Raw genomic sequence first — 126,738 nt, forward strand, 5'->3', positions numbered from 1 at the left:
TCCAGCCTGAGTCCTTATGCAGGGTAGGCACTGAATATTTTTGCTAAATTGAGCTTAATTACAGCTTTTCCAGGTCAGTGTCACACATGGGGAAGGGGATATGGAACTTACTTTTTTTTTTTTTGGCTTTTGCAAGGCAGTGGGAGTTAAGTGATTTTCCCAGGGTCACACAGCTGGAAGTGACTAAGGTCAAAGTTGAACTCAAGTCCTCCTGACTCCAGGGCCAGCACTCTATCTACTGCACCACCTAGAAGCCCCTGATATGGAAATCTCTAGCCCTTTTTTTTAATCAAAGGTCAGGAAATGGAGCAAATGTAAGGAAATCCTCTTAAATCACAGAAATGACAAAATTGCTAAATATTTTTGTAGACAATATCAAGTTTCTTAGTTTGCAAGCTGGAGACTCAGGTTGGACTCCAAGATCTGTAGCTAAGTTACCATGCAATTTAGGGCAGGACACATCCCATCTCAGGTCTTCATTTTTTTCTTATAAAATAAGGGGATTGGACCAGATCAGTGATTCTTAAACTGGGATCTATAGACCTTTTCTCTGAGGATAGATTTCTTAGGGGAGGAGGAAGGGCGCAAGGATTTATATAGTACCCACTATGTACTAAAGGTTTTATAAATACCATGTCATTTGACCTTTACAACAACCTGGGATGTAGTGCTGTTATTAACAATTAAAGAAACTGAGAAAAACAGAAGTTATATGACTTACCCAAGGTCACACTGCTAGTTGTAGTTATTTGAGAAAGATTTGAATTTAGGTTTTCCTGAGCAACTGTGTGGTGCAGTGGATGGAGTGCTGGGCCTGGAGTGAGGAACTCTCATCATCCTGAGTTTAAATCTGGCCTTAGACACTAACTAGTTATGTGATCCTGGGCAAGTCACTTAGCCCTGTTTGTTTCTGTTTACTCATCTTTAAAAAAAAAACTGAAGAAGGAAATGGCAAACCACTTCAGTAGCTCTGCCAAGAAAAATCTCAGAGTCTGGAATGATCAAACAATAAATTTCCTGATTCTTGGCTCAGGATTTTATCCATCTAATTGCATGGGGTTGCATTAAGCTTGGATAAGAAAAAAAAATTACATCTTTATTTTCAATAACTTGGTTTCCTTTTGTAGTCCCATCTATTTTATTTTATACATTTAAAAACATGATGCTGAAAAGAGGTCCCTGAACTTCTCCAGTCTGTTAAAGAGGTTCATGATTAAGAATCCTTGGCCTCAACAAATCTCTAAGGTCCTTTCCTACCTAACATTACAAGTTTAGGACTCTAAGCAATTCCCTAAGACCTTTTTTTTATGGTTTTTGCAAGGCAACATGGTTAAGTGACTTGCCCATGGTCACACAGCTAGGCAATTATTAAGAGTCTGAGATCAGATTTGAAATCAGGTCCTCCTGACTCCAGGGCTGGTGCTCTATCCTCTGCGACACCTAACTGCCCCGCTAAGACTTTTAAGTTGAAGAAAAGAAGCCCACTTGCTCTGGTAAGAAGCATTCCCTCGGGGTGGCTAGGTGGCGCAGTGGATAGAGCACCAGCCCTGGAGTCAGGCATACCTGAGTTCAAATCCGGCCTCTGATATTTAATTATTACCTAGCTATGCCACTTAACCCCATTGCCTTGCAAAAACCTAAAAAAAAATTTAAAAAGAAGCATTCCCTCACCTTGGAATTTTCTGTATCAATGAAACTACAGGTCTGTTCCCTATTCAGAGGCAACTAGGTAGTATAGTGGATAGCATGCTGGGTTTGCAGTCCAGAAAACTAGGGTTAAGATTTGCCCTCGAACACTTTCTACTAGTTATGTGACCCTGGCAAATCATTTAACCTCTTTTTGTTTCCTCAACTGTAAAAATAGGAATAATAACGGCACCGAGTTGTTGTGAACATCATGACAAAGGGAAATGAATGCTTTTTGTCTGTCCTTTTCAGACTCTAGGTTCCACCACTCTATATGCTATTCCATTTTTTGTTATTGTTGCTCAGCTGAGTCCCACTCTTCATGACCTCATTTGGGATTTTCTTGGCAACCAATGAATTGGTACTTGACTGGAGGACCAGAATTAGCCCCATATAGACACTTTCAATATAAATATGTAAGAGGGATAGGGAACTTTGCCATGGTGGCAGAAATGCAGGATTGCCAGCTCTGTCCCTCTCCCTGCTGATACCGATTAATGCCATCCCTTAGAGAAACTTAATTATTGTAAAACAGTTGCCACAAATAGTAAGACAATAGGGCCTCCAAACCACTTTAGCTATTAAAACTTTAATCTCCTAGCTAAGTTGAGAAACATGGTAAACAAAGGCAACACTAGTTAGTGTACAACCATTATGGAAAATGATGACAGAAATTTATAAGAAAAATTGACAAACACACTGGAAAGCAAGAAGGGGAAGAAAAGAAATTCAGGAAAAAAACCACTCTGAGCTTCTACCTCCCAGGTGGATGATGATGAAAAGGATGATGAAAAAGGAAAAATTATAGTCAATGGAGGAGTTAGAAATGAACAGGTACAACATTATACTGTTGGTGAAGTTGAAAAATGTTTCAACTAGAGTCAGTCTTTATGTCTTAGAAATACGACCCTTGGGGGCAGCTAAAGTGGCACAGTGGATAGAGTACTGGTCCTGAAGTCAGAAGGACCTGAGTTCAAATCCAGCCTCAGACACTTAATGATTACCTAGCCATGTGACCTTGGGCAAGTCACTTAACCCCATTGCCTTTCCCCAATTATTGGTTTCCTTTCTAATTATAGTTACATTGATTTTGTTTTCATAAAACTTTTTTGATTTTACAAAATCAGAATTGTCCATTTTATCATCAGGAATTAATCTCTGTTCTTTGTTTGATCATAAATTCTTTTAGCAATATATCAGAAAAGTAATTTCTTTTTTGCTCCTCTAATTTGCTTATAAAGTCACATTTTAGATCTATGTCATGTATCTATTCGGATTTAATTTTGGTTTATGGTGGTAGTAGCAGCCTGAGTGATACCTATATTGATTCTTCAAAGAAACCCAGTCCTCCCTCTTTCTTCTATCTACTCCACCCCTCTGTAGGCCCCAGGGAGGGGACAGGGACAGGAACCAGGCTATTTGAATAGGCCTGGCTCCTGAGAGACAGTGAGTCATTAGATCATTCTTTATCTCCAGACACTGCCTAGAAAAGTAAAGCTTCTTTACTGCAGCTTCAGACCAAGAAAACACTTGGTGGCAAGTGTAGACCAGAGGAGAAGGGAAGGAGAAGGGGGCAAGACTGCTAGCTAAGGAAGTTATTTGAAAGAGGAGGGAGAAAAGGACCTGGGGAAAGACCTGTTACAGGTTGAAACTCTACCTGGGTACAGACCTAAGAGCTTGGACCTGGGAGTCTCAGAACAAAAGATTCACTAGGTTAGGTAGAGTCTAAAAAAAGTCAGATACTACGGGCCCTGAGCGACGCTCTTCATTCTCTGAAGTTCCTGCTCCATAAGCATTACCTGGAACCATGGATAAATTCCGGATGCTCTTCCAGTACTTCCAGTCTAGCTCAGAGTCTGTCATGAATGGGATCTGCCTTATCCTGGCTCTGGCCACTGTGAAGATCTACTCCTCCTTTGATTTCAACTGCCCCTGCCTGCCCCGTTACAATGCCCTCTATGGCCTGGGTCTCATGTTTACACCGCCCCTGGCCCTTTTCCTCTGTGGGCTCATTGCTAACAGGCAGTCTGGAGTGCTGATCGAGGAGTGGAGAAGACCCACAGGAAGAAGAAGGAAGGACCCAGGCATCATCAAGTAGGTCACCTTCCCTGATTGTTTGGCTTTTCCTTCTCATTCTCCCATCCTTTTTCTCTTTTCCACTCTTCTTTTCTTTACATCCTTTTTTTCAGTGCTCCTTCCCTCCCTTCCTTGCCTCTTCCCTTCTTTTCTTCCAGTTGATATTCCCTCCTACACCCCCCCTTCTTCCTCTTGTTTCACCCCTTCCTTCTCCTCTCCCCCCTTTCTCCTTTCCTGGTAATATTATAATGCTACCTTACACTACCCACATTATATACATGAGAAAAACAATAAGAAAAGCTTTAGAATAGTGCTAGATAGAATTTAATGGATAAGAATGGAAGTTCCTTGAAGGCAGGGATTTAAAAAAAATTTGTCTTCTTATCTACCCTCCATACCTAACACAGAGAAGATGCTTAGTAAATATTCACCGGTTGATTGGAAACAATTGAATAGAAAGTGTTATATTGTTCACTACTATGATGCACATTGTTTATATTATATATGCCATGAATGGACTATTTTATTTTCATTTTAAACAATAAGAATTTCATCAAAAAGCAACCAAATAAACATAATTAGAAGAAAGCCTTGAACTTCAAATTATTTTGAATTTGTTAAAAGGATTTTACATCTATAAATATATCTATTTTATCATATACATATATAAGAAAATGGACAGCTAGATGGTACAATGGGTAGATCACCAGTCCTTAAGTCAGGAGGACCTGAGTTCAAATTCAGTCTAAGATATTTACTAATTGTGTGACCTTGGGCAATAACTTAACCCTGATTGCTTTGCATCCAAGGCTATCTCACTCATCCTGATTCATATCAAGCCACAAATCCAGACGAGAAAATGAGGCTGATGATTAGAATAGCACTCCTCACTCAAATCCAGTTTACAAGCATGTCATGATCTTCTTCAAACACAAAGGACAAATATCACATAAATCATACTTACTGTGTCCATTTCCAATCTCTTTGGCCATAATATCTTTCTGACCACTTAGATTTTACTGTTTTTTTTTATACAGTAGGGGTATGTATTTTTCTGCTTTCTTCATGGGACAGCATTTTTGTCAAGGCACATTTTGTATGAATCTTTCCACATTTCTCTGTGTTCATTTTTGCTATTTTTATGGCCATGCATTATATGCTGCCCATATTATATTCATTTCTGTTCTATAAAATCTTTAGAATGTGAGCAGGAAGAATGATCTGTATTATACATGTGAGTTATGTGAATTATATGTACAGTGTTGTTCCAAGCACCAATTTATATGCTCTGCAATTCATGCTATGAAGATAAGGGATTTCATGGTGCACAGATGTATCTTATAATTGTATATTTGCTACTTGAAAGGTATACATTCTAGAGAGGACTTTAGAAATCAAAAGACAAAAAAATAGAAATCAAATGACAGACATTTGAAGGGCTTCTATCATGTGCCTTCTCTACAGTCCTCAGTCATCAGCAAGGTTTGGTTCCAAAACTGCTCCTTGGGACCTTGGGCAGATCATTTCACCCCTGTACATTACTTACTCATCTATTAAACAAAGGTCATACTTGCATACTTTATCTCACAAGAAAAGTACTTTCTAATCTATGTAGTAGCCTGTGAGTTAGGATGATGGGGATGATAAAAATATGAGTTTTCATTATTCTATAGTCACTGAGACCTCACCTTGGTGTGGAGGTGACCCAGCTTCCTTCAAGACTCAGCTCAAATTCCTTCATTTATAGATCTTTGCCAGTCCCCTAGCCACCAGACTCTCCTCTGGGATTCCTTTCCTCTAATCTGCACAAATCTCCCATGTACATAATTATTTGCATGTTGTCTCCCTGATCAGAATGTAAACTGAGGGTAGAGACTGGTTTCACCTTACATCGTATTCCAAAGTGTTAAAGCACAGAGCCTGCAACCTGGTAAAGCTTAATAAATGTTAACTCCTACTTCTGCTGCTGTCATTGGGATCAACTTGGCAGAGAGCAGGATATCTGATGTCTGGGGCAGTAATTGGAAAGGTGGGTCAAAGGCTCCAGATGTTGAGCTTGAAAAAGTCTTTTTAAAAGGAGCCCAGAGATAATTGGAAGTTAGTATGGAAGAAACTTAGATTAGACCAACACCTAACACCCTTTACCAAGATAAGATCCAAATGGTTACAGGATTTAGACATAAAAAACAATACTATAAGCAAATTAGAAGATCAAGGACTAGTTTACCTGTCAGATCTATGGAAAGGGGAACAGTTTATGACTAAGGAAGAGTTGGAGAACATCACCAAAAACCAATTAGATGATTTCGATTACATTAAATTAAAAAGCTTTTGCACAGATAAAACCAATGTAACCAAGATCAAAAGAAATGTAGTAAATTGGGAAACAATCTTTACAACTAATGATTCTGACAAAGGACTCATTTTTAAAATATACAGAGAGCTGAGTCATATTTTTAAAACAAAAAGCCATTCCCCAATTGACAAATGGTCAAAGGATATGCAAAGGCAATTTACAGATGAGGAGATGAAAGCAATCCATAGCCAGATGAAAAAATGCTCTAAATCATTAATTATTAGAGAAATGCAAATTAAAGCTTCTCTGAGGTACCATCTCACACCTCTCAGATTGGCCAGTATGACCAGGAAGGATAATGATCATTGTTGGAAGGGTTGTGGGAAATCTGGGACACTACTACACTGTTGGTGGAGCTGTGAACTCATTCAACCCTTCTGGAGAGCTATTTGGAACTACGCCCAAAGGACAACAAAAATGTGCATACCCTTTGACCCAGCAATACCACTACTGGGTCTATACCCTGAGGAGATGATGGAAAAGGGTAAAAACATTACTTGTACAAAAATATTTATGGCAGCCCTGTTTGTGGTGGCAAAGAATTGGAAAACAAGTAAATGTCCTTCAATTGGGGAATGGCTTAGCAAACTGTGGTATATGTATGTCATGGAACACTATTGTTCTATTAGAAACCAGGAGGAATGGGATTTCAGGGAAGTCTGGAGGGATTTGCATGAACTAATGCTGAGTGAGATGAGTAGAACCAGAAAAACACTGTATATCCTAACAGCAACATGGGGGTGATGATCAACCTTGAAGGACTCGCTTATTCCATCAGTGCAACAATCGGGAACAATTGTGGGCTGTCTGCAAAGGAGAGTGCCATCTGTATCCAGATAAGGAGATGTTGAGTTTGAACAAACTTCAAGGACTGTTCTCTTTAATTTAAAAAAAAACAGATATCTTATTGTCTGATCTTGTTACCTCTTAGACTTCTTGTCTCTTCTTTAAGGATATGATTTCTCTCTCATCACACCCAATTTGAATCAAGGTACAACATGGAAACAAAGACTGACAGATTGCTTTCTGTTGGGGGGGGAGTAAAATTGTAAAATTGGGGGGGAAATTGTAAAACTCAAATAATATCTTTAATAAAAATAAATTTAAAAGGAGCCTAGAAGAAGAAACAGAAGCCTAGAAGTAGAAAATAGTAGCCAGTATCCAGACCAAGAATTACAACGAATTTAAGGAAGTTATCTAAGTCCATTGTTCCAATGACCAGAAGCCTGACTCTTTGTGATCCTATTTGGGGTTTCCTTGGCAGAGATACTGAATAGGGTTGCCACTTCTTTCGCCAACTCATTTTACAGATGAAGAAACTGAGGCAAACAGGGTTAAGTGACTTGCCCAAGATCACCTAGTTAGTTAGTATCTGGGGTTGAATTTGAACTCAGGTTATCTTGACTCCAGGTCCAAAGTTCTGTCTACTTCATCACCTACGGACCTAGGAGAAGGGGATTTCAACAATCTCCCTCAGTGTTCCCTGGTCTAAAATTGCACCTTCTTCATTGGGTGTTGGGAGTTTAGGATGGGGGGATAGAGAATATAGAGTGTTCCTTTTTGTCTTCCCTACGGTCTACCACAAACAGTTTGGCTACTTGACTCAAGAAAGTCTGTGTTAAAATTCCACCTCTAATACTTATTGACTATATGACAAGTCACTTAACCTCTTTGTGCCTCAGTTTCCACAGAAATAAAATGAAGAGTTTTATGGATTTAAAGATCTCTAAAGTCTCTCTAATGCTAAATCTCTGATTCTACAGTCCCAGGCTGCCTCTGCTGTCCCCTAGGATATTGAGGATTCTGATTGTCTTTTTGCTGTCTTGCTTCCCTCATTCCACAGGTACTTGTGTTCTTCTGTCCTACAGAGGGCCCTGGCTGCCCCCGTGGTCTGGATCCTCCTTGCCCTCCTGGATGGAAAGTGTTTTATCTGTGCTTTTAGCAGTTCAGTGGATCCTCAGAAGTTTGTTGACTTTGCCAATATGACGGCTAGTGATGTGCAGCTCTTTCTCACCAAGGTCCCCTGCAAAGAGGATGAATTGGTGAGAGATAACCCTGCCCGGAAGGCTGTGTCCCGGTACCTGCGCTGTCTATCACAGGTAACCTGGAAGTGCTCAGACCCTTCCATCCCAGGGCAAGTACTTTTGCTTAGCATTTCATTGCAGAAGTCAAAGAGTCAACAACTCTTCTCTGGCTTCAGGTGTCACCCTGATCCTAGCCAAGTTGCACACAAATGTCTGCCATAAAGGGGAACATGATGAAATATTTCAGATGGTTCAATAAATACCTGTCCTTTCTGGTGGAGACAAATCCAAGTGTACATCTTACTAAGTGTAGATCAAAAGCATCTTTAGTGTATTTGATGAACCTTATAATTAGACACTGTAGCCTCAGACACTAACTCTGTGACTATGAGCAAATCACTGAACCATGTTTACCCCAGTTTTCTCATTTGCAAAATGATCTAGGAAAGGAAAATTATCTAGTTAGAGAAGTTAGTGAAACACTTCAGTGCCTTTGTCAAGAAAACCCTAAACAGGTTCACAAAGAGCTGAATACAACTGAAACAATTGAACAACAACAAAATAATTAAATGTTAAAAAGAAAAGATAACTCTCACACTTATCTAAGAACAGGAGAGCATGCCCTTCCCAAAACAAGGGAAAAAAAACAATAGCAAAAGACAGCTCTGCCATTAGAATTCTAAATCTCATACAAGGTGACTACTGTATCACCCAGTGCTGTTTTGTGAATGAAACAGGTTCACTGGGAAAATAGCTAGCTAGCATAATAGTGCTTTATACATATTATCTCGTTTGATTCTCATCATAACCCTTTGAGAAGGAGCTATTATCATAATACCCAACTGAGGCTGAGGAATTAAATGACTTGCCCAGGGTCACACAGATAGTAAGTTTCTGACATAGGATTCAAACTCATCTTCTTGATTCCAATTCCAGTACTCCAGCCACTGGCCTAAGGAAAGACATAGAGCAGGACTCCATCTTAGAAATCATCAAGTCCAAACATGTCATTTCACAAATGAGGAAAATGAGTCCCAGGGCAATCAAGTGATTTTCCCAAGGACACATGGCTAGGAAATGTCTGAAGCAGGCTTTGAACTTGGGTCTTCTGGCTCCAGGTCTAGCCCTGATGCCTCCCTTACCCTTAAGGAGGTCAGTATTACTAAAGAAATGGATGGAACACACACATGAAAAAAGAATTAGACAGATAAGAGCATGACAATAGGTGCATCCTGAAATAATAGAATGGAATACAGAAATCATGAGACCTAAGTCCTAGTAAAGACTCACTGTGACCTTGGGAAAGTCATCTCCCTTCTCTAGGGCTTAGACTCCTCCTTTGTAAAATGAAGGAAGGCTGGACAAAATGACCTCTAAAATTCTGAGATTCTATATCATTTAGAATTTACAAAGTCATTACATATACATTCATGCTTTCACATACATCATTTCACTGTCACCCTTGTCAGATAATAAAACCAAAGATTCTGATAATTTGTTTCAGTCATGTCCAACTCTTCATGACCCATTTGGGAATTTCTTGATAAAGATATCAGAGTTGTCTGCCATTTCTTTCTAGAGTTCATTTTTACAGATGAGGAAACTGAGGCATACAGGGTTAAGTGACTATCCTAGGATGATACAGCTAGTAAATGTCTGAGGCCAGATTCAAACTCAAGATGAGTCTTTCTGGCTCTAGGCCCGGTACTCTATCCCTTGAGCAATAACTCTGAAACATTGTCAAGGAGGGAAGTAATATACCCATTTTGCAGATGAAGAAAAGGAGATACAGGCAGTAAATTAATGTACTCAAAGTCTAGAGCTAAAGAATGGAAGACAGTGGTAGAATGTGCAAGGTAGAAGGGGAAGGAGGAGGGCGCACTAGGTACAAGGAATGTTAGAACCAAATGTTTTCTGTCTTGGTGGGCTGCATTGGGAAGAGCCTGGCCAAGTGTTCATAGGTTGCTCTCTCCTCTTCTGTCTCCTAGGCCATTGGCTGGAGCATCATGCTGATGCTCATCATGATGGCCTTCCTGGCCCGTTCCCTGCAGCCTTGCTTTGATCAGACCCTCCTGGTTCAGCGGCGTTACTGGAGTAATTATGTGGACCTGGAGCAGAAGCTGTTTGATGAGACATGCTGTGAACATGCCAGGGACTTTGCCCACAAATGCGTATTGCACTTTTTTGACAGCATGCAAAGTGAAATGAAGTCACGAGGGCTAGCTGCCACCCAGCAAGATGGAGTTCTCCCCTGGGAGAGTGGGTCAGAGGCTGAAGGCAAGGACAGCATAGAGGGGAAGAAAGATCTCTTGCATGGCATCGCCAACCAGAAGCAGGTGAACCAGCTGCTGACCACATGGTACAGGAGCAAGCCCCCCCTGGACATCATGCAGACCCTTCAGCCTTCCCAAGGAAAAGGAGGAGGCAGCCTCAATCACCGAGAGACCTCCTGTCCTCCAGCCACCCGACTCTCCCAACACACAGATGTGTAAGGAGAGGTTGAGCCCAGGGAGCAAGGGGTTAGATCAGGCCTTAAAGAAGCTGCTTTGGGTATGTTTTCACAAATAGTTACACTAAGGCCACTTAGACTAGTAGAAGGAGGGCCAGATTAAGAATGAAAGGTCTCAGGTTCAAAATTTAGTTTTGCTCCCCTTTTGCCTGTATGTTCTTAGGGAAGTTACTTGTTCTCTCTGGGCCTACATTTTAAGACTTTTAAAACAAGAGAGTTGTGGTAGATATTCAGTAAATGTAACTTCCAGCTCTAAATCTTGTAACATACAAATTAAGAAACTCAGAAGGTCCCCTTTACTTCCCCAAATATTGGAAGATACTCATTCTTTCTAGGTGGCTTTCTATAGACACAAAGGAGATTTTCTTTAAGTGGGAACTATCTAGATTCTAGATAGTTCTTGATGTGTTCCAAAGTTATTCCTGGCTCTCTATAGGTTCTAGATAGATTTGGTGTGCTTTAAGGATGTTCCAGGTCCTCTGTAGCTTCTAAAAAGTTCTTGATGGGATCTAAGGGTATTCCTGATTCTGTAGGTTCTAAATATTTCTTGAAGAGCTCTAAAGGTGTTCCTGACTCTTTGTAGGTTCTAAGTAGTTCTTGAAGTGCTCTAAGGGTGTTCTTGGCTCTCTGTAGATTCTAGATAGTTCTTGATGTGCTTTAAAAGTGTCCCTGTGGGCGGCTAGGTGGCATAGTGGAAAAAGCACCAACCCTGGAGTCAGGAGTACCTGGGTTCAAATCTGGTCTCAGACACTTAAAAATGACCTAGCTGTGTGGCCTTGGGCAAGCCACTTAACCCCATTTGCCTTGCAAAAAAAAAACCCTAAAAAAAAAGTATTCCTGGCTCTCTGTAGGTTCAGGATAGTTCTGGAAGTGCTCTAAGGTTTCTGGATAGTTCTTGATAAGCTCTAAGGAAGTTCCTGACTCTCTGTAGGTTCAAGATAGTTTTTGATGTACTCTAAGCAATTTCCTTAAGTTCAGCCAAGTCCTCAGCTTTAATGAATAGGCTAAGTAAGCCCTTCTTATTAAATTCTTCTCCCCTAATTTCCACCTTCCCTAAACTCATCATATAATCTCCAGTAAAAATCTTCAGTAGGGGGCAGCTAGGTGGAGCAGTGGATAGAGCACCAGCCCTGGAGTCAGGAGTACCTGAGTTCAAATCAGGCCTCAGACACTTAATAATTACCTAGCTGTATGGCCTTGGGCAAGCCACTTAACTCCATTGCCTTGCCAAAAAAAAAAAATCTTCAGTAGTTTCTTATCATCTCTAGAATAAACTATAACCCCTGGAGGTATTTAAAGACCTCCATGCCCTCGTCCCAGTCTATCTTTCCAACATTATTTCTCGTCAAATTGGACTATTCACTATTCTCTGAACTTGCTATTACCTTCACATAAGTCATTTTAATAGCTAGAATACATCTCCTCTTCATCTCCACTTCTCATAGGAACATAAATCTTGAACTGGGAAAAACCCCAGAGACCCTCCCTTAACCCTATCCTTTTATGAATAGAGAAACTGAAGTCCCAAGAAGTGAAATGACTTACCCAAGATCACATAAGTAATATGTATCTTCCTTCAAGGATCATTTCATAGGGACCACCTTCTCTCTGACTGGCTTTCCCTGATCTCTACCTTTCCCTACACCTCCAGTTCAACATGTTAGAGACAGAAATAGAATGTAAGCACTTTGAAGACAGGGACTGTTTTCACCTTTGTCTTTGTATATCCTACTCCACCCCCAACTTGTGCCTGGTACAAAATTGGTTAATAAATGCTTTTAATTAAATTGAATTTTAATTGAATTCCCATACACTGTCATCTGTATCCTTTCCCCATTGGCACACTCCTCTAGAACTACTCCAATGCTTTCCAATTAAGGGTCTTTCCAAGGTTATTGACTGACTGAGGCAGAAGACAATTTCAGCTCTCCTGCCAAAGTCTCCATTGGGACATGCAATGGGCCTCCTTGGAATTTAAGCAAAGTCAGAAATCAAGTACAGGAAGGAAGTTTCCAGAATGGTTATCAAGGTTTAGAAGACTTTGACTTAAGTAATGTAGAGACCATAAAAATGATCTATCTCAAATTCAAAAAAAGTTAATTGACAGGAAGTAGCAGAAATGGGATTCAAACTCAAGTTATTTTAGGATTAATAGGATCATAGATTAAGGGCTGGAAGGGACCTCAGAGGTTATCTGATAAGATCCAGCTCCCTCATTGTATTGATAAGAAGTTCATGTCCAGATAGGGTCTTGCCCAAAGTCACACAGAAGTCAAGCGGCAGAGATTTTGAGCCTAGCTTCTCTGACAAGGATACATGTTTGTTTGTTTTTTCCACCACACCACATTTTGGGAATCATCATCATCTTCACCTTCACCATCATCACCATCATCATCATCATCATCATCATCTTACATTTATGTAGTGTTTTAAAATTTACAAAGCATTTTCTTCCTAGACCTCTAAAATCTTGCGAGATAAGTAGGGATGGCAGTTATTTATTATTCCTAATTTACAGATGCTACTGACATCACTTAATTTCTCCTGCATATATCTTTTTTGGTATATAGTCATTTGCATGTTGTTATTCCATATTTGGACCTTGGGGAGAAACCCCAGTCACTTTTCCCATATATGATTTTGAACAGCTGCTCTCATTCTTGTGTTTTCTCTTAAGCCACTAGACCATTTAGTTAACCAGATATTTGCCTTTCCACACCAAATTGGACAGGAGATAAAAAGAGACTTTTACATGCAACTTATGTGTTTCCTATCACCCAGAAAAGAGAATAATTAATCTTGACAACCAATTTACCTATGAAGATCAAAAAAAGACAATCTCTTTGGTTATATTAAGTTTTAAAGGATTGGAAGCATTTCATTAGAGACTCATTCCAGGTAAAAGGAATGGGATAAGCAAAGGCATGGTGGCAGGAAAGCATAATGTAAATTCAGAGTCAAGAATGATTTATTAAGCTTCTATTATATACTAATAGATAGCTAGATTGAAAAGTGTTAGAACTCCAGGTCTGGCATCAAGAAGACCTGAGTTCAAATTGCACCTCAGATATTAGCTATGTGGTCCTGGGCAAATCACTTAACCCTGTTTGCCTCAGTTTCTTCACCTGTAAAATGAACTACCAAGAAAACTCCAAATGGGGTCACAAAACAATGAACACTACTGACAATGACTGAACAACACCATATGCTTAGCCTGGAGAATTGAAAAAAAGGCAAAATAGTCCGTCCATGCTCTCAAGGAGTTCACAGTCTAATGGGGAGACAATATATACAACCAAGATATATGCAGGGTAAACTAAATTGTAGAGTGATTATGATGGGGAAACTAAGGAAATTAATTGACTTTTATACCCAGATTTTCAGACTGCAGAGTCAGTGGTCTTTCATGTGTACTGTGATGTTATGATGACTCTGGGATGGCCCCCAATTCCTTTATCTAGCCTACGCTAAATAAAATGTCTTTCAGAATCTTTGGTTCACCATGATTTGACTTCTGAGATCTGACATCTCCCCTTGACCTTGACTATAGGACAAAAATAAGAATGGCATCTCTAGAAACTACCACCAACTACCAATCCAGTAGATAGAAACTTTTACATGAAACATATGTGTTTCCTGTCACCCAGAAAAGAGAATAATTAATCTTGACACCCAGTTTACCTATGAAGTTCAAAAAAGACAATCTCTTTGGTTACATTACATTAAGTTTTAAAGGACTGGCAGCATTTCAATAAACACATACACATACACACAGACATTTGTGTATAATGGTAGCCATCTCTAGAGCAGGGGATAGGAGGGAAGAAAAAAAAGAAAGTTATATGATTATTGTATATTTGAAAGGAATAGCAAATTGTACATAACAGATTTGTTCATGTACAATTATCTTTTTTCCATTCTATTATGTTATATAAATGCTTGTTTAATTATCAAAGTCAAAATAAACTATAAATTAAAATTATTCAACAACGAATTGTATACTTACTATTTCACCATTAAACTGAAAGATGTAGAGAATATATATATATATATATATATATATATATATATATATATATATATTTAAGTAACTGAGCTTAGGGGCGGCTAGGTGGCATAGTGGGGGCAGCTAGATGATGTAGTGGATAAAGCACCAGCCTTGGAGTCAGGAGTACCTGGGTCCAAATCCAGTCTCAGACACTTAATAATTACCTAGCTATGTGGCCTTGGGCAAGCCACTTAACCCCATTTGCCTTGCAAAAATCTAAAAAAAAAAAAGTAACTGAGCTTAACTTCCTATTTAATGGTTCACAGAAAACCACCACTTTTTTTTTTATAAGCTAAATCCAGAATGACAGGCTCATAATGGGTTTTTTAAGGAAGATGAGAATATCTGGAACCTATCCATAATCTCTGCATTTTGACCTTGAGTGACCATATCCCTAGTTCATCAATGGTTCATCAAACTGGTAGGATCACAGGCTGACTCAAGGGATGAATAAGTTTGAATGTTCCTAAAATGAGTTTCCTAGAAAACTGTATCTTTGGAACCAAGTAAAAATATTTCTCTTCAGTGTGGCATGACAGTCTTTGAAAGTCTCACCTCTGACCCTTTCTGGCCATGTGATCCTAAACAAGTCAATTAACTTCCCATTCGATCAACTCTCTAAGACTATATATTACAGAGAAAGTAAAACTTGTGTTTGATAAGGGAATAGCCTCATCTGGAAGTTTTCTATGTCAATGAAATAGCTCCTGTCCGGAACACTATATACTGAGCTGCATCTCAGTGACTTCTAATTGGAGTAACACTGAATGGGAGAGGATAGAACATGGGCTGTAGACTTGAAGGGTTTGCACCTAAGGACCTTGAGAGCAATCCTAGCAGAAAAATCATGAAGAACCATGCTGGGGAAGAAGAGAACTACTGCCAATTCAGTCTTTCCTTCTTTCTTCTCTTCCTTTTCTCCTTTTTCCTTCCCTTCCTTTCTTTCTTTATTCTTTCTTTCTTTCTTTTGAGAATTAAAAGGACTTTAGTATAATAATCAAGATAACACACTGATTGAGGCAGCTAGGTGGCGAAGTGGATAGAACACCAGCCCTGGAGTCAGGAATACCTGAGTTCAAATTTGGCTTCAGACACTTGATAATTACCTAGGTGTGTGAACTTGGGCAAGTCACTTAACCTCAATACCTTGCAAAAAAAAGTAAAAAAAAAAAAGATAACCATTTAATTTCTGAAGATCAGTCCAATCTTTCTAAGAACTAAAATTTAGTTCTTATCTACAGTTTTCAAAGCTTCTTTCCAGTACTTTAAAGATCTTCTAAGCATTCTACACCCTATCTCCCAAGTTCCTTAATAGTTCCGACTCAAGTGATAAGAAAATGAGAACCATTCTAGTTATAATTCTTTTCTTCTCCCAGAGATTGATTTCTATTTAGGCCAAGTCCTATTTCTTGCACAGACCACTGGGTGAAGCCAGAGCTGATCAATTGGGTTGGTTTTAATTGAATTTTGAAGGAAGAAATTTTAGAAATCAAGCTTCCTATACAATTTCATCTACTGCAATGATAGCAATAAAATAATAATAGCATTTATAAAGTGCTTTATAGTTTGTAAAATGCTTTACATATATTATTCTATTATAACAACCCTGAGAGATAGGTACTGTTATTATTCCCATTTTACATATGAAGAAACTGAGGGGTTAAGTAATTTCCCAGGGTTATATAATATTGGTAAAGTGTTTTATAAGCTAAATAAGTGTCTGAGGTAGATTTGAACTCAGGTTGTCCCAGATCTATGGCCACACAGCCACTGTGTCACCTAGTTTCCATTACACCCAATAGATTGCTATCTACCTCCCATATGAATACCTCTACTAACAAGGTCTCTATTTCATTGTTAAATGTTAGAAAGTATCTTCCTTAGATTGAGACAAAAATCTTATTCCCCTGATGGTCTTAGTTCTGCCCTCTACAGGCACAGAGGAAAACTCAAATATCTCTTCTATATTAAACAATCCATTGACTATTTGAGGCTAAACAGAATAACATTCCCTATTTGGAATCACAGAACCTTGGATCAAGTCATAGCTGCTTTCTATCACCCTGAATATGTAACTTAACCATTCTGGGTTTCAGATTGTCAATGTGCCTGCTAAAATGTGGTCCCTGGAAGAAGACACAGACGTCATCTGCCCAGGGTACAAGGGCCCTGCCACCACCCTCATTCTGGACATCAGACTTCTATTAATATAGTCCTCATGACATCGGCCACCTTGGCTGCCATGATATTCTACTGTCTCTCGCTCAGTCTGCTGGATGGTCTAAAGATGGAGCTCTCCAGATAGGGCCAAAGCACCTAACCTAGCAACCTCTCTCTGCTAAGCAAATGGCGCATTTTCCTAAAAGGCTTACAGAACAGGGCTTATACTTGCTCTTCCTGGCCTCCTCCTTTGCATGCTGCTTTTCATTCCAGTCTTAGATTTTTTAACTCCTTTTAGACCAGATGGAACACATCAGCCCTAGAAGGGATTAAAGTAAAACACAGGAAGGAACTTCTTAGAAGTGAAAGCAGAGGGAGTCAGGTATGTATCACTAAGGGGGGATTGGTTCAAGGGTTAATAGGCATCTCTCTGAGATACTGTAGGTCATTCTGTCAAGAGGCAGGGAGAAGATGGTGCTGTGCTAGGTCTGGAGTCAGAAAGACCTGCGTTCAAATCCAGACTCAATCTCTAATTGTGACACTGGGAAAGTCTGTTTAATTTCAGTTTGCCTCAGTTTCCCATATATAATGGGAATAATAATAATAGTTGTGAGGAAAAAATTAGATTACATCTGTAAACTGCTTTGCAAATATCAAGGTGCTATATTAATGTTAGCTATGATTATGCACCTACTCTGTGTGTATGTGTGTGTTTATCTCTGAATCCTGTGATAATTCATATGGGGAAGGCAAGAGAAAAAGATATGGCTCTGTCCTGAAGGAATTCACAGTCTGGTTGGAGAGATCAGGTTTAGAAATATCAACAAACTGCTTCAGAGTAGCCATTTGCTACCCTCTTTGATTCAATTCAGCAAATAAATACTGAACCCCTACTGTATCCCCTGCCTTATCCAAGATTAAGCTGTGGGTAGTAGAAACATTTATTAGACTTTATCCTTTCTTTAAAGTAGCTAGATGGTGCAGTGGTTATTAGAGTATAAGGCCTGGAAGCAGGAAGACATGTTTTGGCCTCAGACACTTCCAAGCTATGTGATCTTTGGGCAAGGCATTTTAACCCTGTTTGCTTCAGTTTCCTCATCTATAAAATGAATTGGAGATAGAACTATTCCAGGATCTTTGCTAAGAAAACCCCAAATGGGGTCAAATATGACCAAAATAATTGAACAACTAAAGCTCAAAAGATAGAACTCACACATAGGTGACAAAAGTCTTAAGGGACAACACTGAAGGGTTAAACAATAATTGTTAGTGTTTACATAGTGCTGGAAGGTTTGCAAAGAGCTTTACATATACCATCTGATCTCCACAATAAACCTGTGAGGCAGAAGCTATTATTATCCCCATTTTATAGTTGGGGAAACTGATGCTTGGAAAAGGCTAAGTGATTTGCCTAAGGTGATACAGCTAGTGTCTGAAGCAGGATTCCAACTCAGATCTTTCTGACTCCTAGTTCTACAATTCTATTCTCTGCATCCACCAGCTGCATGCTAAATGATGTGATTATAATTAAATATGAGAATGTATAGTAAAGGAGATATATATTAAGGACTTCAGGGAAAAGGGATCCCTGAGTATTGGACTGGTCCAAAAAAGCTTCTTGGAGGAGGTGAGATTTGAGAGGGAAGTTGAACAATGAATAGGATTGGGAGAGGGGTCTGGAAAAAGACAACCAGAATAGTGAAGGACTTTAAGTTCATGTCATATGGGTATCAGTTAAAGTAACTGGGTAAGGTTAGCCCAGAGAAGAGAAACTTGGTTAGGGAGAGAGAAGGAGATAAAAGTTGTCTTTAAATATTTAAAGGGTTCTCCCATGGGAAAAGGTGAGAGACTTACTCTACTTGGCCAAGAGGTAAGAACTAGGAGTAATGAGTGGAAATTACAGAGTAATTTCCTGGTCATGTTAAAGCTATCTTCAATTGGAATTGGCAGTTTGGGGATGGAGTGGATACCCCCACTGGAGGTCATCAAGAAAAGGCTGGACATGAAGCAGATGGGATTGCTGTTTAGATATGGTTTGGAAGAGATGACTCCAAGGGATCTCCAACTCTGAGATTCTGAAATTCCAATAAGATCTTTCTAAACTGGGGAGCAATTTGTGTGAGAGACATAGAAATGAAAATGGAGATAAAGAGGCATCAGCCCAACACCTAGGGTTCTCTCCAAAGTCACTTGTGAAGAAGCTACTTCAACAGAGAAGGGGAAGAAAAAATTCATTGAGTATCCTCATCCATTCCAGACAAACAAAAATCGTTATTGCTAATGGGTACTCGCATCTCAAGAGGACAGACTCCACCCCCCAAATCAACTCCTTTTTCCTTTTTGCCCCTGAAACCTTCCTTTCTTGGCATCTCCAATATTCCATTTTTTCCCCATGACATCTTATTTTATTTTTCAAAGATTTGTCTTTTCTCCCTCTCCCAATTAAGAAAGCAAAAAAAAAAAGAACCCAACATCTCTATCTCAAACACTTTTTAAGCAAAACAAATTCCCACACTGACTATGTCTCAAAAAAATATGTCTCCATCATATGACTTCATGAGTCAGTCATCTCTCTATTAGAAGACAGGTAACCCCATCACAAATGCTCGGGAATTGTTGATGATCATTGAGAAAAACAGAGTTTCAAAGTTTTTCAAAATTGTCTTTATGTTGTTTTTATTGTATAAATTATTCTCCTGGTTCTGTTTGCTTCATTCTGCATCAGTTCATAAAATTCTTCCCAGAGTAACCTGAGTAACAAAGTCCATTGGGATGGGACTCTCTCCTCACTGATGGAGAGTAATGCCTTATATCTGTACAAGAGGCAGGATGGAGATAGCTAGTAAGGAAGAAACAAGAACACTAGGCTCCTTCATTTTCTTCAAGTTTCTTAAGATTCTTTGGGTGTTCTGGCTTCTAGCTTTGAAGGAGAAAATGGATGGTACCAACCCCACTTCAAGCTGATAAAGAAGAAAATAGTATGGGAGGAAGTTGACATGAGAAGAGCTAACAATCTCCATTATGTACCTATTTCCAGCTTGCTACACTAGAGACTTTGAAGAATTTCCCCTTGGGTAATATCTTTCTTGGTTTAGCTGAATTATCTCACTCCCAAGAAGAGTGCTCCTTCATTCTGTACAGTCTGACTTGCCCAAGGTCACCCAGGTAATAATTGTCTGAGGTCACACTTGAACTCAGGTCCTCCTGATTCCGGGGCCAGTAATCAATCCACTGAGCCACCTAGCTGCCCCTTCTGTGTGCTTTTTTCTCTGATTTCTGCAATCAACTTGGATAAATAGGTTTTTTGCTATTTATTATATGTGTTCATCGTAGAATTGGTATTTATGGGAAAGGAATCAAGCCTTGAATGTACAACTTGGGTCCTACTTCCCCATTAATAAGCGATGATCAGAATTTTACCTTGAACCTGAAAAACCACATCCCCTAAACTAGTAGTATCTGAAAAAGCAGATAGATTGTAATTTTAGCCCAGTATTCCCTCTCTCTGAGGAGAGCAGAACTGCCAAGCTTATGATTCTTGAAAAAATGCTTGTTTCAAGTGGCTGTTTGACAACACAAATCCTAACTTCTCCATGCCTCCCATCCTCTGTAGGATTAAAACCTAGGCGGTCCTGAACTCCAGGACACGGGTTTTTTTATCTTAAACAGGCATGCAGATACATGGTAAAAGACACAGAAACATAGACTACAGTAATAGTACCTTGAATTTATATTGCCTTATGAAGTTTGCAAAGCATTTTACATGTATTATCTCCCACAGATAAACACACATGGGCACAGCCACAGAAACCTATACTCCCACACAGAAGAAGAGCCCTCAGGACAAGACTGAGAGAGGGCTGGGCCAGTCAAGGTGGGGCAGGTTGGGGCGAGGGCCGGCCTGCTTGCCCAGAAGCTTCCCAGGCTTCAAAGGGAGCCCCACAAATGCTCCTCTGCCTCTTTGAATTGCAGATCCCCTCAGGGCACTGTCCCAGTGTCCAAGGGGTTTACCTTGCAAGAAAGATCTTTGGGTGTTGTTTTTTGTTTTGTTTTTTTTTTTAATGTTGGATCAGGGAAAAGATGGAGCATTGAATTCTGGGACGTACTGGAAGAACATGTACAAAAACATAAGGACATGCAGATTCACACACAAGTCACATGCATATGCATGCATACATACACACCACACAAATACATACACACAAGCCACTTAACCCCATTTGCCTTGCAAAAAAAAAAAGAATTGATATATAATTAAGGAACATATCAACTCCTGAGGCCTTGGAAAGCACACACAAATACATACACATTTTTGGTTAAGTAATTTGACCAAGATGGTCTTTCCGTTCAAATCCTCCCTTAGACGTTTATTGGCTGTGTGACCTTGGTCAAATTACTTAACCAAAAATGCCTTCCTCCCATCTGTAAATAGGCATTATAATAATAGCAACTATCTTATAGGATTTTTGTGAAAATCAAATGAGTTGATATATATAAAGCACTTTAGAAGCAGCTATAGGGCATATGACAATCCTTGTTGGAATTCATTTCTAAGACTTTTGAACTCCCCTCTCCCACTTTTATCCCCTTCCCTAAGCCAAGTAAATAAATATCTGGGACCATTATTGAGAAACAACATTGTCTTTTGTCAACAGACATCATCACCATCAGCATCACTATCACCATTAACAGCATCACCAAGATAAACAGTATTATACTATGGAAAGAGTCCTAGATCTGGAGTTGAAAGACCTGAGTTCAAATCCTACATTTCTTGTGTAATCTGGAGTAAAACACAGAAAGATTTAGAAACTCATTTTCCTCACCTGTAGATAGGATTGTCTATTTGGAATATTTGGAATACCTACCCTTCCATGGTTGTTGTGAGGAACATGGTCTGAAAGTCTTGAAGGAAGTCGTGAGTTAATAAATCATCATCTGGAGTCTCAAGTCCCCGTAATGATTCTGTAACCTTTTGTCATTTTATCTCTTCAGATGTCACTTTTCCCCCTCTGAGAGATGAAAGGGTTGGATTGAATCAGGAGCATTCTGGGAAACGTTCATCGACCAGCTGTCTGGGGTAATACCCTTAAGAAGTTTAATCTATTTTACCTGCATTTTCTCCATCACTTTCTTAATAAACAAAACAATTAACCAAACACCAATGTGTAGCATTTGCAGGTTTCCACAGTATAAATACTCATACTGCAAGTTTAACAATTGGCTGACCTAGATGAACTGGTTCCAGCACAGTCTTGTACTAACAATGGTCTCAGTAATCATTCAGCCCCTTGTGAAATCTGATGTTCAGTAGCCATGTGGAATAGAAAAGGAGAAATTACTGGTTTGCAAATTGACATAGAGGGGATCCGGGAGGTAAAGAGCAACCTCTCTAGGGCTGGCTGACTCCAGACTGAGCTGAGCATCCATAGCTTGGGTCCTGGTTGTGCATCCCCTTGGGAAGACTTCACAAGACAAGACCTCCTCTGTATCTGCTTGCACCCTATCTATACCCACATGGCAGGCTGAGCCTTCCTACTGCCTTCTGTCATACTTTTTTTTTAATTTGTTTTTTTGGGTTTTTTTTCAAGGCAATGGGGTTAAGTGACTTGCCCAAGGTCACACAGCTAGGTAATTATTAAGTGTCTGAAGTCAAATTTGAACTCAGATCTTCCTCCAGGGCCAGTGCCCTATCCACTGTGCCACCTAGCTGCCCCCTCTGCCATGCTTTTTAACCAGACCTAGTCTTCATTGAACATGGATTTCTTCCACCCCCTATAGACTTGTGCATGCTCTCCATCCTCATCCTGATGTTCACAATGAACTTGGTCTTTCTTTTTAGACAGATGAGCAGAGTAGACAAGGTCAGGGCCCTCCCCTTGTGGTTTTTCTATTTGCTGATGGCCACAGAGGTGACTGGCCTGGAAGGGGTGGGGAAAGGAAAAACAAGTGAGAGAGAAAGCCTCCCAGCTGACTCAGGATTTGCAAACCAGCTCAGGGAAAGCCAGGGATGGGGATTGGCAGGGGGGCAGTGAAGGAGAGACAGACACACCCTGAGAACATCCACAATCTGGGGGGACTCCAGGACCCTGAGACATGAGGCCAAGGGCACCCTGTGAGAAAAGTCGATCATCTGAGACAGAGTGTGCTCCAGTCACCATCCCAGGTGTCCCCTGGGGACCAGGGGGCTGGAAACCAACATACAGGGGACAAGAAAGGAGGACTGATCTCTGAGGTAGCCTGGGCTGATTGAAAGCAGGAAGCCCAGGACTCCTGGGTTTCCAGGTCGGGCAACTGGGCCCCTGGTTCTCTAGAAGAGGGAAGCGAGGGTGGCCTGAGGAACAGCACGATGGATAAGTTCCGGATGATATTCCAGTTCTTACAATCTAACCAAGAGTCCTTCATGAATGGTATCTGTGGAATCATGGCTCTGGCCAGCGCCCAGATGTACTCAGCTTTTGACTTCAGTTGCCCCTGCCTGCCTGGGTACAACATGGCATACAGCGGGGGCATCCTCCTGGTGCCTCCTGTGGTGCTTTTCCTGCTGGGGCTGGTAATGAACAACAACATCTCCATGCTAGCTGAGGAGTGGAAGCGGCCCACTGGCCAGAGACATAAGGACCCCAGTGTGCTCCGCTACATGTTCTGCTCCATGGCCCAGCGGGCACTGATCGCACCTGTGGTCTGGGTGGCTGTCACCCTGCTGGATGGCAAATGCTTCCTCTGCGCCTTCTCTACGGCCGTTCCCGTGGTCACTCTGGGAAATTCAAGTCAAGTCCCCAGCCTGACCCAGCAGGAGTTAGCCAGGCTGCTGGCTCGAATCCCCTGCCGGGAGATCTATGACGGAGACTGGCTGCTTCCCCGAGAGGTGGCCGTCAGATATTTACGCTGCATCTCCCAGGTGAGTTCTGGGGTGTCCCCCTTACTTCTCCTGTGCCATTATCTCGCTGATGAAAACAGCTTATTCATTGTACTTATTTCTGTGCCCACTCAGGGGCCTATCTAGCTTGTCTGGGATCAGTACCCTAGCCTGGGGTATGATTCTGAGGCCTGTACAACACCCAGTGACGTAGCAGGTCCTAGGAGTCCAGCCTGTTCCAGCCTGTCTGAAGAATGATTGAAAGCCACAAAGGATTTGCATCCTTTAAATGTAAACTGGAAAGGAGGAGGAAGAGGGACCTTGCTGAGGAAGACAGAAAATGACCCTGGGTCAATTCCCAGGCAAATATAGGCAGCAAGCCCCCTCTCCTAGGTGAGATTTAGAGGTTGATGCTGGGCCTTCAGAAAGGAATAGAAGTAGGGTGTGATGAAATATATCGTAGCTCTCTTGGAAAACAGATTTCATCTCCATGGAGTCAGGCAGCATTTGGGGAGACCCCTCTGGAAAAGCAAAAAAAGGACACTCTCCAAAACCAGAATTTTAGAACTTGATGAATATTTGGGAAGACTTGGAATCAAGAGGCCTGCCCCATTTAAGGGTCATTGGGCTCAATTAACCTACATGGGCTATAGTTTTTTCATTTAGAAAGTGAACATGACTCTTACCAGGATGGTGTAACATGTTCATAAATCAAAAATCACATGTTGAGGACCAATCCAGTGCTACAGGAGATACAAGTATGAGTAATACTTGGGAGTTTAAAGTTTAGTTGGGGAGGGGGAGGTTAGGTGGCAGTGGATAGAGCACCAGCCCTGAAGTCAGGAGTACCTGAGTTCAAATATGGCCTCAGACACTTAGTAATTACCTAGCTGTGTGGCCTTGGGCAAGCCACTTAATCCCATTGCCTTGCAAAAAAACCTAAAAAAGTAAAAATTAAGGTCTATTTGGGGAGACAAGAAAAAGGTATAAATTCTTACAAATCCAGGGCATTCTGTACTGAAGTTTCTAATGAATGGTATTACAGACACTACCAAAGAAGAGAGGGAACACTGAGGGATGGCTTAGTTAGAGAAGGGTTTTTGAAGGAGGTGGTTTAGTAAGATTCTAGTAATGTGAAATATCAATAATGATAATAATAATATATTCACATAGTCTATTTCCTCATCTGTGAGGAGGAAAAAAGGAAGGGAGCAGACATTTAAGCTTCAGGCATTGTGTCAAACAAATCTCATCTCAGTTGATTCTCATAACAATACTGGGACATAGGTTCTATTGCTATTTCCACTTTGCAGTTGGGGAAACTGAGGCAGATAGCGGTTAAGTAATTTTTGTGTGAAGTTGAATTTGAACTTAGGCCCAGCAGCACTCTTATCTACTGGGCCACCTAGGTCTTCTCATCTGTAAAATGAAGGGCAAGCAAATGTTAGTCTTATTCCCCATTTTACAGATGAAGAAACTGAAGCTCTCAGTAAATATCTGAGGAAGGATTAAAACCCAGCTCTTGGGTTTTTAAGTTCAATATCTCACGACACCAAATGCCTCCCTAGTGTCAGTGACAGGGGCCTGAAGCTCCTGAAAAGAGAGGGAAGTGGAGCAAGGTAGGTAAGAGTGTCTATCCCTCTCTACTCACTCCTTCACTTGGGGTCCTTTCAGGCTTTGGGCTGGACATTCGTGCTGCTAACCACACTCCTGGCCTTCATTGTCCGGGCGGTCCGACCCTGCTTCACCCAGGCCGCCTTCCTCAAAAGCAAGTACTGGTCCCACTACATTGATATCGAGCGCAAACTCTTTGATGAGACCTGCACTGAACATGCCAAGGCCTTCGCCAAGGTCTGCATCCAACAATTTTTTGAAGCCATGAACCATGATCTGACTTTGGGTCACTCCCATCCCAAACCAGCCAAGGTCCCTACTGAAGGGGTAGAGGATGAGCGGGTGAAACTTCATGGCATTACTGACCAGGGGACCATGAACCAGCTGCTCAAGAGCTGGCATAATTGTAAGCCCCCACTACGACTGGACCAGAAGGAGCCACTCCTGGAAAATGGGTGGGCAGGTGGGGCACCAGGGTCTGGCTCAGCCCCTATCCTGAGGAAGGAGGTGGCCACCTACTTCAGCAAAGTGTGAAGGGGCAAGGGACTCCAGCAATAAGCTACATGTTTGTCAGGGACAGGTTTATGAGATGAAGCAAGCATCTGCATCAAGGTTCAGGATCACCTTGGTCCCATCAACCTCCCATGCTATCAGCCACAGAGGCCACTGAGTCTCTTGAAGTCAGTCTCAACAAAGATTTAAAAGTACTTTTCATGAGCTAAGAAACCAGAAAGGGAAGAAGGATCTTGGATTTACTGATGATTGTTTCTAAAGGTCTAGGGTATATGGAACCCAGCAAGCTAGACTACCAGTTTAAATGCTTCAGCCCCTCCAACAAAGAAGAAATTTCTAATGTGGAAGCTGAGAGAGACTGGCTTGTCTTAAATCAACCCTTTAGTTTCACTATTTCCCTGCCCCTTAAAAAAATTCATTTGTGCTTCACAATAAGATTAGCAGTATTAATCAGAATAGATCACAGTGGGATTAACTGAGCTGTTTGGAGGGGTGGAAAAGACAGGAGAGACTTTGTAAGTCCCCAGCCTTTCTCCCACATACTCTTCCCTATCAAGTGATTTTAGTCTTTGTCTCCTCTCAATTAGAATTGAGGTTACAGGAACTTTTCTTGGGGATAGCACTTGCATATAACTGAAAAATCACAGGAACTGATATTTGTCTTATGGGGTGAAGAGAGATGAAAAAAAGGGGCTTTCATTCTAGACCTTACCTACGCATCCCCTACTGTGTGAAATAGATAGTACTATCAAAGTTAATAACTTTAGACCAAAAATTTTGTTCCAGGCCAAGTGACCCTCATAGTAACTGTAAGGATATTCATAAAGTAAATATTGTGACAATATTTGTGGGGGAAAAAAACTTTGTTAAAAGCACTTTTCTACACCCCTGGAGTTCAGGGAGCTTGTATATTTCTCAACTTACCTTGCTACCTACCTTTAAGACAAGGATCTGGAGGATTCCCTGTTTTATAGCCAGGGAAACTGAAGCTTAGAATTATGATGAAATATTGAAGATATTGAAGGCCCTCTGGAATTCTTCAGGCTCAAGAATTTTAAGATAAGGTCCCTTATCTTAATAATAGTCTATGGCTATGACTATGAACTGTGAGCTGAGCTTGGGCCATTCTGAATTCTGGCCCCAACAACGATGTATTATTCCAGAGTCATTTCCACTCTCCCAGTCCTCTCTGTGACCTACAAGTAGGCAAAGTAAGAAAGGATTACCCTTTTTTTATTACCTCCTCCTTAACCTTGGACAGCACCTGGCTAGATGTCACCCATCAGTGTGGGTCAGCACAGAAACTATAATGGCTTTTAGAGTCACACAGGATTTGAGAGTTGAATAAAGGATGTTCAGTAGAACTCTATTATCTTCTCCAGTGGACACTACTCAGAGTCATATAGGGGTACAAGAGTAGATAAGGAAAATCTGCCTTCTCAAGATATATACCCTATAATTATATAAATATAATAAATTTATAATATAAAATATTAAAAGTGTAATAATGTCTTTGTGAGGAAGAGTTGTCTTCTCCATATTTCTAGTTTAAGATGTGAATGCTCCCAAGAGAGGGCACACAGCCAGGAAGAGTTAATAAATTGTTTATTTAAATGAACATTTATTTAAAAGATCCATCATTTATAGGATCATACTGGGTTCAGAATGAATTTATCTTTCATCTTTCAGTCTCACTGACAACCAAGCTTTGAGATTCTCAATGCTACTTCCTAGGTCCTCCGAATATCCTTCTCCCAAAGGGATAGGAAAGTGAGAGGTAGAAAAGCCATAAGTAGAATCTAGGAAAAATTCAGGTGTCAGGAAGGTTTGGGATTAAAAATCAAACCCCACTAGGTCCATTTTCTAGTAGAAGGTGTCATCCCATAAATCCAAATGTCTCATTATTTTATCCCTTAATCAGAACTGGTGCTAAGAAAGACATTAAATGTAAAATCGCCTTCTAAGAGGAAGCCTATGAAATAGTTTCATAGCATCACAGAATTGGAGCTAAAAGGGAACTTGAAGGACAAGATCATCTTCATTTTATAAATGGAGAAACTGGGGCAGGTGTTTTGCCCAAAAGTCTAAAGCAAGATTTGAACCCAAGTCTTCTGGACTCGATTTCTCTAGGTTAAGTAAGAAATTTAGATTTAAGTAACTGAAGTGGGCTGTCCCTGTGTCAATATCCCCAACCTCAAATAAATTTGCATGACTATAGGAATGAAAGTGTGGGGTAGGAGAAGCTCTGAGTGTCCTGCAAGCCTGATAAGGGTCAACATTGTGTTAGGACAAGAAAGTTAATATGATCTTAATTTTATTTAGAATGGCACAGTGACCAGGACTAAAAAGTCCATGGCAAGGGATTCTGCTGTTGATCAGATCTCAGTTTTGGCACAGTATTCAGTTCTGGACTCCATATTTTGGGAAAGATATTGATAAATTGGAGAGTGTTCACATGAGGACTAGCAAGATAGGGAAGGGTTTCAAGTTTATATCATATGAGGATTGATTGAAAAATTGATTCAGATGGTTACCTTGGAAAAAAGATGAGGGAAAATGGAAAGATAACTATAAGATTGCTATCTTCAAGTATTCTGAAAGTTGTTTAACTCTGCTTTGGACCATCTGCCATTATTGGTCAAAATTCAAGATCTTGGGAGCAAAGTCCTTCCCTCTCCCCATTCCCATATCACTTCCACTCAAGCCCATGAAGCTATTACCCAGAGGAGCCAGATGTAACCTGTATACTGCTTCCCTAGCTATTGCAGTCCCTGCCTCCTCAGTAGCCTCAGGTACTAAAGACCTGGAAGAAAAATTAATCCTTGCCAAAGTCCATGTCACCATCCAATGGCTCAAACTAGAAAATGAAATGTTTTTATGCCTGGAAAAGACTTTAAAGAAGAGGTATAAACATCTGTCTTGTCACTGAACCCCAAAGGCATTGAGCTTTTTCATCTGACTTAAAAATCAACATCCTCTTACAAATGTAAAATCTATATCAGATTGCTTTCTGTCAGGGGGAGAGAAGGGAGGGAGGGAGAAAAATTGTAAAATTCAAAACCTTGCAAAAAATGATAGGCAGAAATTGCCATTGTATATAGTCAGAAAAATCAATAAAATATTTATATAATAAAAAAAGAAAAAATGAACATCCTCTGGGTGTGTCCCATTCTAGAAATTGAGTTCCTTGAGAACAGGAATTATCTTCTTTTTCTATTTGAATCACTAAGACTCGGCACAGAGCTTTGCAAGCTTAATTAAAGAGAAAACACTTTTTAAAAAAAACTTTAAATTCATGCAGTCAATGAAAAAGAGATCAGGTTTGTTCAACTTGGCTCTCATGGCAGAATTAGAAGCAATAGTTGGAAGTGGCAAAATAACAAATTTAGGCTTGATTGATATGAGGAAAATTTTTACTAAATTGTCATTGTTGTTGAGTCATTTTGGTTGTGCCTGACTTTTTTGTGATCCCATTTGGGGTTTTCTTGGCAAAGATACTGGAATGGAGGGCAAACTAGATGACTCAGTGGATAGAGCACTGGGCATAGAGTCAGGAAGACCTGAGTTCAAATTCAACCTCCAAAACTGACCAGCTATGTGATCCTGAGCAAATCACTTCACCTTATTTGCTTCAGTTTCCTCAACTGGCAAAAGAGATGGAAAAAGCAAACTGCTTCTTCCTCCTGGGGTGTTGTGGAGCAAAGCTGGACCATACCTTATCTGGGATGATGCTGTGGATGCTAACTTTGCCCTAGGGCTTTGGCCCTTAGAAAGGCTGCCTTTCTCACTTTGGTATCTGAAGGATGGGTGGGGAGAAGCTCTTAGGGAGAATCCTAGGACCTGGGAGCAGTGTAAGATGTCAACCTCAAGATTAGACACTGTGTCTGCAAGGCAGAGCTTCACTCCTCCTCTCTCCAGTTAAGCTAAATCTTACTTCTAGCAGTCAAAGGGGTGAGGGTGAGTCACCGGAAAGGAAGGGGAAGAGGGAGGGAAAAGCATCAGCTCTGGTAGGGTGTGGCCTGTGTAAGAGGCCACAAATGCTGCCTTCCTTCAGAGGATAAAGAAATTATATCTACCTTAGAGTCAGCAGAAAGGGGGTGGGGGGATATAAAAGAAGGCTTCATGAAGTTGATATTTGATCTGGGACTTAAAGAATGACCACAATTTTAATAGGTGTTTGGGATGGAGATAGGTATGGAACATGAACAGAGAGAGAGAAGAGCCTGGAAAAGCCTCTTAGACTGGAAATATGGCTCCCTTGATCATCTGTCTTGAGGCACAGGAAGAGTAGGACTGTGGATTCCTATGGCTATGTAAGGATTTATCATCCCTGAACAATTCTCCATCATCAAAACTAATGGAAAGCAGAGGCTCAAAAGAACACATGATCCCAAAGTCATTTCTATTTTGTTTGGAACTGCATCATAGCATACTACTAATTACCCATTTCAGCAACAATTAGCTTCCTGACCTAGCCTGAGACTGAGGGTACTTTTGAGGTTGAATTTCTCATATCTCTGACACTGTAGTTCTTCCCATGGAGAATTTACAGGATAATCTCTATACCTTCCTCCTTTTTTGAGTTCAGCTAACTGAAAGTAAAGGAAATGTGGTCAAAAACCTTCCCAAGGTCTGATCCCCTCAAAGAAATTTAGTTGCAGGAGCAACAGGTGACAAAGTAGGTAGATCACCAGATGGAGTGAGGAGGACCTGAGTTCAAATCTGACCTCTGACACTTCATACTTATTAGCTGCATGACCTGAAGTTAGCCACTTACCCCCATTGCCTATAATAACCCTCCAAAAAGGGGGGAAAAAGATGCAGTTGATGGTCAGTTATAGTAGCTCTATAGGGAGGAACAGATTAACAATTTACCAGTTCTGGTGTCTATTCCCATTCACTCCCAAATTAAGGTTAGGAAGGAATGTGTAGAAGCTAGCTTTTGCAAAATACACAGTGGCAAGAAATGGACTGAAAATTTGGGGGAACAACAAATAGATCAATTTAGTTGGATGTGTGAATATAATATGAAATAAAAGTGGAGAGGTAGACTGAAGTCAGATTATGAAAGGCTTTTTGAAGATAATTTTGGATTTTTGAAGATAATTAAAGATAATAAAGGAAAAATTAAGGGCCTCCCTGGTCAAGTCAGGAAGGCAGAGTAAAAGGGTAGTCAGAGTTGGCCATGAATAATCTTTTTCTCTAATACAAAGAAAGCTTAGGGAGCAGGAGTCCTAGATCACCTAAGCAGCCCATGTCAGATAGGTGAAGGAGTTGGGGAAGAAGATTCTTCTAAAGTTCTGCAGATAGTTACTGGCACTTTTTCACTCTTAAAATTATTTGGTATACAAACTTGTCCCCAAAATATAGTTATCATATATATATATATATATATATATATATATATATATATATATATATATATATATATATATTACTTGTGGACCTGTTTCATCTCCTAAATAGAAGGTAAGTTCATTGAGGGCAGGAACCATGTTGGTTCTGTCCTTTTTTCTTCATCTTCAAGCCTAGGGTCTCACAAATTGAAAACGATTAATAAATTTTGGTTGGGGTGATGTGGAAGCACCTAGGCCAGATCTTCCCACAGGCCTAATTGGTTAAGACTCTTCCCTTTCCTGCTTTGCCCTCCTCAACTCCTACATCTGCGGAGCCTGAAGAAGATCTCCGCACAGATCCAACCGGCTCAGACGCTCTCCAGCCTTTCTTTGCCCTCCCCAGCTCCTACATCTGGGGAGCCTGGACCAGATCTCCCCTCAGACTCAGCTGGCTCACCTCAGACTCTTCCCTTCCCTCCTCTGTCCTCCCCGACTCCTAAATCTGCGGGGTCCACGGGAGTCCTCTAGACGGGTCTCTGAGTCTGAGCCACCGAGAGCGGGTAAGCGGTTCTTAAAGCGCGGGCCTGGAGTTGGGGTTCAGGCTGCTGGTCCGGGCGGGCGGTGCCGCAGAGCAGACCCGGGAGGGCCAGCCCCTCCCCCCGGCCCCCCCAGCTCCCCCTCCGCCCCTCCCCTGAGGCCTCAGGGGAAGCTGTTTTTCCACTCTCACGCACACGCGCTTTTTCCATTCCTTCTTTCTTTTGGGGTTTAAACTTTCTGTGAGCGGCGCTGCCACTTCCCCAAGTAGCAGCCCCCCCACCCCGGATCTCTACGATCTTCCTCCTTCCTCCGGCCCGACCCTGCAGGAAGCCCCTGCCCCGGCCCCGGCCCCGGCCCCGGCCCCGGCCCCGGCCCAGCAAACCAAAAGCCCAAAACGGAGCCTCCGGTGAGGCAGAGGAGGCGAGGGCCGAGCGCGCGCGGCGGGCCGGGCACCGCTGCCCCGGTCCGCAGTCCGAGCTGCGCCCTGCCCGCCCCAGGACTCGCAGCCACCGCCCCTCTGGAGCCCGGAGCCCGGGTGAGTGACTCTGCCCAGCCAACGGGATGGGGGGGCGGGTAGGGAGGGGGGAATTCAGGGCAACTTTGGAAATACTGTCATAGATGGCCAGAAGGGGTGAAGGGGGGGCCTGCCTAGACATCTGCCCCCGAGAAATGAAAAGGCCCCTTTGCCCCCCCCCCCCAGTGCTAGGGCTTTGAAAAGTTCACCCCCTTCCCTGGGCACGATCTTTCTGGGGCCAGTGCTTTGGTCCCACAGAATCTCTCTCTTGTCCAACTCCGGTTGGTCATCTGGCCTTCTGCCCTCACCAGGTCTGAGTGGTGTTTGTGAAACTGAGACTCCCCAGAGAGAACACCCGAGTCTCTGCCCTCATGGAAAGGGGAGAGTACCCAAGTGGGGAAGGGGAAGAGGGATTTACCCTGATGCCTATGGCCCATTAACCCTGGCCCTGAGAGACTGGCCTCTAAAGTCCAGGATCTTGCCTTTACCCTCTCCTTATTTGTGTCCTTGGCCTGGGAGGAAGGGGGGGGGCTGGTGAAGGGGAGCCCCAAAGGAGCCCATGAAAGGAATGGCCAGATCCAGGCGGAAGACTCAAGTTTAATAGCACAGGGCCTCGTTTTGCTTATACAGGATTGTCCAGACTTACTCTCGGATGAACAGGAAACTTCACAGGATTGGGACTGCCAGGGTGCCAGGGATGGGACTGGGAATCAAAAGAGGGAAAATGAAACAATCTTTTTTATTATTGTCACAAAAATTTAAGTGGAGGCCCAGCAGAACCCATACTCTTTTGTTTCCCTGGGGGGGGGGGGGTAGATGAAAGTGTCCAGAAGTTGGGTGTGTGGGTGTGAGTGGATGGGTGCTTTATACCTATAGTTCTGGCACCTCTCAGACTGGCTCCACTGGGCACTGCAGTCTTCTAAGAAGTATCAATCTTTCCTTCTTAAAAGTTTTATAGAACATGAGGAAGAGCACCTTTCTTCCTCCCAGACCGCAGAAACAGGGTGAAGGTATCATTAACAGTTACTAGCTTTGGGGACGCCCTGTTACCTAATCCTAAAACATAAGCAGAGCTGAATGTATTGGTTTTTTGGACTATCCATAGTGTTCCAAACACAGAGATCTATGGGGGAATGGGTTAGTGGGTAATGATAAATATGATTCCCAAAAAGGTCATCAGTAAAACGTTTTTAAATGAAGAGAATAACATAAAATGAAGTGTTAAGGGCTATAAATAGAGCAATTTTGGTGCTACCTTGCTAAGGGTAATAAGAAAATATTTAAAGAACAAGTAAATTACATGTAGCAAAGGTCTGTGGATTTTTACAATTTACAGGTTTTTTTATGCAATCTTTTGTCCTTTCTTATTCCTTGTGATTGAGATATTTGTTTCATTATTGTCATGTTCTCCCCCCAAAAAAATAAATAAAGACAGAGGAGTTCCCAAAGAGAGTAGAGACTCCTTGTGGAGGCTTTCCATAGCCTTATTAAATAGAGATCATAGCTTGTAAAGTCTCACTTTATTCCCTCACTCACCCCAATTTCTGGACCATATTCTTAGAGATGAAATTTTGAGAGCTGCAGCAGAACACAGATAAGCAGGTACCCAAGCTCTGCTCCCAACTTCCCCTTTGCCTCGAACTTGGAGGTCATTGTTTTCTACATCTATGCAGGGGAGATGGGGGCAACTTCTTAATGGGGTAGGTGGAGGTAGTCTGTGATTAAGGCCAAAGGAGGGTCTTGGCAGAGAGCTGTCTCCCCTCAGTTTGATGCTGCTGCTTCTGTTCAAAACAGAATTGAAAATCTTGTTAGCTTTGCTCAGTTTCCAGTTAGGCAGAACCTTAGAGGTTCTGTCTAATCAGGCCAATTTCATTTTACAGTTCCTTGGAAATACACTTCACTCTCCCTCTTAGGAATTCTATTCAGCACAGCATATTGGGGGGGACGGTGGATTAAAGCTGGTTTCAAATTCTGATTCTTCATAGGCAGAGTAGATGGCTTGGAAAGTAAGGAGAGAGGGGACTGAGAAATCTTGTTACTTTTTTCCGGTCTATTCAGTCACACAGCACTGTGCTAAATTATGCTAATAAATATAAAGTCAAAAACTGGCATTACCCTCAAGGAACTGCCAATCTAATGACTTCCCAGAGGAGCAGGAGGCAAGGGCTCCAGACCAACATGCTGTCTAAATTTCAGTTTCTTCATTGGTAAAATGAGTATCATAACACCCATCCTCTCTACCTCTCAGGGTCACCGTGAGAAGAGGATGGTGCTTTTGAAGAGCTGTATAAACAAAATATTGTAATCTTTCTTTTATTATGACTGAGAGATAATTATCTTCTCCAATTTCACTGATGATGGCATCAAGGCCTGTCAAGGGGAAGTCACTTGCTCAGGGTTACACATTCTGTGACATGATACAGAACATCCCTCAGCTCCTACCTTGAAGTTCTTCCCATTAGATCATATGCACCCCCCAATCAACCTTCCTCATGTCTCTAGGATTAGAATCCACCAGAATTCTAATATCTGAATTCACCCAGGTTCTTTCTCCTTTCTGCAGACTGAACATTTCAGTTCATCACCATGGCTGCCCTGATTGTGGAGAATTTCCGCTTCCTGTCACTCTTTTTCAAGAGCAAGGATGTGATGATCTTTAATGGGCTGGTGGCCCTGGGAACAGTGGGGAGCCAGGAACTGTTCTCTGTGGTGGCCTTTCACTGTCCTTGCTCCCCTGCCAGAAACTACATTTATGGTTTAACAGCGATTGGGGTACCTGCTTTGGCTCTCTTCCTAATCGGGGTCATCCTCAACACTCACACCTGGAATCTGGTGGCTGAGTGTCAGCTACGACGGGCCAAAAACTGTTCAGCTGCCCCAAATTTCCTTCTCTTGAGCTCCATCTTGGGTCGTGCAGCTGTGGCTCCAGTCACCTGGTCTGTCCTTTCACTGCTCAGAGGAGAGGCATATGTCTGTGCCCTCAGCGAGTTTGTGGACCCCTCCTCACTGACAGATGAGAGGGGTGGTTTCCCCCAGGACCATGCAGTTGAGATCCTGGCCAGGTTCCCCTGTGGAGATGCCCCAGCAAATCTGTCAGCCTTCCAGGAGGAAGTGAGCCGAAGACTCAAATATGAGTCCCAGGTAAGTCAAGTTTTTGTGGAAGATGGAGATGGGCTTAGCTGTATGCAAAGATTTCCCACTATCTTCTCCCATACCCCTTCAGGATCAGGGATGCCATGTTAGCTGTTTTAGGTGCTGGTGACAAAATCAGAACTTTTATTCACAGAAGCATAAGTTCAGAGCTAGAAGGGGTCTTCAAGGTCATTGAATCCACCCTCCTTCCCTCTTTTTACTAGGGAGATCCTTTATTAATGTGACCCTTATCAAGGGTCATACAGGCAGCAGGTATCTAAGGCAGAATTAGAGCTCCAACTTACTAATTTTCCTAAATGGGGACTCTTGAGCTTTGATGATTTTATAAACAACTTTTTAAATATAAACTCCATGAAATTAAGAGACCCTGTAGCTCTGATCATTAAATTGTCCCTACATGAAAAAAAAATCAAACTAGTTGTTTTTAACAGGGTATAGCTAATTAGAGAGAGAGAGAGAGAGAGAGAGAGAGAGAGGAGGGAAAAGCAGTGGTAAAGTAAAGATCACACCCTAAACCACTCCTCCCCTCCAACCTTCCAAGAAAAAGCAAGGAAAAATCCTAGAAAGGCTTCAACTTTGCTCCTTTTAGGTGGAGAGGAGGGAACAGAAAGGATCTAGTACCAGTCTGCCAACTCTGTCCTCTAGAGTTAGAATAATCCTCAGTGTTAGAAGTGGGTAATGCTCAGTGCTAATGAAACCATAACCATGGTTCTGGTTCCCATTAATTTTAAAAAGCAGGAAAAATTGCTATTCTTCAGTCACATATTGATCCCTTGACTCAGCCACAGACTGACCTGGATATTCTGACTTCTTTTATTAAAAATTAGATCTATAGAGGCAGCTAGGTGGTGCAGTGGCTAGAGCACGGGCCCTGGAGTCAGGAGTACCTGAGTTTAAATCCAACCTCAGACACTTAATAATTGCCTAGCAGTGTGACCTTGGGCAAGTCACTTAAAAAGTTTAAAAAAATTAGATGTGATTTTATTGGCATTGGGAATTCTCTCCACGAAATGGTTCTTGAAATTTAGAAAACTTGGGGTTGGGCAGCTAGAAATAACCTTATCCTTGAACTGACCTCTGATTGTGGCCCAGATGGACACAGCCTAAACCAGAGTGAATGATTAACTTTGGGGAGGAATAAAGCAGCTGATTAATTGTGTGAGCAGCCTAAAGTAGCCTATCACTGGAGATATACCTTGGTTAATGTTGCATTTAAAGTGTGATTTATCTGATGATATACCAGGCCCAGCTCCAGTGGTTACAATCTGACATCAAGGATTACTGGTGTAAGCAATATTGATCTGGTAAAGTAAAATAGCATGGATCTTGTTGCATTCTTCCTATATCGCTTTCTTTCTCCTCTAGATGACTCTTTATAAGATCTTTGTAAGAATCAAGAATTATATTACCTTCAATATAAAAGTTACCTTTTTGGTGTTCAAAAAGGTTTGAGGATTCCAGGTAATCAGAAACTCTATAAAAGGGATTTCTGCATTGGGAAATAAATTGGGGTTTACTTGACTGAGCTATTGGAGTGATTTGACATTTCCTTCTGTAGTTAAGTTTACAAATGAGGAAACTGAAGGTTAAGTGAATTGCCCATGATCCTTCAGCAAGTTCCCCCATAACTTAGGCTAGAGAACCTCCAAAAAAGTTTTCTGAGTTGAGAGGAAAAAAATAGGAGCATTAATTAGATAGAAAGGGAGCCAAGGAATAGGAAGCAAAGAATTTTCACTCAAAGTTCTCTAGAAGGCTGAAGAGGTGATGCAGATGACTAATTTACCTTAGAATTATCACTAACAACAGACATTTATTAAGTGCTTACTACATGTTGGAAGACTTGAATTCAGATTCTTCCTCCAATACAACTAGCTGGATGATGCTAAAGTCACTTGATCTGTCCAGACATCAGTTTCATCATCTGTAAAAGGAGCAGGACCAGATAACTTCTAAGACCCTTTTCAGCTTTTACTATAATGAAGAGGGGAGGCAGCTAGGTGTCGTAGTGGATAAAGCACCAACCTTGGAGTCAGGAGTACCTGGGTTCAAATCCGGTCTCAGACACTTAATAATTACCTAGCTGTGTGTCCTTGGGCAAGCTGCTTAACCCCGTTTGCCTTGCAAAAACCTAAAAAACAAAACAAACAAACAAAAAAACAAAAAAGAAAAAAACTATAATGAAGAGGAGTCAGAAATAAATGCATAGACCTGCATAGACCCAAGGGGAGAGAAAGGATTGTGGGTTCAAGAGGAAAATGGACAGGTACTAATAGGTATAGAGAACTGAGTAGAAGACAGCCAGATAATGAGAGCAGAAAGAGATTCATATGACTTATTCCCCTCCTGAGGGACCTAAGAGAACATCTACTCCAGCTCTCATTCCACAGAAAAGCAAACAGATCCAAAGACAATTGACTTTGTTCTTAGGCAGCTAATTATTACTAAGTCAGGAATAGAATCCCCATCTCCCAGTCAAAGGTTTGTTGTTTACTGAACCTCTGTCCTTGGTCTCCCTCCTTTCCCCACTGAGTCCTTATTCAGGGTGGGGAGAGGATTGGCAGTTTTTGAGTCAAGGGAAAACTCCATCTTACACTTGCCTGCTCTCTCTGATCCAGCTCTTTGGATGGCTGCTGATTGGAGTGGTGGCTGTTCTCGTCTTCCTCACCAAGTGTTTAAAGCATTGTTGCTCACCACTGGGGTACCGGCAAGAGGCATACTGGGCCCAGTACCGGACCAATGAATCCCAGCTGTTCCAGAGAACAGCAGAAGTACACTCCCGAATTCTGGCAGCCAACAACGTGCGCCGTTTCTTCGGCTTTGTGGCCCTGGACAAAGACGACAAGGAGCTGGTCCAAGAGTTTGTTGTCGAGGGGACCCAACCGAGACCCCAGTGGAATGCTATCACCGGCGTCTACCTGTACCGTGAGAACCAGGGCTTCCCACTTTACAGCCGACTACACAAGTGGGCCCAGGGAATAGTGGGGAATGGGACTGGCCCGGACAATCTGGAGATGGCTTTCTTGGCTTCTTAGTATTTCAGACATCCTTACTATCCAGAACTGCTCTACCCCCAAACTGAATTTGGTTGCTCTTTACTATTGCTCATTGCTCGTATTTGGATGAGTACAAAGATGCCCCACGGTCTTGCACCCAAACCCAGAGGTTGGCAGATGCTCAGCTGATTCTGGGATGGAGCAGAAGAAGCTAATTTTAAAAGCATCACTTACAGACCATCAAAAAGAGCTAGAGGGTGGTGGTGAGGACAACAGCTCATGAAAGAGGGAAAAGGAAAGTGAAGTTTGGAGAGAATCAGATGGGTAGGACAGAAGTACTGAGAAGGGCCTTCTTGGAACTTTAGGCCATTCCAGCTGGCTGGATCAGCAACTTTACAAGATGTTTTTAGTCTTGTAGAAAAGCAGCTACTTGCGCTAACTTCTGAACTCTGGGACACCAGAAAGTAAGTTCATTCTATGCCTTGCCAATGGGCTCCTTGCAAAAATGAAGGGCTGAACACAATTAATTTATGACTGTGTGTGGGTTAAGAATGACCATCTTTGGAAAGGGGCATTACTCCTTGGGCTCCCACTGATCTTGTTTTCTATTTTTGATAAAAACTTTGCTATAATAATATCGATGTGTGTGTGTGTGTATACATGGACACTGTAAATAGATCCCAAATCCAAAAGCAGGTAGTACACCCCTGGGAGAAATCAAAGAATTTTAGAATTATAAGGGACAGTAACAAAAAAAATTCAACCTTTTTTTTTGTTATGAAAGGACACTGAGGCTCTGGGAGAGGAAACAATTTATGTAACCACCAGGTTACGTGGGTCTGGGACTCTGGTTTCCTGACTGCCAGGCTGGGGTTTGATGCTGTAATATCTTTCAAAGTCCTTCTCATTGCTCATTCCATACATGGGAAAACAAATCACTTCTATACTTGATTCCTATTCCTTATCTCTCGTGGGAACCACAGACTATTGTAGAGAAATCCAATTGTTCCCTCCCTCAAATCTGGCCTCTCCAGGCAGAATCTAGTGCTCCTAAAACCCAAATAACCCTCATTCATGGAAAGGAAGAGTTGAGGCTTTCTTCTTATTTTTCCCTTCATTTTGTTCTCTGAAAATGGCTTCTCCCTTCTCTCCTAATCCTGCCAAATGCATGTATATTATGACTGATAAACTCTCTTCGATTATGTATTTTAGAGAAAACTGCATTTTTGTTCATAGTATTTCAGGTTGAGCCAGAATCGACCTCTATTTTCAGAGGCCAGAACAAGAAGCTGTCTCTCACAGGAACAGAAAGCCATAGAACCTTAAGGAAACACTTCCTTGAGTGTTGGAGACAGAACGAGAGAAGTTCCTTAGATGTTTTAGGGATACCTGTGGCCATGGAGGAAGTGTCTTGACATTGTCCCTCATGGGTCCTGTTGAGGAACACTTTATTTTTTCCCTGTGAAGAGAGAAAAACTGAAAGGCATTGATTCCCCAAATCAGAGCACAGAACTGGAACTCAGATTTCTTGGAGCTGGAGCACTCTCCTACCCCTGTCCTCAAAGATTCCAAGGAAGTCCTGAAGAGAGGTATAGTTGGGCAAGTGACCCATGGGCCCATGGGGATTTCCATGATCCAGTAGGAAGTACCTAAAGAGTTGTAGCCTAGCAATTCTGGATTTCCCTTATTCCCTTCAGATGAAATCACAACTGTGATTATTGAGAGCCTGGTCAGGAACTTCCTTCCATGACCCCTTCCCAGGGAGCAAATAAATATTTTACAAAGCACTTTCTTTAGGACAAATCCAGTGAAACGATCTATATGAGTATTCTCATCACCACTTTACAGATGGGTGAACAAGTTCATTTTAACTCAGGCTCTAAACCCAGTGAGTCCTCTTAACCTTTCCAGTTAAGGTTGGATTCACTGGGGTGGTTAAATTATATGCCACAAACCAAACAGGTTTCTTGGGAGTCTGTCAGAAAATGACTGTGAAACAAATGGTCAGAGGAACTGCCCTCCAGCATTACTAGAGAATGGAGGAAATAAGCTCATTCAATTTTTTTAAAAAGAGAAATCTCTCATTGTTTAAAAATTTTTTTCTTTTGCTTTTATATCATGTATTTCACAATAGATCCCTCCCCACTCCCACCAAGTCATCCCTTATAACAAAAAAGAAAAAAGTTCAGAGAAATTCTATGAAACATTTCCACATTTATACACTCAAATATCAACCAACAGTCAAACAAAAACAAATTAACAGGTCACTCCTGGTTTTTCCAGGACTACCCCATGTCACCACAAACAATTCTTAAATAAAGCCCCTCCCATCCCCTCTCCTCCCCCTCATGTCCACTCTCTGGGAGTAATTGTTGGAGGATGCCCTTGGGCCAGTCACTGGCTGTCAGCAAGGGTGCTCTTGGCCTCCACGTAGCTCAAGGCTTTCTCCTTGACAGCCTGCACCGTCTCAGCTGTGCCATGCTGTTTTTCATAGTCCAGGTAGCGTTTGAAGAAGAATTTCATCCGCTTGGGGGCCAGACTCAGGTGTACCACTCGCTCAAAGATGTCCCTGGGTCACAAGAATAGAGGCTCAGGGAAACAGGGCACTGACCAGGCCAGAAGCTGTCAGTCCAGGAGAATCTCTCTAAGGCATAGGCATTAGGGAAAACTCATTCTTTCCCAAGTAAACAGAATGAAGCTACTGGCCTGAAAGATAGGGATGGAGTCCCAGGAGAAAGTCCTGAATTCAACACCAGTAGCCCTCCACCCAACTCCATCCTAGCTAGTCACGGCAACCCTCACTCCCATACCCTGTCCCATGGGGAGGGTGCCAGGAAAAAAAAAGAAGTCATTCCTGAGAAAGTACTAGAAATGAAAGCTGATGCACAGATAATTATTAGGACAGCCCAGGTTTTCTGGCTTCCAGCCCACTGAGCTCATGTTGATGCCCAAGGCCAAATAGAGGCCTTAGACAAAATCTTCTGGTGAAAGTACTGAGAATGGTTGGAAGGTGGAGAGAAATAAATACAGGACTACCTCTTTATATTCACCAAAGCTAGTTTTGTAACAGCTAGAAGCAAAAATGCTCAATGGTCTCTAGGAGAGTAACTAGTCATATTAAGTCCCCTTTGCCTTCCCCCACTTACCGGACTTCCTTTTGGCTCCCATACTTGATGATCATGTCAATGTAGATGGACCAGACATCTGTGCGCTTGGGGTAGCTGCTAAGGGTGCTCTCAAACATGGCCTTGGCTCGTTCTGCATCCCCCAGATGGAACTCAAGTTGAGCAAATTTGGAAATGACATCCACATCTACAACAGTAGGGGTGATTCAGACATTCAAACCAATACTTTCTCTAATGGACTAAGTTCAAGAGGATGGGGAAGGATGCTCACTCCTGCTCTTTGGTCCTTGTTCCCAGGACCTTGGGCCCTTCCTGGAAGGACAAAGTCTAATTCCAAATTAGGCATGTTAAAGATGGCGAATGTAAAGTCAGGAAAGGGACCTAACTTCACTGGTCATTGGGTGTCTTTACTTAAGCCTACGTAACATCTCAACAAAGGGGCTCAGAGTGAGGTTTAATTCTATTATCCTCATCCTTGAGAACTGGGACTATGGGAAGGTCAACCATACTTTTATGCAAAACCAAGAACTACATGAAAAGTCACCCTGACAAGGAAGCCTACCCTGTGCCAAGATGGAGGAATCCCCAGAAGCCCCATTTGAGAGATGTAAAGAAGGACAGAGGTCTTACGTTCTTTCTGTGGCAGACAGCTGAAGGCCCGTTGCAGCAGACGGTGACTGGCATCGGCTTGCCCTCTCTGAAGGAGGAAGGCACCATATTTGATCCACACAGTCTTTTCTTGTCGGAAACGTTTCAGCATCCGATTGTAAAGCTCTTCAGCTGCCTGGTGAAAAAGAGGTCAGCAGAGGAACATAAGAACCAAACTGAAACCAGGCCTACTCTAGAGATTGGGGAACTAGGAAGAGAAATGAGAGAACTTTTATTTTGTGGGAAGTGACTCTCAAGATCCTCCAATCTACATTGCTCATAAACTCAGGGAGAGGTGGCTAAGGAGATGCAAAAAGGACAAAAAGAGATGGGAAAGACAAAAGGAGGAAGCACCATGCTCAGAAAGGGGCATGACTTTCCTTTTTTGTCTAGGATACACTATAGAGACATCACTGTAATTTTGTTTGATACCTTCATCTCCAAATAATTTCCTCATCTAGCAATTTACTTAACCTCTAAAAGGAAGGAACTATTTTTTTTTTCCATTTGATAGCTAGGGATGCTGAGACCCAGGATTGTGAAACAATTTTCCCAAAGTTACAGTGAGAACTGAGGACTCTCCACTTCTAGCCCTGGCTTTGTGATGTTCACTGGGCATCTGTCTAGAGTGGGGATGGACTTGAAGGGGATCTTCTCCATCAAGAGACTGGGAAATATACCTGGTACTTCTCTGATTTAGTGTAGATGTCAGCCAGCTGCACGAAGACCTTCAAGGGCTCACAGTACTGCACAGCACGCTCAAAGACCTTGGTCAGAGTCTCACTGGAGCCATACATATTCTCCAGGTTCATCAGAGCCACCCACACATTGAGCTTCTCCTGCTCTTCTCTAGAAGTACAGAGAGAAAACAGGAAATAGAGAGCAAAACATAAGCTCTAGTCCAATGGACTTCTTGCACCCCTATCTGGAGGCTAACTCTCAATGTCTAAAATACAGATTACAACTAGACCCCCATCACACACATACTTAAGTCCTAAAACAGATCTTCCCTGGAGGAAGTGAGAGCCTCAACCCCAATATCAGAGTTGGGAAGGTGTTGGCCCTTAAATATGAACTGTCCTTCATCCAATTAACTAGGAGAACCTGGGTCTCTTACTAACTCATCACAAATGATGCTATTATCATAATTATTATACATAATTATACTATATATATCATAATTATACTATATATATATGTATATACATATATATATGTGTATATATATATATATATATATATATAATTTAAAAGTATAGGAAAATAGCTACTGTTTCACTCATCACTATTCTTATCACAAACACAAAAAGTACCAGCCCTGCTCTCTATCCCATCTTCCCTCTCTGAACACCCAGGTGTTCACGCTGACTTACAGAGAACTACAAGTCAGATGAAAGGAACTAAGTACAGTCACCCTCAGAGCAATCAGCAGTCTGCAGAGCAAACTTCTACTGGGCCAAATGTTCCCTAAAAACATGCTCCCTTGCCCTTCTCTATGGTAGCTGATGGAAGGAAGCCTCTTTACCTGAAGGAGATGGACTTGAGAGCCCTCTCAGCCACTGCCCGGGCCTTCTCGATTTCTGTGGCGTGTAAGTGGAAGGCCATGTACTGCAGCCACAGGATGGAGCTATTGGGGGAGCTTAGGACCAGGCGATCAAAATCATCTGCTGTCTTGGGCTGCCAGTTGGGGTCCATCAAGGCTGCCTCAATGCGTGACAGCTCCTTTTCTGCCTGCTGCTTCTCCAGCTCTTTGTCCTTTTTGCTTTTCTTCTTTAGCTAAAGAGGAGCATGTAGGAGTGAGTGGTAGCACCCAGGGCTCAACTCATACCCACCCTAGGGAGGCACATGTAGAGACAGCCCAGAAAGTTTCTGGACTCTAGCCTGGTATCACTTTCATTTTCCTGGCCTCCTGTGAGCCCAGAATCCCAGCTGATTAGTATTTCAATCACTAGCATTTCTGAGTCCACTAATCACAGGTTCAATTCCAGGGCCCTTGAACTATCTTATTGTTCCATGTTCCCTGAGCCTGGAGGCTTGTACTGAGAGGTTTCTTAGGGTCTTGGTAGGTAAACTAGTGTCATCCTCCTTTCCAAATCACCTAAGGCAGGACCTCCCAGAACAAAGCTAAGTTTTGGAAAGTATTCCTTGGAGAGACCAACTTAAAAAAAAAGCCTTAGGGGAAGACGAACCGTGGCTTGGCTTGTTTCTTCTTCTTCACTGTCCGAACTCTCCTCTCGGGGTGGCATGGCTGGGGCCAGCATATCCAGACTCACATCCCATACAAAGCCTGAAGATAGCTGCAGCCTGGGGACTTCTGTGAGCTTGGTCTGTTTCTTCTGTGAGAACCAGAGAGAATCTGAGGTCAGAGGCTTAATTGGACCAGACACCGCCCTGAGACTCCTCAATCTCCCCAGTTCTGCCACATAACTACACCTCCATCTCTGACTGGACAAATACCATTTACCCAATGATCATCTACTGACAAGAACCATCAAGGATCAGAGGACAAGGACAGACTAAAACCTTCAGCATAGACAAAGATGATGGCTCTACTGGGAGCCCTAATCTATTTGTAGTTTCATCTCTGTGATCTGATCGCATCACATTTAAATGGAGTTTTAAAGTTTGTACAACTATACATGGGGGAAAGCGGGGAGAGGTTGAGGAGAGGAGAAGCAGGGCATACACTGATGATCTCACTGAGTTAGGAAACTTTCTACTAATAAAGATGTTTGGCAACCTCTGATCTGAAAGAGCTGTAGTTAAAAGACTTGGCCAGTATCACAGAGACTCTGTGTGCCAGAAAGAGACCTTCCTAACTTCAAGGCAGACCACATCACAGAGTAGTGCTGTAATTATTATAGTAAAGAGTCAGAGATGGGAGTGAATTCCCCAAGTCATACAACTAAGGAGTGGTACAATTTAGGAGCAAACTGAGGTTTCTGGACCCCACTCATCTTCCCCTTCAAAAGCCAACCTCTTTTACCTTGGGCTGCTTAAATTTCTTCTCTTTCTCTTCATAATTAACTTCAACTCCACTATCATCTTCTTCTGGGGGGAGGTTTTGCTTTTGCTTCTTGTTTACTTTCTCCTGAGACAATACAAAGAATGAAAAGTGACTGATTCAATCATTCAACTGGTATTTACTATAAAATCCCTAAGACCTCTCAAGGTAAATCCCAAATTGTATCCAAGCAGTAGGGATGGGCTTAAACTATTTCTGACCCAGAGCATGTTCTGGAAAATCATGGCCTTGACCAATTCACTTCAACGCGTGGTGCCTTCTCTCCAGGGCACAGTATGGCAGCTTTCAATGTTTGTTTTTTTCTAAAAGAGATCTTCACACAAGGAAGTACCTGTTCTCTTTCCAACTGTGGCATCTTCCGCTTCCCTTGATTTGCTGCCTTCTCTACTAATTTGACACCAGGTTTCTGCAGCTCCTGTTTTTGTTTTGTTTTGGGCTCATCACATTCTTCCTCCTGTTTTGTCTTATGCTGCTTCTCTTCTTTCTGCTTTAACCTAGAGTCACCATGATCTTCCTTCTCCTCTTCCTCCAATTTCCGCTTCTTCTTAGGCTGACTGCTGAGCATCTTGTCCCCCAAATGCTGCAGTGGCAGACCCAAAGACTCAGGAAATACATCTGGTTTCCCAGTGTCTTTGGGGAGGAAGGACAGATACACCAGGTTCTGTTTCTTGTTTATCCTGGAAGAGCAGAGACAGTGACAATGCCAGTGAGAGAGAAAAGAGGAAAAATGTCTAGAAACAAAAATCAAGAAAACACAAGAGCCCTCTTGCCATGTGTACTGTCTCCTGTGGGGTAAAAGAGACTCTGCTGATGGCGGGGGACGGGGATGGGACAGCAGTATGAGGGCAGAGTAAGGGCTGAAATGGCAGCATCTGAAGACCCTGGCTGACATTCTGGGGCTCCAGACCTGCCTAGAGGTACAGCTGGGCCTCCCAACCAAAGGGCTTCCTTTAGTCTGTACATTAGATTTAACCTAGTCATGACTCATCTTTTTAAGAATTTACCTGAGACTTGGCCAGGCTTTATTTTAAGAAGGTGAAAGGGGCAGGGGGCAGCTTAATAATAAGGGTTTGGGGATGGGTGTAGGCACAGCCTCTGCTTCCATACTTACTTCAAGACCTTAGCTGAAAGCAGCTTTCCTTCTGGGAGATAAGTTCGGTACAAAGCTCTGTCAGATATGAAGTACTTGGTAACATGCCGGTACTTGACCCTACCCACAAGTGTGGGGCTAATGCTATAAAAAAGGAAGAACAATATTGTAGATTGAGTTTGGTCATCCTGAAGCAATAAAACACCTCTGGAAAAACCTAAGATGGGGCAGAGACCCACCCCCAGTGGCTTCAGAAACAGAAAGGACTACTTTGCAGAAGGGAACTTTAGGCAGACACAAGGAAGACACAACTTTCCTCTCCACTAGGGCCATGCAGTAACTTCCATGAATGATTGAGGAACCCTTAGAATCCTCTTCTCTGAGATTCCCTAGAAACATATTTGGTTAACTGTACAGAATAGTTCTAGGAAATAGAGGACAAGAAGACTTTAGGAGATCCTGTAACCAAGGCCTCTAGTCCCTCCACTTCTCACCGAAAGTAAACTCCCAGCTTCTTGATGGCCTCCACGAAGCCCCGTAGGCGCTGACCTTCTTTAATGTCCTTGACTGAGTTCACTTCAGGGTCTTCTATTTTGCTTTTCATTCTGGGGTTTGTCCTAAAGGAACAAGAAGGAGAGAGAAGTTTAGGTATGCCCCCCAATGTTTGTGACATTCTTCCCCAGGTCCCACCCTTCCCCTTCAGCATTCTATGTTCCCACCAAACTAGTTCATTTAGAATCTCTGGCACCAAGCACCCCACCTTCCATCTCTGTCTTTTGAAATAGGTCATCCCTCCTCATTGCTGCCTCTTTAATTCCTAGCTCTCTTTCAAGGCTCAGTTCGATTGCTAGAGTCCTTTCATTTGTAATTTATATTTACTTTACTTTGTAGGTACTGTAAAAATGCTATTTCCCTCCAGCACAATATCCCTGAAGGCAGGAATAATTTCATTTTTTTTGGCACTGTATCCCTAGGGCCTTGTCCATAGAAGTCATTTAATAAATATTAACTGAACAGAAAAAAGCTGAACCCATAAACTTGGCATCATTAGTTTCATATTCTAATCAAGAATGCTCCTTCCTCCTCTCACAGACTAATTAGATGCCCATCTTGGATCTCCTGGTTTTCTGACCCTCTGAATTCAGGCAGCTCAGAGTAGACCTTGTGATCAGGCTACCCTATCTTTGGGAGGGGAAAAAAAAATCCCTAAGAACTAGCATATGGGGTAATAATACAATTACCTAGTTTCTTAAGTCCCCAAGGGACCAAAAAAAGGTACAGGAAGGTAAGAAGCTGAAAAGAAGTTTAGAGAAACTCAGAAACTGACCAAGAGAGTCATCTTCCCCCACCCCCTTCTACAGAGGTCCAACTCAATCTGTACCTGGACTGTCGAAGTGACAGTGTCAGTATGGGGTCTTTGGTGGACAGTACACAGCACCTGTAAGAAAAGGGAGAAAAGAGTAAGACCTAGAGAGTTTAATGACCACCCAGCTAGGACACACTAAACAAGAGTCCAAAGTCCTGCAGACTTCCCATTGCAGACAAGGCTTGGAATCATGACATCTATCACACAGGTCATCATGGAACTAAAGTCCATGTTGCTATGGAGCTAATGTCCATGTTCCTCCCCAGTTTTCCACCCAATGAACTCTAATGGCTCTCGGTTACCACCAGAATCATAGCCAAAGTCCTCTGGTTTTTTAAAAAATCCTTGACAACCTGGTTCTATCCTTCCTTTTCCCTCCAAACTCTAATACACCAGTCTTCCTGCTGCTCCTTGCACAAAGTATGGTATCTCTTGCCTCTGTCCTTCAAGTGTCTCTCCTCTTGACTTCCCTAAATTCCTTCAAGACAGTTCAAAGCCCACCTTCTGCAAAGGATTTCCCATTCTTCTCAGCTGATGCCCGCCAAGATTCCCTGACAATTATATTAAACATATCTTGTTTATACATTGGCCTATTGTCTCCCCCATTAGGAAGTGAGCTTCCTGAGACAAAACTCTCACTCTCTGCCGATAACATGATGGTATACCTAGAGAATCCAAAAAAAAAATCTAGAAAAACTACTAGAAATAATTAGCAACTTTAGCAAAGTCACAGGATATAAAATAAACCCTCATAAATCTTCAACATTTCCATATTATGACTAGCAAGATGCAGCAAAAAGAGCTAGAAAGAGAAACCCCATTCAAAGTAACTTCAAGGGGCAGCTAGGTGGCACAGTGGATAAAGCACCAGCCCTAGAGTCAGGAGAACCTGGGTTCAAATACGGTCTCAGACACTTAATAATTACCTAGCTGTGTGGCCTTAGGCAAGCCACTTAACCCCATTTGCCTTGCAAAAGACAAAAAAAAACAAAAAACAAAGTAACTTCAGACAATATAAAATACCTGGGAGTCTAGCTGCCAAGGCAGACCCAGAAACTTTTTGAAAACAATTACAAAACATTTCTCACACAAATAAAATCAGATTTAAATAACTGCAAATATCAACTGCTCATGGATAGGCTGAGCTAATATAATAAAAATGACAATTCTACCAAAATTAAACTGCTTGTTTAGTGCCCTACCAATCAAAATTCCAAAAAATTACTTTAATGAGTTAGAAAAAATTGTAAGTAAATTCATATGGAGAAATAAAAAGTCAAGAATCTCCAGGGATTTAATGAAAAAAGTGCAAAAGAAGGTGGCTTAGGCCACCAGATCTAAAATTATGTTATAAAGCATTAGTCATCAAAACTGTCTGGTATTGGCTAAGAAATAAGAGTGGTGAACCAGTGGAATAGACTACATGCAATAATAGGAAATGATTATAATAATCTACTGTTTGATAAACCCAAAGAGTCCAACTATTGGGATAAAAACTCTTCAATAAAAACTTTTGGGAAAATTGGAAGTTAGTATGGCAGAACCTTGGATTAGACCAACACATTACACTCTATACTAAGATAAGATCGAAATGGATAAAGGATTTAGACATAAAAAACAATATTACAAGCAAACTAGGAGATCAAGGAATAGTTTACCTGTCAGATCTATGGAAAGGGAAGCAGTTTATGACCAAGGGAGAGATGGAGAACATCATTAAAAATAAACTAGACAATTTTGATTACATTAAATTAAAAAGCTTTTGCACAGACAAAACCACTGTAACCAAGATCAAAAGAAATGTAGTAAATTTGGTAACAATTTTTGCAACTTGTATTTCTGACAAAGGATTCATTTCTAAAATATACAGAGAACTGAGTCAAATTTTCAAAAAAACAAGCCATTCCCCAACCGATAAATGGTCAAAGGATATGCAAGCAAAGGCAATTTACAGCTGAGGAAATCAAAGCAATACACAGTCATATGAAAAACTGCTCCAAATCATTACTTATCAAAGAAATGCAAATTAAAGCATCTCTGAGATAGCACCTCACAGCTCTCAGACTGGCCAATATGACAGAAAGGACAATGATCAATGCTGGAAGAGATGCAGGAAATCTGGGATACTAATACATTGTTGGTAGAGCTGTAAACTCATCCAGCCTTTCTGGAGAACAATTTGAAATTATGCCCAGAGGGCAACAAAAATGTGCATACCCTTTGATCCAGTCTATACCCTGAAGAGATTATGAAAAAGGGCAAAAACATCACTTGTTCAAAAATATTTATAGCAGCCCTGTTTGTGGTGGCAAAGAATTGGAAATTAAGTAAATGCCCTTCAACTGGGGAAATGGCTTAACAAACTGTGGTATATGTATGTCATGGAACACTATTGTTCTATTAGAAACCAGGAGGTATGGGAATTCAGGGAAGCCTGGAGGGATTTGCATGAACTGATGCTGTGGGATGAGCAGAACCAGAAGAACACTGCAACACCCTAACAGCAACATGGGGGTGATGATCAACTTTGATGGACTTGCTCATTCCATCAGTGCAACAATCAGTGACAGTTTGGAGCTCTCAGCAATGCAGAATACCATCTGAATCCAGAGAAAGAATTATGGACTTTGAACAAAGACCAAAGACTATTACATTCAAATTAGAAAAACCATTATCATATTATGTAAATTTACTATCTCATACTGTAAAAATTCAAAATAAACAAAATCTTTTTAAAATAATAATACTGTAATATATAAATATATATATATATATATATACATATATATATATATATAAAGTTAAAAAGAAAGTGAGCTTCCTGAGGGAAGGTTTGACCTTTCTTTTTATACACAGTAGTAGACAGCACTGTTTCTAAACATATAATAATAATAATATAATCTGCTGGCTAAAGCACTTATGCAACATTAAAGTCCTTCATCAATATAAGTTATAATGTCATTTTCATTTTTGTCTTTGTAACCCAAAGCATATCAAAGTACTTGGCATACTAAGTCATTTCTCTGCCTAGCTTTCAAGTTCCTCTAACAGACAGGCATGACTCATTTAGCCTATCGATGGGGAGGAATGAGGGGAAATAAACTTAAACCAGATGAGAAATCATTGGTAAGACAATGCTACAACACAAGGAAGAATCAAAGAATGGAGCAGAACAGGGAGAAGAACAGAAAGTAAAAGGCCAAGCATCTCACCTGACAATTTTCTCAGGGTGGAAACCTTCCAGGGGTGCCTGGAGATAAGAGTCCCCCAGGTGAAAGATGCTAACTTTCCCAATTGTCCCAAAGGGGAAGAGGACTTGTAGTCCCTCTTTGGGGATCACCTTCACCACACGACCCATGGCTACTTCTCCTTCTTCTAACTTGTGAGGACCTGGGAGGAGAGAACTGGACTCAGACAAGAGAAAGAAAAATGGCTACAGAGCTGACCAGCTAGATTCGGTCAGGAAGAATAGAGAGGCCATGGGAATCTGAAGATCAGCCTTCTCCTCTGACTCAAAGTCAGGCTTCATGTTTCCAAAGTCACAGTCTGGTAACCATTGAAAGCCAATAATAGCTGAAAGCAGGAGTGAGACCCTGCTGATCCTCAGGAGGCATGAGTTATGCCCACATTGAACTTCTTCCCCAATGAGAAATGAATCCTATCCCATATCATACTCAGATGGGTTAAAGGCCACTTTCCTGACCCAGCCAGGGTTTTTCATCATCATACCTATGAGAGACAAGGTAAGGAAGCCTTTTGAGGATTCTGAACCAACCACAGTAGCGTTCAGAGCTTGGCCAATCTTGAATTTCTTCTCTGGATGTTTCAGAACCTAGATAAATAAGAATTCTGATTCAGTTCAACAAACCTTTGCTTTGGGCAAAGCACTATGCTAAACATTCAAAGTTGTGTTTTTTTTTAATTTATGATACAATCTGTTTATTCACGGAGCTTACCAGGGGAAGGATAACAAATATAAAGGTAAAAATAATACAAGACAGGCAGGGAGTGAGGGGGGCAAAGAAGAATTGGAAGATGCTATAGGAAAACTTAAAACTTAAAAAAAAAAAACATCATTTGCTGAAAGGAACAGAGAATCTTTGTGAGGAAGAAGAGGAGGGCAACTGAACCAAGTTAAGGAAGAAAAGGATTCTGAATGATACAGTCTGAACTAGGATGGCAGCAGTATGCCTGGAGAGGAGATGGATCCAAGATGTGAAGGAAGAATTGACAGCACTTGGAAGCTGAATAAATGTGAGCCTGAAGAAGAAAGTCAAAGATGACTTTGCAGAGTTCAAACCCAGGTGACTATGGGGAATAGTGGTGCTATCAGCAAAAGTGGTGATAAGAGGGGGACAGACTGAGGGCAAGAGACAAGTTTTGGACATGGTCAATTTTAGAAGTGAGCAATTCATCGAAGTGCTACCAGGTAATGAAGGACCAGAAATTAGGGGAGACAATGCAGCTGGATAGATAGATATGAGATTTGCATATGTAGAGGTGGGTAACTGATAAAAGCACCAAGGGAGAAAGAGGAGAGTGAGGAATGGGTTTGGGGAGAACTCATGCTTGGGAGACTAAAAAGGATGGTCACATAAATGTCAGAAAAGCAATGTTATGGAAGCTAAGGAAGGAGTAAGAAAAATTTTGCTACTTTCAAAATAGAACACTGAGAAAACCAGCAGGGATCAACACCCCCTCATTCCCTGTTCCTCAAGAGAACATGAGTTTTCTAGACATGTACATAATATCACTACAGATGTTTCCAAAGGCTGAGAGTCCCCAGGTAACAGAAACAGACCTTGAAACTGAGAGAGGTCAGCAGCTGAGGGATTCTTCCTCGGATATCAGAAGTTATTTCCACCTCAAGCCATTTTTTGATCACGTTGAACTGGAAAACAAAGGTGGGAAGTGAGAAGAAAAACATAAAAGGGGAGAGTTCATTAAAGTTTTCTCCCTTTTTGTTGTGTAGTAAGAGACACAAACTCTTGAAACTATGTCTAATTTCTTCAAGTGGAATATCAAGGACCTACCAGGAAGAAAGTCCTTCCCCTCTGCTCTGCTAATCTCTCTCTCCCTTTAGGGATTTCATTTTAAATACTGTGCTTCAAGTGCTACACCATCAGCGGGGACAGTTGGGCTGCAATCTACAGCAAGGGAATACCTACACTTATGAGAGTTGAGAAGCATCTGATTACTTTCAGCAATACATTAAGGACCTGCCCCAGCAACTCACTGCCTCAAGAGGAATGTTGTCTTTGCAGATGCCTCATCTGATCTACCAGTACTCAGCCCAGATATGACTCCCACCCATGATGAGAATAAGTCAGCTTTTATTTCTTTGTGGCCAAACATGCATATAATTGTCTTTCCACCTTTGGGGGATAGGAGGTCTGAGGGAGAAGAATATCTTTTGTTTCCAAAACCTACACTTTCCAGACAAAATCCTACTTTCAAGATGAATCCCAATGTTAAAGTTTTAATGTATCTTTCAAGGCCTGGCTTAAATCTTGCCTCTTCTATTGAAACTTTCCCAAGTATTTCTGCCAACACTTGCCACAGCCCCCTCTGACCTTCCCCCTAGTATAGTCAATACATATATGTTCTACATGGTTTGGCATGTACACAAATGATCTGGCTGTGATCTCTAATTTTTTCACATCTTACTCTTTTGCCCTCAATTAGACTTAAACTCTGTCTTGCTTGGTCTTCTCTCTGTCCCAATCATTTCCCAATCCCCTTCCTCCAAGGAGAACACATTAGTACCATAATGTCCATCTCACCTTTCTCATAAAACAGGTCACTGTCTGGCCAAGAGGGTACTGTTTGAGCTTCTCTGTGGAGCTGGAGGAGTGAATGCTCGGGGCATTGCTGATGTCTTTCTCCAGCTCACTGTAGAAAGAAAATGTTCTTGGTTTATTAAGGGGAGAAGCCAGTTTGAAAGAACCCTTAAAGACAGCAACTCCTAAGGAATCCCTCTCATACTAGAACAAGAAGAGTTTATTCCAGTTCATTTCTACACAACCACATAAGCTAAGTAAAAACCTCTATTTTTTTTCCTTTTTTTTTGACTTTTTTTCAAGGCAATGGGGTTAAGTGACTTGCCCAATGTCACACAACTGGGTAATTAAGTGTCTGAGGCCAGATTTGAACTCAGGTCCTCCTGACTCCAGGGCTGGTGCACTATGCACTGCACCACTTAGCTACCCTAAGACTATATTTTTCATAAGTATTTATGAAAATAAAATCTTTTTTTCATGATAATTTCTCTGATAGCTTTCTTCTCTTGGAAAAGACAAGAGGAAGTGTGATCTTAAACTTCCCCACTTTGATGGCAACAAGACTAGATCAACCACTTAATCATGAAGGCTATTTATGTAGAATGAAGTGTTCATTTTAAAAATGAAAGGAGGGGAGGCTAGGTGGCACAGTGGATGGAGCACCGGCCCTGGAGTCAGGAGTATCTGAGTTCAAATCTGGCTGAGACACTTAATAATTAACCTAGTTGTGTGGCCTTGGGCAAGCCACTTAACCCCACTGCCTTGTAAAAACTAAAAATAAATAAATAAATGAATGAATGAATAGATAGATAGATAGATAGATAGATAGACAGACAGATAGATAGATAGATAGATAGATAAAAGAAAGGAAGACTTCAATATAATCTTAAACATTTAGAGAGAAATCCTAAACTTCATAAGGAGTCTAGAGTGGAAGAATGTGACACACAGAAAAGAAGTGTTTCCTCATTTATAAAATTGCACAATTGGTCAATGAAATATGAAACTGACACCTAAACTGAGAAGAGATAAGTCAGAAAAAGAAAACTAATACACTCTAATAACTATGCAAAAAACAAAATATAAAATATTAGCAAAGAAATGATAGCAACATCCTTATGAACAGGCTGGGTTTAAATTAGGAATGCCAAGAATGTTCAATATTAGAAACTGACAAAATATAGAAATAGACCTTTCCTCAAAATCATAGCATTTCCCAAGAACTAGAATTATCTGTAATGGAGAAACAAAAGCGGTCTTTCCAGTGTAATCAGGAGAGAAAGGGTAAAGCAAGGATATCCACTATTGTCACTATTATACAGAAAATATATAGTTCTGAGGCAGCTAGGTGGCTCAATGGATAGACCACCAGTCCTTGAGTCAGGAGGACCTGAGTTCAAATCCAACCTCAGATAATTAAGAATTCCTAGCTGTGTGGCCTTGGGCAAGTCACTTAACCCCACTGCCTTGCAAAAAAATTTGAGAAAATATATAGTTCTAGAAATGATAGCTATATCAATAAAACAAGAAAAAGAAATTCAGAGATCATTCATAGGCAAAAAACAAAATTATGATTTCCAGATTATAATTAATGGTCTGCCTACATAACTTTATACATATTTAACTAAAATTAACTAAAGCAATTAATAATTTGCATAAAATAGTAGGATGTAAATTAAAACTTTAAAAACAATTTAATAGCCTTTCTGTATATTATTAACAAAACCGTATAAAAAGAAATAAAAAAATTCCATTCCAAGTAACTATAAAATGTATAAAGCACCTAAGAAACCAAAAAATCCTTTCTGGGTCTTACTCTCTTCATCTGTAAAATGAAGGAATTATCTCTGAGATCCATTCCAACTTTAAATCTATGATCACGTGAACTTATTACACAAAATATTTAACATCATTGAACAGAACTGAACCAAAGTAAAATCCCATTATAAAGACTTTCCAGTCAGCATCTAAAAATTTACCCACCAAGACATCCCCCAAGGATTTATATGAATACATATACACTTTTTATAGGGAAAAAAAATAAATAAGTAATAAAAGAGATAGTAATTGCTTATGGTTCATTCACACCAATAGAGCAAAAGTGACAGTGACAGGCATGAATAAAAGCAACAATAAAGTTGTTAAAGATATTATGGGAGCAGCTAGGTGGTATAGTGGATAGAGCACCTGCCCTGGAGTCAGGAGGACCTGAGTTCAAATCCAGCCTCAGACACTTAATAATTACCTAGCTGTGTGACCTTAGGCAAGTCACTTAACCCCACTGCCTTACCAAAAAAAAAAAAAAAGATATTATGGTAGGGGTTCAAAACATGAACATTTTGTAACTACCTAATTAAATTTATTTTATATGTACATGTATATATGTGATTATTGATGACTGCTAAATTTATAATAAAATTAGGGAGGAAAAACAGAAATGGGGATCCTTAACAGTATCAGATGCTAACAACCAAGATCTAAATAAAATATACCCAACACTCAGGTGCATGCACTTTGAGAGTACCTGCTCTTAAAGCCCATTCATGCAGCATTATTACATTTCATTATTATACTCATTAGATCATGGATTACATAGTAACCATAAATAAATATTAAATTCTATATGTAGTCCTTGACAAGTTTTTGTTGGGCAATGTAGCCAAAAAGAGCTCACAGATTATAGACACTCATAATCTAAAAAATCTAGATAGTTAAAATGTTGGACCTAGTCTAATAAAATGAGATTAAAAGGGATTAATCAGACGCCATTAAGTCCTCAGTAATAGTCTGGATTTGTTCCTTGCATTCCCCTCCTGCTACCCTAGTATCTGGCCCTTATATGTCACTTGCACTATTATTATAAGTAACCTCCTAACTAGCTTTCTAACTTCCAGTTTTTTTACTCTATGATCCATCTTCCACACACCTGAATTTGGGTTTACAAAACAAACCAAAGGGATGGCTAGGTGGCGCAGTGGATAGAGCACCAGCCCTAGAGTCAGGAGTATTCAAATCCAATCTCAGACACTTAATAATTACCTAGCTGGCCTTGGGTAAGCCACTTAACCTCATTGCCTTGCAAAAAAAAAAAAAAAAATACTAAAAAAACAAAATACAAAACCAGTTTCACACCCAAATGTGAAAATGTGTTGAAATGGAGGAAACTTAATTAGGCAACAAGCTGTTTGATAAAGACAGGAGGAGTAGGAGTTTGTATTATATGACTGCCTTCCCTGATACCCCTCTGTCCCCCCTGCCAAACCAAATGTAACCTTCAGTTATATTAACAGAGAAACACTATGCTTATTCTTGATAGGTGATGGACCTACTGCTCCCTGACTCAATCAGACTATATGTACAAGTACTGTGTATGTATAGTTAAACCACATTTAAGGAAGGACATTGATAGGTAAAAGAACATCAGAGGCAGGCAATGAGAGTGATGAAGATGTTTTTAGATTTAGATTGTTTCAAATAAGAATCAGTTAAAAACTTGAATATTTAAAACAAGGAAGAGAGATCTTGCTTTGGAAGGTAGGTAAGAGGCTAGTATATGGAAGGGAGCACTGATACAGGAGTGGGAGTCCCATTTCTACCACTAAGATGCTGTGCAACAGAACTCAGGCAAGTCACTCATTCTGCTCATCCAGAAGAGGAAAAGAATGGATTACAGCATTGTTTCTTAAACTGTGTTGTGTCATGGACCACTTCGGCAATTAGGTGAAGGCCATAGATTCTTCTCAGAATAACATTTTAAATGCATAAAATGGCATATATAGGATTATAAAAGAAATCAATTATATGGAATTAAAGTCATCAAGCTATTAAAAGCCAAGTACATGGCCTCAGGTGATGGCTTCTAAAGTTCCTTTCAACTCTGACATTTTACAAATCTTTAAACTGACAGGAAGAAATTGACAAAAAAGAGAAGCTAGGGTCAACCTTAACTCACAGAACTAGTTAAAAGATAACAATTGCAAGTCTAGAACCCCACTCCCAATTCTAAACCATGTTCTCTTTCCAAAGACCACTGCTGCTCATCTCAAATTAAACCCCAGTCTGGTAAAAGATCTAAATTCTCTTTGGCAGTTTACTACTAGAGTCTTCATGGCTCATGGAGTAGGGGACTCAGATGGAAAGGAGATGCAAGACATAAGAACATGCTAAGTCTAAAAACAAAAGGGCTTTAAAAATAGTTGTCCAAGTTGTAGTATATGAAGGCAATAGAATACTATTGTCCATAAGAAATGATGAGCAACTTGCATGAACTGAGGCTGAAGGAAATGAGCAGAACACCAGGGCATTGTACATATTAACAACAACATTGTATGATGTTATTTTAGCTCTTCTCAGCAATACAGTGATCAGACAATTCTAAAAGACTTATTATGGAAAATGCTATCCACTTCCAAAGAAAAAATTATGGAGTCTGAATGTAAATCAAAGCATGCTGTTTTTACTTTTTTAAAACTCATTTTTTTTCTTTCTGATGATTTTTCTCTTTTGTTCTGATTCTTCTTTCATAACATGATCAATATGGAAATATGTTTAACATGATTGTGCATGTGTACCCTATAGTAGATTACTTGCTATATTGGGAAGAAAATTTTACAAAATGAATGCTGACAAACATCTCTACACATAATTGGAAAAAAACACTATTAAGATTTTTTAAAAAGTAGTTACAGCTTTATGGATCTGCAAAACTTTGCTCATAAGAACAAAGAGAACATTGTACACATTAACAACAACATCGTGAATTGATCAGTCTTGATGGATGTAGCTCCTCTCAGCAGTTTAGAGAGCTAGGACAATGTTATCCTCATCCAGAGAAAGATAAACAAAACAAAACAAAAAAACCTACAAAATCTGAACGAATACTACATTCAATTTTTTTAAATTTCTTTTTATGTATTTCTTTCCTATTTCATGGTTTTCCTTCTTTTCCCTTAATCCTAATTCCTCATACCGAAAATGATACATACAAATGTGTATACAATATTCACCTGACTGTTCACCACTGAGGGGAGGGAGGTGCCAAGGGAGGGTGGAAGGAAATTATGTAATTTAAAAATATGAATATGCATGTGGATGAATATGTAATTGGAAAAATAAAATAACAACTGAAAAAAAATTGCTCAAAACTAAGAGCTGGGAAAAATTTACTAATACCCCACTTAACATATAAGTAGAGCTTCTCTTACCTTGGTCGAATACTCAGCTCAGAGACAGTCTGTCCACTTGATGGATGGCTGATTGGGAGAGACCTCAGGAAAAAAAAAAGAAAATGCGTTTAAATCATTTCTTCTCTCCTTGGGCAAAGGCACCTCTCTTCTCTATCCAAAGTTAAGTGGATTCCCTCCTCAGAACCTCTAGTTTGCTTCTCAGTTTACCACAATGTCACCTTATATATGAAGTTATCTTTCATTTCCCCAATAGCTAGTGCCCAACTCCACCTCCCAAAATCACCCTATATTTTTGTATACAAAATCACCCTGTATCTTTGCATACAATTATCTATGGAAAGTGGTTTTCCTTGACATATGATCCTTGAGGGCAGGGACTATTTCACTAGTATCTATCAAAGAATTTGACATATTGTAAGTGCTTATTAAAATGTTTATTGACCAATGAAAACTTGAAAGCTAGTTCTCTCCTTCTTTCAACCCTCATTCCCTTCTTCATCATGGTATTGAGTTAGTAATCAACTATCAATGGTAGAGTGTTATTTTTGTTTGTTCTTTCCATCCTCACCCTTCCCTACATGACCTTTTATCATTCTCAAAAAACTGAGTCTTGAGGAATTCTTTCAGGCTGCTTGGGACTACCAGAATCCTGAATCAGATGAGATTTAGAAATGTGTGTGTTTTTTTAATGTAGCTGTATTACAGTTATACAGCTAGGTATTAGTGCAGACAAATGAAGCCCCTTGAAAGTCACACTCTGCAAAGTCATGGCTATGTAAAATATGGCAACTGGTTCCAGTCCAGAGGAAATATGGAGTGTGAATTTAAATACTACAACCATTTCAAGGCATTCATTATTTGAACTAAGATTCAGCTGTATTTATTATAAAGGACAATAGCAATACTCCCTTACAAAATACCAAAAAAAAGCAGTGGGGGGAAAAAAAGCTGTAAACTCAGGGTGAGACCCCACTAAATTAAATCATTTCTGTCCAGATAAAACTGGACAGTAAATAGAAGGGAATGGCATAGACTTGGTGATCTTGTCTAATCCCTGATGACAAAAGGAATAATGACATTTAGATTCATCATTAGTTCAATCAATACCCAAGATAAGCAAGAAGATCAGGAAGATCTGATGAAGTCTGTGCTGTAGATGACACAATTTTAAAGGAATTCAGGGCTTAATTTTCAAGATTACATCAAACAGATGATTTCAAAAGAATGGAATGATATCAATACCTCAGAGAGGGGCCAACCAAGACATCATTAACTACATCTCTACCAAGTCTTTATAAGAATGGGGTAAATACTTAGTGAGTATTCAGAATACTTCAGAAAATTACAAAATTAAAGATGATATCCCATAGCATATGGAATAACAGCACTCCAGAGAATATAAATTCCTGACAGCATTCAAGTTGATCACAAAAAACGTATTAGTAAAGCTAAATGTAGCTACAAAGCCCTCCTTCAATAGAGGAACTCCTGCACTGTTAAATTAGGAGAAATATGAAAGTGGGAGACAAAGGTATCTTACCACTGTCATGGAAGATGTGTTTTTTCCAAAATCTAAATAAAAGAGGGATATTCTATGGAAAGCAAGACTCCCTGGATGCACTGGCATCAACTATTTAAGTACTATATGCTCCTTGGGAAGAGCCTAGTGGACAAAGAAGGCACAAAGCTCTGATCGTGGCAAGGGCAGGGGCAGTCTACTGAATTCCTCTCCCTACACACACCCTGAACAAATATTGTCAATAGCATAAAACAGATGCTTAATAAATGTGTATTGACTGACTGATTCATAACAATCTGGCATTCTATCAGGTTCATCTACATTTGGGAAAGTATAAATGCTTTCAATCATCCAGAACTGCCCTGCATCACCAAAGTTCATCTTCTTACAATGGATATCCTCCCAGGAATGCTCTAAGGTTGTGATTCCAGGTACAAGGTACAACTATAGAAAGATACCTGAAGATGGGTCTTCAGGAATATAGGACTATACTGTAGCACATTACTAATGATGACTTACACTAAAAAAAGTGTACAAGAGAGATCACCAGGAACATGTATACTAGGATCTCAAAGTCCTGCCATGTGAGGATCGGCTCAAGAACTAGATGTGGTTAGACTAGAGAAGAGGAAAAAAAGACCAAGAAAAGGTACGACTGTTGTCTTTGAGACTTTACCCTGGGGCAGCTAGGTGGCACAGTGGGTAGAACATCAATCCTGGAGTCAGGAGAACGTGAGTTCAAATCTAATCTCAGACACATAATAATTGCCTAGCTATATGACCTTGGGCAGGTCACTTAACCCCACTGCCTTGCAAAAAAAAAAAAAAAAGACTTTGCCCTTCAGGAGATCTTCTTAGACCTAGATAACAGAACTGGAAAACTGCAAAGAAGCAGCTGAGGGTTGGACATAAGGAGAAACTTGTCCCAAACTGGAACAGACACTGGAGCAATAACAAAGTAGAATGGCCTGCCTCAGAAAATGGGGCATTTCCCCTCAAATGCGGGATGCAGAGAGCAGGGAAACATCTCCAAGCAAAGGCTGGATGATCCCTTGTTGAATATGATTTCTGGGGATACTTGTTCAAACATAGATTGGATGAGATGAACTAAAAGTGTAAATACTAATAGATGTAATCTGCATAAAAGTTCTTTGGGAGGGGAAAATATTCGATAATTTTTAAGAGTTACAAAGGGGTAAAACCGCTTTAAAAAAGGATTTTAAGTGAAACTAAATCTACAAGACACTGTCTAATTCTGGTATTCTTCAGAAAGGAAATGAGATTTTCTTGTATCAGGACGAAGGAAAATGAAGGTCAAAGTGTGGTTCTGGTCTTCACAAAATACTAAAGAACTGGGAGAAAGGCTGAAGGGATTAGGCAGATCTTCCATTGAGGATTTATGGAAATGGAAAATCACTAAAAAGAGGCACACAGAATAAACAGAAGTGACCTACACGTGCCAATTTAGCTTTCATATACCTTACTCAAGTAGATTTCTGTGAAAAACCTGACTTGCGCCAAGCAAACCTGATTTATGAGGGGATGAGAGGTATAATATCCATCTTACAAAGGAATCTTCAAAAAAAGATTCATTTATGGAATCCATTTAAGGTAAAATTCAATTTACCAAGTCTGACTTATTCACAACTTGTGAAGCACACATGGATGAAAGCTTTCCCATTCCTAACTCCAAAAATTTAAGTCATCATCTATTTAACTCAATTCTGAACTCTTGCCCCACACCATCCTGCAAAACCTCCTTACTTGTGAGTTAACAAAGTTCTCTGGCCAATCACCCGGGCAGTGACTGTCTTTCCAACTTTAAGCTTGGTAGTGGGCTGGGTACCAACAGGCACATCATCCAGAATCTCAGAGGCATGGATACAGCCAACAAGACCATTCTCAAGTGTCACAAAAACATGGGTGGCCTTGACTGACTTCACAATCCCAGTGACCATCTCCCCAATGGGCAAGGTAGGTTTCTCCAACAGCTTGCTCACTACTCCTGGTTCTTCCCCTGTAGGGTCTGGAGCTATTGAGGGAAGAGCCGGGGTCCTCTTCTTCACAGAACTCTCAATAGCCAGGAAGAGGCCAATGTCACTGGGGTTTGTACTTTTGAGGATCAAGGAGACCCTCTGACCAACTTGCAGTTTCTCTGAGTCAAAACGGAAGGTGTCATTGAGGTGAGAGGTAACCGGGAAAGCCACCAGCTGGCCAGTCTCCACCAAGGAGGCAATGGCAAATGTTTTTTCCAAATGCTCTATAACTGCACGGTGCTCAGTGTCTTTCTTCATCTGGGAAAAAACAAAAGGGAAAATTCTTCCTCAGTACCTATTTTTTGTCCTACAGTAAACATGAATTATCTACCCTAGTCTTCACTAAAGTTTCTGTTCTTTTTTCTCATCTGCTCCCAATGTTTGGAATGTCCTCTCTCCTCCTCTTTGCCAACTGAATTCCCACCACTCCACCAAAGCTCCACTTAAATGTCACCACTTCCAGGAAATCTTCCCAAATTCCTCTGGTTGGTGATGACTTTTCCTTTCACAAGAGGATCTAACATTTATAACTAATATTTATCAGGTACTTTGTGCATCTAGCTATTTGTGTTGGTGCCATACTCCCTACTTCTGGAGCTGTAGCTAATTCCCCAGCTCCTTAGTATAATGTTCTGCCCAAAGCAGATACTTTGTATTATCCTCTATTAGATACCATAATTCAAACAAATATGAACATATATCCATCATTCCCCATATTCAATTTTCCTAATCACTAAGATGTGTCCCATAAGGCTTCAGGTGGCAGAATGAGAACTAGTGGATAGATATTACAGAGATAGAGTGAAATGGGCTGACTGTCCTGGCCATGTGAAAATGTTCTACAACAGATGACTGATGGAGGCATTAAAGGGTGAGAGATTCCTGCTCTGCAAGGTTCGCTCTCTTAAGGCCCCTTCTGGGACTTGACAACTCTCCACAAATGACAAAAGCAGGCAGTGCAGATATTTAGTGTTAAGAATCCTGGAGTAGGAGGACTGAGGAAATCTGAGTTCTGCTCCTAGGGTCTATAACCTTGGATAGATCTCCTTCCCTCTCTGAACCCCAAATTCCTCTTCAAAATGAAGGATCTAATTTCTCTCCCTCTTTCTCTCATTTGATTTTGGGTTACTTCCTCCCATCATTAAACATTCATCCAACACCTACTTAGGCAAGGCACTAATGCAAACCAAAATTCTACTTGCACCTGACATACGCAAAGAATAGGTACTAAATCAAGGCTTACTGAAATCACTACTCACTGCTGTACTCTGATGTGTGTTAATGATGAAATGGGAGTCTCGAGGTAAAGAAAGATGTATGTACTGTGGAAAGGAAATCACTTTCAGCTGTCTTTCTTTCTTGCTCATAAAGGAGAGTTCAAGATGTGTGTGTTCAGGGGCAGTGTCAGGATGATACACATACAGAAATGAGTGGTTTAAAGCTAAGAGGCAACAATAACTTTTTTAAAAAAAAAGTTTGAGGAAGAGGGTGATATAATGTACTTTTGACAAGGAAAATGCAAGCTAATGTTCTGTAATCATACTGCCAGGCTATCCAGTATCCCAGAAGATACCAGATGATCCAGTAAACCCAGAGAAAACAATTCTTAAGAAGAGAAGCCATAAGGGGCAGCTAGGTGGCGTAGTGGATAAAGCACCGGCCCTGGACTCAGGAGTACCTGGGTTCAAATCCGGTCTCAGACACTTAATAATTACCTAGCTGTGTGGCCTTGGGCAAGCCACTTAACCCTGTTTGCCTTGCAAAAGACTAAAAAAAAAAGAGAGAGACAGAGAGAGAGAGAGAGAGAGAGAGAAGCCATGAGGAAGCTTACCTGCTTGGTTTTTCTGTTTAGCAACTCCTGACGAAGGGAAACATGAACCTCTAACTTCAGAGTATCAACATAAAGGACGACAGCTTTGGTTCTTTGCCCAGCATCCACTATTTTTCCTGCAGGACCCAGAATGAACAAAAGAATTCATTCCCACCCTAGGACAGAAGAAAAATTCCTTGCTTCCTAGTACCCTATCCGTTGGCAACCCCTCAATCTGGAGGATAGGTAAATGCTCCAAGAAGGGATCTGTCCCTAGGGCCTAGATACAGCCCAGTACTAAAGGCCAGTCCCTAACTTACACAGGCAGAGGCCAGTATCACATTGCCCTTGGCAAACTCCTATTTAGGCAAACCAAACATGTAAAAACTCACTTTCCCAATTATTATAAACCAGGAATTATTTCATCTTGCAAAGGGGTTCACCAAAGGATTATTTTATGTAAATTGTACACTGTCCTAGTGTATTTAAAATAATTCTCTTTTAAAGGATTTGATTTGCATGTAGTGACAGTGATTTTGGAGCATAGGATATGCCCAAAGCAGTTTCCTAATGAATAATGACATTATGAATTAATTGTGTAAACTGAAGTATACCCAAATTAGGTCCCCAGAGCCAAATTGGTCACTATAAGAAAAGGGAGTATAGAAAAGTGGATGACTTTTAACAGAGACCAAGAGAGGAAGAAAAACTTCAATGGATGGAAGTTTTTTGTACTCACCTCCTTGGTGATATCTACTGGCTTTCATCACCAGGCTAGGCAGGGAGCCATTGCTGAATATCAGCGAGCCATCACTTGACATGTCCTGCACCACCAAATCCACGAGCAGCCCTGGGGTCATCTCAGCCAGTGTTTGAGTCAGCACAGAATCTGAGCAGAATTAAGAGACAAATCAAAATCTAGTGGGGCAAGGTACACCACATCCCCCACCTTGGGCAGCATTAAATAGAGTGAGGGCAAGAAAAATCTCCTGAGTGGGTGAATGATCACACTCTTTTCTGGCTTACTGTCAGGGAAAGAATGGTGCAGTACAGGGGTTTAATCCCTGCTGGCAATGGACAGATCCCAATCATAACTGAACAAATCCTCAAAAATTCCAGAAGGTATAGATATAATTTTTCCCTTACAGCTTGGAAACTACCCTTCATGCATCCCCATTCCACCTTCCTTTAAATATTCATGGGACATAGAGAGAATGAATGCAGATGAAGAGGCCCCCTCTTCAACAGTCACTGTGAGCCCACACATACCCCAGCTGCTCAAGAGACTTCGAACACCTTGCAACTCCTCCAAGCACTGGCTTAGGAGGGTAAGAGAGCTAACAGCCGTGTCCTCCTGACTGACATCCGACAGGCGCAGAGAGAGTAGCATCCGCTGCTTCTCCTCATCCACGTTGGTCACCTTTGCAACCACTGTCTGCCCCTCAACAAAGTGGTCACTGACTGTGGTCACAAACTTGTCGCTCAATGCCTAGAGAGAGCAGAAAAGTCTCTGTTAGCATCACCTCAGATGAGCAGAACTTGGAGGCAAAGCTGTACAGGCCTCTTCAGCTCTAAAATTACTTAACTTCACAACTCTGATCAATGCAGGTAATAACCATGACTTTATAAAGACTAATGGAGCTACCTCCAAATGAAAGTAGGAGATGGTGGGCTACATACAGATTCAGAACAGAGTGTACATATTCAAATATGGCCAAAGTACTGATGGCTTTTGCTTGAATAGGCTTACTGACCTATTATTTGTTATGGGGGGGGGGGGGAGTAGAGAGACAATAAGAACTGTCATTTTTTTAAAAGGACATCAAACAAAATAAAAATTTTAAAGTGACTGAATGCTACTTAAAATATCTTCTTAACAAGGGAACTAAAAATTAATCACATTAAACTCCTATCAAGATGCTGGCAGTAAGGACAAGCAGGTTCTCCCTCCATTACCCATTCCATTTCTTCTCCATTAGGCTCATGTACATTATCCTGTCCCTCTCTCCTATCACAGGGTGTCTCCGAGCATCAGGCATGGCATCTAGGTCTAGCCTCTTAATTGCTCAGTCTTCAGGGAATGCAAATAGATGTTAATGTAGAACATTAGAAAGGCAGATCTCTTTTATGGGGTAGCCCCTAGAATACCACAGAATGAACCTGAAGATCAAAGACAAATGACTTTTTTTTAAGGGCAAGCTGTGTTATTTGACTTTTCCATTAGAGCATGCAAAGAAGGGCTTTCACCATATTGTCTGTTTGCTTGTTTAAAACAAAAGATGACAAAGGAGAATGAAATGATGTAATCATTTCAAGCTAAACTAGTAATTTGACACCTCCAGAATTCCTAGATACTAGGAAACCTGGTCCTGACCACTGACCTTTTTTAGGGAAAGTTATTCTCCATGTCAAGGACTGTGATATCACTACTCTAAGAGGACCTCCTGCCAAGGTCTATGACCCCTTGTCTATAATTGATAACCCTCTGGAAAGTTACTCAAGCTCAGAGTATTTAAGTGATATGTCCAAGGTCACACAGTCAGCATGTGTCAGGGGCAGAATTTGAACAAGAGTCTTTGTGATGCTAGATCTAGTAGTGTATAACCACTGAATCCTCTCTTTTGGACTCTTCTAGAACAATTCACATTGAGTTATCATCATGTTACACCTGTCTTTGCCCATGAGGTAGGCAGCAATCCACACTACACAATATTGTGACATAACACAACTACCTACTCACAGTAAACTTCCTGGAAATGTAGAACAAAGACAGCTACTTTTACTTGGGGAAGTTCAGTTCACCATGGAGCCATTTTTCCTTTTTTTCCCCAAACTCCTGCCTGACCTGGTATTTCATTCTTCAAAGGGCTTTTTAGATGGGAAGAATCCCAGGGGCCAGAAGCAAACTTACTGATTTGGGAGCCAATCCACTGAGACCTGATGGAAACTGGACAAAGACACCATAGGCCCTGATACTTTTCACAAAACCAGTAAGCAGCATCCCAGGCTGCAATTCAGAAAAGTTCTTGGGGTCCTGGTCATTCTCCACAGCAGCGATCAAAGCTGGCTTTCTGCACAAGACCTGAGGTCACCACATCAAGGAAAATACCAGGAAGGACAAAAGAAGCCAACTCTTCTAATGTCCTCACCATCCCCTCCCTTCTACTGCCTCCCCATCAGAATCCACATCATTGGCATATGAGTAGCCCAACAAAAATCAAACACCTCTTTAAAAAGGCTGCTGGAATTGTCACAAGAAGTTCCCTTACCACTTTCAACCTAATGCACTCCATCCTACTGGTCCCCCTAAATTCTTCCCTACACTAAACAACTGTCTTAGTCCTGTTTATTTTATGCTGATAATCAGACATCATACTGTAAAAGAAAGGACAGATGTGCCAATGATAAAAATCAGGACCAAAGCTAAGAAAATTTTCCGGAACCTACAACTGACTGAAGAACAATTTATCACACACACAAAGACACACCCACACCCAAACACCCCTCTTCACTTATGTCCCAAAGACACTCAAACTTCCCCAATACTCTCTCTCTCTCTCCCCATCTCTCTCTCACACACACACACACACACACACACACACACACACACACCCCTCTTCACATATGTCCCAAAGACACTCAAATGCCCCCAACAGTCTCCATCCAATGCCTTCAACTAATTTGGCTCAGTCTAAAACAATCATTTGGGCCTTTCCCATCAGACTCAAGAGTCCCACAGAGACAGGGTTATGGATTTTTTTTAAACCTGACTTTTGTCAGGTACTATGCACATTCATAGTTGTACTAGTGGAATCCCAGAACTTTGATCTGATCAATGGTTTTCCTACCTATGAGGCCCAGGGTCCTTCCCCGCTCCCTGGCCCCAAAGACAACAGGAAAGGATACAATGTGATCATCACTGTGGCTCAAACACAAGACCTTGTGTAGGATGTCACCTGCCTGGAGCCAGGAGCAAAGCAACTGACTGTTGGTGACATTGTCTGACAGGTGTGTTGTGGGAAGCAAGGCATGGATGTTGTCGGGTAGGATAGAAACCTCCAATCCCTTCTCAGTCTTCTTCTTCACCTTCACATCTACTAACTAATAAGAATGGAAGAAAGGAAAAAAAATGAACACTTCTTGAGCAAAGAATAATCATGGCCCTGAGTTGAGATAATTCAGAAAATCAAAGAGGAACATACCCTTTGCCCTAACAATACCATTACTAGATCTGTATTCCAGTAAGATAAAAGAAAAAGGAATATGTACCAAAAAAAGAGTATATGTACAAAACTATTCATAGTAGCTCTCTTTGTGGTGGCAAAAAAAATTGGAAATGGGGGGGGGTATCCATGAATTGAGGTTTGTCTGCAAGTTATGGCATGATTATGATGGAATATTACTGTTCTATAAGAAATGATGTGGAGGGGCAGCTAGGTGGCACAGTGGATAGAGCACCAGCCCTGGAGTCAGGAAGACCCGAGTTCAAATTTGGCCTCAGACACTTACCTAGCTGTGTGGCCTTGGGCAAGCCACTTAACCCCATTTGCCTTGCAAAAAAAAAAAAAACCTTAAAAAAAAAAGAAATGATGTGGTTGAAGAAAAACACATGGCCAGGTGTATATGAATTAAAGTGAAGTGAAAACAGGGAGATCATTGTGCATAGTAACAGCAATGTTGCAACAATGATCAACTACAAAAGACTTGGCTATTCCGTGTAAGACAATGATCCAAGAAAATTCTAAAGGACTCATGATGAAAAATTGTTATTTCTAGAGAGATAAAAATAATGAACTCTGTACAAAAACTTAAGTAAAACTTTATTTTTTTTTGCTTTAGAAAAATATGATTGGGGTAGCTAGGTGGCATAGTGGATAAAGCACTGGCCTTGGAGTCAGGAGTACCTGGGTTCAAATCTGGTCTCAGACACTTAAAAAAAAATTACCTAGCTGTGTGGCCTTGGGCAAGCCACTTAACCCCATTTGCCTTGCAAAAACCTAAAAAAAAAAAAAAATATATACGATCACTATGGAAATTTGTTTAACATGATTTCACATGGATAACTGATATATTGCTTGCCTTCTCAAGGAGAAATAGAGACAAGAAGAGAACATAAAAAAATAATGAATTTGGGAAGGGGAAAAAAACCCACCATCTAGAACCTCAACAGATGCCCACTAGAAAGAATCAAACTCTCTTTAGCTGTCCAACCCTACTCTCCCTACTTTCTTCTATGAAGTTCATGGTGAAATTACAGGATATATAAGCCAACATAGTTTCAGAGCCAGTTAAAGAGGGAAAAAAGGAGAAAATTTTTACCAAATCTCAATGGTAGAAGGGGTTTTATAAAATTTGGAACTCAAAAATATTTTGAAAACTGAAATGTTGAAAACTGTCTCTGTGTAATTGGAAAAAAATTAAATACTATTAAATAAAAAAACAAACTAAATTCAAACCCTTTCCCAATGCATGAATTCTTTTCTACATCATACAAAACATAGCCTTTCAGCCTTTAGATCAAAGAATCACATAACTTTAAAGATAAAAGAGACCTCTGAAATCATCTAGAGTCCAATTCCCTTATTTGTAAGGGTTAATGACACAGTTAGTGCCAAATCTAGGTCTAGAACATACATTTGATAATTGCCAGCCAGTGGTCATTCCATGTGGCTTCATCTAAACAACTCTGATGGCTCATTCAGTCATAAGTTATTCCTTATAACTGAGGCCAAAATCTGACTCCCTAACACTTCTACCCAGTGTTCCTAGTTCATGCCTCATGCCAAAGAAGTAGTTTTCCCCAAGATAGTCAAAAAACATCAAGACAATCTTTCTCTTCTTCAGGTTAAATATTAAGTGTTTTTAATTAAGATCTGTACAGGATATAAAATGCTAGGACAAAAACAAAGCCAGAATGTACTAAGGTCTAGTCAGATATGTTTCTAGGAGAACAGGATAGATTTGGTGATTTTACAAAGTTTCTGGTATAAAAACCCCTGGCCTGAAAATCAGAAAATGCAGATTTGGACCTGCTTTTAGCACTAAGTAGTCTTAGTGATAAGTCTTTTTCCATCTGTATCCCTCAGTTTTCTCTGCCACAGTAAACAAAGTAAGATGAGCTCCAAAATCCAAGTACCTGTCCAGTCTTGATTGTAGATTTCTTCTTACTTTGGACTGGGTCTTTCATCTCTCTGTCACTGGACAGCCTGAAGGACAAGAGCATCCTTTCCTGTTCTGGCTCACTTTTCAACACTGTGACCTTCATTACCTGGGAAGAGACCAGCAAATGGGGCATGTGCCTGCAAAAGAGGGCAGGTTTCTTCCATTGAAGACCATGCAGATTTAGTTTCCAAGGTTACTCCTTGAGAACCCTCAAGATCTCAGATCAGATGGAGTAGAGAATGGAGAACTGTCACATGACAGCCAGACAGTTAATGGTTAAGAAATAGAGTAATGGATCAGCAGATTAGAATAGGTTCCAAAGAAATAGTAGTAAATGACTACAGCAATCTACTGTTTGTCAAACCCAAAGACATTAGCTTCTGAGATAAGAACTCATTATTTGACAAAAACTTTTTAGAAAACTAGGAAATAGTATGGCAAAAACCAGGCATAGACCCATTATCTCACACCCTATACCAAAATAAGATCAAAATGATTCAAGATTTAGATGCAAAGTGCCATAGATCAATTAATAGATTAAGAAATACTCTGTCAGATCTGTAGAAAGGGGAGAAATTAATGATCAAGCAAGAAATAGAAGACATTACATATTACATTGACTATATTAAATTAAAGGTTTTGCACTAATAAAAGCAATACTGACAAAATTAGAAGGAAAACAGAAAGCTAGGAAACAATTTTCACAGCTAGGGATTCTGATAAAGGTCTCATTTCTAAAATATAAAAAGAATTTATAAGGTCATAAATCCCCAATTGATAAATGGGGACAAAAGAAGAAATTAAAGTTATATATAATCATTAAAATGCTCCAAATCATTATTGATTAGAGAAATGCAAATTAAAACTATGAGGTATCACCTCACACCTATCAGATTGGCTAAGATGACAAAAAGGGAAAATGAACAATGTTGGAGAGGTTATGGGAGGACTGGGACATTAATGCACTGTTGGTAGAGTTCTGAACTAATTCAACCATTCTGGAGAGGAATATGGAACAATGCCCAAAGAGCAATAAAAACTGATCATACCCTTTGACTATCCAGAAGAAATTATAAAAAATGGGAAAAGTCCCACTTGTTCCAAAATATTCATAGCAGCTCTTTTAGAAGTGGCAAAGAATTGGAAATTGAGGGGATGCCCTTCAATTGGGGAATGGCTGAACAAGTTTTGGTATATGAATGCTATGGAATATTATTGCTCTATAAGAAACCATGAATGTCCGGCCTCAGACACTTAATAATTACCAAGCTGTGTGGCCTTGGGCAAGCCACTTAACTCCACTGCCTTGAAAAAAAAAATCTAATGAAAATTAAAATTAAAATTAAAAAAATAAATTTTAAAATTAAAAAAAAAAAGAAACCAAAAATGGTTGTACTCTAGAGAAGTACAGAACAAATTACAGGAACTGATGTTGAGTGAAGGGAACAGAAACAAGAGAACATTGTACACATTAACAGCAACACTCTGAGTTGAACAAGCTTAATGGATGCAGCTCCTCTCAGCAGTTCACCTAGGAGACTTTCTATGGACAATACTATCCCTATTCAGAGGAAGAAAAATAAAACAAAACAAAAACCCTTCGGGGCAACTAGGTGGCACAGTGGATAGAGTATGGGCCCTAGAGTAAGGAGGACCTGAGTTCAATTCCAGCTTCAGACACTTAATAATTACCTAGCTATGTGGACTTGGGCAAGCCACTTAACCCCATTGCCTTGCAAAAACTTAAAAAAAAAACACACAAAAAAAAAAAACAAACAACCTTTAGAACCTGAATGAACACTAACTACATTGACTTTTTAAAATTTTCTCTTATGTATTTCTTTCCTATCTCATGGTTTTCTTTCTTTTCCCTTAATCCTAATTCCTCATACTAATTCCTCATGACTAATCCAAAACACATATTAATGTGTACAATATTCACCAGATTGTTTGCCACTGTGGGGAGGAGGAGGGAGGGTGGAAGGAAGGAAATTATATAACTTAAAAATATGCATATGCATGTGGATGAATATTGAAAAACTTTCATAACAATTGGAAATATAAAATATCAATTGAAAAAAATAATAATAAATTAAAAAAGACAGCCACTCAGATAGGAGCGGCTAGATGGCGCAGTGGATAAAGCGCCAGCCTTGGGAGTCAGGAGTACCTGGGTTCAAATCTGGTCTCAGACACTTAATAATTACCTAGCTGTGTGGCCTTGGGCAAGCCACTTAACCCCATTGCCTTGAAAAAAAAAAAACCTAAAAAAAAAAAAGACAGTCACACAGGAAAGGATAAAATTTAACATGATCTAGCCTGCTCTCACTAGTGTTACAACAATCAACTTGATAATGGTGAGCTACAGACAGAAAAGATAGTAATCATTATTTCTTGTGCCCAGTGTCACCATAGCAAAGCCTTGGTCTTCATTTGCCAACTAGCAATCCTGAGGGTGGGAGCTGACATCTGCCTCAGCACTAGGTTCTTCCTGGATCCTCTACTACTTGATTCAAAGTCATGGAACTCCAGCTCTGGCTCTTCCACCAAATATAAAGACAGTACCTCTTCTACCCTGGGTCACAGAATGATCTACATCAATGGCAGGACATGACAGCCACTAAGTTCCCACCACTGCCATCTAGATATCTAGTTGAATAACCACTACTCCCTTATCCATTAGTGGACCCAGGAGTGTCAGCCTCCTCCACAACTCAATCATTTAGACACTGGATTTCATCCCACAATCTAACATTGTATATATGAAAAATACCTACCCTATTCTGGCTTCACTAAACCACCTGAGAAAAGTAATACTACCTCAACCTCTATAAGTCATTAGTGATCACTCACCATTAGAAGCTTATCTGGGAAAAGGGCTATAGACAATAGGCCCAAATGGGAGTCCTTCATATGCAGAGTACTTTTTGTGTGTTCATAATTCTCTGACATCTTCAGACAGGGTAAAAGAACTAGTGCTAAGCCTATCAGGACCCCATGGACCCAAGCACTAGGTAGTTACCAACTCAGATGCCCAACTGAATCTCCATGCTGGCTCAACTTTTTAATTTCTTGATGTTGGTGAAAAAAACAGATGCCCACCAAAGCAAAAATCTTTTTTCCTGCAACTTTTTTCCCCCTCATCTCCATCCTCCTTAGCCAGCCCCTTAGCCTAAGTCTTTAGTCTCCTTTTACTTCTTTGTGTTATGCCCCTCTGTAAGTCCTATTCTATTATTGATAAATTTTCCTTCACCTTAGTTCTATTATTCTTTCCATCTCCTTACACTCATAGAAAACCTCTTTTTCAAAGAAAAATAAAACTTCCGAAGTTATACACCAAACAGAATGGGCATTAGCATATACAACAGAACAAAGAAAACTGTACATGAAATGGTAGGTCTCTATCATATATTGCTTGCTCTCATTTTAAAATATATAATAAGATCAATGTGCAGCTTTTCAAAACTCTGGTCTACTATCTGTATTTTTTTTCCATTAAATGAAAAATCTCAATGCCCCCCTTTTTTTCTTCTTTTGGCTACCCTATCCTTATCTCCACTTGCCTAGAATTTCTAACTACTCACCTATTCCATCCCCAATATCAGGGAAATAAAAAGAAAAAAAAAAGAATAAAAAAAAAACTGCTTCTCGAAAATATGTACCTTATTCTGCATCTTAAAATCTGATTTCCTCCTTTATTTACTTTCAGGTCAAGTGTTTTATTAAACACCTATTATCTGTGAGGCACTGTAAAGGATTATTTCATTTGATCCTCACAGCAAGACCCTGCATCCCTATGGGTACCCTCAGAGATTCCTAACAGTTGGAAACACTTCTCACTACTTCTAGATCCTTCCAAGCTCAACCCTTCCAGAAACATCTTTCTTTATGCGAAGGCAATCCTCATCTAATCCCCTCTTTAGGCTAGAGCTACAGAAGGAGCTAACAGCTACTGACAGAGAAAATTGAGCTCTGGTCAAAAAGGTTGACAGGAAGCTTACCTGTCCTACATAGAAGACTTCCTCTGGGGCTGAGATGGGCTGGGCACCCAGCTCCTTCTGAGGTACCAATCCCCTAATGTCATTGTAGAACTTGACAATACAACCAAAATCTTTGATGCAGCTGATGAAACCATGTGTTTGTAACTCAGGCTTGGCTTCCTTGTAGCTGGTGAGAGCTGGTAGGCTGGATTCCACCAGGGTCTTTTTCAAGGTCATTAGCAGTTTCTTATTCTCTGGGTCACAAATCAGAACCTGGAAAAATCAGTGGTTAGCCATCAGCAAAAGGAGGGCCCTGATAGTTTGGTGAAGACCACAGAGAATTGGTCCCATCTTTCCTGAGCCCAGCTAGTCCCCTAGAGAACAGACGTGTCAACCTGCAGCATAGAGGATGTGGGGAGGGGGACCCTTCCCATTGGTTACTGTGCTCACTGGTGATGTGGGTTGCACTGTATTCATGGTTGGACACCTCTGCCTTAGAGCCTATATGCACTCTTCCAAGAGAGGGATTCTTAACCCCACTACCTACTGGATGAAAATCCACGAAGTACCTGTTTCTACTCAAAACTCACTTCTTCCAAGGAGCCATCCCAAACCAGTAAGACTTGTTGCTAAACATATTTATTCTGCCTTGTATTGTAGCTATTTTTGTGTCTAACATCCAGCAGAGAGCTAAAATTTTCAATGCAAGGCTTTATCTGCCACTGGTTGCCTGGGCCCTGCCAATACCCTCTGCCCACCCTGGCTCAACAAATCTCACCCGACACTTGACTTCATCTTGGACACGATACTTTTTCTGAGGATTCCGGATCTGGACATCAGCCAAGTGCAAGGTAGGCACAAGGCCTCTGATTCGCTCAGTCACCTTCACAATCATCCCATAGGATCTTAGTGCAAACACTTTACCCTGAGGGAATACAAAAAAGAGTCACCATGAAGACTCCAAATAGGTCTTCCCTTTCCCTATTACCACCAAGAAGGATGTCATATCCTGAAGAGGTCATATGTGATAAAGTTTTAATCCTGATTCCTCAATTAATTCAAACTCCAATCACCCTGCACATAGCATATAACTTAGTCATCTGCACTGTTTCTTTTCACACCACCCTTCCCCCTGCCCCCCCACACACATGGCAACTTGTAGGCTGTAAGCTCCCTTGAAGATAAAGATCATGTCTACTCTCAAGAGTAAAGGAAAGCATGACAGGTCAATGTGAGCTGTCCACAAGTATGAATACCCACTTCTAACTGACACTTCTACTCCCCATCTCAATTAACAAGCTTTAATATAATTAACTAAGAGACTGCTCTCACCCAGTCTAACACTCATACTTAAATCAGATTTTTTTTAGGATATGATCTGTCCCTCTGACTTTAGCCACACAGACATGATAAAAGCTAAGCATGACACTGATGAGAGGCAACTCTAAGGAGAATGACCATGTAGTAGTTTGGACTGGGGGAACCTAAGTATGGGAACAGCTGCTTCTGTTGGTGGAGGGCCTCACCTTGACTATCTGTCCTGGCTGAAGATCATGATATCTCAGGAATGGAGCTTCAATGATGTTCCTGGGACAAACAGGAAAAAACAGAATCAAACAGTGGCAGAGACTGATATGGCCTATACCAACAAGAAAGAAAACTCATATCACATGTTTTATAAGGAAAGTGACATTCATGACTGTCTCTTGATAAGGTACATGTTGCATTCTTGTGTACCCATGTGTTCTCTCATATGCATGGGCACATGCACAGATACACAGACACACACACACAGACACGCACTCATTCTCTCTCTCTCTCTCTCTCTCTCTCTCTCTCTCTCTCTCACTCACTCACTTACTTTTTCAGAGATAACAATGCCAGATCATCCATTGGGCTGAAATCAATAACTCGACATTTGTGCATATTTCCAGGCTTGAACTTCTCTGGATTAAAGGACTTCTCGGTCTGGGAGAGGTGCATGATCTATATATAAAGTACAGTTCTTAGAGGAGACTGAGAGATACCCAGCTGATCCAGAAATCCATGGAAGATGAATTTCAAAGAGTTACAGGGAAACATGGAACATTCATAGGAAACCATCAAATGAGTTTAGTCTGTCTGCAATCCTCCTCTGACAATTAAACGGCACATGGGTGACAATAGATTGTGAAGAGAGAACACTGGGATGGTTGGTTGGACTAGGCTGAAACCAGTCCAAGGCTGTTTAGGCCTCAACACTAACAGACAGATGACAATTAGGAATTATGAGCAGCTTTACAAGATTCCAGCCCAATATGTTCTGAGAAGGAATTCCCAGCATGTGCCTCTGGTAAAGACAGTAAGTCAGTCAAGAGAGAATGCAAACTGAAATATGAGGACGTCGTTAAACATGTGCTTAGGCAGAAAACAACAGAATTCTTAGAAGAAGCTAATGAACAGGACATACTGCCCTCCAGATCAGGACTATGTATGGCTCTGGACTATTTCACTCCTAAGAGGATGAAAGGTATGATACCCAGATGTAGAATAAAAAGCACAGAAACCTCCCATACCTATCCTGTATATCTCTGTTCTTTCTATACTTTACAATCAGGACAACCAAACCAGATTGGGGTAATGAACTATTTTAGATGGACTCTGATTTTCCCTATGTCATGCTTGCCAGCAAAGTGCTCTCTTAAAAAAAACAAAGATGAATGGCACAGGGGCTCAAGGTTACACGGGTAGCAAATGCTAGTCTGTGCAGAACCACATACAATTAATAATTTCCTAAAAACACTAGACCAGACTACCTCATTCAGTAGTGAATTCTCCATCACAGGAAGCTATTCAAGTAAAGGTAAAAATGGGGTTTTTAAAAAGTGGCTTTATGCTTCAGGAAGGTGCTGGGGTAGATAACTTTTAAAACCCTTCTGGGACCCACCCAAGTGGGTGGGTGCAGCAGAAGTGCAGCAGCTTCCTAGATAACATGTTAGATGAATACACAGCAAATAAGAATAAGTTTTTTTTAAAGTATATTCATGTGGAAACTCAAGTAAATTCATTCAATCAAGGCAAACTAATGCTACTTTAGAAAAATAGTAGATTCAAGAATCAACAATTAGCATTCTCTGCGGCTTTCCTGAAGTAGAGCAAGACAATTCCACCCAGATGTGAGAGGAAGCAGCCAAGAGCCCAAATGTCCTCCACCTTTCTAGTGACAATGGATCAGGCCTGGCCTCCTTACCCTGGCATAAGCCAAAGACCCATCCTTCAGCCTAAAGGTGGCACCAGCCTTTGCATAGAAGCCCTGGACAGGCACATCATCCAACACGGCTCCAATGAGATGGTGGCTGAGATGAGTAATGGGGCGGCCAGCTTGCAGGAGGGAAGAGTGCAACGTTAGTCGGACACACTTGGTACGTGGATGAACTGAGAGGATACAGGCCCTCACCTGCAGGATCAAGGAAAAAAGTGCATTAAACAAGAACCTTCCAAACCCAGACCTTCCAAAGATCTAAACTCTCAATATTCCTATTTGTAACACAAATATATCAACTCCCTGGACAATCCCCTATGCAGTTACTCTGCTCTCATGGCCTTGATCTATCTGTCCACATCAGTGCTCCAAGATGTCAGGAAGCACAATGGATTAAACTGCTGTCCCTGTGTAATAAGATATTTAATCAGGGCCTTGAGAAGGTAACTGGCATTAATATCTACAGTCTTAAGAAAAACCAATCACACTAGTAACTGCATATGTATAAAAATAATGATGTTGATTCTCCGGTCACTGCTTAATCTGTGCTGAAGGCTCAGATAATTACAGAAGTAGCATATTCAGGACCCAAGGCCTCTAGCTAGGAAGAACAATTAATGTATTCATCAATTAGGGCTCCTTCTAGTGCACTCCATAAACTATAAAACATACTATAAATGTGAGCTATTACTAGAATTGGCAACAACAGTGTTATGTTAAAACATTAAATTTGGCCTTGAGACAACTGTCATAAAAATGAGAAAAGATTCAGGAGACCTGGCTTCCTGTTAAAATGCTTAGAAGTTTAGATATAAATCAAACCTCCAAAATTTCTGAGTTCAAATAAATCACTCAATGATAAAAGAGTACATACAATTGAGGCAGGCAGGTAGGTAGGTAGGTAGAGATCTCAGGACTTGGAATGAAGAAGACTTGAGTTTAAATCCTACCTCAAACACACACTAGCTGTGTGACCTTGGGCAAGGCAATTAATCTCACCTATTCTCGGTTTCCTCAATGAGGACAATAATGGTTTTTGCCTCTCACATTGTTACTGTGAGGATCAAATGATACAAAATATGTAAAATACAATATAAATACAAATACAAATATAAATATAAATAGTAACAGTTCTTCCTTTTTAAAAATTCACCAGGATAAAGACAAGAAAAGAAAAATAACAGATCATATAGAAAGTCATAAGATCAAATCAGATTTTTTTCTACCTATCCCTACTTAGTTCATTACTCCTAAGAAGTTGACTTATTGCAAGGAAGCTCTGGCCTTGAAAGCTCCTGGTATTTATGAAATAACCACCTCATCCTAGCAGAGGAATAAAAAAGGCAGAAGGCAGCTGGGAACAGAGTCTGGCAATTCTTACCATTTGGGTTTGGTAGTAATGTCCTGTTTTTTTAGAATCCAAATGCATAAAGTCAACCAGTCCAGTGAAAGAAGAGAGGAAACTCAGGGTGAGACCATGAGGGGATACCTAGAAAGAGAAGGAATTGCAAGTTTAAAGAGACATCTCCTACACATGTTATCTCATAAATCAATCAGTCAAAGTGACAAAAGACAACAAGAGTCAATTTTGGAGGAGTTATAGGGAAATAAGCACACCAGTATTTAGTCAGCAGAGGTAAGAAGCAGTCCAATCATTCCAGAAAACACCTTAAATTTGTGCAAGAAAAGTCACTAACAAGTTCATACTCTCTAATCCAACAATCCCACAAAAAGCTCTCATAAAAAAAAAATTCACAGCAATACTTTGTGGTAGCAAAAAAAATTATTTAAAAAAATTCATCAATTTGGGAATGGATAAAATTCTTTATAAATTTAAGGGAATAATAGTAATATATTTTATAATGAACATCAGAAATTCAGGACATTATGAGAAGATTTATATGAAACTGATAAAGAGCAAAGGCAATAGAACCAAAAAAATATTCACAAAGATTGCAATAGTTTAAACAGGAATGAATTTGGAATACCACCAAACTCAGATGAATACAATGCCTCAATTTGGGTCCTAGAGAAAAGTAGTAAAAATATAGCTCTCTCCTTTCTCAATAGAGGGAAGAGATTACAGGTGCATAACACTAGTGTCAAACTTAATTTTACTTTTTTACAAAGAATTATTCATTAGGGAGTGGGAAACACAGGAAAATGATTCTAAAGCAAATAAATATAAGCTCTTAACAAGAGGGGGAGAAGAACACCTTCCAGAGGAGGCCAATCCCTCCTCTAAAAAGGAGCTTTTAAATTTTTTGTCAGCCATCAATCACTTGGAAAGTCCAAAGAAACCCCTCCTCAGATAAAATATTTAAGAAGAGAAAAGAAACCAATACTTCAGAAAAGTCTAGAGGCATGAACTGATGCTGAGTCAAATGAGCAGAACCAGAATATTGTAAACATTAACAGCAACATTGTATGATGATCAACCATAATGAACTTAGCTTCTCTAAGTAGTTCAATAATCCAGAAAAATTCTAAAAGACATATGATGTAAAATGCTATCCACATTCAGAGAAAAAACTAAGGAGCATGAATACAGACCCAAAGCCTGCTATTTTCACTTTTTAAAATTTTCTTTGTTTTTTCTTTTTCTCATGGTTTTTTCCCCCTTTAGTTCTGATTCTTCTCTCACAACATGACTAAAATGGAAATATTAAATATGATTGTACATATTTAACCTGTATCAGATTACTTACTGGTATGGGGAGAGGAGAAGAAAAATATAAAACTCAAAAGCTTACAAAGAGATAAATACTGATATACAACCTATATCAGACTGCTTGCTGCCACAGCAAGGGGTGAGGGGAGAGCAGTAAAAAATATGGAACTCAAAAGTTCAAAACAGATGAATGTTGAAAAGTATCTTTGCATGTAATTGAAAAAAATGAAATAAAATAGCATTCAAAAAAAAAGAAACCAATTATACTGAAATAAAGTTATCAAAGTATTTTTACAAACACCACCACCAAGTTCTCAGATTACACGTTAAGAATCATGCTCTAGGGCAGCTAGGTGGCGCAGTGGATAGAGCACCAGCCCTGGAGTCAGGAGTACCTGAGTTCAAATCCGGCCTCAGACACTTAATAATTACCTAGCTGCATGGCCTTGGGAAAGCTACTTAACCCCATTTACCTTGCAAAATCTAAAAGAAAAAAATAAAAGAAAAAAAGAATCATACTCTAAGATCTGAGCATTCACTCTCTGACAAACTGATAGCAAAGTTCCCTCTTCAGTGTTTTGTACACTTAGAGCTAAAAATTCCTTAAAAGTCATCAAGTCCAATCCTCTCAAAGAAAAGCAAATAGAGGCCCACAGATGAAATGACTTGCCCGTCCTAGGCTGCCTGGAAGAAGTACAGGGGCAACACCCAATTACTAGTTCTTTATTTGGACTCTTAAGTTCTACCCATTATCAGGATCCCATGGAGAAAATGCTCATGGAGGCCCTTGTTTAGATGAGGAAGATTCAGTCCCACTTAAAGAGAATTCCCAGGCTAATGAGGGAATTAAAGTAAGTGCTTAGGAACAGTAATGCTCAACCATGAAAGTGAACTGTCTAGGACTAATAACCTGATCATATGGGGACTAGATCGGTTTTGCTTAGTTGGTATACCATGGCTTACCTTTTGCACCTGAGCTTTAACCACCAGGCCTGGTAATAGGTTATCCAGTGTCCAGTTTTGCTCCTCCACAGCAATGGCTGTAGAAACCTCTGATTGTATTGTGGACAGATGGACACTGCTCCCATTGCCTTTTACTTCTTCAATGAGGCAGTTCAGATACTGACCCACATGCAGTTTGGTACCTGGAAAGTGAAGAGTAATTCTCAAAAAGGAGAATCTTCCCTATGACAAGGGTCTGTTTGGTAAGGTCCAAGTTAGCCCCTGAAGAAGTTGTTCCCAGGATTCAGTTACTACTAGGAGCAAGTTGATTTCCAATGAACCAATCAATGAATTAAGTAGCGTTTATTAAGGGCATTCTACGTATCAGATACAGTGTGGGCTAGAAGCTGCCTTTAAAAATCCCATATTCACAATGGATTTCATTCATATCTTATAATTCCCTAGGGCTGAGCTTAGGATAAAAATTGCCTCATGAGAATAAGGCCAAAGGCTGAAGTCTCACCCAAGTTTTCTCATAGGAGACATCTCAACAGGAGCATGACAATTGTTTAAACCTTTTCCATACCCACCTTTGCATTCTCCAAAGCCCAGCTCAAATGCTATCTCACCTGTAAAACCTTTCCTCAATTCTCCCAGTCACAAAGAACTTTCTTTCCTCTCCCCACTACCTCCCATGGCACCAAATCCTTCTCCTTGTGTTCTTATCATATTCCATTCTATCCTATGGCTATTGTGCAGTACAGGCCTTTAACATTCCCTTCATCCTCCAGCCTCTCAAATGTTCTGCATATGTAGGAGAAATTTCAACCCTAGGATGGTGCTTTCCCATAGTATGTAGTGAATAAATGGCTGATGACTGGATACATCAAGAAAAATGAAGGAGAATCCACATTCCAGTTAACCTGGCTAAGACCCTACTAAAACACCTTTCTATCCATTCAGTAAAACAAGCAGTCTTCACCCACCCTTCTCAATTTGCTTCAGTCATGAAATCAGCTAACAGCAGAATCACAACAATGAGGTCCTGACAACCCTTTTAAAGAAGATCTTTAAAAATAGAGCTAAATACACACTTGCTGCACCCCCTTTTCCCATTCCCTGGTCTCCCCCTTACCTTTGTTCTTCTGTTTGATGTACTCCTGATCTTTGTGCCAAGGAAGGAAGGCTTTGGTCCCTCCCACACCAATATCCACTAGGTAGCCATGATCTTCCACACTGTGTACAGTGCCCGTGAGCAGCTATGGAGAAGGGAAGCACATGAGTGAACAAGCTGGCAGTTGCCGCCCCTCCCTACCTCTGCCCAGTCTCTATGCCTTTATTTTAGCCACCTTCATGCAGGGCATAGGGAATGGGTTTTTTGCTTCCAGTCTCAAATCACATACCATGCCAGGCTTCAGGGACCCAGGGCTGAGCACTCTGTTGATATCCTTGGGGTCCAGGGACAGCTTGATGCTCTTCTTCTCTGGAGTAGATTTGAGGCTGCTGACAACACAGCGTACCAGCATTCCTGGCTGAAATAACTTGGACAAGGGAGCCAGGTCCTGCTCAATGAAGACAAGAGATTAAGAAACACATTCTCCTGAACCAAGTCAGGAAACCCTGGATCCTACCTTTCTCTCATGTGTTCAAAATCGCCTGTAAGTTAGAAGGGAAGTCAATATAAAAGCCACTTGCTATCCATCTTGAAAGAAAACTGACTGAGGATTGAGTGGCTGGGATCTGCCAAAACAATGAATCTGTACTATATTCCTCAAGATTATCACTAAATGAGCAAACAGAGATGTCACAGATGAGTTACATTAGCTGCGCCCCCCCCAGACCAGGCTTCACTAAGAGGACAATGCTTATTCAACAGCTAAGTTTCAAATAAAAACAAACTATCCACCAATATGTGAAAGAGCTTGCCAAATAACTAATAAATGCAATAAACTCAATTCTAAAATTTCTTCTCATATTCATCAGATTGGCTAATATTGGAAGGGTTACAGGAAAAATGGGTGGGGACTGTGCTTTTGCCCTTCTCTGTATTCCCAGAGAGTAGTATGTAGTACGGCACGTAGAAAGCACTTTATAAATATCTGCTGACTGACTAGTTGACATGTATGAACTGATACAGAATGAAGTAAGAAGCCAAAAACTGATTTACAAGATGATCACAATAATATAAAAGAAAACCAAAAAGACTTCAGAACTCTGGTCAATGAAGTGAGCAATCATGAGTTCTGAAGGCTAGTGGAAACATTTTTGAGGGATGATGATGATGATGGTGGTGGTGATGATGAAGAAGAAGAATATTCCTTTGCCCTGAATTCTCTTCCTAAATTGAAGGAGACTTTCAAATGACTATTTAATAAACTCTAAACTAATTCAGGCCCAGAGCTGGTGTCCTCACCTCCAGAGGTTCCTCTAGATCTGCTTGCTCATTCAGTTTCTTAGTATAGGCATCACAGATACTGGTGGCTTGTACATATCCCCAGAGGCCATTAGGTAGACTGATCACAAGCTCCAGATTATTGACTTCTTTCACACAGCCCAGGAGTCTCACTCCCTCACTTAGAGCCTGGAAAAAACAGAAAATGACCATCACCTCATTGAGGCAGGAGGTAAAAGGGAGTATACAATAGTGGATCTAGAGATCCTATTATTCAGTCCCGGTTTTGGTCACTAACTAGATATGACCTTGGTAAGTAGACTCCACTCTGACCCTCAGTTTCCCCAGTGGTAAAACAAGCTAATTGCACTAGATAACCTTTAAAGTATTTTCTTTTTCTGACATTGTATGACTCCCCCCCACCCCAGCATTTTGGTGCATGAGATGGGTCAAGGACTTCTCCTGCTTTCTATACTTTATTTAGTAATGATATTGAATTCTAGGCAGAACTGTTACTGATGCAATTGGGATTACTGAAGGGGTCAGGAACTTAATAATTCTGTGGAAGTCAGAAGAAGCCAGTTTACTGGTCACTGGGAAACAAACCTCAACACTGAGTATCCCATGCTGTTCAGCTTCAGGTTTCCTGGTCTTTTTTTTTTCAACTTCTGACTTTTTATTTTTAGCAGTTTGTTCTTGGTTCCTTTTTCTTTTGCGGGATCCTTCTTCAGTAGGAATCTAGAAGAAAGCCCCACAAAAATCCAGAAAAGTCAGGGAAAGAAAACATAATGTAATTTTCCTTTTCGCTCTAATGGCAATTCATGCTGTTATCCTAATTCTTGAACCATAAACCCAAGTTCTTATTTCAATCTGACCAAGTGCTACATTCTCCCTGCCCAAGACAAAGACCTTCTCCTTGTCTACTAAGCTACTTTTCCTAATTTTCTTTAATCCTGGCCCTCATCACATCTCTGCTCTGCTCAAAGACCTTCAGGGGTTCTCTATTCCCCACTCCTAAATCCTCCTTTATATTCTGGCTCTAATCTTTATACTACTTTACCTCTTACTATCCCCCACCCAATTTTATGTACTCTAATCTACAGGTACAAGGCAGCTGGATTGGAGTAGGGATAGTATTAGGCAAAGATGCAGAGTAGACACAGGCTGGACTATTTAATACCAGCTTTTCATTTATATGTTCTTATGACCCTCCTCTAGTTTCCCTTCAACCTATCTCAAAAACAGTTGAAGAGTCACTTCACTTTATCCCTACTCTTCACCAAAAGAGCACCAGAATTTTTCATCTACAATCACAAATATCTAAAAACTAAGGTATAAAACCTGAGCCTCAAATACCAGTTACCTGGAATGGGGTGGTCTTTTTAGAGAAATTTGGCATACTGACACACACATACACACACATATGTACATATATATGTATATATATAAAATACACATACAGATATAACATTTTAGAAAAAGTGATCCATTCTCCAGTTAAGTCTTAAGAGCTCTATAGTCAAATAGTAATTGCCTGGACACAGACACCCAACTTACATCAAATAAGTTATCATGTTCAATTGGCTGCTGAGGAGCTTTTTTTGGATGTACTTTCTTTTTTGAACCTCCTCGAGGAAAGCTGTCTTCCTGGGATGTCATGTTAGTCCCTTAAAAAAAAAAAAGACAATAAATGATAGTGAAAAATAATGAGCCTCCTAAGCATTACTGAGTTAAAGAAAAAAATATCCAAGACTCAGAACCTCTGGATCCCAGGCCTGAAATAACTCAGGTTTTTGAAAATAATTGTCTTTAAGTAAAAAGCAAACAGCAATAGATCCTTAATGAACTGCTGCTGCTTGATCCCCTGGACCCCTCATAAAATGCTACTACCACATTATAACAGAACTCAGGGCAGCTAGGTGGTGCAGTGAGTAGAGCACCGGCCTTGGAGTCAGGAGTACCTGGGTTCAAATCCCACCTCAGACACTTAATAATTACCTAGCCATGTGGCCTTGGGCAAGCCACTTAACCCCACTGCCTTGAAAAATATAAAAAAATAAAATTAAAATTAAAAAATTAAAATTAAAAAAAGAAACCAAAGGGTCACTTTATAACAGTTACAGGCAAAATAAACCAATCTTCCAGGGAAGCTGGGTATGGTGATAGAGAAGTTCACTAAGGCAATCAATTAATACATATTTGTCCTGATTCTTCAACTTGATTCCTATCACATAGGAAGAAGAGTCAAACACTTGCTAGTTATATGGGAGTTCAAAGTCTAAAGAAAGAACTAATCTTTGGGCATTATGCTGGTTTAGGTACATCTGTAAAATAGGGATGATCAAGCTTGTATTCACAGAGTGATTGTGCCCATTTAAAATCTGTTATTCAATTGTGTCTTTATGATCTCAAGGATAGTATGAGCCAAGAGGTTTTCTTGACAAAGATACTGGAGTGGTTTGCCTTTAACTTCTCCAGTGGATCTTTCTGTCAGGCGATCAGAGGTTAAGTGACTTGCCCAAGGTCATATAACTACTAAGTGTCTGTGGCTAGATTTTAACTTGGGCCTTCCTGACTCTAGGGCCAGTATTCTTTCTATTGAACTTTCTCATTGCTTTAAAATTTACTAAGCAACACACACCTCATAGATTGGTTACTATGACAAGACGGAAAATGATCAAAGTTGAAGGAGATTGTAAAAACTTGAGACATTAACTGTTGGTGGAGTTGTGATCTGATCCAACCATTCTGGAGAACAATTTGGAACCTTGCCCAAAGGGTTATACTTTGATTCATCAAAAGCATTACCAGGTCTATATCCTGAGGAGATCATAAAAAAGAGGGAAAGATCCGGTTAGAGCAGAACTTTTTGTGGTAGCAAAGAATTGGAAATTGAGGGGATGCCCAGCAACTGGGAAATGGCTGAACAAATTGTGGGATATGAAGGTGATGGAGTACTATTGTTCTGTAAGAAATCATGATTCCCCTGGTCTTTAGAAAAATCTGGAAAGACATATGAACTGCTGCTGAATGAAGTGAGCAGAATCAAGAGAACATTGTACACATTAATAGCAACATTGTTTGATGATCAACTATGATGGACTTAGAACTCTCCTATTAAGGACAATGATCAAAGACAATTCTAAAGGACTTGTGATAGAAAATATTCACTTTCAAAGAAAGAACTATGGGGTCTGAATGTAGACCAAACCATACTATTCTCCATTTTAAAACGTTGTTTTATGCATTATGCTTTTCTTTCCTCTCTTGGTTTTTTTTCCTCTTTTGATCTTAGTCTTTTTTTCACAACAAGACTAATTTGGAAATGTTTACCATAGTTGTACATGTATAATCTATATCAGACTGCTTGCTGTCAAGGGGAAGGGGGAGGAAAGAAGAAATATGTAGAACTCAAAATCTTATTTAAAAAATTAATGTTGAAAACTACCTTTGCAAGTAATTGGGAAAATAAACTTATATTTAAAAAAAATGAAGTTTACACCCAAAGGACAACAAAAATGTGCATACCCTTGGATCCAGCTGGGTCTACTGGGTCTATACCCTGAAGAGATGATGAAAAAGGGCAAAAACATCACTTATACAAAAATATTCATAGCAGCCCTGTTTGTGGTGGCAAAGAATGGGAAATTAAGTGAATGTCCTTCAATTGGGGAATGGCTTAACAAACTGTGATATATGTATATATGTCATGGAACCCTATTGTTCTATTAGAAACCAGGAGGGATGGGAATTCAGGGAAACCTGGAGGGATTTGCATGAGCTGATGCTGAGTGAGATGAGCAGAACCAGAAAAACACTGTACACCCTAACAGAAACATGGGGGTGATGATCAACCTTGGACTTGCTCATTCCATCAGTGCAACAATCAGGGACAATTTGGGGCTCTCTGCAATGGAGAATACTATCTGTATCCAGAGAAACAACTGTGGAGTTTGAACAAAGATCAAGGACTATTACCTTAAATTTAGAGAAAAAAAACATATTGTCTGATCTTGCTATCTCTTATACTTTATGTTTCTTCCTTTTAAGGATATGATTTCTCTCTCATCACACTCAATTTGGATCAATGTACAACATGGAAACAATGCAAAGACTGACAAATTGCCTTCTGTGGGCGGTGGGGAGAGGGAAGTAAGATTAGGGGGAAAATTGTAAAACTCAAAATAGATAAAATGTTTAAAATTTTTAAAAAAATGAAATTTATAAAGGATAAGACAATGTGGACTATTAAAGTTATGTCTGGATTGGGAAAAGCCTCCATAGAGTCAGGGTCCAGTCAGACCTAACCCAAAGCCTCCAGAGAACAGGAGTCAACCCTCTACCCTCTAGGATCCTCAACAAGTTGTCAATTTTTCCACAGAAACAGAAAACATTAGTGATTTTAGACACATTAGAAAAAACATCCAATCTAAAATTTTTCATACAATGGGCACCCTCAAGCAGACCTGTGGACCCCTTCTCCCAAGTAAGGGGTTTAAATTTATAAAATAACTGCACAGGATTACAAAAGAAACACATTACATTGAAAAACCTAAACAAAAAAAAAATTTTTTTAAATCTACGGCCAGGGGCGGCTAGGTGGCGCAATGGATAAAGCACCGGCCCTGGCGTCAGGAGGACCTGAGTTCAAATCCGACCTCAGACACTTAATAATTACCTAGCTGTGTGGCCTTGGGCAAGCCGTTTTTGCCTTGCAAAACCTAAAAAAAAAAACCTAAGGCCACACACCGATCGTAAGTGAAGGGCTCCCGATCGCTCCAAGCCCTCATTTGGCTAGGGGGGCCCGAGGCCCGGAGGAGGAAAACTCCAGGCACAACAAACGTTGAGGCCTGGGCGTGGAGCCCGGCCCCGGGCCTCTCCCAACGCGGGCAACCGAACTCACCTGTCCCCGGAGCCGGCGTCCGAAGGGCGGGCCAGGAAGGGGAGCCCAGGACCAGGAGGATGGAGACCCGCTGAACTAGTTTTTTTTACCTCAGACCCACGTGGATCAGCACCTCCGCAGAAACACTTCCGGAAGTAAAACGACGAGTAAAACTACTTCCGGTCGACCGAAGTAAAGGGAACCGCAACAGAGGGGAGGGGCGGGAAATCTACAACGGAAGGACAGAGGCGTTCCAATTCTAGCCAATCAGCGACGAGATTTGTGTTCCTTTAGCCCAATCAGCGGGTGTCTAGAGAGAGGCAAGCTCTTCCGGGTCGGGGTTGGCGGCGGAGCCAGCGGACAGTGAAGGGCAGCGGTGGTGGTGGAGTCTGCGGTCGAGTGAATAAATTGTGGACGGTCTCGGGCTGCTCCCCTCTTCTTCCAAGGCCCTCGCACGGTGAGTCTGGGGTCCCGAGTCTGTTTGGGGCCCGGAGTACCGCGAAGCCTTTGGGAGCGGTGTAATGGCTGAGGCCCTCCCGCGACCGAGGCCGACTGGGGGAATGGGGCCTGGAAGAGAGAGGAGACGAAGGAAGGCAGAACCGGGCAGGATTGCGGAGCGGGGTCCTCCAGGCTGAAGAACCTTGTCTTGGCCTCTCGGTTCCCTACCGTGTTTACAAGAATCGTGCGCCCCAAGGGGTGGCCAGGTGGCTCAGTGGATAGAGCACCGGCCCTGGAGTCAGGAGGACCTGAGTTCAGATCCAGCCTCAGACACTTAATAATTACCTAGCTGTGAGGCCTTGGGGAAGCCATTTAACCCCTTTGCCTTGCCAAAAAAAAAAATTGTGCACCCCCATTTCTCCATCCTCGGCCTTTTCATTAAAATGTGTTAAAAAGAGGGCGAGAGGGGAGCAGAAGCTACAGGAAATGGGGCAGTGACAGGTGGTGAAGAATGGGGTCGATAGAAGAGAATGAGACAGAACTAAGAATCATGGAGTGTCAGAGCTGGTGGGGACCTTAGAAATAAATAACCTGTAGTCAATCAAAAGAATCCTAAGGGAGGGGAAAAAAGGGGACGAGTCAGCCAGGACACCTCAGGTACCAAAGAAGGGAAAGAGCAAGGACCAGGAGTGAGGAGGGGGAGTACAGGAGCAAACTAGTGGCTTCGAGTTTGAAAGTCAAGAGCTATAAGTTTGAGCACAGACTCATGCTTGTCTCTACCTTTTTAGCTTCTCCAGAACTAAGCACTTAGGGGTCCTTTGGATACAGAGGACTAAGAGAGAGAAGATCATCTGTCAGTGTAAGATACTGGACACAGCTTTCTTCCTGGAGCTAAAATGCCAAGCATTAAAGTGTTACTAGCAAAGAACAAAACTCCTATGGAGTGTACATTTGGCAAAAAAGAACATTTTATTTTATAAAGAATTCACACGGGTTGGGGGAAGAGGGATTAAAAAAAAGCAATACCAAGGACACTCTCAAGGTCTCTCTTAAGAACTTTGGAGTTTGTGCAGCATGAAGCTATATATTTTCCAACTTGATAATTCCTTATAACATTGGAATTCACAGGTCTGATTTGGAAAAATCAAAAATTTAAGATGGGATTCTTATATCCTAAAAATTCTACCGGAGCAGATAAACACAAAGCAAGTCAACCATAAAAAGATATTCCACATGACTGAGGGTAATTCGTCTTAGATTTTGAGTTGAAAGGGATTTCAATGGGGGCAGCTAAGTGACAAGTGAATACAGCACCTGCTCTGGAGTCAGGAGGACCTGAGTTCAAATGTGACCCCAGACCTTTAATAATTACCTAGCTGTGTGACCTTAGGCAAGTCACTTAACCCCATTGCCTTATTTAAAAAAAAACAGAAAATTAAATATCCAAAAGAAAAGACAGCATGTAAATGGATTGGGTCTCCAGTAATTTGAAAGACTTATAAAGCACAAGCTATATTATAGATTCTAGTAGTATAGTAACCAGATTGTAGTTATCGTAAAATCTTTAGTAGGGGCAGGATTAGAAATTTCACCTCCTTATTTTGTTATTGCTATTTAGAGTCAGGAAACCTGTTTTAGTCCCTCTCTTGCCATTTATAAATTTTGTGACTTTGAACAAGTTGTATGTAAATTATCTTAGCTTGTTTCATCAGCCATAGAATAACTATGATGCTTTAAGTTTTGTAATTCACCACGCACAAAGTCATCTCCTAATCTTTGTAACAGTCCTGTTCCCACTCTTCATGGCTCCATTTGGAGTTTTCTTGGCAAAGATACTGCATTTCCTTCTCCAGTTCATTTTACAGATGAGAAAACTGAGGCAAATTGGGTTGACTTGCCCAGGGTCCCACAGCTATTAAGTGTCTGGGATTATAGTTGAAGTCAGGTCTCTCAGACTCCAAATCCAGCCCTCTATCTACAGAATTATCTAGCTCCTTAACAACCCTGGGGTAGGGGCTATTAATTTCCACTTTGAGGCTGATAGAGCTTTGCCTAGTTCCTGAGGCTAGGGTTATCCCTATAATACTTGATAACCTTATTGAGCTATTGTGAGGATCAAGTCAATTAGTTATTTAATAGTAAGCAGCCTCTAAGGGCCAGCATTTTCCAAGTATTGAAGGTACAAAGAAAGCTAAACAATGCAACAACATGCAAGCAATTGTGTATAAACATGAGAAAATGTAAGGTACTTCGTATTAATCATGAAGTACTATAAAGATATCAGCTCATTATTTGGATTATAATGTACTCCCCTTCCCCACCAAAAAAAGTGTTTTAGGTACCCCAGTGTTAGAACCTGAAATAGTAGGTGAAGTGAGGCAGCAATGGATAGAGTGCTGGACCTGGAGCCAGCCAGATAGGTGTTCTAGTCGAGCTTTATCAGTCAAGTCACTTAAATGTCACTGTCTGGCAGTTTTTGAATATGTAAATGTTAGCTGTTATTAAGTTCTCCAAAAAAAAAGATGCTGTTCATTTAGTTGCTGTATTCAATTACATTGCAATAAATTTAACTTTTCTCAAGTCAAATTGGAGTCAAACCAATTAATTGATGGGTTTTCTTCATATTTAGGATATCAGTTATGGCAGGTCCAGAATCTGATGGTCAGTATCAATTCACTGGCTTTAAGAAATACTTCAATTCATATACCCTCAATGGCAGAAAGAATGTAAGTACTTGGTGGTTCAATTCTTTGAGTATTTCTTTTTTTAAGATATTTTGATGTAACATTTCTTTTCTGTTGCTTTTATTTAGTATGTACTGGCTACTTATGGAGGTATTGCTTTGCTCATACTTTACTTCAAGACAAGATCTAAAAAAACTCCAGCTGTAAAAGCCACATAAATGGTAAGATATTGTAAAAATACCACAAATTCGTTGTTCTGGTTCCTGAGTTAACTTTGTTTAATGTAGGTTTTCTGGAGTTTAGGTTATAATTGGTTAGGATATATTGCAGGTAACTTAAGAGGGCAACTTTCTTTTAGGGCATTTTTTTTTAAGAGATAGGAGTTTTGAACTTCACCTCACATATTTGGAAAAGTGATATTCCCTTAAAACTTTTAAACATTTATTTTGTTCTTTACTTTTTGTCTTTAACTTTAGCCTAGTTTTCAATCTCTTTACAATGAAAGTATCTATAGCAATTAGGTTTTACTAAATGCATTAATTACAAAGAACAGGCATGTTACATCTCTACTCATCCTTTCCAGCACAATTCAAATAACACTTTTCCCTCATCCTCTCAGTGCTTTCCACACCCCTTCCCTCCAAAGCTTATTGACTTGCATTTCTCCTGTATTGTTTTATATGTATCATAACCTCCAAACTTTATAAGGACAGAGTAGCATTGTATTCTGTTTGTACTAGGTTTTTAATGAATGTTTATCATATTGAATTCTCAATTTCTGTTTATATAATGTTACTTTTTTCCAAATATCAAATGATTAAAAATTTTGGGTTTTTTTCTTTTAGGAGTCCATTGTGTGTGTATGTGTGTGTGTGTATGTGTATACTTTGTCCATCAAGTTCCCTGGCTCAAGGACCTGCTGTCAACTTAGCATGTGATCTACAGTTCTTGAAATAAAACATGAACTCAGAAAAGTTGACTTGTTTTTATTTACAAGGTATCAAAAATATAAAAACTGTACAAAATACAACAAAGGCAGAAAACTGGCAGTGACTTGTCTGTCTAAATCTGCTTTTAGTTTCCCAAAGCAAGGCTCTGTATTGGAGGTAAGCAACTGAAATGTCTGCATTTGACTTCAAGTGTATTATATTTTATATGTCAGCTAACTGAAACCAAAGTTTAGCTCAAGGTCTTTATTCTGAGCTCCTTCCACAAAAGCTCATTTTACAATTTTCAAGGAGGGAATTAGGGAAACATAGGAAGTCACTTCCCATGTAAATCAGTACTTTATTATCTCTACATAAGAGAATTTATTAGTAGGAGCTATTCCTTCACTGACTTGAGAAATTCTCAGTTGCACTCAATTCATTACTCAGACTTCTGTGAGGTTTGCTCTTGAGGCCAAGAAGTTTAAGACTAGAACCCTGCTTATTTGATGTCTTCAGGCTGAGAGTATATATGATTGTTCAAGGAAACTCAAGGGTAGGCAACTGGTCTGTTACACTTAAGAAGTACCCATACAGGAATATACCCAGGTAGAGCTTCATCCAACTTAAACTTACAGTGGACACTAAGAGCTTTGTACCTTCAAGTGGGTAAAAATTATTGAAGTCAATAATTATGAGGGGTTTTTTAAAGAAAATAAATTAAGATGGAATTTGAACAGAAAATGCATAGTTTCCACATAATCCAAAGCACCGTTTTCTTTCTACAGCATCCATTTCATGCCTTGTATCCAACTCACAGAAAGTTAAATATGAAGTTGCTGTAGAAGTGTTGTCCAGTTTAGATTTCCAAGCAGCCTCCTTCCAGATACTTTTAGATAAGACACTCTTTGTGGCTTAAATGTTAATCTTTGAGGTATTTTACTTTTAGTATTTTTTTTCCAGTGAGTGGCTTTCAAAGTCTTAATACAGACAGTTATTGTGGACTATATGCTCCTGCAGCTAAAACCAAGTTTCTTCGAGTAAAATGGAGATGTACCACTGGTGTTGACTTGGTCATATAAGTTCCCAACAATAAATCCTGTGAATTTTCAGGCAAGTTTATATGTCCAGTGGCTGTAGTAAAGTCATCAGTCTCTAGGTCTTCAAATGCTTTTATAGCATCCCACAAACGAACTGTGTTATCCATTGACCCTGTGCAGAGAGTATATTTATTTATTTATTAATCACTATATCAGTCAAATTCTGACATTCTATTAAATTCTATATTTTTAACACTTTTAACAAAGTTATAGACGATGTAAAATTCAAGTAGAGTTGTACCAAAAAGTACACTCCATTAAGCAGGTTTAGAATTACTATGCATGAAAGCAAAAAAGAATGAAAGTTTTTTTAAATTAATCAAGACTCTGGATCTTTACTTTTTAAACAACTTAGCCTCCAACCCCTTTATTTTTAGTTCCTTACCTGATGCTAAAATTTCTCCATCTCTACTAAACTTAAGTGAAAATACTGTATTTGTATGGCCTTTTAATTCTCCAACCATCAAACCATGTCCAATATCCCAAAGAAGTACCCTGCCATCTGTTGCTCCAGTAGCCAGGAATCTTCCATTGGGAGAAAATGCCAAGGAATGAATTGTTCCCTATAAGGTAAAAGCACATGAAAATTTTTTTTAGAAAAGTTTCAAGTAACAAAATAGCAACTGAATGTTTTTAACTTCAAATAGTACAAAAAAATTGAAATCAAAGTATGTATTACTGACCATTTTTCTCCTAAAAAGAAATGATATTTTATCAATGGTTCAGTGGTTATAATTTACCTTATGTCCAGTGAAGATTCTTACACAGTTCCCATTCAAGACATCCCATAGCCTTACTGTTCTGTCTGCTGAACCCGTAGCAACATAATTGGAGTTTGGATGAAATCGTGTACAGTTCACATCAGCAAGGTGACCAGCAAATATTCGTAAAGGTTGATAATGATCTGTAGCCCACAGTCTTTAAAAAAAAAAAAGGCAACTTTAAAACAGATAATAAAAGGTAGGTGCCTCTCATGATTTACTGTCTCTGCCCTAGAAAATTGGTAGCATTTCTGATAAGGCAACATATGGTACATTAAAATGGTTCCACCATTCTGAAAAAAGAATCATGAGAAAATTGATAGAAATGCTTCACCTTTAACCCTTGGACCCAATTTTTTGACTACTGAGTATACTCCCACTAGGTCAAAGATGGAAAGATCAAAGTATTCACGGCAGTACTTGTGGTAGCAAAGCACTACAAAGTGATGCCTATCAAATGAGGCTGAACAAAGTGATAGAGGAATGCCACAGACTATTACTGCAATAGAAAAGGAAGAATTTGAGGAATACTTGTAGGAACTGATATGGAATTAAGCAGAACTAAAAGAACAATTTATAATAATTAGAAATGCCCAACTTTAAGTAACCATAAGGACTGATCTCAAACCCAGAGAACATAAAATGTATCTTTTTAGCAGAGGTGGGGGAATAAGGGCAAAATGTATTTACTTTTACAAATTGCACATTTTTACATTTTTCTGTTAAAAAAGTTTTGGGGGTGAGGAGGAAGGGAGAAACAGCAAATTCATTTTAAAAAATCAACTGAAATATCTTATTTTGTTCATATCAAGAGTTCCTTTTCTGTTTCATTCTACAAAAGTGATGACAGAGTGACACAATGATGGTTCAGACTGGGTAGAGTAGAAGTAACAGAAAAGGAGGGCTAATAGTTTTCACATAATTGCAAGTAGGACATTCTCATCCAAATCCAGTTACTGTTCTAGCACAGTACAAGTGATTAGAAATCAACTCTCTGTCAATTTACCATCCTGTAAAATAGGACTAACTCAGTTCTGTTTTAAGATTTGTTCCTTGAAGAACAATGAATGACTAAACCATGTGTGGGGAAATTCATGTCCCCAGTAAAGGTGGATCTTCCTATTTGACAAGTAAAATTTATAATCTTACCGAGCTATTCTGTCATGTCCTCCCGACACAAAATAGTATCCATACGGAGAAAACTGTGTGTCCCACACTGGATAGTTGTGTCCTTTATATCCTACCAAACAAGTGAATGTTTGAAGACTCCACAGTCTAACAGTGCCATCTTCTGAGGAGGAAAGTAGATAGTTTCTAAAAGGGGGAGGAGGGAAGAATAAATATGATTTCTCAATGCAAATTAATGTGAATGTTAGGAAGAGCTACAAAAATTTGCTGACACTGTTTCTAGATAGAATGCACAGTAAGTGCAGGAGGAGAAAGCCCTTTGGTGCCAATGCCAGCTATGCTATCAAAGTTGAACAACCAAGGGCAGTTAGGTAGTTCAGTGGATACAGCACTGACCCTGGAATCAAGAGGACCTGAGTTCCTCAGACACTTAATAATTACCTAGCTCTGGGACCTTGTAATCCCATTGCCTTGTAAAAACCAAAAAAAAAAAAAAAAAGAAAAAGCTGAATACCCATTTCATTAATATCTTTGTACTAGGTATTAGCAGCCAGAAAAGTTGGCAAAGCATTTTAATTATCTCATTTGAACTTACAAAAACAGGTAGGTACTGAGCTGAAGTAATTTACCCAGAGTCATAAAACTACTGTCTGAGGCAGAATTTAAACCCTAAATCTTCTTGAGTTCAAGTATGGTAGCTATATACTGACATACAATTGTCAGTGGTCTCCTACTTTGGTGGTCTTGCACTTTCTACACATAGTTTTTGTAAACTAAAACATTTATGAAAGTAAGCTCTGTTTTTGCCAACATTTATAGAAATACTAGTATGTTCCCATACTACCTTATGAAATATTAAAATTTAAATCTTCAGAAAACATTTTTATGGCTTAGCACTGAAAATAGAATATCTCCATAAGAAAATAACATTTTTAAGACATTTTATACCCAAGGCAAACTCTTGCCCACAAAACATTTTATTGACTGAGGGATTACGTTTTGAAAGACATGAGTTTATCTAAGTGAAAATTCTCAGCTAATCATACATTGAACATGTAACCATATAGAATGCTCTCAACCCAAGAGGGGGTAGCATCTAGAGATTGACAAAAGATGTGTTCAAATAATCAGATTTGGAGCTCAAGGAAACCTTAGATTGTCCCTCTCATTTTACAGATCAGGAAATGATCCCAGAGAGGTTGGGTGCCTTGCCCAAAATATAGTATTATATTCAAATAAGATTCAAACTCAGGTCTTCTGCCTCCAAATCAAGCAAAGAGTATTAGCTATTCAGTGTTTATTCCAACTGGGCTTTGCTTTTTGTTTAAATCATAACTCTTAAAATAGTATTGAAAAAATAATTTCAAGTTACTTAACACCATTTGCCTTGCAAAAAAAAACTCAAAAAAAATATTTTCATTGATCTTCCAATAACAACAGGATGAAAGATTCAATCAGGTACAATTATGTCCATTTGAAAACAAGGTATCAATAAAATATCAGGTATCAATAAGGAAACTTGTAAAGACAGCAGTACTGAGATGTAGCTCAACCCAGTTCAGTATGACCATCAAATAAGTAATCAAAACAAAATTCCCTAATTCAGAGAGTTTTGTGTAGAAGAAAATGTTCATAAGGCCCTTTGTAACCTTCAAAGTGCTACTATATATTGGGATGATTTATGAGTGCTAACTGGCCTTACTCAAAAGCAAATGAAAAGGGATAAGATGAAGAATTTTCAAATGCATACTTTCCATGACAACTTGTGAAGAGCCACCTTCAAGAGATTATTATTACTATTCCATTGTATGTTTTAATTGTTATTCCTTGGGGCCCTAAAGTAAATTAACAAAGGGCAAGACCCTTAAAAACTTTTCAGTAACATCTTAATTTGTATAGTGAAGCTTTAGAAAATATTCTGCCCAACCATAACTTGATGCTACCTTATTTACCTTTTCTTTTTTTCATATTTTACCTGTCAGGACTGAAGCTTGCACCATAAACAGGCCCACTGTGACCATACAGAATCTTCAATTCACTTGCTGTTTTCTCATCCATGATTCTTTCTAAAACATCATCTGATTCTTTGTCTATAAGGCTGAGATCTAGGAAAAAAATTCCACACAGCAATAATTTAATGGCATTCAAAAAAAATGACTAACCACATCATAATTTAACAGAATATGTCACTTATCGTTAAATTAAATAGTATGTTAAGAATTTTTTTTTTTTTTAGTTTTTGCAAGGCAATGGGGTTAAGTGGCTTGCCCAAGGCCACACAGCTAGGTAATTATTAAGTGTCTGAGGTCGGATTTGAACTCAGGTACTCCTGACTGCAGGACCGGTGCTCTATCCACTGCGCCACCTAGCCACCCCCATGTTAAGAATTTTGTCCAGTATTTTACACTAAAACGCTACCACCAGAAACCAAATTCCCTTAAAATGAAGCTTACTTTCTTTCACTTACAAAAGCATCTCTTTTTCTACATTAAATGAAAGCCCTTAACAAAATTTTATATGATCTTCTGGTGTTATACATTCAAAAAATACAGGAAAAACATTAATTTATATCTAAGTGGAATAGAAGTTTATGGCGATGGCCTTAAGATCAGAACCTAGTGTACCTAGGGGTTTCTAGTAGTATAAATAAGTCATGAAAATGAACAAGTCATAATAAAGCATCTCTCTTACCTGTTGCTGTCTTCACACTACGAAGCTTTTTAGGAGTCACAGACCACACTCTGACAGTGGAGTCAGCAAAACCTCCTGCAATCAGACTGGAATCATCAGTGACATCAACTGCTGTGAGACCCTGTCAGTAAAAAGGAGGAAATCATAATGCAGTTACTGTACTTATTTTATACTGAAAAAGTGTTAATTTCCTTCTATCTGCCATGCATTTTACTGTAGGAAGAGAGGTACTGAGGGCACTAAAAATAAGATGTCTGCTCCCACAAAGTTTTTGATTTAAAAAGGAACAGTTAAGTAAATGCATCTCATCTCTACCTATCCAAAACAACTCATCTTTTCCCAAATCAACCCCTCTTCCAAACTTCCTTCTTTCTGTCAAAGTTCCCACCATTCTTCAGGTCTCCCTGCTTTGTCCTTAGCCCTATCTTTAATTCCTTCCTTCACAGATTCAGTTGCCAAATATTGTTTTTTCCTTTCTCAACATCTTCTGTAGCTGACTCCTCTCTGCTCGTACAATCACTATCTGAGTCTGAGCTCTTCTTCCCTCTAAATTGGGTTCCTGTTCCAGCTTCCCTAATGAGTCTCCCTGGTTCAACGCCCTCCTCACCCCAGTCTTCTGTACAAGGGATCAATCAACAAGTACTTATTAAGAATGGGGCATACAATTGATGGAATGAATAAGTCCATTAAGGTTGATCATCACCTGGACCCGCTCATTCCATCAGTGCAACAATCAGGGACAAGTTGGGGCTCTCTGCAATGGAGAATACCCCCTGTATCCAGAGAAACAACTGTGGAGTCTAAACAAAGACCAAGGACTATTACCTTAAATTTAGAAAAAAAAAAACTGATATTGTCTGATCTTGCTATCTCTTATACTTTATGTTTCTTCCTTAAGGATATGATTTCGCTCTCATCACACTCAATTTGGATCAGTGTATACCATGGTAAAGATTTGCAAATTGCCTTCTGTGGGAGGTGGGGGGAGGGAAGTAAGATTAGAGGGAAAAACCATAAAACTCAAATAAAATCTTTAATTAAAAAAAAAAGAATGGGGCATACAAAGACAAAGATGAAGTCAACTCCCTGCCTTCAAGGAATTTACATTGAAGAAAGACAGCATGTAAACATATCAAGAATATTCAGAACATGAACAGAATGAATTTATAAGGCAGTGTTCTACATCTTCATGCTGCAGAAGATGGTGCTTGAGCTGAGCTATAAAAGAGATCAAGGATTCTAAGAGGTGTAAGTTGGGGGGGGGGAGAAGCATTCTATTCATAGGGGACAACTAGCATGGACATGCTGAGCCAGGTGACAGCACCATATCTGAGGACCAGCACAGCTGACGAAAGCAGGAGATGTCTGGAAAGGCAAGAAGAGGTCATGATTTTCTTTATGAGCAGAACTAACCAACTCACTGCTCTCCTACTCAGTAAATTCCAGTATCTTCCTAGCACTTCTAGAATCAAATATCAACTTTTCTATTAAATTTTTAAAGCCCTTTACAGCCTTTCTGACTTCATATTCCTCTTTCTTTATCCTTCAATCAAATCGACCTTTATCTAGTCCTCAAAAGTAAACACTCCATCTCCTGTCTCTACACTGTTGCACTGTCTCCCACACCTAGAATGAATGTACTTCTACACCTTCACCTCAGAAAATCCCTCACTTTCTCCAAGAAACAGCTCAAGCACTACCTTTCTATATTAAACCTTTCCTCCACCTAATGGGTTTAGTAAATGCTCGTTGATTGACTAAAACAGATAATATAAAGCAGGATAGGTACAGAAGAGGAGTATAAAATACAAATAATTGGCACTCTATATCTGGAACCACTACCATTAAATCCTATGAAAACAAATGATCAAAATACAGTGGCTGCTACCTTATTAATTTTGAGAGTACATGAAAAAGAATTCTCCTATTATTAAGAAACATTAGGGGGGAGCAGTTAATTAGGACACTGGCAAGTCACCTAACCCTGTTAGTCTCAAAAAAGAAAAATTAGATAGGGGGTGCAATGGATAGAGCACTGGCCCTGGAGTTGGAGTCAGGAGTACCTGAGTTCAAATTTAACCTCAGACACTTAATAATTACCTAAACTAACACTTAGGTGTAACTGCTGCAAATCAAAAACTTTCCAAGGAATTTTGCGTAGTTTCTATTTCTATCTTTGTGCTGTCTTTAATGAAATCATATTCATATGTTAAGTCAAAGAGCAAAGTTAGATTTTTTCCCCCAATCAAGTTTTAAACTTATTTTAACTATATTTCACAGGCAATTTTTCAAAATCAGTTCATACTATTCTATCATGAACTTCTATGAATATTTCACTAACCTGATAAGCATTAAGGAATGTATAGAAACAGATAGAAGGTAAACAATCTGGACCAAGACGGACACGTTTTGTAGTTTCTTTCATATTCATTATCTTATCCAACTTATCGGAATCTTTCAACTCAGGAAGAGGAATTCTATTAGAAAAAAAAGAGCAGCTTGTCATATAATGTTTCAGTATTAGTAAATATGAACACCCTCATGGAAGATTCTGTCTGGTTGCCAAAAGTTCTCTCTAACCTGTTTTGAGGTGGAGCATTAGGATCTTGTTTTTTGCTTTTAGATCCCATACTATCTTTTTTGGGTTTCTTTTTTTTGGGCTTTCCTTCCTCATTCTCCCCTTCTTCATCTTCATCATCCAAAGGAACTTCAATTTCTGGTTCTTTTAACAAGCCAAAAAAAACCTACAAGTCATAAGAGCAAATATTTCAAAAATAGATACACTTTCAGGCATTTTTCCCACTAATGCACAGTGAAGATGCTGACAAGATCGCTAATGTTTAAAACAAACTATGTATACCATTCTTTAGAAAACAAAACATCCCTGTCACTGTAAGATCACTTCACTGTGAAGCCCCCAGCTACTCTCAGATTTAGCACAGTCCCCAGCACTCAGCAGTTGCTCAATAAATGCTTATTGACAAACTGATTGGTTAAAAGAATGTGTGAGCTGATCCATTGGAAATGCTCTGGATTCTGATTCTCTGCATGATACATGTCCCAGGACTGAGCCCATACCTTTGCCTTATTTGCCTCTCGCTTTGCCTCTCCGGCCAAACTTCCCACCATAGCATCTATCTGTTGCTTACTCCGAGGCATCCCATCGAAGATGTCAATGTACAGGTGCTCCTGGACTATGTTCCATATTTGGTTGTTCTGTTTCTCCTGGAGATGTCTTTTCAAGAGTTGATAAGAGTCACGGGAAATGCGCAAAACAAATTTACTTGTTCGAAAGTCCAACATGGTCTCATTCCCTTTCATGTGCTCCTTTTTGGTAAGGCTAGATAACACTCGCAGATCATCCTGATAATAACATTCCTGATCGCCATGAAACCTATTTCAATTTTTAAAAGATTAATTTTAATAACTAGCTTTTTCTTCATTATCATTATGGTATTTGCCTCCCTCCCATATATCCTGAAGTAATATTGCTGCACCTTCAAAGTGGTCTGCTGCTAAATAGGGATTAACAGAGTCATTTTATTAAGAATAAATTTCATCTTAACTTATTTTAATTCAATTCTTAAATTCAGTCATTAAGACTCTATAGAATAATCATTTCAACTACCAATGAAATGCACAATATAATTTCAAAGAGAAAAGGAAATAATATATGTTATTGAAACTATAGAAAAGAGAAGTGCAGCCATTATTTCAATATTTGAGGTTTGGGGGATATTCATTTTAATAATAGTAACTTTCCTTGGCATTTTATAGGTTATCATAGTGCTTTTGCATCTCATTTAATCCTCAGGATAATCCTGTAACAAAGGAAGGACAGGTATAATTATCTCCATTTTACAAATGAGGAAACTGAGATCCAGGTTTGAGTGACTTGCCCACAATCACATGCCTAAGAAGTGGCAAAGCCAGGCCTTGAGACTCAAACCCAAGTCTCCTGATCCCAAGTCAATATGCTTTCTACTACAACATAAAAATGAGTATTTAAAACTGGGTTAAATAAATACTTTTCAAAATTTTAAGTATTTGCTTACTATATGAACTACATTAAAAATCATCATTTTAATATACATATTATGGCCTTTGAGAGCCATTCCATTTCTAAATTTATGATTATAAAATGCTACAGATTAAAAAAAAGAATTAAACATGCAAAAAGCAATTGAATAAAGTCTTCTGGTCTTAATAAATCCCTGTTTTTCTATCTATAACTCTCAAATATAAAAACTTGTACATTAGCTACATTTCATATCATACTGAGCCATAAAAGTTAAATTAAAAATAATTACACTATCTACCTCACCAGGTTGTTATAAAGAAAAGACTCTGCAGAACTTAAAGGACTACATAATGAGCACCAATTTTTTTAAGGGTACTCAAAGGCAAAAATCTAGAAACAGGAACATTTAAGGTTAGGTTTTAGCTCTGATTCACAGTTCATTGATGACTGGAGTGTTCATTCTTCCATTAATTCATTTTCATTATGTTAGAAGAGCAGGGTTTTCTGTTCTGGTTATTTTTTAATAGAAGGGATTTGGTATTTTGCCCAAGCTTGATGTACAGCAGCCACATGCAGGTCCAGTCCTAATACTATTGTTAGAGGAGTTTTGACCTGCTCAGTTTGAGTGGGATCAGTTTACCACTCTCTATGCAGTCTGATAGGCCATACCACTCACAGGCTCATCATATTGGGCCTAATCTACAACTAGTCCAAGTAATCCAACAGACTCACAGACTTCTGGGTAGCTGGGATCATAATTGGCACCACATTCAGGGAGATTGGGGGTGGGGGAGGTGAATTATATACAATTAAAATACAATGGCTGACCTTTTGGAGCTTAAAATCTAGCAGGAGGCAAAGTATTGCATACAGAGAATCCACTTTAAAGGTTCCTTCCAGGACTGAAATTTTATGACACAGAAATAGGTAATGCTATCTAATAATAATACAGTAATTTTAATACAGAAAAGAATAATAGCACTAAATAGGTATAAAGTATCATATGAGATCAGAGGATGTAAAGATAATTTCTGACTGAAAGGACAGCATTTGAGAAAAGGGCCAGGGAAGGCTTTCTAGAAGTAGCCTTTGGTCTGTTTATTTCTCTTCAGGAATAGGTAGTATATAAAAAGGCAAAAAAAAGAGGTGGAGGAGGGGTGTGTATGTGAAGTGACAACAGGCATTCTACATGTAAATAATGGCATGAACAAAGGTATGTATGTATGTATACAAGGAACAGGGAATGGCTCCATATAGTTATAGTGTTACTATATATTGCATTGGAATGAATTGGAAGTGAGTAATGAGAAATAAGGTCTGAAAGATAAAAAGTGCTAGGTTTTAGATGACTTTTAATAGCTAATTAGAGACTGGGCTCTATAGGCAATATGGAGTCACTGATATATTTTGAGTGGAGGACTAACATGAACAGATCTGTGCAAAGATGAATCTGGTACTGATGTGAGAGATTGGCAGGACAAAAGACAGGAGGTGGGTAGGGGATCAGTAGTCCAGGAAAGTAATAGCAAAAGATTGCTCTTGGGGAGTAACAATTGGAACAAAAAGAAGGTTCATAAGATGATAGGATTCAGAACTAGAAAAGGTCTTAGAGATCAGTTCATGCAGCACAATCCCCACCCCCCCACCCCCGTCCTCCGTTCCCCCCAACCCCCATGACTAGGCCATCATGGTCCTAGAAGTACTGAGAAACAGAACAGGGATTCAAGAGAAGTGTCTTATCTTATGACAGCTACATCTAAAAGTCTTGGTGACTGATTAGACATGACAGATGGGGAAGAAAAGAGTCAAGAGAACACCAGAAGATTTCAAGCACTGGTGGCTAGGTGAATGGTAGGGTCACTATAGTAGGGAAGGAGTTAGTTTGGGAAAATAAGTTCTGGTTTAGACAAATTGACTTTGGAATACCAACAGAACATTTGTGATTAGTGACACATTACTCTTCTTACTAAATACCAGATGAACTCTGAAATTTGGTCAGAAGCTTGGCTAAGATTAGAAGTTTCAACCTCCTAGGCAAATGGGTGGAGGTTGAACCATCAGCTCACAATCAGGTCAGCAGAGTGCACCATTCATACTTGCATCCTGGGTCCAAAAAAAAGTACTGGCAAGTACAAATACAAGGCAAGGAAAGAGAATTCCTTATTCTGTTCACTTACCCAGAAGAACCTGAGGAGGTTGCAGTAATAAGAGATGAAAAGAAGAAGAAATTGCTTAATGATTGGAGTACAATAAAAATAAATTCTTGGAAGTAAACCCCAGTCACTGGTAGATTAACTTTCTTCTACATTTTCGGTCGTGCTACAGTATTTAATAATAAAAGATCAAAGAAATATATTTTTTGTGAGGAATCCTGCTGAAGTACAAAGAGATCTAGACTAGGAGCCAGGAGACTTGAGTTCTAATCCTGAATCCTGCCACTAACTAGACTTGTGATATTTGGCAAGTCATTTAAACCTTCTGGATCTCCAATTTACTCATGTAATTAGAAAAAGGCTGGGTTGGGTCACTTCAAGTGTTCCTTGCAGCTCTGAAATTTTGTAATTCTACAATATGATATATGGATAACCTCAAGTACAATGACATTCACATACTTCTCAAAGAATGATTTTGCTTCATTTTCATGCTGATTGTAGACTAATTCCAAGTACATATGTACAAATAGAGGATAAAACAACTGAGATAATTCTGCTCGATGACAGTCCAGGGAACATTCGATGAAATGTTTCAGTCCACTGTAGTACTCTTCATACATTGCTGGATCCCCCTGCTGATTGTAAGCGGACAACACTGCACTGACATCAGGCTGGTCTTCCACAGCAACTACTCCAACTGCAAAAAAAAAAAAACAAAAAAAAAACAACCCTTTAGGGAATATGAAACACTAGGCCACCTCTGGCATAATGCATAATGTCCAGGGGTGAAGCATGACTCACATCTATTCCCTTATCCTTCTCTTCCCCTCCCCCAAGACACACACAATGACTTGGAACTTGTTTATGGGCCTTTTCATATCGCCACATATGGCTACTATCAAATGATTCAAAAACAAATAGCAAAAAATAAAATAATTATTAATCTGGAATGATTTCATTTTAAAATTTGACCCCAGCGCTCTTTAAATTCTCCTGGCATCTGTCCTACTCATATAGATCCAGGATGCCTGGCAGAGAAAGCCACTTGGGCTTCAGCCTCCCCTTCAGACTAACTTCCCAGGATGCCCTTATGAATTCCACATTCCAGGCAGACTGGTCTCCTGGCTGTCCTCAGAATTCAGCATTCCATCTCTCCTCCCAGGGCCTGGAATGTACAGCTACTTTACCTCCACCTCTAAGAATTCTCACCTATTTCTATTCAAGTTGGAACATCCTACTTGATGTCTGTACTAATCTCTGTAGTTTTTTTGTTTTTTCTCCTTCCTCTAATCATTTTAAGACTTATTTAATCTGTTTACTTATCTTGTAAAGGCAAGGACTGTTTTGATGGGGGGAGGAGAAGGGAATAAGATACTAGTACCTAGCATAGGGCTTTAAATACTGCAGATGATTAATAAATGTATAATTATTTTCTATGTGGTCCCCTCAATACTTAACAGGTCCTGATATGCAGTAGGTAATCAAATATCTAGATTAAAATGAAGTAGTTTTGTCAATCAACAAGAATTTATTATATGTCTAACAGGTATAAAGGCACTAGAAATAAAAGAAAAAAACAATGTTAACTAACAATCCTTACCTGCAAGAAGTTTACATAAAATATCATATAAAATATTAACTTATTAGCCATGCTATTCTCTCTCTGGTAAAGAGCAAAGACATATACTTTTAACTGTCAGACAAGCTTCTCAGAAAAATCAAAGTTTGTCTCTTGAAAACTTAATGTTGATTCTTTTATATCAAACATGAATCATATAATATTAAAAGAGTAGTTTAGGGGCAGCTAGGTGGGGCAGTGAAGAGAGCACTGAGCCTGGAGTGAGGAGTTCAAATCTGTAGTTATCAACACTTAAAAGCTGTGTGACCCTGAGCGAGTCACTTCAACCTGATGACCTCACCCCACCTCCAACAAAAAAGCAGCTTCCAAAGAGCTAATCTATCAAGTGCACAAAATTCATATATTTGCCACCTAAGACCTTGGGTATATGACTGCTGCTCCCTGAGTTTTATTTTTCAGATTATAAAATGAGTTTGAACTTTCCAATATTTCTTACACGGCTAATCCCATGATTCATATAATTGTAAACTAACTTAATAAAAGGAACAAAAATGCCATGGTCACTTGAAACCACTATTAGACTTCCAGGGAATAAATTGGTCTGGATGACTTACTTCAAATACTTTTTTACATGGGTTTTGAAACAACTATTTAAGCAACTGTTTTTGCTGACTTCTGTCTTAGCTGCCTTCTGAAAAGGTAAGGCTGCCAGATAGAGTTGCAGCTATGAAAGCTATCTAAAAGCTTTGCTCTTCTAAGGGATGGGTTTTGCAATATCCTTATTCCCTTCCCTTCCCTTCAAAGTTAACAGAAGAGCCAACTTCTACTGTCTATCATGGGGCACTAGCTAGGTGGTACAGTGAGTAAAACACCAGCCCTGGAGTCAGGAGGACAAGAGTTTGAATCCATCCTCAGACATTTGACACTTACTAGCTGTGTGACCTTGGGCAAATCATTTAACCCTGACTGCCTCCCATCCAGGGTAATCTCCAGTCCTCCTGATCCATATCTGGCCACTGGACCCAAGAAAACATCAGAGGAGAAAGTAAGGCTGGTGACTTTGAACAGCACACCCTCATTTGGATCCAATTTTCTTGTTTGTCATGGCATCATCTACCTGAGGTCCTTAGAGAATGAAGGGCAATCTTACTAACCCCCAAGAAACATTCCTACAATGTTATGTGCTTGCCAACCTTCCTTCCCCTTCCCCCCCAAAGAACTAGAAAACTTTCCAATTTTAGATCTCTCTTTAAAGACCCTCCCCACCCTTGGTCCAGTCAGACCGATCTTGCTATTCCTATATAATCTTTGCTTCTAGTCGATATTCTTTCCCCTCTCACTCTCCTGGATCAAACTTAAACTTCAAGGTCCGGCTCAAATCTGATCTCTTCTACCAGGCCTTCCTAACCTCATTCAAGTGTGAATTCCTATAGCACCAATTTTCTATAGCACTAATTCAATAGCTTTATCATATATATATACCATAACAGTCAATAATTGTTTATTAAGACCCTACCACATAGGGGCAGCTAGGTGGCACAGAGGACAGAGAACAGCCCTTGAGCCAAGAGTTCAAATGCGCCTTCAGGCACGTGAAAATCACTAGCTGCAGTGACCTTGGGCAAATCACTTCACCCCATCGCCCCACCAAAAAAAAAATCCTACTTCAGGTCAGGAACTATGCTAAGCAAGGGGAATGAAAGAAAGACAAAGGGGAAGGAATTCAAAACTAAAGGGGGGAAATTGCAAACAATACGTCCAAAGAATAAATTGGGACAAAAAGTACTGGAATTGAGGGGAAACTGAAGCTGGATCCACCTTCTCTCAGGATTTGTAAATTCTCCTTTATTTCTTATGCAAACTACACAGCAGCCAGGGAAAAGCTACGCGCGGCCAGCACCGGGCCGAATGAAAACCAGGCTCGGGCTAGCGTGGAGCCCGGGAGCCGGACGGATGGGCGGGAAGACACAAGTGGGCACGGGATGGCAAGCTCGGGGGCACACCCACGCGCCTCCCGCGGTCCTCCCCATCCCGCCCCTCGGGCAGCGGGCAGCCCGGCAGGGGCGGAGGCCGTGCCCACGCGCCGGGCGCGCTCCGGAAAGGGGGCGGGCTGCGGCCGGAGAGGCGGGCCCAGGAAATTCAAACCAACCCCGCAGAGGCGCGGGACCGGCACCCCTGACAGCTGGCCCCGCTTCCCCGCCGCGCCCCGGGGCCCGCCGACCCACCTTTGGCAGGAGCGGCCGCGGCGGCGCCGGCGCCCGAGCTCCCCGAGCCGGCCGCGGAGGGCGCGGGGCAGGCGCCGGGGCCGGAGCCCGAGCCGGGGCCGGGGCCCGGGCCGGTGGGGCCGGCGGCGGCGGCGGCGGCGGCGGAGACGCGGCTCAGGAGCGCGCCGGCCGCCTCGGCCCCGGGCCCGTCCGCCTCCCCCAGGGCGCCGGCTCCCGCCGCCTCCTCCAGGAGCCGGGCCTCGCGCCGCAGGATCTCCTCGGACTCGCGGAGGTTGCTCCGCCGCAGGAACTGCAGCACGGCCAGCAGCGTCTGCCGGTCCTGAGAGGCGACGCCCTCGGCGGCCTGAGCCCCCGCCGCGCCCCCCGGGGCCGCTGTCGCCGCCGCCGCCGCCGCCGCCGCCGCCGCCCCGGCTGCCGGGGGAGCCGCGGCGGGCTTCGGCGTCCCGCCATCGGCGCCGGCTGAGGACGCGCCGCCGCCGCCGCCGCCGCCGCCGTTGTGGCTGCCGCTGTGGCCGCCGCCGCCCTCGGCCGGACAGTCGGCCGGCGGCGCGGCGGGGAGCGCCGGCGGTGCCTCCGGGTCGGGCTGGACCGCCACCTCCGTCGGCTCCTCCGCCAGCGCCGCCATCTTGCAGCCCAGCTCCCGGCCTGCCGCCAAGCGTGGCCACCTTTCCGCCGCTTTGAGGGCGGGGTGGAGAGCGCTTTGCGACGGCACGGGCGGTGCTTTACGGCAGTCTGGGCGGCGCCGGGGGCGGGGCCCTCTAGAGGCGGAAGCGCCGCGCGGCTGGGGAAGGAGCCGGGGCCGCCCGTGGTCCTCACCCTTAGCGGGAAAACTCGGGCTTCGCCTCTGCGGAGAAGGAAGCCCGGCCCGGTGCGGCCAGGACGAGGGGCGGGAAGCCGGGGGCAGCCTCCACCTCCAGCCTCACCTTCATCTTGGTGTCCAGCCCATCCAGGTGCTCGTGGCGGGCAGGCCGCTGGGCCTCGAAACACCTTGCGAAGCTTTGCTCTCCTGTTAACCGTAAAAACAGAAATCTTAAAAATACGGAGTTGAAATAAAAAATGCCGAAAGTAGAGGTTGAACATGGAGCTTTCCCTCTAACCTATTCTGGTAATGAGGGGGCTCAGAAGACTTACAGTACAGCAAGGGGAAACTTCCCTGGAGTCCATTCGATTATTCTACACCATCCTTCCACAATGCTACATTTTTCAGACTTTTCCCTCTTTTTGATCAGAGATGACGTCATTACTGCAGCTATAGAGCAACGAAAGGAAAAAAAGTGAGAGGCATATTGGAGGGAGAGATAGCAGGTGGGGGGGGCGCCTCAGGATGGAAGATGCACTTACAAAGTTACAAAGATCAAAAGAGGACAGGCCCCTTGGTTTGAATAACCCAGATAATCAAGAAGCCGGAGAGGAAGAAAGTGGATAATAACAAATTCTGGCCCAAAATATTTCTTCTTTTTCTGATGTTTTTTGTATTGCCAGGAGTCAATCAGTGACCAAGCTTTTCCAAGTACATTCAGGTTATTTTGTATATATCTTCCTTTCTCTTAAAAGGAAGTATCTCAACACAAAACCTGATTTTGATATACCAGTTGTCACACAGAGACTTTGATTTACAAAAACAAAATTTTAAGAATCAAATTACTTTTATAAATCCATGTTCAAAGGACTCATTTTAAAGTACCTGACATTATTTTATTTCTCCCATTTCAAAGATGCTGTTCCACCCACAAAATAACTTTCATAAGAATAAAGAATATATACATTTGATAATCATTTTTGGAACTGTGTATATCTAGTATTCAGAAATAATCTTTTGCCCATGTTTCAAATGAATCAAAAAAAAATCCTTAACTTCATTTCTCTTTAAAATTTTTTTTTTAAAAATTGACTACAGGGGCGGCTAGGTGTCGCGCTGGATAGAGCACCAGCCCTGGAGTTAAGAGTACCTGAGTTCAAATCTGGTCTCAGACACTTAATAATTACCTAGCTGTGTGGCCTTGGGCAAGCCACTCAACCCCATTTGCATTCCAAAAACCTAAAACAAAAATAATAGACTACATATAAAAAAAAAAGCAGACTACAGCAACATGTGACTGACTATATATGCCAAAGATATATATATTAACCTAGCTGGCTATTAGAACATGGCAAAAATGTAGGCCAAATGACTTAAATTTCTATATCTGATTTTGATATAGATTACCTGATTTGATTATAGCAATTTACCATAAAGATCAGGGACATCAGAAAAGGAAATTCTTTTATTTATTTGGATGTCCATTTCCAGGCAGAGGTCATAAGGATAGTCAAATATCTTAAACCACACTTCAAATGTGCCAAGTGAGACATTTTCCAAATGTCTTATTTGGGAAACCAAGTCAAAAAGAGTCCTACCTCAGATTGTGCTGAACAGCCAGCTCTTTTAATCTTTTCCCAATGACCCTATCACCTGTAGTGTTCAACCTGCTTTGGATTACTGGCATCAATAGACTTTGGCCCAAATAGCATTATCTTGATACTTGGATTTCAGACTCAAGATAGATAATGTCAGTCCCATAAAGTCTTTTATAGCAATTTCCTATAATCAGACAGAGATTTAGCTCTAAACTTTATAGTCAAAAGAATCAGAAAATGCCAGTAATGATTATAATCTTCTAGTGATACCAATAAAAAAAATCATCACCCCCAAAAAACAAAATGTTATGCAGATGATTTTATAAACAAAAGATTTGGAAAGTTTAAGTACAATAATCTCAAGAAATAAATTAGATAAAAGCAATTTTCTCTATTAATATGCTCACTTATTCATGTTTAAACAAAATATGACAACACACCATTGCTTCTGGAATCTTTTTAAAAACAATTATAACATCTTAAGTGATTTTTAATAATTTCAATATATAATTCTACAATTGTTCTAAATTCCAGATTTAACAAACAGCATAAAACAGATTCCAAATAAGAAGATATGTGAATTGTTACCCTTCAAAAAAACAGAGACAGACAGACAGACAATTCTCAATAGAACGAAGATTGTGCACTGGCATAAAGTGCCAAGATTTAGAAGCTTTGGCCTAGCCCTGAAATCCCAAAGAAAGCCCAGTGACCTTAGTTCTCCAGGTCACTGGAAACTAGAGAAGAGCTGCAGGGAGAAACAATATACAGAGATCTCTGATTTAAAATATTATTTGGGGCGGCTAGGCAGCGCAGTGGATAAAGCACCAGCCTTGGAGTCAGGAGTACCAGGATTCAAATCCAGTCTCAGACACTTAATAATTACCTAGCTGTGTGGCCCTGGGCAAGCCACTTAACCCCATTTGCCTTGCAAAAACCTAGAATATATATACATATATATATTATTATTATTATTATTATTTGCTAATTGAGACCAGTCAGAAAATAATTTAGGGTCAATGTTTTCATGTTTTACACTATTCACAACCCAGTAACAAAACATTGTCAAGTTACTTTATTGATTTTTGGATAGGAATAAGATGTTTCTTTTAAAATTTAAAATGCAAATTTTAAAAACATTTGTTTCATATATAATCTTCATCTACAATATACCTTTTTAATCAACAGAATATTTTATATAAAATCCTTAATTTGTAATCTTTAAACCTAAATATTATTCTCTTTTTTAAAAAAAGAAACTTTTAGTTCAGAATTACAACTACCTGGTGCTCTCTTTTTTTTTTTTAGATTCAGAAAGAAGTAGAGATGAAGGATCCAGGAGCTTCCACAAAGTGAATGAGATAAGGAGAGAGAGAGAGAGAGAGAGAGAGAGAGAGAGAGAGAGAGAGAGAGAGAGATAAAAGATCAGGCTAAAGAAGGAGAGTTGCACAGCCAAGTTATCAAAGCAAAGTTTAAGAATTGAAAGGGCCTGTTGTAAATAGGAAAAACAAGACTGTCTTTTCTTTTTTTAAAATTTTTTTATTTATTTAAGGCAATGGGATTAAGTGATTTGCCCAAGGTCACACAGCTAGGCAATTTAAGTGACTGAGGTTGAATTTGAACTCAGGTCCTCCTGACTCCAGGACTGGTGCTCTATTCATTTGCCACCTAATTGCCTTAGAGTGCCTTTTCTTATGCTAAGAGAGAAATCTAATTTCCCTCCCATTTTACAGTTGAGAAAAAAATAGGCGAAAATCCTTTCTTTTCAGAGACTATTCCAAATAACAGACAAATAACATTCACTAGGAAAAACTCACTTCTCCAAGCTAGAAAGGGGAAGGGAACTTCCAGAAGAGGCCACAACTGGCCCATCCAAATGATAGCTTTTGCCTTTGCTTACTATTTATCAGCAAATTGAGAAAAGAATAAGGGGGAATGAGAGAAATAGAAGAGAAAGAGAGAAAAAGAAGCAAAAACCCTGCTAGTCAATCAGACCAAAACTTAGTGAAAGCTAGGAAAGTTCAGGAAAATCTGTCCTGTAGTGCCAAATCATGAGTTTTTGGAAAAGAAAAAGATCCAACTTCCCCTGTTTCCTTGCTGTGAAATTGAGAAAAGGAGAGGAATGCAGAGATGTTGGCTCATCAAGGGAGAGGATATTTGACTCAAGGGAAGAGGGACACAGAAACATGACAGCAAGCCTGACCAGGCAGAGACAGCTGAGAACTCGATTCTACATGTTCCACATAGAACATATAATTTAAAACAAATACCTACAAAACACATAAACTGGGTCAGAGCACCTCAAACTAGAGAGGCCCCTAACTCCAAGGAAAACCCATATTGCTCTCACACTAGTGAGTTCCTAAAACACGACACAAAGACAATGGGGTGCCAGACAAGAAATGCCACAAAAATCTAGTCCTTGGTACTTTCAAAAAAGAAATGCTATACTTAGATCTAGGGACAAGTCTTCAGTACCCACCCTGTCTGGAAATCACAGGCAATTATCACCAAAGATGATAATCCCTAAAACCAGAGGTAAAATCCAGAGAATATTTAATTTCCATATAAAACAATTAAGTTGAAAAGTGGTAGCCTCACATTTTTACAAGACCAGTTTTGTCTAGGCTTCTTTTTTTAGGGATTCCATATGCAGCATTGTTAAGAGGTAGCCTACTCCCTTTCCAGGTCAAAATTGTCTAAATTCACATATAAAACACTGGTTTGAAATAGAGCTGGGATTTTAAAAGTTACAGACCTCTTTTCTTCCAAGGAGAATATCTGACTATAGATTGGGGATCCCTTTTACAGACTTCTTACCTTCCAAGGAGCACATCTGAGTTCCAACAGAGACTTGTCCCTCAAAATTCCCATCCATCCAAGTCCACACAGAATGTAAACTTAACCTTAAAAAAAATCTTAAAAATATAGGGTTAAAATAAACAACAGAAAATATAGGTTAGACCTGAAATTTTATTCTCTGGGATTTACCATTAACCCATAGGTGGAGGTCATTCTAGTAATGACCACCCCAAGCTGAGGGAGATCAGAATACTTATACAGTAGCAAGGAAAGAGAAACAGCATATATAACAAGAAAAGATATAACCTTAAACTTCCCTGGAGACCATTCTATTATTTGATATCAAAGAGAACCATCCTTCCACAATGCTATCTTGCCTGAGGGATGTAAAATTTTTTACAAGGCAATGGGGTTAAGTGGCATGCCCAAGGCCACACAGCTAGGTAATTATTAAGTGTCTGAGGCCGGATTTGAACTCAGGTCCTCCTGACTACAGGGCCGGTGCTCTATCCACTGTGCCACCTAGCCACCCCAAGATAACATTTTTCATTACACTTTTGGCTCAGTGGATAAAGCACTGGCCTTGGAATCAGGAGGACAGATGTTCAAATCCAAACTCAGATACTTACTAGCTGTGTGACCTTGGACGAGTCACTTAACCCTGATTGCTTCTCCTCCAGGGCCATCTGCAGTCCTGATTCATATCTGGCCACTGGACCCAGATGACTCTAGAGGAGAAAGTTAGGTTGGTGACTTAGCACCGCACCTCACTCAAATCCAATTCATAGGGGGCAGCTAGGTGGTGTAGTGGATAAAGCACCAGCCCTGGAGTCAGGAGTACCTGGGTTCAAATCCAGTCTCAGACACTTAATAATTACCTAGCTGTGTGGCCTTGGACAAGCCACTTAACCCCATTTGCCTTACAAAAAAACCTAAAAATAAAAAATTCAATTCATGATTTGTCATGGCATCACTTCCCAGACACTGTGGTCTTCTTCAGAAATGAAGGACAGAGGGCAGCTCGGTGATGCAATAGATAGAGCACCAGCCTTGGAATCAGGAGGACCTAAGTTTAAATTTGACCTCAGACACTTAATAATTACCTAGTTGTGTGACCTTGGGCAAGTCACTTAAGTCCATTGCCTTACAAAAACCAAAAATAAAGGACAAACATATTATATTGACAACATCATTTTCATTCACAAACACATATTCCTCTTCCCCATACCCAAAAGCCACCCAGTATAACAAAGAATAAAAAAGAGGTTTAAAAAGTTCAGAACTACTAAGCACTGCAACCAAATGTGATACTTGTCATGTTCCACAACAGATCTCTGCAAAAAGAAGGGAGATACAATCTCAATCTCATAGTCCTTCTTTGGGGTCAGACTTGACCACTGTAATTTCACACCATGCAGTTTTGATTCAAGAACTAGGAAAACCCCCCAAAGAGGTCAAGAATAGTATTACAGGAATCACCTGTTCTAATGAACCAAGGTACCTCTGATAGAACTGTACAAGGGTGCTTCAATGCCATTGAGAAGGACGCAAGCTCTGATCTCTTGCTGTAGGACATTCCTTAATTTATCAGATGTTCAGTGCATAGGGACTGTGTCAAAGAGGAAATCTAGTCTATGATCTATAAGTCAGGAGAGATGGTTTCTGAGTTGGTTTCGTTGTTGGAACATGGCAGCCAGAGTTTGGGTAGATCAAACTCCCTTCCTTAGCCATCACTATCCTTTGTGTATCATCAGCCCCTATGAGGATTTGTTACACATTTTTGTGCATGTTTTGTTGTTGTTGTCAAAGTGTAATGATAATAAGGATGATGATGATGATGAGATTTTAAAAACTATATTCCTGATACAAAGGCTGATTTCTTTAGAACTTTATTCAGCCTTCACTTTACAGCAGGTAATAAGTCATTAATTACCTCCCCTTATGTTAATTACAGACTCAAGACAATGATCAGGATGCTGGAAGACTTGCCCTGTCCTCAAGATGCTTAAAGTCCAGAAAGTGATAATAATTATTCAGATATCACTGTATAAGGCTGATCAACTTAATAGGATGATCTCCAAGGAAGCCTTTGGTTTTGTCTACTCTTGTTCTGCATATTCTATACCCTTCCCCTTGCTACTGAAGAAACATTCTGATCTCCTTCAGCTTGGTGTAGTCATTGCCATAATGGCCTCTACCTATAGGTTAATGGCAAATCCCAGAGAATAAACTTATCTAGCCCACATTTTCTGCCATTTTAATTTAACCCTATATTTTTAAGGTTTACAGTTTTTAAGATTAAAATTTTTGGTCATTTTTTTAGCCACATTTGTCTCTTTGTGACCCCCATTTGGGTTTTCTTGGCAAAGATACTGGAGTGATTTGCCATTTCCTTCTCCAATTCATTTTCCAAATGAGGAACTGAGACAGAGTTAAATAGTTTGCCCAGGTTCACAAAGCTATGAAGTGTCTGAAGCCATATAAGAACTCAGATTCTCCTAACTCTATTTCTATTCTTAAGTGCATGATATGCATGACTTCATATGTATAATGGGTTTCATTTTTTTCTTGCCTTCTCAATGACTGGGAGAAGGACAAAGAAAGGGAGAGAATTTGAAAGTAAAAGTAATTTTTTAATTGAAGAAAAATTCATGCTTTGTAATAGAGATACAGCATTTTGTATCCCCAATACTTAGCATGGTGCCTGCCACAATGTAAGCATTCAATAAATACTTTTTTTATTCATTAATTTGAGAGGGTAAGTTTATGGCACAAGAGCTACAAGTCAACAGAATTCAGGTCCCCCTAGAGGGACTAAACTTTCAAGAGACAGAACCCACAGAGAGACCCAATGAGGCAATTCTCCTACTCAAGGTAACCTGGAAAAGAGCAGAAAGGCTCTGCTCCCTGGGGTCGGAGGGGCAGCCTGCCAGAGGGGTGGCCCGCCAGAGCCAAAGAACTTCAGCCTCCCAGAGGCAGCCCCAGGGCGATGGGAGCTGAAGCTCACAACAGCAGGGGAGTTTCCTGAGCTATGCCCTGCCCAGGGGAACACCGGGCACAAAGTGGGGAAACAGCAGGGGACCTCTGCCAGAGTGAGCACGTGGAGCCTAGCCCTCAGGGCACACAGAGAGCAGCATGGCCAGAGCAGGAAACAGAAGCAGGCAGGGCTGGTAAGCAGGAACCCCCAGGGCATGAGCCCATTGAACCTAGGGAGGTGAGTGAAGAGAGAGAGAGTGCAGAGCTCTGTCCTCTGTCCCTGGAACAGGACTCTGGGGCTCTGACCACATTCAGATCCTAATCGCAGTCTAGGCCCCACCATAGAACAGCAGGGCACCCCCCCCACCTCAGCCCGGTGGCAGAGGGGGACGCATATGGTCATTCACAGACCAGGAGGGAGGACAGAGCCTCACACACTGAGATCCTTGTGGGAGTGTCCCAAAAGCTCAGGAAGCACCCCAAAACCAGGCTCAGGCTGGGAAAATGAGCAAGCAGAGAAACAGGAGGAACACCATTGAGAAATATTTTGCATATGAGCCCAAGAAGGATCAAAATACTCAGTCTGAAGATGAGGAAGCACAAGCTCCTGCATTTAAAGACTCCAAGAAAAACAGAAATTGGGCTCAGGCTATGACAGAGCTCAAAAAAGACTTTGAAAATCAAATGAGGGAGACAGAAGAAAAACTGGGAAAAAAGAAATGAGAGAGATGCAGGAAAAACATGAAAATGAAGTCAGCAGACTAGTCAAGGAAAACCAAAAAAATGCTGCAGAAAACAGCATGCTAAAAACCAGCTTAGGTCAAATAGATAAAACAGTTCAAAAAGTTATTGAGGAGAAGAATGCTTTAAAAAGCAAAATTGGCCAGATGGAAAAAGAGATAAGAAAACTCTCTGAGGAGAACAAATCCTTCAGACAAAGAATAGAATTCAGGGAGATTGATGAATTTACAAGAAACCAGGAATCAATACTTCAAAACCAAAAGAATGAAAAATTAGAAGAAAATGTAAAACATCTCATTGCAAAAAAAACTGATATGGAAAACAGACTTAGGAAAGATAATTTAAAAATTATTGGAATACCTGAAAGTCATGATCAGGAAAACAGCCTTGACATCATTTTCAAAGAATTACTACAGGAAAATTGCCCTGATATTCTAGAAGCAGAGGGCAAAATAGAAATGAAGAGAATCCACAGATCCCCCCAAGAAAGAGATCCCAAAAAACCAACCCCTAGGAATATTATAGCCAAATTCCAAAACTCCCAAGTCAAAGAGAAAATATTACAAACAGCCAGAAGGACACAGTTCAGATATCGTGGAGCTGCAGTCAGGATCACGCAGGACTTAGCAGCAACTACATTGGAAGCTCATAGGGCTTGGAATATAATATACCGGAAGGCAAAAGAGCTTAGAATGCAGCCAAGAATCAACTACCCAGCAAGGCTGAATGTCCTCTTCCAGGGAAAAAGATGGACTTTCAATGAACCAGGGGAATTTCAAATGTTCCTGTTTGAATGGCCAGAGCTGAACAGAAGGTTTGATCTTCAGATACAGGACTCAGGTGAAGCATGGAGATTGGAGGAGAGAGACTTAATGATGATGAACTGCATGTATTCCTGTATAGAAAAATGACACTGATAATACTCATATGAACCTTCTCAGTTAATAGAGCAGGTAGAAGGAGCTTTTATAGTTGAAGCACAGGAGAAAGCTGAATTTGAAGATAAAATATGGCGTAAAAATGGAGTCAATAGAAAAACGGGAAATGTGATGGAAGAAAGAAAAAGGAGAGGGGGGAATAGGCCGAGATATTTCATATAATAAGATGTGTCTTTATTGCAATGAGCTATTGCAATGATATGGAAGGGGGGAAGACAAGGGGGAATGAGGGAATCTTTGCTCTCAGAGGTGGCTAGGAGAGGAAACAGCATATATACTCAATGGGGTATAGACATCTGGAGTAAGAAGAAAAGGGGGGGGGGACAGGGAGAAGGTGGGCGATTTGAGTGATAGAGGAGAGGATGGACCATGGGGGCATAGTGGTCAGATATAACACATTTTCTTTTTTTACTTCGTGCAAGGGGCTGGGATTGGAAGGCCTGTCCAGGACTGTAGGGCCAGGTGGATGCTAGGCCTAAGGGGTGGTATGGGGGCTCGGGGCCTCTTGGCCCCAGAGTGGGGGATCTGTCTGCTACACCACTCGGTTACCCTACAGCAGAGTCAGAGTGAAAGGAGAGAGAATATAGTACATGGTAGTGGAGAAATACAAAAGGAGGGAGTTGCAATCAGCAATGGCAATGGAAAAATGGAAAAATATGGTGGAAGTAACTTTTGTGATGGACTTATCTTAAAGAATGTGATCCACCCATGACAGAGTCATTGGTGTTGCAACAAAGACTTAAGCACATTTTTTATTATTATTATTTGTGGGGGTACAGGGCAAATGGGGCTGGGTGGCCTGTCTGGGGCTGCATAAGCAGGGTGATCCTTGGGTTACTGTGGCCGGATTTGGATCCAGGTGCTCCTAGCTCAAGGGCCAATGCACTGTCTGCCACCCAGTCACCCCTACTATTCTTACTATTTTATTTTATTTTGGGTCTTTTTTTTTTCCTTTTCTTGGTTTTTGCAGGGCAGTGGGCTTCTGATGGCTTGCATGTCACACGGCTGGGTGATGGTTGGGTGTACGGGGCCAGATATGGGCTCAGGTGCTCATGGCTCCAGGGCTGGTGCTCCGTCCATTGCACCACCTGGCCATACCTACAATTATTACTATTATTTTTTTTATTTTAATTTTTTCTCTCCCCTTTACTTTATTTCTCAATCAAATCTATATTTATGGGGGAGGGGTATTTTGTTTACTCTTAAACAAGAATATTTTGTTAATGTATAAAAAACATTATTTGTACAAAATGAGAATAAATATTAAATTAAAAAATAAAATAAATAAAAATTTAAAAAATGAGAGAGTTAGATAGGACAGTCTCTGAAGTTCTTTCCAATTAGTCTCACAAGATTTGTTGTTATTGTTGGTCTTGGTTTTTAACAAAAACAAAGACTTCACAGTTGATAACTTGATTAATTAGTGAATTGGATTTAAATGAAGTCAACTTTGGAATCATCAGCCTCACTTTTTGGGAATCACTGAAGTTAAGCGGCATGATAAAAGGCAAGACATTGTTAATGTTATTCTAGAAATATTGTGTATATCTCCTGTTTCTACTTTCTCAATAGCTTTATAACTACAAAAATAAACTCATAGGGCTTTGGATAGTTCTAATCAAACTCTATTCTGGGAGAAGTTTATCCTTCTTCTGTACCCAAATCATCTTAATGCTGCAAAAGTAAAACTCATCTACTTCCTAATAAAGCAAATACTAGGAGGTCAATAAATATTGATTGGCTGATAAAGAAGAGATTTTTTTTTTGTCTGATTTGAATAGCTATGCTAAAAGGCCTTTGTTGTAATTTAATCATCCTTTTTCTTTCTTCACAAAGTATGCCTTTTAAGTATAATATTGACTTACAAGATACCCAAAATGCTATGGTAGCCTACCTTGGGCCCAAACTCTGAGTCCGGAGTAGATACTATATAGTTGTCATCTGTGGAATTGTGAGACACACCTCGGTGTATCCCATTGTGACTTATTCATGCAGTACCTAGCAAGGATTTTGAAAAGTTTTGAAAAATCTACCTTTAGCACTTTCCCCTTTTAAAAAATAAGTTTTCCCCTTGGCAAGAATAGCTTCAACTACTTACACTATGCAGTCCCTTAAAAATCATTATCTCCACCCTTCAGAATTATAAGATTTAGGCTAAATAGGCTAAATAGAGACATACCTCAGCTCAGCCTTAATTTCAGTAAATTAATTTAATCTTCCTCTGGGACCAGAGGCTGATTTACCACAACTATACCCCTCCCCTCCCAAGCCCCAGTCCCTCCTTTGTAAATTCAAAAAGCTGAACTGGAGGATATCTTTAAGACCCTTACTTTATGGGATTGGGTGAGGAGAAGCCTTCTGGCTTCAAGCCCCTATTTCAGCCTTTCCCTTTACTCTTTACCTTAAGAGTTACTATACTATCCTCACTGAATCCCCAAGCTTTTTAAATGCCAAGTTTGAAGAAAAAAACGATCTTAGCATCTAAGAACAAAAATAATAATAAAGCATAACGAATAATTATATACAATCCATATACATCCATATAAGCCATAGGGTCAAAGTATAATAACAAGCATAATAATAATAACAACTATAAGTTTTTATAAGGTTGAGTTTCTTCACTATTGCCAGGAATGGAAAGTGTCCTCCTTAAGACTTTGAAAAAAAAGACTAATCCTACCCTCCTTATTTGGGAAAGAATTGTGTATTCCTTTAGACTTAAAAAGCAGCACTGTTCTTCCGGTATTTAAACTCATAAGAAAATGTTGCCTGTTACTGTCCTCAGGCAAGATTGTTTTGTAGAAGGATGATTCTCTTTGATATTAAATAATAAAATGGTCTCTAGTGAAGTTTAAAGTTTTGTCTACTGTTGTTATGCATATTCTATTCCTCTCCCCTTGCTGCAGTATAAGGTTTCTGATCTCCCTCTGCTTGAAGTGTCCATTACCTTAGTAGCCTCCATCTACAGGTAAATGGTAAATCCCAGAGAATAAAATTTCATGTCTAACCTATATTTTCTTTCATTTTACTTCAACCCCATATTTTTTGAGTTTTTCAGTTTTACAGTTAACAATAGATAATAATAACCAAATGGCCCCATTAGTCTAATGGGGGAAGATAGCTCCTTAGCTTTAGTATCCTGGGTATCTCCCTTTTGTCCCACTCTCCAACCGAGGCTACTCTTCTTTTTTTTTTAAAGTGTTTTAATACTTAATACTTTGGTTGATTTTTCCACATATTCACAAATACATATATCACCTAATCCATTTATGCCAATTTTGAAGCATTAGAGTGTTTTGATACTTTAGAAAGGTAGTTTAAATTTTTTGCTAATGGTTTCATAAACTCTTTTTTTTAAATAACAAACTTTATTTATTTTTGACATTGTAGACATTGGGGTTAAGTGACTTGCCCAAAGTCACACAGCTAGGTGATTATGAAGTATCTCAGCTGGGATTTGAACAGAGGTCTGAAGTGATGTCCTGACTTCAAAGGCTGATGCGCTATCCACTGCACCACCTAGCTGCTCCCATAAACTCTTAAATCATAGGTCCAGGATCTTCATTTATCTGGTTTCCCAAGCAGTATACAGTGACCTAATATTAACCTTAAAATCAATCGTTTATTTTAAACCTGTTAAGCCACACTGATAAAATCTAGTTTTGTTTTATTTTTAAATATGCTGGAAGACATTGCTTTTTTTCCTTAGATGCAAATGCTCATAGCCACGTAGATGATTTTGGTCAGCTGAAATTTTCTTCAACAAACTCAACACCAACTCTCTTCAGTGTAAAACAGTATCATCCTAAGTATTACCATATTGATTTACTTTCTCTTCTTGAGGCTACTCTTCTTATAGATTACTTTAGGCCCAGTTTTCTGTTCTAGTTTAAAAATGCCTAATTACACCTCTGGGACATTAGAGTCTAAGGTATCCTAGACTAGGAAGTGAGAATATATAAGGAGAGAGCTTAAGACAATGTTTGTTAAAAAGTAATGCTATAAGGGGCAGCTAGGTGGCATAGTGGATAAAGCACCGGCCCTGGAGTCAGGAGTACCTGGGTTCAAATCTGGTCTCAGACACTTAATAATTACCTAGCTGTGTGGCCTTGGGCAAGCCACTTAACCCCGTTTGCCTTGCAAAAAAAAAAACACCTAAAAGAAAGTAATGCTATGGGGCAGCTAGGTGGTGCAGTGGATAGTGCACTGGCCCTGGAGTCAGGAGTATCTGAGTTCAAATCCAGCCTCAGACACTTAATAATTACCTAGCTGTGTGGCCTTGGGCAAGTCACTTAACCCCATTGCCTTGTAAAAAATTTAAAAAAAAAGGAATACTAAAAAGGAATATAATTCCAAATAGAAGAACAGATGAGGGGAGGAGGACAGGGAGGACTGAATATTGTAATCTCTTCTAAAGAATAGAGGAAGGAAGAGAAACTGGAATTTTTCTTTATTTTTGTGTTTTCTCTTGCAACATGACTAATATGGAAATATGATTTGCATGACTTCGAATTATACATAATCCATATAAAATTGATTTCCTTTTCAAGGCGTGATGGGCAGGAGAGAGGGAGAGAATTTAGAATTCACCTTTATTTTATTTATTTTTTTATTTGTGGAACTCAACTTTTTTATTTTTTATTTTCTTTTATTTAATATTTATTTATTCTCATTTTGTACAAATAATGTTTTTATACATTAATAAAATATTCTTGTTTAAGAGTAAACAAAATACCCCCTCTCCCCAAAAATATAGACTCGCTTGAGTGATAAAGGGGAGAGAAAAAATTAAAATTAAAAAATAATAGTAATAATTGTAGGTACGGCCAGGTGGTGCAGTGGATGGAGCACCAGCCCCGGAGCCAGGAGCACCCAAGCCCAAATCAGGCCCCGTACGCCACACCAACCCCACTGTCCTGTAAAAACCAAAAAAAAAAAAGAAAAAAAAAGACCCAAAATAAAATAAAATAGTAATAATAGTAGGGGCAGCTGGGTGGCAGACAGAGCACTAGCCCTTGAGCCAGGAGCACCCAGGTCCAAATTTGGCCTCAGACACCCTGCTATATGGCCCCAGGCAGGCCATGCAGCCCCATTTGCCCTGCACTCCCCAACCCCCAAATAATAATAATAATAATGAAAAATGTGCTTCAGTCTTTGTTCTAACACCACCAACTCTGTCAGGGGTGGATCACATTCTTTATGATAAGTCCATCACAAAAGTTACTTCCATATTTTTCCACCATTGCCATTGCTAATTGCAACTCCTTCCTTTAATGTTTCTCCACTACCATGTACTATATTTTCTCTCTCCTTTCACTCTGACTCTGCTGTAGGGTAGCTGAGTGGCACGCAGAAAGACCCCTGGCCCTGGGGTCAAGAGGCCCCGAACCCCTTACCACTCCTTAGGCCCAGCATCCATCTGGCCCTATGATCCCAGACAGGCCATCCACTCCCAGCCCCTTCCAAGAAGTAAAAAAGAAAATGTGTTATATCTGACTACTCTCCCACCATGGTCCATTCTCTCCTCCATCATTCACATTCCCAGGCCTTCCCCCTGTCCCCTCCCACCCTCCTTCTTACTCCAGATGTCTATACTCCATTGAGTATATATGCTGTTTCCTCTCCTAGCTACCTCTGATGAGAGCTAAGATTCCCTCATTCCCCCTTGCCTTCCCCCCTTCCATATCATTGCAATAGTTCATTGTAATAAAGAAAAATCTTACTATATGAAATATCTTGGCCTATTCCCCCCTCTCCTTTTTCTTTCTTCCATCACATTTCCCGTTTTTCTATTGACTCCATTTTTACACCATATTTTATCTTCAAATTCAGCTTTCTCCTGTGCTTCATCTATAAAAGCTCCTTCTACCTGCTCTATTAATTGAGAAAGGTTCATATGAGCATTATCAGTTTCATTTTTCTATACAGGAATACATGTAGTTCATCATCATTAAGTCCCTCATATTTCCCCCCTCTCTTCCAATCTCCATGCTTCACTTTAGTCCTGTATCTGAAGATCAAACCTTCTGTTGAGCTCTGGCCATTCCAACAGGAACATTTGAAATTCCCCTGGTTCACTGAAAATCCATCTTTTTCCCTGGAAAAGGATATTCAGTTTTGCTGGGTAGTTGATTCTTGGTTGCATTCTAAGATCTTTTGTCTTCCGGTATATTATATTCCAAGCCCTACGAGCTTTTAATGTAGTTCCTCCTAAGTCCTGTGAGATCCTGACTGCAGCTCCACAGTATTGGAATTGTGTCCTTCTGACTGCTTATAATATTTTCTCTTTGACTTGGGAGTTCTTGAACTTGCCTATAATATTCCTTGGGGTTGTTTTGTTTGGATCTCTTGCTCAGGGAGGTTGGTGGATTCTCTCCATTTCTATTTTGCCCTCTGCTTCTAGGATATCAGGGCAATTTTCCTGTAGTAATTCTTTAAAAATGATGTCAAGGCTCTTTTCCTGATCATGACTTTCAGGTATTCCAATAATTTTTAAATTATCTTTCCTAAGTCTGTTTTCCATATCTGTTGTTTTTTCAATGAGATGTTTCACATTTTCTTCTAATTTTTTATTCTTTTGATTTTGAAGTATTGATTCTTGGTTTCTTGTAAATTCATCAATCTCCCTGAGTTCTATTCTTTGTCTGAAGGATTTGCTTTTCCTCAGAGAGCTTTCTTATCTCCTTTTCCATCTGGCCAATTCTACTTTTTAAAGCATTCTTCTCCTCAATAACTTTTTTTTTTAGGTTTTTGCAAGGCAAATGGTGTTAAGTGGCTTGCCCAAGGCCACACAGCTAGGTAATTATTAAGTGTTTGAGACCGGATTTGAACCCAGGTACTCCTGACTCCAGGGCCAGTGCTTTATCCACTGTGCCACCTAGCCGGCCCCCTCAATAACTTTTTGAACCGTTTTATCCATTTGACCTAAGCTGGTTTTTAGCATGCTATTTTCTGCACCATTTTTTTGACTTTCCTTCACTAAGCTGCTGACTTCATTTTCATGTTTTTCCTGCATCTCTCTCATTTCTTTTCCCAGTTTTTCTTCTGTCTCCCTCATTTGATTTTCAAAATCTTTTTTGAGCTCTGTCATAGCCTGAGCCCAATTTCTGTTTTTCTTGGAATCTTTAGATTCAGGAGCTTGTGCTTCCTCATCTTCAGACTGAGTATTTTTATCCTGCTTGGGCTCACAGGCAAAGTATCTGTCAATGGTGTTCCTCTTGTTTCTCTGCTTGCTCATTTCCCCAGCCTGAGCCTGTTTTGGGGGTGCTTCCTGAGCTTTTGGGACACTCCCACAAGTTTTTCAGTTGTGTGAGGGTCTGTCCTCTCTCCTGGTCTGTGAATAACCATATGCGCCCCCCTCTGCCATGGGGTTGAGGTTGGGGGGGAGCGTGCTGTTCTGTGGGGGGGCCTAGACTGTAATCAGGATCTGAATGTGGTCAGAACACCAGTGTCCTGTTCCAGGGACAGAAGACAGAGCTGGGCAGTCTCTCTCCTCTCCCTCCGTAGGCTCATGCCCTGGGGGCTCCTGCTTACCAGCTTCTGCTTCCTGTTCCTGGATCTGGGCTGCTGCACCCATGCTGCTCGTTATGTGCCCTGAGAGCCAGGCTTTACATGCTCACTCTGGCAGAGGTCCCCCGCTGTTCCCCCAAGTTGTGTGCCGTGCTCCTGGGGCACAGGTCAGGAAACTCCCCCGCTGCTGTGAGCCTCGGCTCCCAGCGCCCTGGGGCTGCCTCTGGAAGGCTGAAGTTATTTCATTCTGGTGGGCTGCCCCTCCAACCCTGGGGAACAGAGCCTTTCTGCTCTTTTCCAGGTTACCTTGAGTAGGATAACTGCCTCACTGGGTCCCTCTGTGGGTTCTGGATCTTGAAAATTTAGAGTCCTTAGTTTATGAGTTTTATGAGAGAGCACCTAAGAGATGATCCTCTCTTGTGGCCATCTTGGCTCCACTGGAACTCAACTTTAAATGTGAATGTTAGGGTAGCTAGGTGATGCAGTGGATAAAGTATTGGCTCTGGAGTCAGGAGGACCTGAGTTCAAATTTGAACTCAGTCACTTAATAATTACTTATCTGCGTCATCTTGGACAAATCACGCTTTTTTTAAAATAGTATTTACTTTAATTTATAAGCACTTTAAGGTTTGCAAAGACTTTTTCTGTTATCTCATTTGAACCTCAAAACAGCAATCTAGGTAGGTAGCTATAATTATTGCATTTAACAGGTAGTTATCTTATCCAAGGTCATATGGACAACTAAGTGACTGAGGCTAGATTGAACTTGGGTGTTTTTCCTCTAAGTTCAGCACTTCTATCCATAGTGATCTATAGACTTTTATTATTTTTTTTATTAATTTTTATTAAAGATATTATGTTTTACAATTTTCCCCACAATCTTACTTCCCTCCCCCCCACCCCACCCCCGTGGAAAGTAATCTGTCAGTCTTTACTTTGTTTCCCTGTTGTACCTTGATCCAAATTGGGTGTGATGAGAGAGAAATCATATCCTTAGAGAAGAGACAAGAATTGTAAGAGGTAACAAGATCAGACAATAAGATATCTGTTTTTTTTCTAAATTGAAGGGAATAGTCCTTGAACTTTGTTCAAATTCCACAGCTCCTTAACTGGATACAGATGGTACTCTCCTTTACAGACAGCCCAAAATTGCTCCTGATTGTTGCACTGATGGAATGAGTGAGTCCATCAAGGTTGATCATCACCTCCACGCTGCTATTAGGGTGTACAGTGTTTTTCTGGTTCTGCTCATCTCACTCAGCATTAGGTCATGCAAATCCCTCCAGGCTTCCCTGAAATCCCGTGGCTCCTAGTTTCTAATAGAACAACAGTGTTCCATGACATACATATACCACAGTTTGCTAAGCCATTCCCCAATTGAAGGACATTTACTTGATTTCCAATTCTTTTCCACCACAAACAGGGCTGCTATAAAT

The 126,738-nt window shown here is 40.4% G+C and overlaps 6 protein-coding genes across 6 annotated transcripts; 4 read left to right on the plus strand and 2 right to left on the minus strand.

Moving 5' to 3' along the window:
- The first annotated feature begins 3,493 nt into the window (after nucleotides 1–3,493).
- CALHM3 (calcium homeostasis modulator 3) lies at nucleotides 3,494–10,634 on the plus strand. Its single transcript, XM_074233786.1, has 3 exons — nucleotides 3,494–3,780; nucleotides 7,962–8,217; nucleotides 10,131–10,634. The coding sequence occupies exons 1-3, from the start codon at nucleotides 3,494–3,496 to the stop codon at nucleotides 10,632–10,634; spliced, it is 1,047 nt and encodes a 348-aa protein (XP_074089887.1).
- A 12,496-nt stretch (nucleotides 10,635–23,130) lies between these two features.
- Nucleotides 23,131–25,866, plus strand: CALHM1 (calcium homeostasis modulator 1). The gene is made up of 2 exons (XM_074233793.1): nucleotides 23,131–23,760; nucleotides 25,393–25,866. Exons 1-2 carry the CDS (start codon nucleotides 23,209–23,211, stop codon nucleotides 25,864–25,866), a joined length of 1,026 nt encoding a protein of 341 aa, XP_074089894.1. The 5' UTR covers nucleotides 23,131–23,208.
- Nucleotides 25,867–32,199: 6,333 nt separating this feature from the next.
- Nucleotides 32,200–43,276, plus strand: CALHM2 (calcium homeostasis modulator family member 2). Its single transcript, XM_074233795.1, has 3 exons — nucleotides 32,200–32,253; nucleotides 34,796–35,373; nucleotides 38,001–43,276. Exons 2-3 carry the CDS (start codon nucleotides 34,819–34,821, stop codon nucleotides 38,415–38,417), a joined length of 972 nt encoding a protein of 323 aa, XP_074089896.1. The 5' UTR covers nucleotides 32,200–32,253; nucleotides 34,796–34,818; the 3' UTR covers nucleotides 38,418–43,276.
- PDCD11 (programmed cell death 11) lies at nucleotides 40,534–88,393 on the minus strand. The gene is made up of 36 exons (XM_074233794.1): nucleotides 88,255–88,393; nucleotides 84,909–85,018; nucleotides 83,958–84,089; nucleotides 83,373–83,540; nucleotides 82,363–82,521; nucleotides 82,095–82,218; nucleotides 80,981–81,162; nucleotides 78,728–78,835; nucleotides 77,335–77,541; nucleotides 75,967–76,091; nucleotides 75,632–75,692; nucleotides 74,884–75,030; nucleotides 74,127–74,378; nucleotides 70,100–70,231; nucleotides 67,870–68,064; nucleotides 66,875–67,045; nucleotides 65,233–65,452; nucleotides 64,703–64,852; nucleotides 63,985–64,100; nucleotides 61,882–62,411; nucleotides 58,617–58,679; nucleotides 53,416–53,524; nucleotides 52,434–52,523; nucleotides 51,362–51,464; nucleotides 50,845–51,022; nucleotides 47,648–47,704; nucleotides 46,761–46,883; nucleotides 46,288–46,410; nucleotides 45,508–45,853; nucleotides 45,138–45,242; nucleotides 44,341–44,487; nucleotides 43,677–43,927; nucleotides 42,832–43,000; nucleotides 42,134–42,287; nucleotides 41,525–41,690; nucleotides 40,534–40,947 (listed from the first exon to the last, which is right to left on the minus strand). The coding sequence occupies exons 2-36, from the start codon at nucleotides 85,008–85,010 to the stop codon at nucleotides 40,773–40,775; spliced, it is 5,640 nt and encodes a 1,879-aa protein (XP_074089895.1). The 5' UTR covers nucleotides 85,011–85,018; nucleotides 88,255–88,393; the 3' UTR covers nucleotides 40,534–40,772.
- Nucleotides 88,394–88,552: 159 nt separating this feature from the next.
- On the plus strand, nucleotides 88,553–92,329 carry ATP5MK (ATP synthase membrane subunit k). Its single transcript, XM_074233798.1, has 4 exons — nucleotides 88,553–88,690; nucleotides 91,301–91,397; nucleotides 91,484–91,576; nucleotides 92,201–92,329. Exons 2-3 carry the CDS (start codon nucleotides 91,311–91,313, stop codon nucleotides 91,571–91,573), a joined length of 177 nt encoding a protein of 58 aa, XP_074089899.1. The 5' UTR covers nucleotides 88,553–88,690; nucleotides 91,301–91,310; the 3' UTR covers nucleotides 91,574–91,576; nucleotides 92,201–92,329.
- Nucleotides 92,326–108,564, minus strand: TAF5 (TATA-box binding protein associated factor 5). The gene is made up of 11 exons (XM_074233797.1): nucleotides 107,940–108,564; nucleotides 104,595–104,832; nucleotides 101,040–101,355; nucleotides 100,542–100,705; nucleotides 100,303–100,438; nucleotides 97,962–98,082; nucleotides 97,246–97,375; nucleotides 95,292–95,456; nucleotides 94,122–94,299; nucleotides 93,767–93,944; nucleotides 92,326–93,493 (listed from the first exon to the last, which is right to left on the minus strand). Exons 1-11 carry the CDS (start codon nucleotides 108,562–108,564, stop codon nucleotides 93,276–93,278), a joined length of 2,469 nt encoding a protein of 822 aa, XP_074089898.1. The 3' UTR covers nucleotides 92,326–93,275.
- Nucleotides 108,565–126,738: the final 18,174 nt, after the last annotated feature.

This window comes from Macrotis lagotis, chromosome 4 (genome assembly GCF_037893015.1).
Source record: "Macrotis lagotis isolate mMagLag1 chromosome 4, bilby.v1.9.chrom.fasta, whole genome shotgun sequence".
In the NCBI taxonomy this organism is placed as follows: Eukaryota; Metazoa; Chordata; class Mammalia; order Peramelemorphia; family Peramelidae; genus Macrotis; species Macrotis lagotis.

Excerpts from the sequence above, each read along its gene's own strand:
- CALHM3 (XM_074233786.1), top strand. The coding sequence starts at position 3,494 with ATGGATAAATTCCGGATGCTCTTCCAGTACTTCCAGTCTAGCTCAGAG. Across the intron at positions 3,781-7,961 it reads AAGGACCCAGGCATCATCAA|GTACTTGTGTTCTTCTGTCC; the intron begins GTAGGTCACCTT and ends CTCATTCCACAG. Across the intron at positions 8,218-10,130 it reads ACCTGCGCTGTCTATCACAG|GCCATTGGCTGGAGCATCAT; the intron begins GTAACCTGGAAG and ends TCTGTCTCCTAG.
- CALHM1 (XM_074233793.1), top strand. The coding sequence starts at position 23,209 with ATGGATAAGTTCCGGATGATATTCCAGTTCTTACAATCTAACCAAGAG. Across the intron at positions 23,761-25,392 it reads ATTTACGCTGCATCTCCCAG|GCTTTGGGCTGGACATTCGT; the intron begins GTGAGTTCTGGG and ends GGGTCCTTTCAG.
- CALHM2 (XM_074233795.1), top strand. The coding sequence starts at position 34,819 with ATGGCTGCCCTGATTGTGGAGAATTTCCGCTTCCTGTCACTCTTTTTC. Across the intron at positions 35,374-38,000 it reads GACTCAAATATGAGTCCCAG|CTCTTTGGATGGCTGCTGAT; the intron begins GTAAGTCAAGTT and ends TCTCTGATCCAG.
- PDCD11 (XM_074233794.1), bottom strand. The coding sequence starts at position 85,010 with ATGACATCCCAGGAAGACAGCTTTCCTCGAGGAGGTTCAAAAAAGAAA. Across the intron at positions 46,411-46,760 it reads AAGCTGGGAGTTTACTTTCG|CATTAGCCCCACACTTGTGG; the intron begins GTGAGAAGTGGA and ends CCTTTTTTATAG. Across the intron at positions 45,243-45,507 it reads CACAGTTGGAAAGAGAACAG|GAGAAAGTAAACAAGAAGCA; the intron begins GTACTTCCTTGT and ends GTATTGTCTCAG.
- ATP5MK (XM_074233798.1), top strand. The coding sequence starts at position 91,311 with ATGGCAGGTCCAGAATCTGATGGTCAGTATCAATTCACTGGCTTTAAG. Across the intron at positions 91,398-91,483 it reads CCCTCAATGGCAGAAAGAAT|TATGTACTGGCTACTTATGG; the intron begins GTAAGTACTTGG and ends GCTTTTATTTAG.
- TAF5 (XM_074233797.1), bottom strand. The coding sequence starts at position 108,564 with ATGGCGGCGCTGGCGGAGGAGCCGACGGAGGTGGCGGTCCAGCCCGAC. Across the intron at positions 100,706-101,039 it reads GAGAGGCAAATAAGGCAAAG|GTTTTTTTTGGCTTGTTAAA; the intron begins GTATGGGCTCAG and ends TATGACTTGTAG. Across the intron at positions 93,945-94,121 it reads GAATCTTCACTGGACATAAG|GGAACAATTCATTCCTTGGC; the intron begins GTAAATTATAAC and ends TTTACCTTATAG.